We start from the raw sequence: 144,179 nt of genomic DNA on the forward strand, positions 1-144,179 counted from the left end.
TTCTTGCCTAACAAATTCTTCAAGGTTCCAATAGCCTTCACTATTGCTCTAGATGTCCACAGACGCTTAGGTTCTTCTCAATCGGCTAAAAGACGGACAATGACGGCCTAAAAGGCGTTATATACGATCCAAAACCAAACGGCTAGGGTTTCTGCTGAACAACGTCGACTCGCTGAGTCCATATCTGGACTCGTCGAGTCCAGTCGCGAACCCACGACCAAGTCTGTGGTCCTACTCAGCGAGTCTGGCTCCAACTCGCCGAGTGCCTTCCAAAAATGCCCCAAAAATAGTTTTAAAGCAATACCTGAAATTCCGGGCTGTTACATAAATGTTATGATTGTATGATTATTAAGACACGTATTGCAAAGTTAGCAATATTAATTATAGAAAACAAGAGTTAAACCTTGCAAAGTAGTAAGGGTTATAAAGTTGTTTTGCTATAATTAAGGGAGAGAATATTATGCTTCATTTCAAATCTAAAGGATTAGGTTGTGGAATGTTAATAAATTTAGTCAAGGGTACATAGTGTGTTCTTAAAATTTCGATTATGATTACGGCATTCCTCTTCACAATTCGAATTTTGAGAACATAGCAAATAAAACATTGTGCATCGTGTCCCATACGCTTCGGGTATAGGATGGATTGCAAATGCCTTAATGTTTGACCATTCTAAAATTTCCCAAATGTCTAGTGCATTTAGAGGGAAAAGGGACTAGAATCGGTTTTGACTAAAATAATTAAACAACTATCAAAGGACAATCCAAAGTTCGACGAGGATTGGTTGCTTGTGAGTAGTTGGAAGTATAGTATTGGAAATTATGGAAATGTTTCCATATTGGATGGACAATATCGACATCATTACGAATAGATAAGATTCTATTAAGAATGAGTTGTCATATGGAAAATATGGAAGCGTGTCCATATTGGGAAGTAAATACTTAAAATCTATGACTAGATTAGAAACTTTTATGCAAAAGGATGTTCAAAGGAATGTACTTTGAGTGAGAGACATCATATATAAGGAATTGTCTTATAACAATCTACATTAGAGGACTTTGTAATATCATTGGAAATAGTCTTTGAGACTTTGGTGTAGTGACATTACGAAAGGATCGTTGCATAAATTGTTAGAATCTAGTATATTCTATAAGTAACAAGAATTTGATATTCTTACACTTAAGAAAATGGATTTGGAGTTGTAAAATGAGAATGATTGGAAATGTGTTCAATTTGTCTATTTCACAAAGTAAAAACCATAGGTAAACATTGTGTGAATGCTAGGAGCATGGGACAAGTGTAATAATTCAAGTATAAAGTTGATTACCCGAAACGACAAATAATGAGTAATCGATATGGTGATAAATAAAACGTGTTTTGTTTATACTCAAAGGTTTGAGGCCATATGGGATTAGTATTATTCTTGTGTTTCACCTTGCATGTTTTAACTTCCAGAATAATTGAGTTTATTAAGAAGAATCGAATTATTCAAACGGGCCATAGTCGTTCATATGTGGGAAGTAGATCTGAATGAAGACTGTCATGAATTGGTGTGTGGATTGTCTAAAAGAGTATTAGACATAAGCAAATGTTTGCTGCAACGTTCATGAGTGCTTATGAATATGATTTGAGCATTGGATTAAAACCACGCTCACTTGGATCACTATCTCGAGTGATTAGTGAGACGATAACATCTTATATTCTTCAAACCGAGATGTGTGAGTTGTATCTTGCTAATCGGTTGCACATTGATAATATGTAAACGCACTAGTAACTTGGTGTTATAAAACATATTGTTGTGTGTGATTTGGTTAGTGAGTGCAAGCAAGCATTGTATCAAAGTTTATCCATTCCTTTTATTCAAAGAATAAAAGCGATATCTTTGGGCCCCTCGATGGTTTAGTGATGACATACGTAAATGCTCGGCCGAGCTAGGGCTAATTTGATTTGTTCAATTAGTCTGTCGTCATAAATCGGAAATCGAGATATAGTACAAAGGTAATGATTTGAAATCATATCTCATACGATATCTAGAATGGAGGAATATATGATCCCTTATCTAAGGACACGCGTATCTGATAGGATCAGAGTTGACAGCGGCTTTGGAAAGCTACGATTGCAGATCGGGATCTGAAGTCATACGCAGAATAGTTGTTAGACTTATCCAAGTGGGAGACTGTTGGATTAGTGTCTAAGTCCATAACTATTTTGGTATGTACTTGACCCGATGGTGCATGGTCCTTTTGGGTTGCCTTCACCAAAGCAACTTGATAGGATGAATTATGGAGAGTAAGGATTAAATATGATTTATTAATATATTATGGGAATAATATATTAAAGGATAAATCATATTGGTTAATTAATATTAGTCAATAATTAATTGGTAATTAGTTTGTGACTAAAAGAGATTAATTAAACTTAAGGGACTGGAATTGTAATTATAAGATAATTATGATTTGGGCCATGGATTGCCTTGTATTAAGGGATGGACGAATTCTAATGGGAAACCCATAAGGAAATCGTCCATGGGCTTGATAAAAGGAGTCTATGGGTTGCTTAGGGCTTAAGCATCCAAATTAGGGTTTCCTTGTTAGATAACCCTAATAGCCCAACTATATAAAGACCCCTTAAGGCTCAAAAACGTGGCTAAGCTTCTCTTAAGGGATTACACACGTTTTTGGCAGCCTCCAACCTCTCTCCTCTTCATCCTCTTGCTTATGGTGTTTGTGAACCATTAGAGGAGTGACACTTGTGACTCTAAGCCTTCCAAAGTCAATTCAAGGAGATTTGTGATTGTTATTGCTACATAACAATCAAGGTATGATCTTAAACCTAATTACATATTAATATGATTACTTGTATGCTAGAATTAGGGTTTATAGTCTTGGATTCAAAGCATGTACAATAGAGAAACCTAGATCCAAGCATTAGGGTTTGTATGAGAACATAGGATGTCTTATGACCAAAACCCATCAGTTTTGGCAACTTTCTTTTATAGGGACTAGATTAAGAATATGGGCGGCAGTCTCTAAGGCATACCCCTAGAATGAGATTGGTAGCGAAGCTCGACTCATCATGGAACGAACCATGTCTAACAAGGTTCGATTACGCCTCTCAGCCACACCACTCAACTGCGGTGTCCTGGGAGGTGTTAATTGTGAGACAATCTCACATTCCCTTAGATAGTCGAGGAACTCTGAACTAAGATACTCACCACCTCGATCGGATCGAAGCATCTTAATGTTCCTGCCCAATTGATTCTCGACTTCCTGTTTAAATTCCTTAAACCTCTCGAAAGTCTCTGACTTATGTTTGATTAAGTAGACATATCCATATCTACTGTAATCATCAGTAAAAGTCAAATAATAACGATTAGCATCCCTTGTGGCATGTTTGAATGGTCCACACACATCCGTGTGTATAAGGTCCAACAAACCTTCACCCCTTTCACACGAGCCTGTGAAGGGTGACTTTGTCATTTTTCCAAGTAAGCATGATTCGCAACTATCATCTGACTTTAGGTCAAACGACTCCAAGACTCCATCCTTTTGGAGTTGGCCTATGCGTTTCTTGCTTATATGTCCAAGGCGACAATGCCATAATGATGCTTTATCCATGTTATTATTAGTAGTAGAATCAATACACAAAACATTATTTCCTAAGTTATCTACAATAGACACAGCTTCATACACACCATCACAAGGTAATGCTTTAAAATAAAGAACATTATTAAAGAAAGCATCAATAGAAGCAACTTCATTATTAAACGAAAAGGTAAATCCTTGTTTGTACAAAGCATGAAAGGAAATAATATTTCTTGCCATTCCTGGCGAGTAACAACATTTATTCAAATCTAAACTAAACCCACTACTTAGCGATAAAGTATAAACTCCAATCCTGGTGACAGGTGAAGCTTTCCTATTCCCCATGATCAAGTTTATTCTTCCTTGCTCCACATCCTCACTTCTTCTTAGTCCCTGCAAGTCACAACAAATATGAATACCACAACCGGTATCAAGGACCCAAGATTTAGAATGGGGTGAGTTATTAGAAATGATAGTGTAAATACCTGCATGGTTGGGTTTGACTTTCCCATCCTTCACATCCTGCTGGTATTTTGGGCAGTTCCGCTTCCAATGAGCCTTTTCATGGCAATAGAAGCATTCGGCCTCTTTTGGGTCAGAAGAAGGAGTAATGAAACCTTTCTTGGTTCCACTTGAAGAAGAGCCATCAAGGGTCCGAGCCTTGGTACCCTTTAAAGATCTCTTTCTCTTCCTCCCTCGACTTTTCCTGATTGCCAAAACCGGACTTGAGTTTGGAGTAGGAGTGATAGCAACCGAATTCCCCTTGAGACCTGTTTCTGTGGTCTTGAGAAGTCCCTGAAGTTTGCTGAGGGTGACCTCTTCCTTGTTCATGTGATATGTCATGCGGAATTGATCATAGCACGATGGTAAGGAGTGCAAAATGATATCTATTGCAAGCTCCTCAGGGAAGTTCACATTAAGCTTCAGCAACCAATCCACATACCTTTGCATTTTCTGCATGTGGCTCGTGACGGATTCCCCGTCCTTCATCATGGCTGTTATCATGGAGCAGATGATCTCACACCTCTCTTGTCGTGCACTTTGATGGTATCTTTCCATCAAATCTTGGTGCATTTCATAAGGGTAGAAATCTTCATAAGACTTTTGGAGTTCAGTTGTCATTGTTGTTGGGTTTTGAGCAATCTAACACTTCCTAAGTGTGCATGCAACCCTAATAAACCTTGGATCTATGTTTGTCTAAATACATGCAAAATAATAATTTTCCAAGGTTTATAACCTATCTAACATGGCATGGGGAACATTTCAACATAAAAGAGTTAGAAGAGATTACATACCTTTTGGTGAGTTTGGTTCTAAGGAGTTTGAGGGCCAAGCACCAATAGTGTGAATGCCTCAAATGGAATCACAAACACCACAAACTCTTGGAAAACTTTGAGAGAGTATACACCTTGTATAAAATCGGCCACACACATGCACACATACACTAGTTCACTAGTTTTCTCTTAGGCTCCATTTCATGCTCCATAAGCATGCTTATATAGTGTGCATGGTTAGGGTGAAACCCTAATAACCCATGTCTTTTCCTTTTCCAAGGATCCATGGGTTAAAAGCTCCATGGATCATCCATGGACTTCCACATAAGCCTAGCCCATTAACAAATGAGTATTAGCCCACACTATATAAAACAAATAGCCCATAATTTAATTAGTATTCCTTTTAATCTCTAAATTAATTCATAATTAATTTAAGACTAAAACTAATTAAATAACGTAACTTCATATTAATATATTATAACTCATAATATATTAATAGACATATGTGTATAACTCTCATAAAATTATCCATAATAGTTTGGATGAGATGCAACCCAAATGTACCATGCCGGTCGGGTCAAGTATATACCAAATAAGTTATGGACTTAGACACCTTATCCAACAGACTCCCACTTGGATAAGTCTAATAACTATATTTGCCTATAACTTCAGGAACCAACCAACAATCGTAGCTCTCGAAAACTCCCTCGAACAATGAAGACTCTGTCGAACTATGAAGCGCCATTTTAGATAATTGATCACATAATCCTCTGTTCTCATGATATCAGCCGGACAAACACATGGAACTATGTCTTGCTTATTGTCTAGCAGTTGTTTCTCGATTTTCCGATTTGTTTGACGAAGAACTTCACTGAACACATCGGTTTAGTTCTGACCAGGCCTGGTACATGTGTCAACACAAAATCATCGAGGGGCCTAGATATCGCTTCTATTTCTAGAAGGAACAGATAAACTTCGACTGATATGCTTGTTCTACTACTTATTGAATTGTACACAAAGGCACGTTTTATAACATCAAGTTACTGATGTGTTTACATGCAATCAATGCACAACCAACTCATAGGTAACAACTCATATCTCTAGGTTTAAAGATTTATATGATGTTATCGTCTCACGATCACTCGAGATAAATTCCATGAAGTGATACAAGTGAGCGTGGGTTTATACCAATACTCATAACTTATGAGTACTCATGAATGTTGCAGCAACCATTGCCATGTCTAAACACCTTTAAGGCATCTACAAACCCAATTCATGACAATCTTGATTCATACCTACTTCCGACGTATGATCGATTGTGGAGGTTTGAATAAATTAATTATTCTGGAAGTCAAAACATGCAAAACTGAAACAATAGTAAATAATTGACAATGATAGTAACACTTTACTCATAAATAAATCACAAATTTTATTCATCATCAAACGTCGATTACATTTTACAAGTTTCAGGAAAACTATCTAATCTGTAAAACTAATATCGTCCCTCAGCCTGATGCGTCTCGCATGCTGAAAATGCTTAACCCTCGTCAGTCCCTTCATAAGGGGATCTGCAGGATTCTCATCCGACGATATCCTCCTTGCCACGAGGAGTCCTTCTTTAATCTTGTGTCTTATGAAGTGATATTTTCTGTCAATGTGTCGGGATCTGCCATGATCTCTTGGTTCCTTAGCTAAGGCAACCGCACTATTGTTGTCACAGAAAATCTCCATAGGTTCCTTAATAGTTGGTACAACTCCAAGGTCTCCGATGAAGTTCTTTAGCCATATCGCCTCCTTCGCTGCTTCACTCGCTGCTATATACTCTGATTCACAAGTCGAATCAGCCACCGTCTCCTGCTTGGAACTCTTCCAAGAAATTGCCCCTCCATTTAAGGTAAAGATCCAGCCCGACTGAGAGCGGAAATTATCCCTATCAGTCTGAAAACCAGTATCACTATACCCTAATATTCTCAAGTCATCACTGCCACCAAGGGTAAGGATCCAATCCTTAGTCCTCTGCAGGTACTTGAGAATGTTCTTTACCGCGGTCCAATGAGCCTTGCCAGGGTTCCCCTGATACCTGCTGACCATGCTCAAAGCAAATGCCACATCAGGATGGGTACAAGTCATAGCATACATGATCGAGCCAACTGCGGAAGCATATGGTAATTGGCTCATCTCAGCTATCTCTGCCTCTGTACTCAGACTCTGAGTCTTACTCAGTTTGGTATTGCTTTGGATCGGTAAATCTCCTTTCTTGGAATTCTCCATGTTGAACCTTTTCAACACCTTATCCAAGTAGATACTCTGACTAAGTCCAATTAGTCTTCTACTCCTTTCTCTTAATATCCTTATCCCTAGGATATAGGTAGCCTCCCCTAGGTCCTTCATAGCAAAGCACTTCCCAAGCCAGGACTTAAACTCCTGCAAGGTTAGGATGTCATTTCCTATGAGTAGTATGTCATCCACATACAGTACCAAGAAGCTAACTATACTCCCACTAGCTCTGACATACACGCAAGACTCATCTTCGCTTCTCAAGAAGCCAAACTCTTTTACCTTCTCATCAAAACAAAGATTCCAGCTACGAGATGCTTGTTTTAATCCATAAATGGATTTCTCAAGCTTGCATACTCTATTAGGGTACTCTGCATTGACAAAACCCTCTGGCTGATTCATGTACACATCCTCAGCCAACTTTCCATTAAGGAAAGCGGTTTTGACATCCATTTGCCATATTTCATAATCATGAAATGCTGCAATGGCTAACATAACCCTAATAGACTTAATCTTTGCTACCGGCGAAAAGGTTTCATCATAATCAACACCTTGAGTTTGAGTAAAACCCTTCGCAACCAGTCGAGCCTTATAAGTATGCACTTTTCCTTCCATGTTTGTCTTCTTTTTGAAGATCCATTTGCACCCGACTGTTTTACGGCCTGGTACATTGTCAACCAAGTTCCAAACTTGATTGTCATACATGGACTGTATCTCGCTGTCCATAGCCTCCTTCCATTTAGCAGACTCCGGGCCTGCCATGGCTTCCTTAACACTGATAGGTTCATCCAAATTTACTAGTGTACTATCACTAATAAACGTATCACCTTCCGTAGTAATATGAAAACCATAATAAAACGAAGGTGTGTTCCTAACCCGTGTGGAACGCCTCGGAGGTACAGACTCGTCAGCTGGATCAACAGGAGTTTCCTCCTCAGGTTGATTGCTAGTGTTTGAGGTTCCTTCACCAATTGATTCTTGAATTTCTTCAAGATCAATCTGCCTCCCACTGTCTCCTTGGCTTATAAATTGTTTCTCGCGAAAGATCCCTCTTCGTGCTACAAAGACCACATTCTCACTGGGTCTGTAGAAGAGGTAACCGAAGGATTTCTGTGGGTAGCCGATGAAAATACACCTTTCACTTCGGGGTTCAAGCTTATCATGAGTTTCGCGCCTCACGAAGACTTCGCAACCCCAAATTTTGATGTGGTCCAAATTGGGAACCTTCCCAGTCCACATCTCATGAGGTGTTTTGGTAACCTTCTTTGTAGGGACTAGATTAAGGATATGGGCGGCAGTCTCTAAGGCATACCCCCAAAAAGAGATTGGTAACGAAACTCGACTCATCATAGAGCGAACCATGTCCATCAAGGTTCGATTACGCCTCTCAGCTACACCATTCAGCTGTGGTGTCCTGGGAGGAGTCAATTGTGAGACAATCCCACACTCCTTAAGGTAGTCAAGGAACTCGGTACTAAGATACTCACCACCTCGATCGGATCGAAGCATCTTAATGTTCCTGCCCAATTGATTTTCTACTTCCTGCTTGAATTCCTTAAACCTTTCAAAGGTTTCGGACTTATTTTTGATTAAGTAGACATACCCATATCTACTAAAATCATCAATAAAAGTCACATAATACCGATTAGCATCCCTTGTGGTGGTTTTGAATGGCCCACATACATCAGTATGTATTAGGTCCAACAAACCTTCACCCCTCTCACAAGTTCCAGTGAAGGGTGATTTTGTCATTTTTCTAAGTAGACAAGATTCACAACTATCATCTGATTTGAGGTCAAATGATTCCAAGACTCCACTCTTTTGGAGTTAGCCTATGCGTTTCTTGTTTACATGTCCAAGACGACAATGCCACAATGATGCTTTATCTAGGCTAGTAGAAGAATCAATATACAACACATTATTTCCTAAGTTGTCCACAATCGACACAGTTTCATACACACCATCACAAGGTAATGCTTTAAAATAAAACACATTATTAAAGAAAGCATTAATACCACCACATTCATTATCAAACGAAAAGGTAAAACCTTGTTTGTACAAAGCATGAAAAGAAATAATATTCCACGCCATTTCAGATGAGTACACACATTTATTCAAATCTAATTTTAACCCATTATTAAGCAACAAAGTATAAACTCCAATCTTGGAAACAGGTGAAGCCTTCCTATTCCCCATGATTAAGTTTATCTTCCCGTGCTCCACATCCTCACTTCTTCTTAGGCCCTGCAAATCAGAACATATGTGAATACCACATCCTGTATCAAGCACCCCAAGAGTTAGAATATGTTGAGTAATTAGACAATATAGTGTAAATACCTGCATAGGTGGGTTTCACTTTCCCATCCTTTAGATCCTGCAAGTACTTAGGGCAGTTTCGCTTCCAGTGTGCCTTTTCATGGCAATAAAAACATTCAGCATCCTTGGGAATGGCAGAAGGAGTGACAGAACCGTTCTTAGTCTTTGATGAGGAGCCTTCAAGAGACTTTCCCTTGGTACCCTTCGAAGGGTGCTTCCTCTTTTTCCCTTTGCCTTGCCCAATAGCTAAAACAGGGGTAGAAGTTGGAGTAGGAGTAGTAGAGGTAACAACCGCTTTACCCTTAAGACCGGTTTCAGCGGTCTTCAAGAGTCCTTGAAGCTTGCTGAGGGTAACTTCCTCGTTGTTCATATGATATGTCATTCGAAAATGATCATAACAAGAAGGCAAGGAGTGAAAAATGATGTCAATTGCCAACTCCTCGGGGATGTTAACATTCAGCTTCAGCAAACGGTCCACATACCTTTGCATCTTTTGCATGTGGCCCGTGACGGATTCACCATCCTTCATGCGGGTAGTTATTACGGAGGAGATTATTTCATACCGCTCCTGACGAGCACTCTGATGGTACCTTTCCATCAGGTCTTGGTGCATCTCAAAAGGATAGAAATCTTCATACAACTTTTGGAGCTCGGCTGTCATCGTGGCCATCATGATACATGCCACCTTAGTAGCATCTCTCTCATGAGTGCTGAATTCAGCGATCTCCTCAGGAGTAGCAGTAGACTCATCAAGTTTTTTAACTCCTTATCGAGGACATATTCCTTGTCCTCGTAACGAGTAACCATCCTGATGTTCCTAATCCAATCCATGAAGTTGGAACCATCAAAGATGACCCTCCCACAAAGATTCATGAGAGAGAAAGAACCAGTTGGGTTAGAGCCTGAAGCATTAGTGTTGGAAGACATCTGAAAGAAGAAAGTAAGTTTAGATTAGATATTTAGGATCCTTAATAAGACACCCAAATGTAATATTAAGGCTAGGATCCAATCACAATATATTACACTTAGAAGAGGGATGCCATAATCTAAGTAATAATATATTTGAAAGGTAGGTGAATGACGATTCACCAATTTCCACCATGAAAACGAGATGATTTATTAGGTTTAATTGGATTTGAAATTCCTAGATTCTTTTGAGATTCATTGAACTTTTCAATGGCATGTTTCAATCTCGATTGTGCCCTTCAAGTTTTGTGACTGGGATGCCGAGGATCACAAAACAAGGTGTGAATAACCATGCTAATTCACTTGGTACTCTTAATATTATCACCTAATCAATGTGCCGGTTAACCACACACGCTCCATTGATCTATGACAAACATTAAGTCACCCTTCGTGATCCTTACTAGTCCTAGTTAGTGTGTCGGTTAACCACACACGCTCCACCAACGACTTGGTAAGGTACAAAGTGTGAATTCCATGGACTAGCACCATGTTCACATTTTTCCTAAAATAACTAAGATTGGGAATTAAAAGAGTTTAGTTATTTTATAATATTCATTATACTTTTACTGAGGATTTAAAGTCATTGTTCTACCCGTTCGGCTAACGACCCTCCACCGATCAAGCAAGCGGTGGGTGAGAGTATACACCCATTAAGTCGTCATTTTATAGGCAACAACCTTATACCCACCTTATAGACCGGCTTCGTGAATGAGGCCTACTAACGGTAAAACGACTTATTCTTATACATATATATAATAATTAACCATTAATGTTATAAATAGTATAAGGGTTGAATTTTAACTATTAAAACTCTAAGGTTTGGAATTAAAGTTTATTAAAGTGTGTGAAACTTTACAAATTCCAAAACTTGAGGGCAAGTTTTGTAACTTTGCAAAATTCTTCATTTCATAACTTATGAATTAAAGGTTCATAAAAATGAAGACTCTTCATTTTCATGTAACTTATGTGTTTTAAGTGTGTGTTAAATGAAAGTGACCTTTGGTAATCCATAACTTGAGGACAAATTATGGACTCCATTAAAACACATAAATGATAAAGAATTAATCCTAAACAATTCAGCAAATAATTCCTATCATTTTCTAAATTCATAAGAACATGAACATGATCATCAAAAATTCAAGAATTATATGAACACATAAAATCATGGAATTTTGATATATGCTATTGCAAATGGATTAGAACAACCATTACACCAACTAAAATAAGTTTTATAACACCAAAACAGTTTAGGGTAATGTTTCTAGTCCATTTCCAGCAGCAAAAGTCGAGAATCTGCACTCTTTCGATCCTACTCGTCGAGTGCATGAACTTACTCGCCGAGTAGGTTGAAGTTTGCCTTGGACTCGTCGAGTCCCCCCAATGGACTCGGCGAGTCCACCATGCTGACAGCAACGATTTCGACTTTTTTTTCACTATTTTGCATCAAGTATGAAACAAGCAAGCCTAGGCTCTGATACCACTGTTGGGTTTTGAGCAATCTAACACTTCCTAAGTGTGCATGCAACCCTAATAAACCTTGGATCTATGTTTGTCTAAATACATGCAAAATAATAATTTTCCAAGTTTTATAACCTATCTAACATGGCATGGGGAACATTTCAACATAAAAGAGTTAGAAGAGATTACATACCTTTTGGTGAGTTTGGTTCTAAGGAGTTTGAGAGCCAAGCACCAATAGTGTGAATGCCTCAAATGGAATCACAAACACCACAAACTCTTGGAAAACTTTGAGAGAGTATACACCTTGTATAAAATCGGCCACACACATGCACACACACACTAGTTCACTAGTTTTCTCTTAGGCTCCATTTCATGCTCCATAAGCATGCTTATATAGTGTGCATGGTTAGGGTGAAACCCTAATAACCCATGTCTTTTCCTTTTCCAAGGATCCATGGGTTAAAAGCTCCATGGATCATCCATGGACTTCCACATAAGCCTAGCCCATTAACAAATGAGTATTAGCCCACACTATATAAAACAAATAGCCCATAATTTAATTAGTATTCCTTTTAATCTCTAAATTAATTCATAATTAATTTAAGACTAAAACTAATTAAATAACATAACTTCATATTAATATATTATAACTCATAATATATTAATAGACATATGTGTATAACTCTCATAAAATTATCCATAATAGTTTGGATGAGATGCAACCCAGATGGACCATGCCGGTCGGGTCAAGTATATACCAAATAAGTTATGGACTTAGACACCTTATCCAAAAATTGTAGCCAACATGATGCAAGCCACTTTGGTCGCATCTCTTTCATGAGTATGAAAGTCAGCGATCTCCTGGGGAGTTGCAGTGGACTCATTAATTTCCTTAAGCTCCTTGTCAAGGACATATTCTTTGTCCTCGTAGCGGGTAATCATCCTGATGTTTCTGATCCACTCATTGAAGTTGGATCCATCAAAGGTAACTTTCCCACACAAGCTCATAAGAGTAAAGGAGCCATTAGGATTCGAGCCAGAAGCAGCATTGCTTGAAGACATCTGAAAGAAGAGAACAAGTTTAGTATAGATATATGAGAGTCCTTAATCAAACACCCAAATGTAATATGAAGGCTAGGATCCAATCACAATATAACATAGCTTAGAAGAGGTATGCCGTAGTCTAAGCTATACCATATTTGAAAGGTAGGTGAATGACGATTCACCAATTTCCACCACGAAAACCGAAACATTTAAGTATATGGTTTTTTGTTTGGTTCTTAGAAATTCCTAGATTCTTTGAGATTCAATGATCTTTTCAAAGGCATGTTTCAATCTCGAGTGTGCCCTCCAAGTTTTGTGACTGGGATACCGAGGATCACAAAACGAGGTGTGAAGTAACCATGCAAATCACTTGGTACCCTTAAAGTTTATCACTCAATCGATGTGTCAGTAAACCACACACGCTCCACCAATACTATAATAAACCTTAAGTCACCCTTTACCTACCTTGTTAAGTCCAAGTTAGTGTGCCGGTTAACCACACACGCTCCACCAACGACTTAGACAAAGTGTAAAGTGTAATTTCATGGATTAGCTCCTAATTCACATTTTCCTAAAGTAACTAAGATTGGGAATTTAATAAAACATTTAGTTACTTTTTTATATTCATCATACTTTGAGTGAGAATTTATAAGTCCTTCTCTTACCCGTTCGGCTAACGACCCTCCACCAGTCAAGCAAGCGGTGGGTGAGAGTAGACACCCATTAAGTCACCATTTTATAGGCAACAACCTTATACCCACCTTATAGACCGGCTTCGTGAATGAGGCGTACTAGCTGTAAGACGACTTTGTTCTTATACACACATATATATATATATATATATATATATATATATATATATATATATATAATTATTAAATCATCATAATATAAGTATAAGGATTGAATTTTAACTTTTAAAATTCTAAGGGTTGGAACTAAAGTTTTAATTTAACTTTACTTGTTCCAAAACTTGAGGGCAAGTTTTGTAACTTTCAAAACTTTTCATTTCTTGTAACTTATGAGTTTAATAGAGTAATAAAATGAACACTCTTCATTTTTCTAACTCTTGTGTTCTTTTTAATGGTTTTAATTCAAGTGTGACTCTTGGTTTTCCATAACTTGAGGACAAGTTATGGACTCCATTAAAACACATTATGATCAAGAATTAATCTACCACATAGGTTACAAATAATTCCTATGATCATCTAAAACATCATAAGAACAAGAACATGAATATGAACACATTCATAAATCAAAATTACACTTAAAACTTTGTAATTTTGATAACTAGTTGTTGTAAATGAATTAGAAAGAACATTACACCATCAAAACAAGTTTTCAAGTACCAAAACAGTTTAGGGTAATGTTTCTAGTCCATTTCCAACAACTAAAGTCGAAATTCTGCAATCTGTCGACCCTACTCGCCAAGTGCATGAACTTACTCGTCGAGTAGGTTGAAGATACACGTGAACTCGACGAGTCCCCCCCCCCCCATCAACTCGACGAGTCCATTCGTTAGACAGCAAGATTTTCGACTTTTTTTCAACTTTTAACCACAAATAAAAAGCAAACAAGCCTAGGCTCTGATACCACTGATGGGTTTTGAGCATACTAACACTTCCTAAGTGTACATGCAACCCTAATAACCTTGGATCTATGTTTGTCTAATTATCATGCAACGTTGAATTCCAAGGCTATATTCCTATCTAGCATACATGGGGAACAATTTTTAACTTGAATGATAGCTAGAATAACTTACCTTGTTGTTTCTTATGTTCCTTGAAACCTTATGAGCCTAGCACCCCAAGTGTGATGCCTCAAATGCTTCACACAACACCAAATGCTCTTGGAAAGACTCTTGAGAGAATGCACACTTCTTGAAATCGGCCAAGCTCTCTTGTTTTCTTAGTGTAGCCGATTTTGGTGGAGAATGAGATCCTTATATAGTGTTGACACATCTAGGGTTACACCATGTAAACCCTAATGTGTCATGACTCTTCATTTCCATGACCCATGGGTTTGTAACTCCCATGGAGCATCCTATGGGTAGAACCCAACTTGATAATCCATGGAGCCTCTTAGCCCACTATACAAGATATGGATGATTTACATAATCAACCCATATATTTAATTAGTTCTCTTTTGATCACTTAATTAATTCTAAATTAATTATTGATCATACTAATCAAATAATATTATTAATATATTAGAACTTATAATATATTAATAATCTCCAAGTGTTATTTCTCTCATTTAGTCTATCCAATTGCATGGTGCCATGCAACCCAAATGGACCATGCCGGGTCGGGTCAAGTACATACCAGAAATAGTTATGGACTTAGACACCTTATCCAACACATAGTTCTCGCATTTGTTGCTGTAATCCTCTTGCAATTTTTTAAAATCTTTTGTTTTATTTTCTAATTGAGTTTTTAAGGGATTTTGATTTTCCCTAAGAGTATATCCCTCATATTTCAAGTCCTCGTTCTCTCTTTTGATTAATTCAATTTGATCTCTCAGAAACTTGACAGTTTTAATACAAGATTGAGAACAGCCGAATTCACTAACCTCAGATTTGACTGGTTCAGGAGTGGTCTGTACCATGAATGCAAACTGCAAATTCATCATCTCCTCCTCTGGATCTGCTTCCATTTCTTTACTTGCATCCATGACTTGAGCAAGATTTGCATTTTCAGGTCCCGAAATGTTTAGGGCCTGAACTTGATCTTCCCCGTTGAACGATTGAGCTACCATTACCATGTTTGCAGATTGATTGTTTGAAGATGATCCTCTGTTGTTGTTGTGAACGTAAGTTATTGGCACCATGGTTCTTTCAGAGTTTGCTCGCTGATTAGGTTTTGGGCATTCCCTTGCAAAGTGTCCTGGTTCGTGACAATTATAACAACGTAACTTTCCTTTGCTAAAACCCATCTTTTTATATGAATTTATACCCCATTTGTTCTTTCCAGTCTTTTTTGAAAATTGTTTAGCCCTGAATACTGCCATTGCCATTTTCCAAGTAATATCCATCTTTTCCAAGATGGAGAAGTTAACCAGGACGTACATTAAAGAGATCGTGCGACTACATGGTGTACCAACATCCATTATCTCTGATCGAGATAGTAGATTCACCTCGCGTTTCTGGCAGTCCCTACAGAAGTCTCTGGGAACCAGGCTAGACATGAGTACGGCCTACCATCCACAAACTGACGGACAAAGCGAGAGAACCATCCAGACGTTGGAAGACATGCTGAGAGCCTGTGTGATAGATTTTGGTAAGGCATGGGATACCCATCTACCGCTTATCGAATTCTCTTATAATAACAGTTATCACACTAGCATTGGAGTCGCTCCATTCGAAGCTCTCTACGGTCGCAAGTGTAGATCACCACTGTGTTGGGCCGAAGTTGGAGATACTCAGCTAGCCAGAGGGCAAGTCCCTGATAGCACCCTTACTCGGCCTGAAATTATAAGGGAAACCACAGAAAAGATCATTCCAATTCGGGAAAGACTAAAAGCGTCTCGTGATTGACAAAAGAGTTACGCGGATAAGCGACGCAAACCTTTAGAATTCCAGGTCGGAGACCGGGTACTACTAAAAGTTTCCCCCTGGAAGGGGATGATACGTTTCGGTAAACAAGGGAAACTAAACCCAAGGTACATCGGTCCGTTCGAAATCCTTTCTAGGATTGGTCCTGTGGCGTACAAACTCCGACTACCACAAGAACTTAGTAATGTACACCCTACCTTCCACGTATCCAACTTAAAGAAGTGTCTGTCTGACGAGACACTCGTAATACCACTCGAAGAAATCGAAGTTGATGAAAATCTCCACTTTGTGGAGGAACCCGTCGAGATCATGGATCGAGAGATCAAGAGAACAAAACAAAGTCACATTCCCATAGTGAAGGTTCGTTGGAACACGAAACGAGGGCCTGAGTTTACCTGGGAACGTGAAGATCAAATGAAGCAAAAGTATCCACATCTTTTCCCAAACCCTTGGAGTTCCCAGCTGAATTCAAATTTCGGGACGAAATTCCCTCTAACGGGGGGATGATGTGACAATCGTCAATCTTGAGTCAAGTCAAGTCATCAAGTCAAGCCGGTCAGCTCGATTAAACCTTGTGTATTAGGGTTTGTGTTATGTTCATACTGTATAACTTGCTATATTAATGGGAAAACATCACTTGAGAAAAGCCTTGTGTTAAAAATTTCCTAAACCCTAGTTCTAATCAATGAACTAGACCGATAAAACAATGTTGCATACTCATCGGGAGTGTGTAAGATCCTTAAACAAGGCTTAACAGGGTTCACGAACCATGCATTTCGATGCCGGACACTCACAACTATCCCACATGGAACCTCTCTCAATCGTTTTCACTCTATCTCTCTCTATGTCAAATCTCTCCCAAATCTCTCCAAGCATGTGAAATCTCTCTCAAATATCTCTTTGTATGAGAAATCTCTCCAAGAATGTCAAATCTCTCCCAAATCTCTCCAAGTATGCGAAATCTCTCTCAAATATCTCTCTGTATTAGAAATCTCTCCAAGATTGTCAAATCTCTCCCAAATCCCTCTAAGTATGTGAAAACTCTCGCAAATATCTCTTTGTATGAGAAATCTCTCCAAGAATGTCAAATCTCTCCCAAATCTCTCCAAGTATGCGAAATCTCTCTCAAATATCTCTCTGTATTAGAAATCTCTCCAAGAATGTCAAATCTCTCCCAAATCCCTCTAAGTATGTGAAAACTCTCGCAAATATCTCTTTGTATGAGAAATCTCTCCAAGAATGTCAAATCTCTCCCAAATCTCTCCAAGTGTGAGAAATCTCTCCCAAATCTCTCTCAAATAGTTCCCGTAACTTTTTAGAATCATTCGGGTCATTTCGGCCCTTAGCCGGGTCAAAAACGGCTTAAAACGGGGCGAAAACGAGAAAAATAGACATTAGGAACCGAAACCTCTCGAGAAGAGAGAAGCTTCTTAGGACCCGAAGGTCCTCTTAGGGACTGAGAGCAAGGAGGAGCCGAACCCTCCTAAGCCGAACCGAACCCGAAAGTACTGTTCACCACTAACCGAAACCGAACCTTGCTCAAGAGGAACCGAACCGAACCTCGCCCTAGAAGAACCGAACCCGAAAGTACTGTTCACCACTAACCGAAACCGAACCCTGCTCAAGAGGAACCGAACCGAACCTCGCCCTAGAAGAACCGAACCCGAAGGTACTGTTCACCACTGTTCATTCGGCACCTTTCGGTCGGACGCGTCGCCTCTTATCTCCGGACCGAACCCCCTCTCTCGCCTTCACCTCTCGCTTCCTCGCCCCTTTCGCTTCCCTCTGTTCGTTTCGTTTACGGCTACAGCCCCCAGCAAGGACCGAACCTCGGCCTAGGGACCGAGAGGTCTCGCTGGGAATGCCTTTCTTCCCGGTTTTCGCGTAGTTTTGCATTTAAGGCCCGTTTTTAATTATTTTAACGCGGGATTGTCACCCAAAATCATATTTTAACATAATAAACTCTAAATATTCATAAATTAAACATATTTTTATGAAAATCATTATCTAAATAATAAAGATCTAATGGGGAATTTATTTAAGGTGGAGTGTTGACTTTGCTTTACTTTATGACACAAGCAACCACTCCCACACCCACTCTATGACCAGCCACACCACCCCACCTTACCTAGGTCACATCAATGTCCTTTCCACTCAATCATCACTCCTCCCCACGTTTTTGGAGAGCTGAATATTCACCCTCTCTCCTCATTTCTCCCATTTCCTCTCTTTTCACCAAAAAAAGAGCAAACTCTTTTCTCTCTCATTTTCCCTCTCTAGAACTCGATATTTGAGGGCTGATCTTTGGATTTTCCTCCACATTTGGTAAGAATAATCCATTCTCTTTATGATTATCTCAATTATTTCCACTCGAATCATGGATATCTTAAACAAACTCTCTCATAATTGTGTTAGATCTTCGAATCTTCAATTGATTCTTCAAGTGTTCTTGGGTTGACACTTCTCTTCCTCAACACTTACCTACTGAAATCACTTAAGGTGAGTTCATACCCCTACATTTTCATGTTTTCTCAAGTTTTCAGGGGGGGAATACAAGTTAAAACACTAAGAACATAACTAAAATTTTCTAACAGCCTTCATCAGAAAAGTTCAACTCCATTCACGGCTGTTTTGGGCATCTTAAACACTTTTGTTTTCAAAACTGTACAAGGTGCAAATAGTTCAAGTTTGTAGCTTTAAAATGACTACTTGCACATCTCCATACGATTTTTCTACAATTTATAGTGATTTTTACAAAACTGCCTATCATTTCAAACAACAATCCGGACCAGTCTGTGATTATGGACATTTTCACCCAAGTTGGAGGTCATTAAAAATCGTGATAAAAATTATTAGTAAACCAGACACATTTTTTGAACTCTCAGAATTTACGGATCTAGTTTTCGACTTCGTATGATTTTTCTATGATTTTTCCAAAACAGGGCAGAATTGCTAAAGTTAGCCAACAGCATGTAAATATCATAACACTTTGTAATATGCTGAGCAAAGTGTATAATCATAAGTTCTAATATTTGAATGTGTTTCCTTGTTAGTTTATCATTATGAACGGAAACTAAGTCATTCATATTAAATATTATTCATTCATTTAGAACACGTATTATGTAACTATAAAAAGTATAGTTGGATAAATTCACAACACTAATACATTTCCATAAAAGAATTCATACATATTATATACATTTTAGATAAACTATAATAGGTATAGTTTATGATACATCACTCAACACACTCGTACAAAAAGGGTACATTCATACAAGAAAGATTTATATCCACACACATTTCACGTAAACTTGTTGACCTATGTTGTGAGACTCTCACTCTCTCTCCCCGTACGTCCGAGTGCGGGATATAATTCCTGGTAGTTATAATCAGAATCTCCTTGAGGGAGAACGTGATACTTGTATATAGATCTATATTGGGTTTGACACCCCACACCTTGCTGCTAGCTACAGTGGGACCTGCAGGTCTACGGGTGACAAATGTCATTTCATTTTCGCGACGCCTGAGAAACGTTGTGGCAGGTTCACATAGTCATAGTATGATTATAGCGACTCACCTAGGGAGATAACAATTCATAAAGTTTACGGGGTTTCATAAAACCTAAGTAGGTTTTAGGTTGATAAAGAAATTTACTTTCCATATCATTTTAAACTCACGACATTTCTACTAAGAAATGAAGATTTCTTATACATTTTAGTCTTTGGTTATAAGGCTACATTTTTTCGGATTTCAAGGAAAATATCGGATTTTTCTGAAACAAACGCGACATTTACATGTGAAAGACTTCTACTAAGTTTATTAATAAAAGCTTATGAACTCACCAACCTTTGTGTTGACACTTTCCGAACAACTTGTATTCTCAGGATAACACTAAACAGGTAAACAAGTGCTTTTGAGGATGGGACGTTAAGGCGTCAAACTTTTCATATTTTGTCAACATATTGTAATTGATTTTGGAACATGTAATTCATACAAGTGATGTAATTTTTTTCAATTATATATATGTTGGTTGTGTTTGCTTAAATTACTATTGAAATTGTGGTTATGATACTATACATGAAGTCCTCCACCCCGGGACGTTTCCTCCATCCTTGGTTTGGGGGTGTGACAGATTGGTATCAGAGCACGGTTTATAGTGAATTAAGTATGTCAAACCACATAAGATATACAAACTATAAACATATTTGGGACTAAAAGTCTCTGATTCTTAAAATGCTTTAACGAGTTGTACTTTTAGAAAACAAATAATTTCTTGTTTTAAAGTATACTTACATGCATTCTATACTAGCATGGTGACATATCTTAGGAGAACATAAATTGAAAGAGGAAGAGTCGAACATTATTAGTACGCCTTAGCATGTGTAATCAGTTCTGGGAGGGATATAGCCTGATCAACTATATCCGTCCAAGAAGTAACTTACGCACACTAAGGAATAGTCGTAATGAGCGACAAATCTGATAACCAAATTACACTCCATAAAGAACACGCTAAGAACCAAATATAAACATTTAAAAATACTAAAGGAGTATTTGTACGTTTCTATAGTGCCCGATTATTATTTTCCGATATGTGCTTCTTAACCCCATTTCTCGTGCAGACGACATAGCAGGATTTCACATACCCGGGGACCCCTATTTTCCCAATCAGGGAAACGCAGGATGGATCGATGATGAGCCCGAGGAGGAACCCGAAGAGGATCCTGAGGAGGATCCCGAGGAGGAGCCCGAGGAGGAAGACGAACAAGAAGAAGAAGAGGGAGACATCCAAGAAGAAGAGGAAGACGAAGAGGAAGAAGAGGAAGGTGATGAGATAGTCATGTTTGGGAACGAAGCGGGGGAACCACCAGAAGTATTCAACCCTCCCTACATCGCGAGGGTACCCGCGCACCGTTTTGGATACAACGGACCTGAACCCCCTTGGGTAACAACGATCGAAAGATGGAGCCGACAACAACGCCAGCGGTCACCATATGGCTACCAATGAGGTTACTATGATCTCACTCATGGTGGACCGGCTGACAGAGCTCTCCCCGTCACGATACAACGAATAGCAAGTATGGATGATCGTGGTAGGACGACGACCGATCAGGTCCGAGAGTTAAGTGCCATCGTACAGTCTACTACTGATCACACCAGAGACCTGGAACGAGACTCCCACCACAGAGACCAACTCATTCAAGACCTTCTCGCAGCTCAAGCAGAAACAAGAGAGTATCGGGAAAGATACATGGCACTCGAAGAGAGAATGCTTGCAGCCGAACGCAGATTGGCGGAACTACAGGGCGCATCGACATCATCGCAGCCTCCGTCAAAGAAGGGTCGCAGTGATTAGAACTCGTTACTATTCTCACGTCTTGGTAGTAAAATTTCATGAGTACGCGTTGGTGCTACTCTTTGTATGTAGGTCGACCCCGCGACTATGTGATTACACTATTCGAAGGGCTTTTGTAATGCCAAAACTATCTTTTGTAACGATGTAATGTAGACCCTTATGAGGTCAAACTTTTCCCTCTAAACGTTATGTACTAAAAGTTATCAATGAAATTTGGCATGTGTTTTATTTATTGAATATTTGGCACTATACATCATAACCTGGTCACACAAACAGTTTACGAGTAATAAAGTTTTGATAAAATACAAGAGGGATGAGACCAGTAACACTCGACTCGTTATCACTATTGAAGTCTTACCGACTGGTCATTTTTTTTATGACAGAACCATGCCACCAAGGAAAAGACCAAGGCCTTCCAACAACACAGTGCCGCCTCCACCACCACGTCCGCAGTTTGATCCTGCAATGTTCCAGGCTGCAGTAACGGCAGCCGTGGCAGCAGCAATGTCGTAAATGGGAACCAATGGTTCTGGCGGTTCTGGATCAGGAGCTACCAATTCCATTCATGGGGACAGCACGGGGCGTACGAGGGAGTGCTCTTACAAAGACTTCACGAATGGAAAACCCGACCCTTTCAATGGAAGTAGGGGCGTTATCACGTTGGTGCAATGGTTCGAAAGGACCGAGGCAGTTTTTGAAATCTGCGCTTGTCCCGAAGCGAGAAAGGTCAAGTATGCGGCATTCACTTTCACTGGAAAAGCACTTACTTGGTGGAATGGCCGAGTTAAATCACTTACTCCCGCAATAGCTAACGCAATCAGCTGGGAGGATTTGAAATCCCTAATGTTAAAGGAATACTGCCCGAGGGGCGAAATACAAAAACTTGAAGAAGAACTTTGGAACCTCAGAATGACAGGCACTGATCTTGAAACTTATACTGCCCGTTTCAATGACCTAGCACTCCTCTGCCCAACAATGGTCACTCCAGAAGAGAAGAAGGTGGAACGATATCTCTGGGGGCTGTCATCCCAGATTCAAGATACGGGAACTCTTCCCACTACTGCTGTCGCTCCAGCACCGCCGAAACAGTATACGGGAACTCTTCCCAAGTGCAACAAGTGTAACTACCACCATAACGGTGCTTGTCGAGAGTTACACTGCAATAACTGCAACAAGAAGGGGCACACCGCACGATTCTGTAGAGCGACTACCCAACCCGCCGCACAAGTCGCTACGACCGCCAACACTGGAGCAAGCCAAACCTGCTATGGATGTGGCGAAATGGGACACTTCAGGAGGAACTGCCCCAAGGCATGAGCCCCTAATGCTGGGGGTATAGGGAGAGTTCTGACTTTAGGGCAGGGAGAAGCAGTCAAGGATCCCTCTGTGGTTATTGGTACGTTCCTCCTCAATAACTCTTATGCATGCGTACTTTTCGATAGTGGGGCAGAAAGAAGTTTCATAAGTCACCAATTCAAACATATACTTAAGCAAAATTCTCAACCACTAGAAGATTCTTACATCGTAGAAATGGAAAATGGAAAGGTTGAGCGCGCTAATGATATTTACATAGGGTGTACTCTCACTCTAGACAACCATTTGTTCAAAATTGACCTTATGCCGGTCACCATAAAAAGTTTCGATATAATCATTGGTATGGATTGGTTAAGCCTTCATCGTGCCGACATTCTATGTTACGAAAGGGCCGTTCGCCTCAATCTGCCGAATGGCAACGTTCTCACCGTTTATGGCAATAAACCTAGTGCGAACCTACAAATCATCTCTTGTGTTAAAACCCAAAAGTACCTCCGAAAGCAATACCATGCTTTCTTAGCCCACATCGTAGACAAGAAACAGGAGGTGAAGGACATCAAAGAAATTCCAGAAGTATGCAACTTCCCTGATGTTTTCCCAGACGATCTGCCTGGTGTACCACTCGCACGACAAGTCGAATTTCGGATCGACTTAATCCCAGGAGCTACCCCCGTCGCCTGGGCTCCATATCGCTTAGCACCGGCAGAAATGCAAGAACTATCCAGCCAGTTGAATGAACTATTGAGCAAAGGGTTCATCAGGCCAAGCTTCTCGCCCTGGGGAGCACCAGTCTTATTTGTAAAGAAGAAGGATGGGTCTTTTCGCATGTGCATAGACTATCGAGAACTAAACAAACTCACTATCAAGAACCGTTATCCCCTACCCCGAATAGATGACCTCTTCGACCAGCTCCAAGGAGCCAGCTACTTTTCAAAAATCGACCTGAGGTCGGGCTATCATCAACTACGAGTTCAGGAAGAGGATATCCCCAAGACGGCATTCAGAACTCGCTATGGGCACTATGAGTTTGTAGTAATGCCATTCGGGTTAACAAACGCGCCTGCGGTGTTCATGGATTTGATGAATCGTGCGTGTCGACCCTTCTTGGATAAATTCGTCATCGTATTCATCGACGATATCTTGGTCTATTCGAGGAGCGAGGAAGAGCACCGACAACATCTACGACTAGTTTTGGAGATTTTAAGAACCGAGAAGCTTTACGCCAAATTCTCAAAGTGTGAATTTTGGCTCCGTGAAGTAGGATTCCTTGGCCACGTAGTAAGCAAAGAAGGAATACATGTGGACCCCTCAAAGATCAAAGCAATCGAAGATTGGTCAACACCTGCAACGCCAACAGAAATCCAACAGTTTTTGGGACTCGCAGGCTACTATCGAAGATTCATACAAAATTTCTCCAAGATCGCTAAGCCTCTCACCACCTTGACTCAGAAAGGTGTGGTGTTCGAGTGGGAAGATAAACAAGAAGCCGCCTTCCAGACACTAAAGCATGCCCTATGCAGCATCGAAGATTGGTCAACACCTGCAACGCCAACAGAAATCCGACAGTTTTTGGGACTCGTAGGCTACTATCGAAGATTCATACAAAATTTCTCCAAGATCGCTAAGCCTCTCACCACCTTGACTCAGAAAGGTGTGGTGTTCGAGTGGGAAGATAAACAAGAAGCCGCCTTCCAGACACTAAAGCAAGCCCTATGCAGCGCACCAGTCTTGTCTCTTCCAGAAGGAACCGATGATTTTGTGGTGTATTGCGATGCTTCGAATCAAGGCCTCGGCTGTGTGCTCATGCAAAGGGGAAAAGTCATCGCTTATGCATCAAGGCAATTGAAGACTCATGAAGTTAATTATACAACCCACGACCTTGAACTGGGAGCGGTGGTGTTCGCCCTGAAGATATGGAGGCACTACCTCTACGACACCAAGTGCACCATCTTCACTGATCACAAAAGTCTTCAGCACATTCTCAATCAGAAAGAACTTAACATGCGCCAAAGAAGATGGGTGGAATTACTGAATGACTACGAATGTGAAATTCGCTACCACCCGGGCAAGGCTAATGTAGTAGCCGATGCCTTAAGCAGGAAGGAATACTCGGGTCGCCGAGTAAAATCCCTAGCCATGACCATCCACTCCCAACTGGCCACCTAGATCAAGGACGCCCAATTAGAAGCCTTGAAACCAGAAAACGTGGCAAGCGAAGCACTAAGGGGGATGGACAAGAACTTGGAAGTCAAAGGGGATGGAACTTGTTATCTTATGAATCGAATTTGGACACCGAAGTTCGGTGGGTACCGAGACGTTGTAATGAACGAGGCCCACAAGACTCGATACTCCATTCACCCGGGGTCAGATAAGATGTATCTAGACCTCAAAAGGTTATACTGGTGGCCAAACATGAAGGCTGAAATTGCTACTTATGTGAGCAAGTGCCTCACTTGCGCCAAGGTCAAGGTGGAATATCAGAAGCCATCAGGACTACTTCAACAACCGGATATACCCGAGTGGAAGTGGGAGCGAATAACCATGGACTTCATAACCAAACTGCCTAAGACATCAGGTGGGATGGATACCATATGGGTGGTTGTGGACAGATTGACCAAGTCCGCGCACTTCCTGCCAATAAAGGAAACAGACAAGATGGAGAAGTTAACCAGGACGTACATTAAGAGATCGTGCGACTACATGGTGTACCAACATCCATTATCTCTGATCGAAATAGTAGATTCACCTCGCGTTTCTGGCAGTCCCTACAGAAGTCTCTGGGAACCAGGCTAGACATGAGTACGGCCTACCATCCACAAACTGACGGACAAAGCGAGAGAACCATCCAGACGTTGGAAGACATGCTGAGAGCCTGTGTGATAGATTTTGATAAGGCATGGGATACCCATCTACCGCTTATCGAATTCTCTTATAATAACAGTTATCACACTAGCATTGGAGTCGCTCCATTCGAAGCTCTCTACGGTCGCAAGTGTAGATCACCACTGTGTTGGGCCGAAGTTGGAGATACTTAGCTAGCTAGAGGGCAAGTCCCTGATAGCACCCTTACTCGGCCTGAAATTATAAGGGAAACCACAGAAAAGATCATTCAAATTCGGGAAAGACTAAAAGCGTCTCGTGATCGACAAAAGAGTTACGCGGATAAGCGACGCAAACCTTTAGAATTCCAGGTCGGAGACCGGGTACTACTAAAAGTTTCCCCCTGGAAGGGGATGATACGTTTCGGTAAACGAGGGAAACTAAACCCAAGGTACATCGGTCCGTTCGAAATCCTTTCTAGGATTGGTCCTGTGGCGTACAAACTCCGACTACCACAAGAACTTAGTAATGTACACCCTACCTTCCACGTATCCAACTTAAAGAAGTGTCTGTCTGACGAGACACTCGTAATACCACTCGAAGAAATCGAAGTTGATGAAAATCTCCACTTTGTGGAGGAACCCGTCGAGATCATGGATCGAGAGATCAAGAGAACAAAACAAAGTCGCATTCCCATAGTGAAGGTTCGTTGGAACGCGAAACGAGGGCCTGAGTTTACCTGGGAACGTGAAGATCAAATGAAGCAAAAGTATCCACATCTTTTCCCAAACCCTTGGAGTTCCCAGCTGAATTCAAATTTCGGGACGAAATTCCCTCTAACGGGGGGATGATGTGACAATCGTCAATCTTGAGTCAAGTCAAGTCATCAAGTCAAGCCGGTCAGCTCGATTAAACCTTGTGTATTAGGGTTTGTGTTATGTTCATACTGTATAACTTGCTATATTAATGGGAAAACATCACTTGAGAAAAGCCTTGTGTTAAAAATTTCCTAAACCCTAGTTCTAATCAATGAACTAGACCGATAAAACAATGTTGCATACTCATCGGGAGTGTGTAAGATCCTTAAACAAGGCTTAACAGGGTTCACGAACCATGCATTTCGATGCCGGACACTCACAACTATCCCACATGGAACCTCTCTCAATCGTTTTCACTCTATCTCTCTCTATGTCAAATCTCTCCCAAATCTCTCCAAGCATGTGAAATCTCTCTCAAATATCTCTTTGTATGAGAAATCTCTCCAAGAATGTCAAATCTCTCCCAAATCTCTCCAAGTATGCGAAATCTCTCTCAAATATCTCTCTGTATTAGAAATGTCTCCAAGAATGTCAAATCTCTCCCAAATCCCTCTAAGTATGTGAAAACTCTCGCAAATATCTCTTTGTATGAGAAATCTCTCCAAGAATGTCAAATCTCTCCTAAATCTCTCCAAGTATGCGAAATCTCTCTCAAATATCTCTCTGTATTAGAAATCTCTCCAAGAATGTCAAATCTCTCCCAAATCCCTCTAAGTATGTGAAAACTCTCGCAAATATCTCTTTGTATCAGAAATCTCTCCAAGAATGTCAAATCTCTCCCAAATCTCTCCAAGTGTGAGAAATCTCTCCCAAATCTCTCTCAAATAGTTCCCGTAACTTTTTAGAATCATTCCGGTCATTTCGGCCCTTAACCGGGTCAAAAACGGCTTAAAACGGGGCGAAAACGAGAAAAATAGACAAACTCTCTCATAATTGTGTTAGATCTTCGAATCTTCAATTGATTCTTCAAGTGTTCTTGGGTTGAACACTTATCTTCTTCAACACTTACCTACTGAAATCACTTAAGGTGAGTTCATACCCCTACATTTTCATGTTTTCTCAAGTTTTCAGGGGGGGGGATACAAGTTAAAACACTAAGAACATAACTAAAATTTTCTAACAGCCTTCATCAGAAAAGTTCAACTCCATTCACGGACTGTTTTGGGAATCTTAAACACTTTTGTTTTCAAAACTGTACAAGTTGCAAATAGTTCAAGTTTGTAGCTTTAAAATGACTACTTGCACATCTCCATACGATTTTTCTACAATTTATAATGATTTTTACAAAACTGCCTATCATTTCAAACAACAATCCGGACCAGTCTGTGATTATGGACATTTTCACCCAAGTTGGAGGTCATTAAAAATCGTGATAAAAATTATGAGTAAACTAGACACATTTTTTGAACTCTCAGAATTTACGGATCTAGTTTTCGACTTCGTATGATTTTTCTATGATTTTTCCAAAACAGGGAAGAATTGCTAAAGTTAGCCAACAGCATGTAAATATCATAACACTTTGTAATATGCTGAGCAAAGTGTATAATCATAAGTTCTAATATTTGAATGTGTTTCCTTGTTAGTTTATCATTATGAACTGAAACTAAGTCATTCATATTAAATATTATTCATTCATTTAGAACACGTATTATGTAACTATAAAAAGTATAGTTGGATAAATTCACAACACTAATACATTTCCATAAAAGAATTCATACATATTATATACATTTTAGATAAACTATAATAGGTATAGTTTATGATACATCACTCAATACACTCGTACAAAAAGGGTACATTCATACAAGAAAGATTTATATCCACACACATTTCACGTAAACTTGTTGACCTATGTTGTGAGACTCTCTCTCTCTCTCCCCGTACGTCCGAATGCGGGATATAATTCCTGGTAGTTATAATCAGAATCTCCTTGAGGGAGAACGTGATACTTGTATATAGATCTATATTGGGTTTGACACCCCACACCTTGCTGCTAGCTACAGTGGGACCTGCAGGTCTACGGGTGACAAATGTCATTTCATTTTCGCGACGCCTGAGAAACGTTGTGGCAGGTTCACATAGTCATAGTATGATTATAGCGACTCACCTAGGGAGATAACAATCGATAAAGTTTACGGGGTTTCATAAAACCTAAGTAGGTTTTAGGTTGATAAAGAAATTTACTTTCCATATCATTTTAAACTCACGACATTTCTACTAAGAAATGATGATTTCTTATACATTTTAGTCTTTGGTTATAAGGCTACATTTTTTCGGATTTCAAGGAAAATATCGGATTTTTCTGAAACAAACGTGACTTTTACATGTGAAAGACTTCTACTAAGTTTATTAATAAAAGCTTATGAACTCACCAACCTTTGTGTTGACACTTTCCGAACAACTTGTATTCTCAGGATAACACTAAACAGGTAAACAAGTGCTTTTGAGGATGGGACGTTAAGGCGTCAAACTTTTCATATTTTGTCAACATATTGTAATTGATTTTGAAACATGTAATTCATACAAGTGATGTAATTTTTTTCAATTATATATATGTTGGTTGTGTTTGCTTAAATTACTATTGAAATTGTGGTTATGATACTATACATGAAGTCCTCCACCCCCGGACGTTTCCGCCATCCTTGGTTTGGGAGTGTGACAGAGGTCTCCAGCAATAAAATCATTGTAGCAGTTCACTAACCCAGTAGCTAGAGCCATATTTTCCTCCTTTTCCTTTGTAAATGAACTTTGGGAACCAATTCCATGAGATTGAACTGAAACATCGGTGGAAGGAAAAACACTAGAACCAACTTGAGATATGGTTTGAAGGATTTGAGTTTGTTGCATTTTAGGTATGATGTATGGTATGTTTTGATGGACTGCATGAGGTTGAACTTGGGGAACCTGGATTTGAGTATTTTGATGAGTGGTGAAACTTGAAAAAGCGGTGTTGTTGTTTTGAATTCCAAGATTGGCTAAAGAGTACGAATTGACATGGTTGATTTCTCTTTGTTTATCATCAAGATCGCAAGCTTTAATGATTGCCATTGTTTCAGATAAGCTTAAACGGTTCAGGTCTTTTGTCTTTTTAATCACCGAGACATTCATGTCCCATGATTTTGGAAGAGAATTTAGTAATTTCTTGTTGATTTCAGACCTAGTAACCATCACATCTGCAGAGCTCATTTCAGTGGTTAGTGTGATAAATCTTTGCAATTGATTTTCCAATGTTTCTCCCACTACGTAATTGAACATGTTGAATTTCTGTCGGAGCATGTCTTGTCGGCTTTGCTTCATGTCTTCATTTCCTTCATAAACTTCTATGAGCGCTTCCCATAATGCTTTTGCTGATGTATATTCATGAAATCCTTGTGCAATTTCAGGAGACAACGCCATAGTGAGTGTGGCAAGTGCCTTTTCTTGTTCTTCAACTCTTTCAAAATCATCATCAGTGTAATTTTCAATCTATTTGTCAATTACCATGCCATCTTCTAGAGTAGAAGTAATCCGAATTGGTCCTCTTAAAATGCTTCTCCAAATTTTGAAATCCTTCATTTTGATGTATTTTTCAATTCGGTATTTCCATTCAGGAAATCCTTCAGTTGATAGCAATCTAGGAATACGAGTAGTGGTTCCCATAATTGCATCCAAATCTTGATGAGCAATCATGTTTTGAGATTCCATTTGAGCAATCTTCAACCGCACACTAACACTCTTAAACGCACACTCTTTAACCGCACACACCAAGCCGGTTGCACACCGAATCAAGTCGCACACCAAGGCGTACGCTGAGCCGCACACACCGAGCCGTATACTCAGAGCCGCACACTGAGCAGGCCGTACACAGATCTTAACTGTACTCACTTTAACCGTACACACTTAATATCAACAGCAAACACCTTAATCGCACACAGTTAATAGCATAAACTTAACCGCACACAGTTAACAACACAAACTTCAACAGCAAACACTTTAACCACACACAGCTTTAACGGATACGCTCCACCACACACACTATTGGCAGCAAACCTTCAACAGTTGGCAGCAAACATTCAATAGTACTTTCGATCAAAATTCTTGAAATAGTGAAATTTTGCACTCTCACACTCAAAAATAACTTCAATTGATAGCAAATAGGCTCTGATACCAATTGTAAGTCCCAAATTTAATGATCCAATTCAGCAATCAATGAAGTTAATTATAATAAAGGAGATATGTAGAAGAAGAAGAACTAAAATCAAGCATGCATACATTTATATTCAGTAAATGTCAAGTACATCTTGAGAAAAGTACAACTGCAGCAGAGTTCTGACACCAGCAAAAATCAGTACAATCTGACACACCTCAGTTGCTATAAATAGTACTCCTCACACCAGCACAAGAGAGTGCAGCTAAACATATGTGTGCTGCCGTACACACTGTGTGCGGTCGCACATACATGTGTGGCAGCACACATTACACTACACCACATAATCACTTCTAAAAGAAACACTATCATTTATACAAAATGATGCCTAGCTCAAACCACAAAATTATGTTCTTTCACTAAGGCAAGAGGACCTCCGGAGAGTTCTCTTAAAGTCTGAGCGGTGTTTGATTCATGACCTTGAAGCTCATCAAAAAGTTGATAGAGCTTAAGCTTTTTTAGAGATCCATTACTCTGACAACAAGACTTCACATTTCCTTATACTTTACCGAGGCTGTTAATGAATTTTAGATTGTACTCCAAGGGAGTTCGGACAATCCCATGAGCAGTCATGTTGTTGTCTACGATTCGGTATCTATTTGAGGCTGAGGCAACAGATTCACTAGGAGTGGTAGTGAAGGTGTCAAAAATCATTGACAAACGAGGTGAGACGCTTGTCTTTCATTTTTTCTGAACCTTCGATCAAGTCTTGAAGTGTGTCCCATATCTCTTTAGTAGACTTGCATAATTTGATGTGCTCAAAGAGAGAAGGAGGAACACCAAACACCATTTCTGAAAAAGCTACTTGATTAGCATGCAATTTTTCAAGATCATCGGCAGTAAGTGGTGCTTGTCGCTGTTCATCTTGCCCCATGAGAGTTGCAGCAGCATCTCTAACAATTGTTTGAACTGGAACAGGTGGGCCTTCTTTAACGGATCTACAAATAGCTTCACCTTTATCTTTAGAAAGTAAAAATCTCTCCATTCTAACTTTCCAATGATCATATTCTACAACAATTAGCAATGGGGTACGAGTAGGGCAACCCATGCTATTTGCAATTTGCATTGAATATATTTGTTGAGGATTAGAAGTATCCATTGAGTTAAGATATCTTGAGCAAAAGTGGTATATAGAAGAAATTTTATCCTAAACACATAAATGATTGAAATACCAAGGTAGTTTCAAATCAATGATAATATGATCTTATGGATTCAAAGGACAACCACTCAAGCTCTGATACAAATTGTTGAAACAAGAATGATCTAATGCGCAGGGACAAGGTTTGAAAACTCAAACCTTGAATGAATGCTTAAGATCAATGTATGCTTACTAATAAATGTTCTAGTTAAGCCTGGCAAGACTATTCAAGTCTGAGCAAATGTAATCAACAAAGTATTCAAGATATTTAATGAAGAGAGAAGATAATGATCAAAGTAAAGTTAATAGATGAAGAAAAAGAAGAATGTTTGAGAGAATATTCAGAAAGATGAAGTAACTAGAATATTACCAAAAATGAGTGAGAATCATCTGTCATTGATTTAACTTTGAAATCTCCTATAAATAGGAGTACATGAAACATCGTACAAACCAATTACAATCAATGGATTGGACACTCTGAATATCGATGTTTGATAAATAAAGCTAAGTCCTATGACAAGTTAAATCAAACAAAAGACAAATACAATTAATGCTAAGAGACAAAACATTGATTTCGGATCAACAAACATTCCGAACATAAAGTCCATTCCAGAATGCCTTCACTTCCAATCTTCATATCACCAACATATCTCCAAGTCCGGACGTAAACAGATTCCGGACAATTCTTCACTTCGGAACACCATCTGACTTTAGAATTTCACATTTGAACTTAGGATTGCTTGAGTTTCACTTTCAGGTTTCAACAAATACAAGTTGTTTTGTGTAGATCTATGTGTGTGTGCATGAATTTGTGTGTTTTGCATGATATATGTGTGATTATGTGTTATAAACTCCATGAACTTGAAGATATGCTAAAATGTGATGATATTTGCAGAATATAAGATTTATTGCAACTTATTATGCAAAGAAAAAGTTTCAAAATACATCAAAGTTACTTAAAATTAAGAAAATTGCATAAGAGGGACAAAAATGACAAAATAACCAAAAATAAGGTATTTTAATGTAACTCACGGTTTTAAGGGACCAAAAAGGATGTATTTTGATAAATATGAATCTTTATGGCATTTGTGATCTTAAAAAGGGCTATGAGTGTAAATGTTCATAAATGGGCTTCATTTGGGCTTTTACAAAATTTTAGGCCAAGATTGTAAATTTTTGAATTTTGTGGGCTTAAGTGTCATTTTCAACAAATTTTTGCCAAAAATGTAAATTTTTGATAAGAAGGACTGAAAATGTGAATTTATTAAAACTTAGGCCAAAAAGATGAATTTATTTATAAAGGGACCGAAAATGCACATTTTTATAAAATTAAGCCAAAAATGATATTTTTGACAAAAGTGAGCTATTAATGTTATTTTTACTTTAAACTAGCCTTAAATTCAAACTTTGCCCTTAAAGGACCAAAAATGTCATTTTTACCAAAAATTTGCCATAATTGTAAATTTTCAGTTTTTAGAACCAAAAATGACCTTTTACAAAAAGGTGGGATTTTTATGTCATTTTGGTAAATAATGAAGCTTAAACAACCAACATAACAAACCAAAAATCAATTACGACATTCACATCCTTATTGGGTTTGGAAATAATATACATATTTAATGGGCCTTAGTTGTCATTTTACATGTATATTGGGCCCGGAATATATATATTCACATTCCTATTGACCTAGAAATAATATACATGTTTAGTGGGCCTTAGTTGTCCACTTAGATGTTTATTAGGCCTAGAATATACCTTATACGTTTATTCACGTAAATTCGATTAATGATCTAGTGAGACGTTTCATTTGGCACCAAATGAGTGTACAAACGTAGCATGTAGTTGTAACCAGAGTCTCCCGGAGAGAGAGCATGAGTTTATGTATAGATATATACGGGGATGACGCCCCACACATAAGTTGTTCACTACAGTTAGACTAGGCCAGTCTAGGGTGACAAATCGTACCTTAAACAAGTCGGCATATAACAGACGTCATGACAGGCAAAATTGTCATTATCAAGTATGGTTATAACGGCTCTGTAACAACCCGATATTTCGAGGCAATATGATGGAACGCAAGTCTATTTTAGGTCAAAATTTAACTTTCCTAAAATCTTATTTGGGTTAAATAAAGTAGTAGGAATCGTATCAAGGTTTTTGTACATATAAAGAACCCTAAATCCAAGTTATAACGACGAAGTTATGACCAACCGAAGATTCTCGGCAAAACCGGCAACACTGATAGATGTAAAATGCGAAGTTTCAATACAATAATTTTTAGCCGTAGGTATCTAAATGAAAGTTTTAGATATCATTAAACCGTAAACGTACATAAAAAGATCGTCCAAATCAGACTTCGTATGAGGAAGTTGTGATTTTTCTAAGTTACGGATATAACAGTGGACAACTAAAAACTCGAAATAGAGATCGAGAGACTTTTAGCCGACACAAATTAAATGCGAATTGAAGGGCTCAACAATACTAGCGCAACGGTAAAAAGTCTGACGCAAACGGACGTCGGATGAAGTTATGGAACTTTAACCGACTTTTCCTGTCCCGACCTATTAAAAATATAATATTAAAAATAAATTCAAAATTAGCAGACGAAGTCTAAACGAAATTTGTAGATCGTACTCACACCTACGTGTGGATATAAAGAACGTCGAAAACGCAGTTCGTATGAGGAAGATATGAATTTTTGAAGTTTACTTAATAATTAAAATATAAATTTAATTAAAAATCCGGTATTATCCGAAGGAGGAGTCATCGGACCAATCCAGGTTACGCCCAGCGTACTCGGATGCTTGGCTCCGGCTCATCCACGTCGTTCCGATCCTTCGACCGAGAATGCGGTCATGCATGACGAATGAGTACGCCCAGCGTACGCGAGGCTTTCAGCCCCTATAAAAAGGATGCGAGGGAGTTGGCCATTTTTGCTCATTTCCTCCCTTTCTCGCGCCGAAGCTCTGCGTTTCAACCGTCGGAGTCATCCCAAAGTCCTGGTTTTCATATCCAAGTTCGGAAGGAAGTTTTACGCTCCCTAGATTCCAGAGAATCCTGAGAAATCCGCTTTCTCGAGTAGAAGTTCTGCTCGGTTTTCATCTCACTTTCTTCAATCAATCAAGTGAGTTCAATCCCCTTTAATCTATACTTTCAAATACTTTGTAAATGCTTTTTATACACTTTTAAGGGGGAGAATACAAGTAAACACACGGTTATCCCCGTGTGAAAGACATAAATCTGTGTTATACTTTTTGGTTATGAAATCAATCGCATGTGATTTACAACTAGCATACAGTTGGACTTACTACACTTTTATCCCTTTTGCCAAACAGAGTACTTCAAATAGTTTTCTCAAACCTCTTTACATGTTAAAACACTATTAGAAAGTGTCTTGCAAACTATATGTTTCATTTTTGGAATATGTTTTAGTTGTGCTTCAAACAAAGTTTCCTTTATACTTAAACCTTTTTTGTCAAACAAATACTTCCAAACCATTTTATAAACTGACATCAAGTCAATCTTTCTTAGGTATTAATCTTTTTCAAAGATTTTATAAAACTCCTTATATACTTTTATATTGTCAATTGCATGCATGTATAGGTATAGTTATATAAATAATGTTTAAAAGACTTAGGAAGGCTAACCCACTTTATTTCCTTTTCCCCTTTGGGATGTGGTCTGGTAGGGTATCGGGTATCCGTACGAAGGTCATTTAACTATCAGTTATATATCATGTATACATATAGAGACATAAAAGTGTGCCTTAGTCAGTTCAGTACCTTTGGGTAGCAAAGGCATACTACCGGTTATACTCGTACATTACTAGTAACTATAATAAGTATAGTTAGGAGATACTACTTACAATTCCAAGTACAAGGAATCACACAAGTGTAACAGCCCGAAATCCAGGTACCCTTTTATTTAGCCCTTCATCTTTAATTTTGTTGTCATTTTAGGGCTTTTATGTTGGGCGAGTACGCTCGGCGTACAAGGAGTACGTTGCGCATACTCGCACGCTTCATTTAAACGCATCCTCCCTCGGGTACACTGGGCACACCCAAGGTTATGCTGGGTGTAACTGGTCCAGACCCAAAATCCCTAATTTTTGTGGTTGGCTATAAAAGGAATGATATAGCTTGATTCCTCTACCACCATCCCTCAGAAAGAAACACTAAGAGAGTGTTCCTTCGTTCCTAGCTCATTTGTGAGTGTTCTAAGCTTGGTGGTGTCATTTCAAGGTAGCAAAGGAGAAGAGGAGTCCATTGTGAAGGCTAGAAGTTGGTGTTCAAGTGTAGATCCGTGATTAGCAAAGGTTGGAGCCTCATTTTAAGGTAAAAAGTTTGGATCTTGACTTGTAGTTCTTGTGGTATGCTGTATGGACCATTTTCTAGGGTTTTGATCCCAAAGATGGAGACTTTATGAGCAAGTGGTCTCCATTAGCTTAAATCCATCATATTTCTGGTCCATTTTAGTTTCAGATTCACAAAAATGTAATCTTGGACGTGAATGATTAGCCATGCATGAGATCTAAATCCTTGAGTTGAAATGGAAAGGTGTTAAGGAGTGTAAGAGCCTTTACAGCCATGCCAATGCTTAAAGGTTTCGACTTTATGAGTAAGGAGGCTTAAATAAAGCCGGATCTGGAAGTTGAAGAATTGGCTTAACCGATTAAGACCAGAAATGAAGAGTGTCTAAATCTAACTATTACGCTGGGCACAACTCCTAGTACGCGCAGCGTACTGGGTGGAGACCCCGACTTTTGGGTTAGCGATGTACGCCCCGCGTATTGAAGATGTTGACTTTTGTTGACTTTTAGGGTTTTGGTAAACATGTGGACTTTGAGTCAAGGAAGGGTAAAATGGTCTTTTACCCCTCTGAGGAATGATAATAAGGGGTAAAGTCTAGTTGTGGAAGTCTATATTAATTAAAATGACATTCGTTATGATTAGGCGAGGTTGAGTCTTCGTTTGGGATTCAAAGATAGCGAGCACGTGAGATTCTAGACTTTCCACGAGGTGAGTTTTCTCACTATACTATACCCGGAAGGGTTTTATTGTGTGACCGGAAGGTCGGATATGTTATGAGTTGTATGCATTGTATATGATAAGTTAATCGTTTGTATGTGCTATGTATGCTATGCTTGATATGGGCCAGAAGGCATTATGTTATGGGCCGGAAGGAATATATGTTATGGGCCGGAAGGCGTTGTAATGTGGACTGTAAGGTTGATGCAGGTAGGACCGGAAGGTCTACCGAGTTTGGACGGAAGTCCCCTGAGACACATGGACCGGAAGGTCAGGGCCTGGAAAGGCGTATGTCCGTAAGTAGTATTTTGGGGAACTCACTAAGCATTTATGCTTACAGTTGTTGTGTTATGTGTTTTAGGTACTAGTGAGGACCGTGGGAAGGCGCCGGCGTGATTTGTACACACTGACAAAGGAACTGTTTTATGATCATGGGATGTATTCTGTTACAATGACATTTGTTACACGTGTGATTTTAGAATATTAAATGATGGTTTATGATGTTTGCAAAAATGAAAATTTGTTTTGAAAATTCACGTTGTTACAAGTTGGTATCAGAGCCTTGGTTTGAGGGATTCGGATGCACCTTCGGGCGTAACTGAACTCAAACAGCGGATTTGAGGAAAATTTTCAATTAATAAAAGCATAAAAATTTTATAATAGATTTTGTAATAACCAAAGGAGAAGCAGTGTGTACGGTCAGCCAGCACCCGAACGGTAAAATCCCCAAAATACCCTTACAATATGTGTTATGAGATATGTTATGATATGTTATACATGATATAGTAGACTAGGTATTCATATTAGGACTAGAGTGGCCTGATTTGTGATGCCTTAGTCTAGGGGAACCTACTGCTATGAGATACTTTGAGAGCGAGTAGGTAGCCAGTGCATAGCAAGAATAGAGTACTCGTGATCCGGGGTCCAGGGAGGAGGACTTGGGGTGAATGCTGATGCGGTGTAGTCGGTGGTATTGGGCCCGTTCTACTGAAGACACCGTGTCAGTGGGCAACCGAAGTAAGAATCCGTTGGGTATCGGAGGCCGAGTAGGGTTGCGTTATCGAGTGCGATTATGCTCGATTGAGTCTCTGATATTTTTATGTTGTATTTCAAAGGCATTATGGTTGGGCCACGCCACATACCTGGGACGAGCGGTGTGAGTGACGAGGATCTTCGTCAGATGATTCACGAAGAGGTCGCTGCGGCGATCCGGGCCGAGATTCCGGAAATGTTTGGGTCTATCAAGACCACACTGATGGAGACTTTCGACGAGCGGTACGCCGCGGTGACTAAGGCCGCAGCTATGGCTGCTGCCAGACCACTGGGAGGTGACTCTTTGCTATTCCGGGTGTTTAGCAACACGAAGCCACCCGAGTTTGACGGGACGCAGGATCCGATCGCTGCGATGAGATGGATTGGTGACATTGAAGAATGCTTCTACACATGTTCATGTCCGGAGCATCTGAGGGTACGGTTCGCTTTGAACCAGCTCCTCCTGGGAGCAAACAATTGGTGGAAGTTCATGACGGAGAACTTTACTCTTGCGGAGGTTTCGGCTGTGACTTGGGAGGGATTTACTACTATGTTCAGAGATGAGTATGTTCCTCCGGTGGAGAGGGAACAATTGATTCAAGAGTTCTTGACCCTCAAGCAGGGTACTGATTTAGTTACTGTGATCACCTAGAAGTTTCATGAGAGGGCGATGTTCTGCCCTGAGCAGGTGTCCACCGAGCAGGCTCGGATGAGTTGATATTTGGGTGTACTGAGGAGGGACATTCAGGATTTCGTATCAAACTCATCATACCGGACCTTTGCTGAGCTCCAGGAAAATACCCGGAAGAGGGAGATCGAGTTGGAGACTCAGGCCAGGGAGGAGGTCGAGTCTCAGCGGGTGGATCAGCGGCCGGCTCAGTCTCAGCTGGCAGCCAAGCGGACCAAGTCCACCGATTCGAGGACAGAAGGGCAGAAGGGCCGCACTTGCGGAAAGTGCGGCAAGGGTGATGAGGGGGCCTATCGATCAGGTGCTTGCTACAAGTGTGGCAAGGAGGGGCACATCGCTAGGGATTGCCCCAAGGGATTTATGGTTTGCTTCCATTGCAACCAGACTGGCCATCGGAGGGCCGAGTGTCTTCAGCTTCACCAGGGATCTGCGCCTACTGCTAGGGTTATTGAGACTCGGCCGGTGAAAGCCGAGGCTCCGAAGGCTCGTGGGAGAGCTTCTCAGTTGACTGCGGAGGAGGTCCGCGCGGCGCCCGATGTCGTGGCTGGTGTGTATTCTTTCGTGTATTTACTTTTATGCTAAGATATTGTGCTTATATTATGATATGCGTAGGTACTTTTCTTGTGAATTATGTACCTGCCTTGGTATTATTTGACTCGGGTGCGAGTCAGTCTTTTGTATCTTTGGCTTTTAGTCAGCACATCAGTATTGATCGGGAGGTGATGAGTCGAACCCTGAGGGTTTCCATAGCTGATGAGAAAACGGTATACGACAATGACGTGATTCGAGGATGTGTCCTCGAGATTTTTGGTGTCAAGTTCCCTATAGATTTGGTTCCTATAGCGATGGGAGATGTCTGCATCATCGTGGGCATGGACTGGTTAAGTAAGTTTGGAGCAGTCATTGACTGCGAGAGACAACTGGTGACTATACGAGACCCTAGTGGGGGAGTGCTTACTGTGTATGGCGAGGGGACCCGGTGTAGGTCAGCGTTTTTTTCGGCCGCCAGGGCGAGACAGAGTTTGCAGCAGGGTTGCAGTGGATTCATAGCCTATGTGATGGACACACGAGTGGCCGCAGGGAGGCCAAATTCGGTTGACAAGGTTCCAGTAGTGTGCGAGTTTTCGGATGTGTTTCCCGAAGAACTGCCAGGCGTGCCTCCGAAAAGGAAAGTGGAGTTCCGTATCGATCTGGTTCCGGGAGCGGTGCCCATCGCCAAGGCGCCTTATTACCTCGCTCCACCAGAAATGCAGGAGTTATCCTTGCAGCTCCAGGAGCTGTTGGGAAAGAGGTTTATTCGACCAAGTAGCTCACCTTGGGGAGCGCCGATTCTTTTTGTCAAAAAAAAAGGATGGCTCACACCGGATGTGTATCGATTACCGGGAGTTGAACAAGTTGACAATTAAAAACCGGTATTCATTACCTAGGATTGATGATCTGTTCGATCAGTTGCAGGGAGCATCTTGGTTCTCTAAGATAGACTTGAGGTCGGGTTATCATCAGATGAGGGTTCGGGATGAAGATATCCAGAAGACTGCATTCAGAACTCGTTACGGGCATTACGAGTTTGTGGTGATGCCTTTTGGGCTCACCAATGCCCCGGCTGTGTTCATGGATCTTATGAACAGGGTGTGCATTCCGATGCTGGATCGGTCGGTGATCGTATTCATTGATGATATTTTGGGTATATTCGAGGTCTAGGGAGCAGTATGAGGAACATTTGAGGGAGATTCTTGGAGTATTGAGATCGGAGAGGCTGCACGCCAAATTCTCCAAGTGCGATTTCTGGTTATGAGAGGTCCTGTTCCTAGGGCACCTTGTTAACCAGAAGGGGATATTGGTCGATCCGGCCAAGATCGAGGCGGTGATGAGATGGGAAGTGCCGAGATCGCCCACTGAGATCAAGAGCTTTCTGGGATTGGCCGGCTATTATCGAAGGTTTATCAGGGATTTCTCCAAGATCGTCGTTCCACTTACCAAGATGACCCGGAAGGGTGTTGCATTTTCATGGGGTCCGGAGTAGCAGTCCTCATTCGAGACCCTTCGTCAGAAATTGTGCGAGGCCCTGGTGCTCGCACTCCCGGAAAGGATGGAGGATTTTGTGGTATACTGTGATGCATCCATATCTGGATTAGGGGCAGTGCTTATGCAGAGGGGACACGTTATAGCGTATGCATCGAGGCAGCTGAAGCCTCATGAGTCGAGATATCCCACCCACGACCTGGAACTGGGGGCTATGATGTTTTCCCTCAAGATCTAGCGACACTATCTTTATGGGGTTCGTTGTACCATATACACGGACCACAAGAGTCTGGAGTACTTGATGGATCAGCCAAATCTGAATATGCATCAGAGGAGATGGTTGGATGTGGTCAAGGTATCGGAATTCGTTACTGATGGTCGGGGACTTATCACATTTCAGGGTCGGATTTGGGTACCGTTTGTGGGCGGTACGCGTACTATTTTGATGGAAGAAGCGCATGGATCGAAATTCTCGATCCATCCCGGGGCTACTAAGATGTATTTGGACCTAAAGAAGGAGTATTGGTGGCTGTGTATGAAGAGGGATGTTGCATGGTTCATCGAGAGGTACCTGACTTGTCATCAGGTTAAAGGCGAGCACCAGCGTCCGCATGGAAAGTTGCAGCCGTTGGAGATTCCCTAATGGAAGTGGGAACAGATTACCATGGATTTTATCACCAAATTGCCAAGGACTACGAGAGGAGTCGATGCAATTTGGGTGATTGTGGATAGATTGACGAAGAGCGCTCATTTTCTAGCTATCAGTAAGAGCTCTTCTACGGAGAAGTTGGCAGAGTTATATGTGAGGGAGGTGGTATCGCGGCACGGGGTTCCAATGTCGATCGTTTCAGATCGTGACGTACGATTTACTTCCAGGTTTTGGAAGAAGTTTCACGAGGAGTTGGGTACGAGGCTGCATTTCAGTACCGCATACCACCCGCAGACAGACGGACAGAGCGAGCGGACGATTCAGACGCTCGAGGATATGATCCGAGCGTGTGTTTTGGATTTTGGAGGGAGTTGGGTCACCTATTTACCCTTAACAGAGTGTTTGTACAACAACAGCCATCATTCGAGCATTGGTATGCCCCTTTGAGTTGTTGTATGGGAGGAGGTGTCGCACCCCCATCTGCTAGGGAGAGGTGGGGCAACGGGTAATTGGTAGTACGGAGATTGTACTTCAGACAACCGAGCAGATAAAGTCGGTCTGGCAGAGATTGTTGACCGCTCAGAGTCGACAGAAGAGTTAAGCGGACAGGCTTCGGTCCGAGCTCGAGTTTCAGGTTGGTGACCTTGTGCTCTTAAAGGTCTCTCCTTGGAAAGGAGTGATACAATTTAGGAAGAGGGGCAAGTTGGGACCTCGATATATTGGACCTTTCAGGATAATCGCTAGGGTAGGCAGGGTAGCCTACCGGTTGCATCTACCTGCTGAGTTGGGTCAGATCCACGACACCTTTCATGTGTCGCAGTTGAGTAAATGTATTGCCGACGTGTTGGCAGTGGTGCCATTAGATGATATTCAGGTGGATGCAGGCCTGAACTATGTTGAGAGACCAGTGGCAATTAGGGATCGAAAGGTTAAGGTTCTGAGGAACAAGGAAGTACCCTTGGTGCAAGTGCAGTGGCAACACCGGAAGGGGCCCAGGCTGACATGGGAGTCCGAGTATGAGATGCGGGAGCAGTATCCAGAATTGTTTTTAGTATAAGACTTCGGGGACGAAGTCTAGTTCTAGTGGGGGAGAATTGTAACAGCCCAAAATCCAGGTACCCTTTTATTTAGCCCTTCATCTTTAATTTTGTTGTCATTTTAGGGCTTTTATGTTGGACGAGTACGCTGCGCGTACTCGCGCGCTTCATTTAAACGCATCCTCCCTCGGGTACGTTGGGCGTACCCAAGGTTACGCTGGGCGTAACTAGTCCAGACCCAAAAACCCTAATTTTTGTGGTTGGCTATAAAAGGAATGAGATGGCTTGATTCCTCAGCCACCATCCCTCGTAAAGAAACCCTAAGAGAGTGTTCCTTCGTTCCTAGCTCATTTGTGAGTGTTCTAAGCTTGGTGGTGTCATTTCAAGGTAGCAAAGGAGAAGAGGAGTCCATTGTGAAGGCTAGAAGTTGGTGTTCAAGTGTAGATCTGTGCTTAGCAAAGGTTGGAGCTTCATTCCAAGGTAAAAAGTTCGAATCTTGACTTGTAGTTCTTGTGGTATGCTTTATGGACCATTTTCTAGGGTTTTGGTCCCAAAGGTGGAGACTTTATGAGCAAGTGGTATCCATTGCTTAGATCCATCATATTTCTAGTCCATTTTAGTTTTAGATTCATAAAATGTAATCTTGGACGTGAATGATTAGCCATGCATGAGATCTAGATCCTTGAGTTGAAATGGAAAGGTGTTAAGGAGTGTAAGAGCCTTTACAGCCATGCCAACGCTTAAAGGTTTCGACTTTATAAGTAAGGAGGCTTAAATAAAGTTGGATCTGGAAGCTGAAGAAGTGGTTTAACCGATTAAGACCAGAAATGAAGAGTGTCTAGATCTGACTATTACGTTGGGCGTAACTCCCAGTACACGCAGCGTACTGGGTGGAGACCCCGACTTTTGGGTTGGCAATGTACGCCCCGCGTACTGAAGGTGTTGACTTTTGTTGACTTTTAGGGTTTTGGTCAACATGTGGACTTTGAGTCGAGGAAGGGTAAAATGGTCTTTTACCCCTCTGAGGAATGATAATACGGGGTAAAGTCTAGTTGTGGAAGTCAATATTAATTAAAATGGTATTCGTTATGATTAGGCGAGGTTGAGTCTTCGTTTGGGATTCAGAGATAGCGAGCACGTGAGATTCTAGACTTTGCACGAGGTGAGTTTTCTCACTATACTGTACCCGGAAGGGTTTTATTGTGTGACCGGAAGGTCGAATATGTTATGAGTTGTATGCATTGTATATGATAAGTTAATCGTTTGTATGTGCTATGTATGCTATGCTTGATATGGGCCGGAAGGCATTATGTTATGGGCCGGAAGGCATATATGTTATGGACCGGAAGGCGCTGTGATATGGACTGTAAGGTTGACGCAGGTAGGACAGGAAGGTCTACCGAGTCTGGATGGAAATCCCCTGAGACACATGAACCGGAAGGTCAGGGCCTGGAAAGGCGTATGTGCGTAAGTAGTATTTTGGGGAACTCACTAAGCATTTATGCTTACAGTGTTTGTGTTATGTGTTTCAGGTACTAGCGTGGACCGTGGGAAGGCGCCGACATGATTTGTACACACTGACGAAGGAACTGTTTTATAATCATGGGATGTATTTTGTTACAATGACATTTGTTACACATGTGATTTCAGAATATTAAATGATGGTTTATGATGTTTGGAAAAATGAAAAATTGTTTTGAAAATTCACATTGTTACAACAAGAGTAAGTTCATTCATGAGTCATATAGAGACATAAAAGTGTATACATATAGACACATAAAAGTGTGCCTCAGTTGGTTCAGTACCTTTGGGTAGCAAAGGCATACTACCGGTTATAGTCATACATTACTAGCAACTATAATAGGTATAGTTAGGAGATACTACTTACAATTCCAAGTACAAGGAATCACACAAGAGTTAGTTCATTCATGAGTCTATACTAGTACATTACATGATACATGAGTACGTTTACATAGATACGCTTACATGAGTACTTTTACATGAATACCTTTACATAAATACTTTTACATAGATACTATATGATAAGATACTATTGCATATTATTAGTGTAGATATTATTAGATTAGATCTGTCGATCCTAGTACCAAAGGATACTATAAGGGGTTAACCACTCCTAATCCCTCAGTAAGCTACAGAGTTAAATGCACATCTACGAATGTCTACGGTTGATACCATTACAGGTATACTTTAAGGGACTAACTATTCCTACACCCAATTGTTAGCTACAGAGGTAAATGTACATCTATGAATGTCTTAAGTTAACATTGTTAGTTATCCTAGTACAAAAGGATAATACTTAGATCATTATATTATTTCTTTCTTTACTTTGTGACACATTCACATGATCGACGAGGTAGGATATATTTGATATATATAACTAATTTCCTTATTACCTTTATAATGTGTCTCATACACATAAACGATGAGGTATACTATACTTTTATAGTAATAGTTAAAATAGGGAAAAACCATCACATTTACAGAGATGCCTACCTTCAAAACAGTAGGATCTTGGTAGAAGACATCTTTTATAGGGATCATTGGGATTTCTAAGGTTATTCAAACGCTTTCCATTACTTACAAACCTTTACATACTTATACGAACTTTCTTTCAAAACAATGTCAAGACTTTCATTACAAGTTTTACAAATCAAGACACATTAATACTTACGAATGAACCAGCTTTATTGTCGATACTCGCGATCAAAATAACTTGCATTCTCAGGTCACAAATAGACAGGTACGACGACCAGGCTTTGTGAAGACGGAGCAGTCCAGACATGTCTTATTTTCTGATTGTTCATTTTATGGTTGTATATTATGAAAGAACACACTTGTAATTACAATTATACTATTAATGCAATGGATGATTTTGTTGCTTTTTTACTACTTTACATTGTTGTGACACATTACATGACGTCCTCCGCCCCAGAACGTTTCCGCCGTTCTTTGTTTTGGGGTGTGACATATTGGTATTAGAGCATTGTTTATAGTAAATTAAGTATATCAACCCATAGAAAATATACTAACTATAAATACAATGGGATTAAAAATACTCTGACCACAAGTTTATGCTTTTAAATAATAAAATACTTGATTGAGTATGCGTGCCTGCATTCATACTAAAATATGTGTCACAATGACAAGAACAAAAGTATTACGATTGTTGAATATCACAGGTAAGCTCGGGGATGTATGGTCAGTCCTGAGATTGGCATAGACTGATCAACTATGTTGGTCCGAGGAGTGATAAGCACATGCCCAAGAATGTTTGTGATGTGTCAACAAGTCTAAAAACTTACCAACACTACCACAATGAGAACATTATAACAAAACCTAAGTCTAAAATACTATAAAAGTATTTTGTGCTACTAGAACTACTTACTTGAGAAATAAAAAAGGTCTTCATTATTAAGTTGATGGTTGCTAAGTGGATACACTAAGGTTATATGTAACTAGGATTTCATAGACCTAGAATTGGTGAAAATTTTGCTTTACCCCTATTCCTTGTGAATTTGGAGTTAAGGTCACTTATTCGAAGGCCTATCCTATTTTGATTACATATTATTGGTATGCACTTTACAAACAGTGATGTAACTAATGAAGATTATCTAATAATTATTTTCTTACCCCAATCCTCGCATAGATAACATGGTTGGACTCCATCCCCACGGCAACCCGTACTTCCCAAACCAAGGCAATGCTGGATGGTTCAGAGAAGAACCAGAGAATGATCATCCAATCCCTTTTGAATGATCACCATGATGAATACCTTTCGGATGATGATAACTCTGAACTCGACGATGAGAACCTACCCCCGGTAGCTCCCAATTCAAACCTTAACCCTCGTCCAGCTCTTCATGGCCCAACGCCTCCTTGGGTAGAATGCTTGGAAACATGGAGCGAAGAGCAAGATCAACCTATGCTGTTTAAAGGAGACCGAAGCTTCTACAACGTAAACGAAGGGAGCTCAACAGACAAAGTTCTACAAATCCTAATCCATAGAGTTTCCCGAAGCAAAATTCAGGGTAGGACGACTTTTCAACGTATCGCAGAGGTTAATGCCAATGCAAAAATGCATACCATTCGCACCAATCGCCTTGATCACGAGTGAGAGATTTGAGAGAAATCGTGAAACCCTGCTACGAACACTAGCTGAAACCTGAGCCGAAGTCATAAAACTCCAAGTACGCCAGAGGGTTGTACAAGAGATACCTGCTTGATATGGAACGTCAACTAACCGAACTAAGGGTTCACCATAGGGGTGACCGTTACCAGTAGGAGATACCTTACTTCCTTCTTTGTTTTAAAGAACCGTGTTCCTATCTATGTTATGTGTAGTACTTTCTATGTGACTATCTTGTACCGTAAGTACTTGTAGTTAGGACTTTATGCTGTCAAAGACTTTTCTACTCCGAATATGATGTAAGACCTTCTACAAAGTTACTTTTCCCAAACCTATTACCTCTTAAAAATAGATTACATGGATAGTCGGCTAACTTCCGTGTTACTCTTTGTTCAAATACCTTCATTATACTATCGTTGGAGTCTATCTGTAACCCCATCTACTCAAGTTATTGGACTATGGTAATTTAACTCCGGAATCAATTTCAAGCCTCTTTTAAAGGTTGGATCATATTATCCACCAACCTATAATACCTCGGCTTGAACGACAAACGTCTTAAGACCATTCTACAAACATACTTCTACTCTGAACTAGGACTGCATCATAGGGATGTAGGTCAAACCTTCAAGAACATACTTCTACTCTTTACTTAAGCGATCAAAGTACATCCAGGTTCAACCATACTCACTCACAAATTCATTTTTCTTTCCGTGTAACAGAATCATGTCGCCGAAGAAAAATGACCAACCCATCAACCAAACACCAACTCTTCAGAATGATACAACTACCTTTCAAGCTGTAGTCTCGGCTACCGTGTCATCTGTTCTGACCCACCTTAACGCTAACAACGTGATTGTTAGCGGGCTTGTTAACAATAATTCCAATCCAAGTAACAATCAAATCCCTCAATGAGCAACAAACTACCATGACACCCCAAATCCCAAGCCCAAGAATAGCAAACGAAAGTTATGGGCTAAAGCTATAGGCAAATCACTAAAAGGGGTGAGCAAAAGACAACAAATGGTGGCAGCCTTCGCAACCACGACATCTGTACCTCCTACTACCATCCCTTCTGGTATCCTAATTGCCCCTAACCCAGCCAGACAGTATGCTGGAAACCTACCAAACTGCAATAAGTGCAGCTTCCATCACCTAGGTAGTTGTCGTCTGTTACACTGCAAGACTTGCAACAAGAATGGACACACTACCCGCTTCTGTAGGACTCGGATCCAACACATTACTTCAACCACCAATGTTGAAATTTCCCGGATATGTCATCTATGTGGTGTGATGGGACACTTCAAGAGGAACTACCCAACAGAGAAGAATGACAGTGGAACAGGAGGAGTTTGACCTCAGAATGGAAAAAGGCAATGAAGGACCCGACTATAATTGGAGTTCACTTCCAATCGTCAGTATTAAGTATGTTGTTAATCATGTTTAAAACTAGTGCAACTCGAGTCTTATCTTTTGTGACATCCCGTCAGTAAAGGGGACCCTCGTGCTACGTATACTTGCCTTTTGTTGTATACCTTGTTCGCAGCAATAGTGTTGTACTAAAACTAAAGTACTGTAACTCTATTAAAAGTTGTGCTGTTGTGTTTTGTCTGTAACACCCTTATGATCAAATCAAATGCCTTTATTTCTAGGTAAGTCCGATATCATCATACAACTTGACTCAATTCGATCCTCACAAAACCAGTTTCGTGCGCACATCTCTTTCTCCGAAATCGCCTTTCTAAGCGAAGCCATCATTCCAGAAATCCGAAGTACTCATGCATAGAGTACCTTATGTTTTGTAACCTTTCCGAAGAAACCTCAGCAAACCTCCCCGAACTACCACTTGTACAATCCAAAGACCCATACGATTGATCTATCGATGAAGAATGTATGCATAGGGGTGGTATATAATCAAGGTTCTACAGGTTTAGAATTGATGAATCCACTTTAACTTATTTTCCTCATTGGGATGTGGGCTTAAAGAAGAATCATTTATTCGACTACCTTTTCAATCTTAATTATATACAACTCGTATACCTGAAACTTTGATTGATGAACCAGGTATGACTTCTACTATGAACTTCAGGATGGAGACAGCCCAAGACTGCGAGTGATCGTGATTCCGTGAGAATAAAGTTAGAAATATCTATCCTTTTTCATTAATTCAGGAGTAATGATACTTTCTTTTAGATCTTCGTGACACCTAATCAACAACAAGGTTTTGACGTCTTAATCAGTATGAATTGGTTGAGTCTACATCAAGCCGATATCAAATGCTTTGGGAAAGCAGTTCATCTAAACCTCCTTATCAAAGAACCTCTTGTTATTTGCAGAGACAAATCAAGTATGAACCTTAGCATCAGTTCGTGTATTCAAGCTTAAAAGCGCTTACGAAAGGAATATCACACATTCCTTGCACACATCGTCACTACAAGCCTGGAAGTGAAAAACATTCAACATACATTCTACCAAGAAGATTTATCATGCCAGTGGAGTCAAACGAAAGAAGCAAAGTCGTATCCCGATAGTGAAACGTTCGCTGGAATGATACGCGAGGACTTGAGTACACTTGGGAATGCGAGGATCAAAGGAAACTTCTGTATGTAACATATTTATCAAGTCTTGCTTAAACTCTAATTTCAGGATGAAATTCCCTCTAATGGGGGGATGATGTGACAACCCGATATTTCGAGGCAATATAATGGAACGCAAGTCAATTTTTGGTCAAAAATTAACTTTCCTAAAATCTTATTTGGGTTAAATAAAGTAGAAGGAATCATATCAAGGTTTTCGTACATATAAAGATCCCTAAAATCTGAGTTATAACGAAGAAGTTATGACCAACCAAAGATTCTCGGCAAAACCGACAACAGTGATAGACATAAAATCCGAAGTTTCAATATAATAATTTTTAGCCTTAGGTATCTAAATGAAAGTTTTAGATATCATTAAATCGTAAATGTACATAAAAAGATCATCCAAATTTTACTTCGTATGAGAAAGTTGTGATTTTTCTAAGTTACGGATATAACAGTGGACAGCTAAAAACTCGAAATAGAGATCGAGAGACTTTTAGCCGACACAAACTAAATGCGAATCGAAGGGCTCAACAATACTAGCGCAACGGTAAAAAGTCTAACGAAAACGGACGTCGGATGAAGAAGTTATGGAACTTTAACCGACTTTTCCTGTACCGACCTATTAAAAATATAATATTAAAAATAAATTTAAAATTAGCAGACGGAGTGTAAATGAAAGTTGTAGATCGTAGTCACACCTACACTTGGATATAAATAACGTCGAAAACGGAGTTCGTATGAGGAAGATATGAATTTTTGAAGTTTACTAAATAATTAAAATATAAATTTAATTAAAAATCCGGTATTATCCGAAGGAGGAGTCATCGGACCAATCCAGGTTACGCCCAGCGTACCCTCGTACACCCAGCGTACTCGGATGCTTGGCTCCGGCACGTCCACGTCGTTCCGATGCTTCGATCGAGGAGGCGGTCTCCTCGATCATGCATGAAGAATGAGTACGCCCCACATACTCTCGTACGCCCAGCGTACGCGAGGCTTTCAGCCCCTATAAAAGGGATGCGAGGGTGTCGGCCACTTTTGCTCATTTCCTCCCTTTCTCACGCCGAAGCTCTGTGTTTCAACCCTCAGATTCATCCCAAAGTCCCGGTTTTCATATCCTAGTTCAGAAGGAAGTTTTACGCTCCTGAGATTCCCGAGAAATCTGCTTTCTCGAGTAGAAGTTCTACTCGATTTTCGTCTCGCTTTCTTCAATCAAACAAGTGAATTCATACCCCTTTAATCTATACTTTCAAATACTTTGTAAATGCTTTTTATACACTTTTAAGGGGGAGAATACAAGTAAACACACGGTTATCCCCGTGTGAAAGACATAACTATGTGTTATACTTTTTGGTTATGAAATCAATCGCATGTGATTTACAACTAGCATACAATTGGACTTACTACACTGTTAGCTGTTTCGCCAAACAGAGTACTTCAAATAGTTTTCTCAAACGTTTTTACATGTTAAAACACTATTAGAAAGTGTCTTGCAAACTGTATGTTTCATTTTTGGAATCGGTTATAGTTGTGCTTCAAACAAAGGTTCCTTTATACTTAAACTGTTTTTGTTAAACAAATACTTCCAAACCATTTTATAAACTGACATCAAGTCAATCTTTCTTAGGTATTAATCTTTTTCAAAGGTTTTATAAAACTCCTTATATACTTTTATATTGTCAACTGCATGCCTATATAGGTATAGTTATATAAAAATGTTTAAAAGACTTAGGAGGCTAACCCGCTTTATTTCCTTTTCTCCGTTGGGATGTGGTCTGGTAGGGTATCGGGTATCCGTCAGAAGGTCATTTAACTATCAGTTATATATCATGTATACATATAGAGACATAAAAGTGTGCCTCAGTCGGTTCAGTACCTTTGGGTAGCAAAGGCATACTACCAGTTATGCTCATACATTACTAGTAACTATAATAGGTATAGTTAGGAGATACTAGTTACAATTCCAAGTACAAGGAATCACACAAGAGTCAGTTCATTCATGAGTCTATACTAGTACATTACATGATACATGAGTACATCACATGATACATGAGTACGTTTACATATATACGCTTACATGAGTACTTTTACATGAATACCTTTACATAAATACTTTTACATAGATACTATATGATAAGATACTATTGCATATTATTAGTGTAGATATTATTAGATTAGATCTGTCGATCCTAGTACCAAAGGTTATTATAAGGGGTTAACCACTCCTAATCCCTCAGTTAGTTATAGAGGTAAATGCACATCTATGAATGTCTACGGTTGATACCATTACAGGTATACTTTAAGGGACTAACTATTCCTACACCCAACTGTTAGCTACAGAGGTAAATGTACATCTACGGGTGTCTTAAGTTAACACTGTTAGTTATCCTAGTACAAAAGGATAATACTTAGATCATTATATTATTTCTTCATTTACTTTGTGACACATTCACATGATCGACGAGGTAGGATATATTTGATATAGATAACTAATTTCCTTATTACCTTTCTAATGTGACTCATACACATAAACGATGAGGTATACTATAGTTTTATACTAATAGTTAAAACACGGAAAAACCATCACATTTACAGAGATGCTTACCTTCAAAACAGTAGGGTCTTGGTAGAAGACATCTTTTATAGGGATCATAGGGATTTCTAAGGTTATTCAAACGCTTTCCATTACTTACAAACCTTTACATACTTGTACGAACTTTCTTTCAAAACAATGTCAAGACTTTCATTACAAGTTTTACAAATCAAGACACTTTAATACTTACGAATTCACCAGCTTTATTGCTGATACTCGTTTTCAAAATAACTTGTATTCTCAGGTCACAAATAGACAGGTACGACAACCAGGCTTTGTGAAGACGGAGCAGTCCAGACTCGTCTTATTTTCTGATTGTTCATTTTATTGTTGTATATTATGAAAGAACACACTTGTAATTACAATTATACTATTAATGCAATGGATGATGTTGTTGCTTGTTTACTACTTTACATTGTTGTCATACATTACATGATGTCCTCCGCCCCATAACGTTTCCGCCGTTCTCGGTTTTGGGGTGTGACAGGCTCACTTAGAAGAATTAACATTATAAATTTTACGGGAAACCATATTTTGTGGATAACACGGTAACCTACACGCGCCGATACTCAACCTCGGGTGTTGAGATTCCAACATTCTCTTATGCAAGCAACATCGAGTTGTATGGGGTTCATTCTCTTACACACATGCATTAATACAAGACCAGACACAAACATTTCAAAACATTTTTTTCAAAAAATATCATATTTTATGGTGTTTATAACGTAATATAAAACATTTTTCTTAAACATGCTTATAAACTCACCAACATTATATATGTTGCCTTTTAAATTAACTTGTATTCTCAGGTAATCGTTGAGTTGTTCGGTTAGCAAGAATACTTCGACATTTTGTTATGTTTTGTTTTCATCATATTTTGGATAATTTGGCATGTAATATAGTAATAAGATACTCAATGTAAACAAATCACAATTATAATATTACATGTGTGATGATGATGATGTTAAGTTTCAATTATATACTTTATGATGATGCTATCATAATGAAGTCACCCAAACCCCCGGACGTTTTCGACTTCTGGTTCGGGGGCGTGTCAGATTGGTATCAGAGGATTGTTTATAGTGAACTAGCATATCTAATCATACAAGATATGCAACTATAAATACAATGGGACTAAAACACTTTGAATAAAATAATACCTAGGTGCGCACTAATACTATAACTCTAAAAGTCTTTGTAAGAAACTAAACATTATGGTTAAACCTGGACAATTATGTAGTCGTATTGGGGATAAATAAAGCCTGATCAACTATATTTATTCAAAATACGGCCAACATGTGTTTGGCAGTGATCATGGTAGGAAATGAATCCATAAACTAACCAACCTTGTATCCAAAAAGCTTTTAAGGAACTCAAACATAAACAAATACTATCAAAGTAATTGCAATACTAACTACATGCACTTTCCTTACGCACACTTCTCATCCCTTAGTTTCTCGCGCAATCATTATGGAAGAATTCCAACAAGGCATCCTTTAGTATCAGGCCCTAATGGCCAATGGGTTGATTGAAGGAGAACCTATTATGGGTCAGGAGGTAGATCCAGACTTAGGACCCGAGGAATATTTGGAGCCCGACTATGAGTTCGGGGAACCTGATGAGGATATGGAGGATGTCGGAAACATTAATGAAGTCCCCAGTGAGCCTCCCACTTTAGAGGTGATGCAGGACCACCCCACAGCAATCAGGGATCCCATCGATCAGACTCGCTCCTTAGATGAGGAGGTTTCTACCCTTCGACAACAACTTTTAGCAGCAGAAGCCCGAGCCATGCAAGCAGAGCATGAGAGGGATGAGGTCACTAAGGAGATGACCAAGATAGATGACCTTGTGGTGCGACATTTTGGCATGTGATTTCACCACCAGACCCCTCCCGCCGGTAATAGGATCGGTTTCATCTACCTCCACTACTGTTAGGGTTCCTTTTATGTACTACTCTATGTATTATCGACTTCATGATTAAGTGGTTAAACTACTCATGGAGTCGTCACGCTATCGGATTTCATTTTCCTTCATGTATTGTATGTCTTATATAGGAAAATTTTCATGTACCTAAAAGATTATTATTAATGAAAGCAATTATATATATATATATATATATATATATATATATATATATATATATATATATATATATTCGTGATGTTATCTGTTATGTGTGCTATTATTTTACTTCATGTTAATTGTACGCATTCATTTACACGCACAACCCTGTCACTGAAACTATTCTATAATTGAAGAATTGTGAAACAAGAATGCACTAAATACTCAACATTTGTCCGCTCCATGACAGAAAGATGCCTCAAAGACCAAATCACGGAAAAAACATGACACCAACACCACTAGAGCTAAACTCAGCCGCCTTCTAAGCAGCAGTGTCTACTGCATCACAGAAGCACTGGCATAGATTCATAACGGGAATAACGGAGGAGGAAATAGGCAAGGAGCCGGAAGTTTAAATCATGGGATGAACCAAGGACCTACGAAGGTCTGTACTTACAAAGATTTCATGAATGCTAAGCCTCGAACCTTCAACGGGATGGGAGGCATGGTAACCCTAAAGCGATGGATAGAGAAGGTTGAATCGGTATTCGAGATGTGTGAATGCCCTGAAGAGTGCAAGGTAAAGTTTACAGCCTGCACTTTTGTGAACCAAGCGCTTTCCTGGTGGAATGGTCATGTCGAGGCGATGACACTCCGTGTGGCAGTGCTATGGCATAGGAGGACATTAAGGCAATGATAATGGCGGGATACTGTCTAAGAGGAGAGATCCAGAAAAATGGAGCAGGAGTGGTGGAATCTCACAATTCAAAACTCCGATCTAACAAATCATAACAACATAACAACATCATATCTACCAAGATACTAATCTAACTGATCATAGCAACATACAACATCCTATCTACCATGATACTGATGTAACCGATCATAACAACATATAACATCTCATCTACCAAGATATTGATCAAATGGATTTTAATAGCATATATCATCCTATCTACCAGGATACCGATCTAACAGTGTATAACATCCTATCTACCAAGATACCGATCTAACAGATCATAACAATATATATCATCCTATCTATCAAGATACCGGTCTAAAAGATCATAATAGCATATATCATCCTATCTACCAAGATACCAATCTAACAGATCATAACAGCATAACATATCAGGGTAACATTCTGAAAAGGGTCAGCCTTGGTGCCTTAGACCCTTAAGTATAGTGAGGATAACTCACCTCGCAACTGTCGACTCGATAGATAAGATCAAACTCTCGGATCACCGCCACAAACTCCTCAACCTATATTCATCATAGAACCATACTCATAAATTTCTAACTTCCCAAAATGCCCCAAAAGTCAAAGAGTCAACCCTTGGTCAAATTCAAAGTCAACAATCCATGTTAACCCAACTCGTCAAGTGCAGTCACTAACTCGTCGAGTCCTTCCAGAACTCGGGTAGTCGTGAAAACCCCCCACTGACTCATCGAGTTTCCCTACAACTCGCTGAGTCCAAGCGTGTCTAAATGTCGGGAAAACCCAAGTTGACTCACCGAGTCACCCTACCGACTCGATGAGTCCATGCATAAGTCCTTGCACAACAATCTTCATTGGACTCGTCGAGTTGGTCATGCAACTGGCTGAGTCCCTTCAGTCCATTATCCATTCAGATGATTTTTAAGCCATGTTAAGGTCATATATTGCAGATCCAGCTTCCCAAGGCATGTTTATCAAGTAAAGTTGCAAACATTACGTGCATGCAAGGCTCATAATGTCAAAACCAAGCTTGCAATGGAGTTTTACACTTAAGGAGAGGCTCATATTTGCTAAATCTAAAAGCTTTATGGACTTAGAGTCCAAAGAGAGTTCATATCTGAAGTTACAACTTCAGATCTTAGCTCATACCCAAGAATAGCTTCTTAATATGCTAGAAAATCCCAAATATTTAACCCAATGAGATCTAGAATGAAATGAGGTCAAGGAAACAACTTGATAGCTTCCAAAAGATGTTAAAAGAGGTAGATTTCCAATCCCCACACGTTCCTTGCTTGTAGCCACTTGCTCTCCAAGCTCTCCTCACTAATAGCCACCTTCCAAACCTTGAAACACATAAGAATGAAGCACACACACGTATTAGTGTTTGTTGGACTCTCAAGAGGATGTAAGGGGGATAAAGTAGGCTTATGATCCTTTAAATAGGGTGCAAAACTATGAAAATTAGCGTTTTATCCTCCAGCTCATACTCGCGGAGTCTTATCTTGGACTCGGTGAGTAGGTCACTTAAACACATGACCCAATCCGCTTCTACTCGACCAGTCTGGGCATCCAACTCGTCGAGAAGACCTTGCAACTTATGAAAATTAAAGCCATAAAATTTTCACCTGAGAGTCGGGGTGTTACATATCTGGGGTTCATTCTCTTTATATTCTCGCAAACATTAACACACATGCATTAACTGTAACAACGTAAATTTTAAAACAAATTTTTCATTTTTGGAAACACCAAAAACCATCGATTAATATTCCAAATTCAAACATGAACAATGTTATCATAACAAAATACATCCCAATTATCATAAAATAGTTTTTCCCCGACAATGTGTAAGATCACACCGGCGCCTTCCCATGGTCCTCGCTAGTACCTAAAACACATAACACAACAACTGTAAGCATGAATGCTTAGTGAGTTCCCCAAAATACAACTTACGCACATACGCCTTTCTAGGCCCTGGCCTTCCGGTCCGTGTGTCTCAGGGGACTTCCATCCCGACTAGGTAAACCTTCCAGTCCTACCTACGTCAACCTTACGGTCCACATTACAACGCCTTCCGGCCCAATACATATACGCCATCCGGCCCATAACATAGTGCCTTCCAGCCCATGTCAAGCATATCATACATGGCACATATAAACGATTAACTTATCATATACGATGCATATAACTCATAACATATCTGACCTTCCGGTCACACAATAAAAACACTTCCGGGTACAATATAGTGAGAAAACTCACCTCGTGGAAAGTCTAAGATCTCGCATACTCGCTATCTCTAAATCCCAACGACAACCCTACCTTGCCTAATCACAAAAATATCATTTAATAATCAAAGACTTCCACAACTAAAACTTTACCTTTATCATCATTCCTCAGAGGGTAAAAGACCATTTTACCCTTCCTTGACCTAAAGTCCTCATGTTGACCAAAACCCTAAAAGTCAACAAAAGTCAACCCTGTGAGTACGCGGGGCGTACTGCTAGTTGTACGCGGGGCGTACATCACTAACCCATGGATCGGGGTCTCCACCCAGTACGTTGCACGTACTGGAAGTTACGCCCAGCGTAACCATCAGATTCTAACAAACTTCATTTCTGGTCTTAATCGGTTAAGCCATTACTCTAACTTCTAGATCCGACTGTGTTAATGTGTCTAAACCCATAAAGCCGAGACCTTTAAGCCTTGGCATGGCTGTAAAGGCTCCAACACTTCTTAACATCATTCTATTCCAACTCAAGGACCTAGATCTCATGCATGGTGTAATATTCACATCCAAGATGTCGTTTTTATGAGTCTACAACTCCAATAGATCAGAAATATGAAGGATCTAAGCTTATGGAGGCCATTTCCACAAAAAGTCTCCACCTTTGGGACTAAAACCCTAGAAAATGGTACTTGAAGCATATGGCATGAACCAAGTGACAAGATCCGAACTTTTTACCTGGTAATGAAGCTTTAACCCTTGCAAAGCTCAGATCTACACTTAAACACCACTTCTAGTCTTTCCAATGAGCTCTTCTCCTCCTTTGCAACCTTGGAATGGCACCACCAAGCTTAGAATACTCACAAAATGGCTTAAGAAAGAATGCACACCCTTTTTAGGGTTTCTCTCTGAGGAATGGTGGCTGAGAAGTCCAGCCACACATTACTTTTATAGCCCTCCAAAGGAATTAGGGTTTTTAGGTCTGGACTAGTTATGCCAAGCGTAACCTTGGGTACGCCCAGTGTACCTGAGGGTGAACGCATCCAAATAAGGCGCGCGAGTACGCACAGCGTACACCTTGTACGCCCAGCGTACTCGCTTATCATGAAAACCCTAAAATGACAACATAACCAAGATGCAGGGCCAAAAAGAAGAATACCTGGATTTCGGGCTGTTACAATTCTCCCCAACTAGAACCAGACTTTGTCCCCGAAGTCTCATACTGAAAACAACTCTGGATACTGATCCCGCATCTCAGACTCGGACTCCCATGTCAGTTCGGACCCTTCCGATGTTGCCACTGCACTTGTACTAGGGGTACTTCCTTGTTCCTCAAGACGTTAACCTTACGATCCCTGATCGCAACTGGTCTCTCCACATAGTTCAGGCCTGCATCCACCTGAATATCATCTAATGGCACCATTGTCGACTTGTCGGCAATACATTTCCTCAACTGCGAGACATGAAAGGTATTATGGATCTGCCCCAACTCAGCACGTAGATCCAACCGGTAGGCTACCCTGCCTACCCTAGAAATTACCCTGAAAGGTCCAATATACTGGGGTCCCAACTTGCCCCTCTTCCTGAATCGTATCACTCCTTTCCATGGAGAGACCTTTAGGAGCACACGGTCTCCAACCTGAAACTCGAGTTCGGACCGACGCCTGTCCACATAACTCTTCTGGCGACTCTGCGTGTTCAACAACCTCTGCCTGACCTGCTGAATCTGCTCGGTCGTCTGGAATACAATCTCTGTGCTACCCATCACCCGCTGCCCCACCTCTCCCCAACAGATGGGGGTGCGACACCTCCTCCCATAAAACAGCTCAAAGGGTGGCATACCAATGCTCGAATGATGGCTGTTGTTGTACGAAAACTCTACTAAAGGTAGATAGGTGTCCCAGCTCCCTCCAAAATCCAAAACACATGCTCGGAGCATATCCTCAAGCGTCTGAATCGTCCGCTCGCTCTGTTCGTCCGTCTGCGGGTGGTATGCGGTACTGAAATGTAGCCTCGTACCCAACTCCTCATGAAACTTCTTCCAAAACCTGGAAGTAAAACGCACATCCCGATCTGAAATAATCGATATCGGAACCCCATGCCGCGATACCACCTCCCTCACATATAATTCTGCCAACTTCTCCACAGAAGAGCTCTCACCGATGGCTAGAAAATGAGCGCTCTTTGTCAATCTATCCACAATCACCCAAATCGCATCGACTCCTCTCGCAATCCTTGGCAATTTGGTGATAAAATCCATGGTAATCTGTTCCCACTTCCATTCGGGAATCTCTAGCGGCTACAATTTACCGTGCGGATGCTGGTGCTCGGCCTTAACCTGACGACAAGTCAGGCACCTCTCGAAAACCATGCAACATCCCTCTTCATACAGGGCCACCAATACTCCTTCCTTAGGTCCAAATACATCTTAGTAGCCCTGGGATGAATCAAGAATTTCGATCTATGCGCTTCCTCCATCAAAATAGTACGCGTACCGCCCACAAACGGTACCCAAATCCGACCCTGAAAAGTCATAAGTCCCCGACCATCCGTAACGAATTCTGATACCTGACTGACAACCCGCTCCCTCTTCTGGTTTTCTAGTTTCGCAGCCTCAGCCTGAGCTCCTCGGATGGTCTCCAAAATCGGGGTCATCACCGTCAACCTCATACAAATGTCTCGGATCGGGGCGCTTTCCGCCCTACGGCTCAACGCATCGGCCACCACATTAGCCTTGCCTGGGTGGTACAGGATCTCACAATCATAATCCTTCACCACATCTAACCATCTCCTCTGACGCATATTCAGATTTGGCTGATCCATCAAGTACTTCAGACTCTTGTGGTCTGTGTAGATGGTACACCGAACCCCATAAAGATAGTGTCGCCAGATCTTGAGGGCAAACACCACAGCCCCCAATTCCAAGTCGTGGGTGGGATATCTTGACCCATGAGGCTTCAACTGCCTCGAAGAATACACTATAACGTGTCCCCTCTGCATGAGCACCGCCCCTAAACCCAATATAGATGCATCACAGTATACCACAAAATCCTCCATCCCTTCCGGGAGTGCAAGCACCAGGGCCTCGCACAATTTCTGACGAAGGGTCTCGAATGAGGACTGCTGCTCCGGTCCCCACAAAAATGCAACACCCTTCCGGGTCATCCTAGTAAGTGGCACGACGATCTTGGAGAAATCCTTGATAAACCTTCGATAATAGCCGGCCAATCCCAGAAAACTCCTGATCTCAGTGGGCGATCTCAGCACCTCCCATCTCAACACCGCCTCAATCTTGGCCGGATCGACCAATATCCTTTTCTAGTTAACAAGGTGCCCAAGGAACTGGACCTCACGAAACCAGAAATCAAACTTGGAGAATTTGGCATACAACCTCTCCGATCTCAATACTCCAAGAATTTCCCTCAAATGCTCTCCATGCTGCTCCCTAGACCTCGAATATACCAAAATATCATCAATGAATACGATCACCGACCGATCCAGCATCGGCCTGCACACCCTGCTCATAAGATCCATGAACGCAGCCGGGGCATTGGTGAGCCCAAAAGGCATCACCACAAACTCATAATGTCCATAACGATTTCTAAATACAGTCTTCTGAATATCTTCATCCTGAACCCTCATCTGATGATAACCCGACCTCAAGTCTATCTTGGAGAACCAAGATGCCCCCTGCAACTGATCGAACAGATCATCGATCCTAGGTAATAGATACCGGTTCTTAACCGTCAACTTGTTCAACTCCCGGTAACCGATTCACATCCGGTGTGAACCATCCTTTTTCTTGACAAATAAAATCGGCACTCCCCAAGGTGAGCTACTCGGTCGAATAAACCCCTTTCCCAACAGCTCCTGAAGCTGCAAGGATAGCTCCTGCATTTCTGGTGGAGCGAGGCGATAAGGCGCCTTAGCGATGGGCGCCGCTCCCGGAACCAGATCGATACAGAACTCCACTTGCCTTTCCGTAGGCACACCTGGTAACTCTTCAGAGAACACATATTAAAACTCACATACTACTGGAACGTCGTCAACCGAATTGGGCCTTCCCGTGGCCACTCAAGTTTCCATCACGTAGGCTATGAATCCACTGCAGCCCTGCTGCAAACTCTTCCTCGCCCTGGCAGCCAAACAAAACGCTGAACCACACCGGGACCCCTCGCCATACACAGTAAGCACTCCCCCACTAGGGTCTCGTATAGTCACCAGCTGTCTCTCGTAGTCAACGACTGCCCCAAACTTACTCAACCAGTCCATGCCCACGATGATGCAGACACCCCCCATCGTTATAGGAACCAAGTCTATAGGGAACTTGACCCCAAAAATCTCGAGCACACATCCTCGAATCATGTCAGTGGCATATACCGCGTTCTTATCCGCTAAAGAAACTCATAGGGGTCGATTCATGACCTCCCAATCAATACCGATGTGCTGGCTAAAAGCCAACGATACAAAAGACCGACTCGCACCCGAGTCAAATAATACCAAGGCAGGTACAGAATTCACAAGAAAAGTACCTACGCATATCATAATATAAGCACAATATCTTAGCATAAAAGTAAATACACGAAAGAATACATACCAGCTACGACATCGGGCGCCGTGCGCCCTCCTTCGTAGTCAACTGAAAAGCTCTCCCACGAGCCTTCGAAGCCTCGACTTTCACCGGCTGAGTCTCGGTAACCCTAGCAGCAGGCGCAAATCCCTGGCGAAGCTGGGGGTACTCGGCCTTCTAATGGCCGGTCTGGTTGCAATGAAAGCAAACCATAAATCCCTTGGGGCAATCCCTAGCAATGTGCCCCTCCTTGCCACACTTGTAGCAAGCACCCGATCGACATGCCCCCTCGTGACCCTTGCCGTAGTTTCCGAAAGTGCGGCCCTTCTGACCTCCCATCCTCGAATCGGCGGACTTGGTCCGCTTAGCTTCCGGCTGGGACTGAGCCATCCGTCAATCCACCCGTTGAGACTCGGCCTCCTCCTTGGCCTGGGTCTCCAACTCGATCTCTCGCTTCCTGGCATTCGCCTGGAGCTCATCAAAGGTCTGTTATGACGAGTTCGATACGAACTCCCGGATATCCCTCCTAAGTACACCCAAATATCGGCTCATTCGAGCATGCTCAGTGGACACCTGCTCAGGGCAAAACATCTCCCTCTCATGAAACTTCCGAGTGATCACCGTAACAGAATCATTACCCTGCTTGAGGCTCAAGAACTCCTGAACCAACCGTTCCCTCTCCACCAGGGGAACATACTCGTCTCTGAACATAGCAGTAAATCTCTCCCAAGTCACGACTGAAACCTCCGCAAGAGTGAAGTTCGCCGTCACGAACTTCCACCAATCCTTTGCTCCCAGGCGGAGCTGGTTCAAAGCGAACCGTACCCTCAGATGCTCCGGACATGAACATGTGTAGAAGCATTCTTCAATGTTAGCAATCCATCTCATCGCAGCGATCGGATCCTGCGTCCCGTCAAACTCAGGTGGCTTCGTGTTGCTAAACACCCGGAATAGCAAAGAGTCACCTCCCAGTGGTCTGGCAGCAGCCACAGCTGCGACCTTAGTCACCGCAGCGTATCGCTCGTCGAAAGTCTCCATCAGTGTGGTCTTGATAGACCCAAACATTTCTGGAATCTCGGCCCGGATCGCCGCAGTGACCTCTTCGTGAATCATCTGACAAAGCTCCTCGTCACTCACACCGCTCGTACCAGGTCTATGGCGTGGTCCAACCATGATACCTCTGAAATACAACATAAAAATACCAGAGACTCCACCGAGCATAATCGCACTCGATAACGCAACCCTACTCGGTCTCTGATATCCAAGGATTCTTACTTGGGTTGCCCACTGACCCGACGTCTTCAGTAGTACGGGCCCAATACTACCAACTACACCACATCAGCATTCACCCCAAGTCCTCCTCCCCGAACCCTGGATCATGAGTACTCTATTCTTGCTATGCACTAGCTACCCACTCGCTCTCAAAGCATCTCATAACAACAGTTTTCCCTAGACTAAGGCATCACAAATCAGGTCACTCTAATCCTAATATGAATACCTAGTCTACTAGCATGCGTATCATATCATAACATATCTCATAACACATATTGTAAGAGTATTTTGGGGATTTTACCGTTCGGGCGCTGGCTGACCGTACACACTGCTTCTCCTTTGGTTGTTTCGAAATCTCTTATCAGATTTTTTTTTGCTTTTATTAATTAAAAGTTTTCTCAAATCCCCGGTTTGAGTTCAGTTACGCCCGAAGATGTATCCGAATCCCTCAAACCAAGGCTCTGATACCAACTTGTTACAACATAAATTTTAAAACAAATTTTTCATTTTTGTAAACATCAAAAACCATCGATTAATATTCCAAATTCTAACGTGAACAATGTTATCATAACAAAATACATCCCAATGATCATCAAATAGTTTTTCCCCGACAATGTGTACGATCACGCCGGCGCCTTCCCATGGTCCTCGCTAGTACCTGAAACACATAACACAATAATTGTAAGCATAAATGCTTAGTGACTTCCCTAAAATACAACTTACGCACATACGACTTTCCAGGCCCTGACCCTCCGGTCCGTGTGTCTCAGGTGACTTCCGTCCCGACTAGGTAAACCTTCCGGTCCTACCTACGTCAACCTTACGGTCCACATTACAACGCCTTCCAGCCCAATACATATATGCCTTCCGGCCCATAACATAGTGCCTTCCGGCCCATATCAAGCATATCATACATGGCACATATAAACGATTAACTTATCACATACGATACATATAACTCATAACATATCTGACCTTCCGGTCACACAATAAAAGCCATTCCGGGTACAGTATAGTGAGAAAAATCACCTCGTGGAATGTCAAAGATCTTGCGTACTCGCTATCTCCAAATCCCAACGATGACCCTACCTTGCCTAATCATAAAAATATCATTTAATAATCAAAGACTTCCACAACTGAAACTTTACCTTTATCATCATTCCTTAGAGGGTAAAAGACCATTTTACCCTTCCTTGACCTAAAGTCCTCATGTTAACCAAAAGCCTAAAAGTCAACAAAAGTCAACCCTGTGAGTACGCGGGGCGTACTGCTAGATGTACGCGGGGCGTACATCACTAACCCATGGATCGGGGTCTCCACCCAGTACGCTGCGCGTACTGGAAGTTACACCCAGCGTAACCATCAGATTCTAACACACTTCATATCTGGTCTTAATCGGTTAAGCCATTACTCGAACTTCTAGATCCGGCTCTGTTAATGTGTCTAAACCCATAAGGTCGAGACCTTTAAGCCTTGGCATGGCTGTAAAGGCTCCAACACTTCTTAACATCATTCTATTCCAACTCAAGGACCTAGATCTCATGCATGGTGCAATATTCACATCCAAGATGTCGTTTTTTATGAGTCTACAACTCCAATAGATCATAAATATGAAGCATCTAAGCTTATGGAGGCCATTTGCACAAAAAGTCTCCACCTTTAGGACTAAAACCCTAGAAAATGGTACTTGAAGCATATAACATGAACCAAGTGACAAGATCCGAACTTTTTACCTGATAATGAAGCTTTAACCCTTTCAAACCTCAGATCTACACTTGGACACCACTGCTAGTCTTTCCAATGAGCTCTTCTTCTCCTTTGCAACCTTGGAATGGCACCACCAAGCTTAGAATACTCACAAAATGGATTAAGAACGAATACACACTCTTTTTAGGGTTTCTCTGTGAGGGATGGTGGTTGAGAAGTCCAGCCACAAATTCCTTTTATAGCCCTCCAAAGGAATTAGGGTTTTTAGGTCTGGACCAGTTACGCCAAGTGTAACCTTGGGTACGCCTAGCGTACCTGAGGGTGAACGTGTCCAAGTGAGATGCGCGAGTACGCGTAGCGTACACCTTGTACGCCCAGCGTACTCGCTTATCATGAAAACCCTAAAATGACAACATAACCAAGATGCAGGGCCAAAAAGAAGAATACCTAGATTTCGGGCTGTTATACAAGATCAGACACAAACATTTCATAATATTTTTCAGAAAATATCGGATTTCCTGGTGTTTATAAAGTAATACAAAACATTTTTCTCAAACATGCTTATGAACTCACCAACATTATATATATGTTGACCTTTTAAATTAACTTGTATTCTTAGGAAATCGTTGAGTAGGTCGTTCAACAAGAATACTTGTAAATTTTGTTATGTTATGTTTTCATCGTATTTTGGATAATTTGGCATGTAATATGGTAATACGATACTCGATGTAAACAAATGACAATTGTAGTATTACATGTGTGATGATGATGATGTTAAGTTTCAATTATATACTCTGTGATGATACTATTAGAATGAAGTCACCCAAGCCCCCAGATGTTTCTGTCGTCTGGTTCGGGGTGTGACATGTTTCATGACACCAAAAGTATTAGCACCAAAAGTCTTTAAGTCCAAAGTTCACCTCTTCTTTCTAACTCTGGATATTTACTGTCAACTATCATCTGGAGAAACCTAGGAAACATCAGAAATTTGTCCTTCCATTTTCCTTCTAAATTGCTCATCATCTCATTCAAAACGTATCTTGAAAAGTTGAACTCAAGACCCATGGCAAGTGAAGCAATAGCATCAGTGTTCAATAGGGAAATTTCATCAGCACCACATTTCCTGTCTGAGATGCAGATTACGAAGGAGTGATCAAGAAATCATCTGTAAGGAGGCAAAGCTTCTTCTCGGTAAGTAGAAACACTCCTTCATAGCCCATTCTTTCGAGAATCTCTTCAGTTTGCTCCACAGAAATCTCAGCTTGAAACCCTGGTTGGTCATTGATTTGCAGCACTTCACGAATAGTTTGCTCAAAACTACAATTTTCTTTCCTTGAATAACAAATTCCATCGTGTCTTTTTCATCTTCTCCTTTACTCACACAAGCCTTGTTCCAAAACTGCTTCACTAAGTCTTGGTAAATGATGGGATTTGACGTGAAAGCATATGCAACGCAACATCTCTTAATTCCTTGAATCATGGACCTAAATTATTGGTGTGCTTCTGGAGGATCAAACCGATAAGCAACAATGATGTGGTTCTCTGAGAATTTCAATTCAGCCATTTGTTCAGCATCAAACCGGCCAAGTGAGAAAATAAAGAATTTAATCCATTAAAATTAAATTTTCTCAATTATCAATTGATTAGGCCTTATGTGACAACCACAAATATATTTCCGTTACAAACCCTATTTTCACTAACGGAAAGCGTCACTATATGTTATTTTCGGTAATGTTTGGAGTCGTCGATAAACAAATATCTAGTTATTTATATGTTCCGATATTATCATACGTATTTATAACTTGTAAATGTTAACCCCGTTTAACTAAATAGAGTTATATTAATTTTCAACCACTTCACCTGGGTAAAAATTTTTAACCCTGTTAAACTTTAGCATCGGGTAGCCGTGTATTGGATGCAATACCCGAGACATATATAAACAAATGGACACTATAATTGAACTCTTTTACCACACCTTCACTCTCTCTCACTACTTTCTCTCTCTAGACCCGAAACCGACCCCAAATCCGCGAATTCCGGCTTCCAAACGTAAGGACTCTTTCCCTGTCTTATTCTAAACATACTTCATTGTATTTAGAGGCCAAAAATCATAGAAAACAAGGACCAAAAAGGAGTTTACGGCCTAAGAAGCCCCTTAGGCCGTAAACACCTAAAAACTTGTCAAAAGCCTCATTTTTCCTTCCTTTAAGTTTATGTACTAATTAAGGGATATACCTAGGAGAGTTTGGACATTAAAACACAAGAGTTTGAAGCTTAAAAAGGAGTTTATGGCCCAAGCTTATGCTTAGGCCGTAAACACCCCCAAAAACCCTTGTTAAAAGCCCCAAAAACTCATCTAGGGTGTTTAGTAATTTAGTCTTGACACTAGGAAATGTTTAAGTGCATTAAACAACACCATTTGAGGACAAAAAGTGGAGTTTACAGCCAAGCCTAAGCTTGGGCCGTAAACACCCAAATTTTATGTCAAACAAGTCCCAAAAACTAATCTAAGGCATGTAAGGAATTTAGCTAAGGCCCTAGGAAGTATGTTGTACCTTTAAACTTCTCATTTTGAGGCCAAAAGAAGAGTTTACAGACAAGGATATTCTTGGGCCATAAACTCCCCAATTCTTATGCTAAAATGTCCCAAAACTCCATCTAAGGCCTTCTAGAATTTACCTAAGGTGAAGGGGAGTGTGTTGTACCATTTAAACATCCATTTTGAGGGATTAAATGGAGTTTACGGCCCAAGCACAATTCTTGGCTGTAAACTCCCCAAAATGTCAAAAAATGAGGGTTTAATCCCTCCATATTAGTTAAAGACACATACCATTAAATTAAGGAAGTGAAATAAGGCCTTAAACTTGCATTTTGGAAGACCACATGAGTTTACGGCCAAGCGTAGGGGGCTTACGGACGTAAACACTCAGGGAGTGGCCTTTGGGCCGTAAAATCTAAGGGAGTGAGCTCATGGACCCTCCCGTAAATCTTTCTTAGCCTTATACCACTCCCGGGAACCCCGCCTAGGCCCTAAAACCCCGAATTGATGCTAGAATGCCTAAATACTTAAATGGAAAGCATGAAATGATTAATTTCTTGTAAAACACATACTTTCATATGAATTTAGGGTCCTAAAAGGTGCACAAGTCACTATTTAGAACAAAACGCTCAACCGACACTTTTACCCGATTTACCCGATTCACCCGATTTACGCGATTTCAGGTGAGTTCATACCCCTTTAATGAACCTTTCAAATGTTTTATATGTTTTAGGGGGGATACAAGTTGAATATACATGTTTATGAAAAGTTATACAAGGCAGTTAATCATGTTACAGAATTAATCACATGTGATTCACTACCTGTAGTTCAAATCACATGTGATTTATCACTATGCCTTATAAATCAATCATTTGTTTTCAAAACTATTTTGGATAGACAAACAAGTTTTAAATGTCTCTTTTGTACAATACTTTTATTTAATAAATCTCGTTATAAAAATGTAACCACACTGATATATTTATATAAGTAAGACTTGAAGGACTTAGGACCGATAGCTCGCCTTATTTCCTGTTCTTGTTTGATTGTGGGCTTAGGGTAGTGGTTATCCGTCCGACTGTCGTTGATTTCTTAGTTATATATCTTGTATATTAGTACGGATTACGAGTACTTCTTATTTCATTAGATGCCTAAATCACTAATCTGACTAGAACCGCACACACTAAGTTAACTATAATAGGTATAGTTAAGGCCTCTATCCCTCGTTTTAACTACTACTCTACACTACTCTAATTCTCTCTATTATGAATCTATACACTAATAAGAGAATACATACGAGTTATACGAAAGACTATTCCACTATAATACAAGAGAAAGTACTAATCATGAGATAACTCATTTACCCACTACGAGATACTCTATTCGCTACACACTACGCCCGAAGTTTTCCGATAGGAAGACGATACTATATGTATAGATCTATACGGGGCAGACGCTATTACATCCCGACTGATAATTTCAGTCCGAGCCGCACAGGTCCAGGGATGCCTTTACTCCACTACACTATACATGACCGGGAAGGTCATGGGGGTCTGCTATTACTCACACTATTGGCAATATACAAGAAATACACTATAACCGCACTAAAACACTAAACAAAAGATCAAGTTAATCCCGAAGTAAATAAGTATCTAATACTAAAGGAAGCTGCACCACTATTATTTACTTCAAGTATAACATACTATATTGCTTTACTTATTGGTGAGTCACTATTATACTTCCACGATAAATGGTTTTCAAAGATGGAAATATCATATTTCTCAAAGGTTTTCACTTACTATACATTTCTGGAAAATATACGATTTTCTAGGTTTTACTACTACTTATGACTATAAACTTCAGCTTTCATACTAACGATTCTAAAGCTTTTTATATAAGAACTCACACTAAACTCTTATGAACTCACCAGCTTTATGCTGATATTCTTTTCAAAATAACTTGTATCTTCAGGTCAAAGATAGACAGGTATGATTGCAGCATTTTTGGAGAAGATAGAGCATGCAAGACCCATCTCTTATTTTTGTTTACTTTTGGTGTTTGTTGAACATTACAAAACACACTTTTAAATACACTCACTATGTAAATGAAATGGTTGTATGTTTCTTGTTTTTACTATTATGCAATTGTGACGATACCGTACACTACATCATCCACCCCGAAATGTATTCCGCCGTTATCAGTTTTGGGGTGTGACAGATTGGTATCAGAGCATTGTTTATAGTGAATCAAGTATATCAACCTATAAAAGATATACAAACTATAAACACTTCGGGACTAAAACACTCTGACCAAGAATATATACTGTTAAGTATCTAAAGGATTTAACTAAGTATATATATGTATATACGCACATCACTATAAAACGCAAAAGTCAGTATCATCCTAGAACAAAACAAAAGTATTAAGATTGTTGGATAGCACAATTGGGCTTAGAGATATATAGTCACATTTAGGAGGATGTAGCCTGATCAACTACGTTTTCCGGGGAGTGACTAGCATGTGCCTAAGCTTGGTTGTGGTGTTACAACAAGTCTAAAACTTACCAACACTACCACAATAACGTTAGCATTAGAATACTATAGGAGTATTTTGTACCTCTAAAAGCGTAAATCTGGGAGAACTAAAAAAAGGGTCGTTACTGATGGAGCAATAGTTGCTAAATGGATACTTTCCAGTTACATGTGACTAGGGCGTTATAGACTTAGAATCTGTGATCTTTGCTTTACTTCCTGTTCCTTGTTTGGTTGTGGATTTAGAGTTAGGGTCACTTATTCGACGGACTATCCTGCCCTAGTCACATGTAATTAGTATGCATTATGCATGTATTGATCTAACTCGTGACGATCATCTTATAAGTAATTTAGGTTAGTGTGCCTATTAATCTTCTTTTCCCTTTTCTCGCATAGATATCATGGCTGGCTTCCACCCTCCAGGCAACCCGTACTACCCAAACCAGGGTAATGGAGGATGGCTCAGCGAAGAGTCGGACGATGATCATCCAATCCCTCTGGATGACCACCGAGCAGAAGGCTTTTCGGATAACTCTGACTCCGAGCCAGAAGTTAATAACCTACCTCCTGGAGCTCCGAACCCTAACCCCCGTCCGACATTTCAGGGCCCACTCCTATGTGGGCCATATCCTTGCACAGATGGAGCGAGGAACCGGGTCAGCCCATGCCATACAATGGAGACCGAAGCTTCTACAACATAAACGAAGGAGGATCAGCAAATCGGGTTCTGCCCATCATGATCCGAAGGATTGCCAGGAATGTCAAGCATGGTCAAGCTGCTATAGGTCTAGTTGTAGAAGTGGATGCCAACTCGAATCTCAACACGGTTCGCATCCGTCAACTCGAAGAAGCCATAGAAAGGACAAGGAGGACCAACGAGGCTCTGCAGCATCAACTGGCTACATCCCGAGCCGAAGTTAGGGAACTCCGTACACGCCAAAGGACTCATGATCGACAACTTCAAGAAATTATGCGTCAGCTAGCGGATCTGAGGATTCGCCCAACAAGTAACCGTCGCCAGTAGAAAATGTCTAGTTACCTCAATCTTTTGTTTAAAGGATTAACCTTTTCTCTCTATGTTCCGTAGGTCTATCATCTGTAAACATTCCTAACTTGAAAGTACTCTAGTTAAACCTCTAAACTGCCAACATTTTCTCTATGGTATGATGTAAGACCTACTGCTAGGTCAATTTTCATGAACTTGTGTTGCATCATTAATACCAGTATATTGGCAGTTGATTTCTCTATTGTTATAACTCTTATTCTAATCTTGGATTATGTTGATTTAATCCACGAAACACTCTATTCATATTCGCAATAGGCTCTTACTATTGCTATCATTTCTATGATCTTCCAGTGAAGGATGCCTCCACGAAAGCGTCCAAGCAGAGGAAGACCAGCAACCTAAACCCCTCCTCCACCACCTCCTCCTCCGCAGATCGACTCGGTGTTGTTCCAAATAGTAGTGACCGCGGCCGTGACAGCAGCCATGGCCCAAATGAACTTTGGGGACGCGAGCGGTGGTAACTCCAGTTTCGGTGAAGTCCATCATAGGGTGCAGGGATGAAATTATAAGGATTTCATGAACTGTAAACCCACTTTCTTTGACGATACTGGAGGAATTCTGGCATTATCCCAATGGTTCGAAAGAACCGAAGCTGTATTTGAGATGTGCTCTTGCCCCGAGGAGAACAAAATCAAATTCGCTACTGCTACCCTCACCAACAGGGCCTTGACATGGTGGAACGGCCATGTCAGTTCACTCTCCTTGGTCACAGCCAATGCCATGGGCTGGGACACTCTAAAAGATCTCATGAGAGGAGAGTACTGCCCTAGGGGCGAAGTTCAGAAACTTAAGGAAGAACTCTGGAACCTCAAGATGAAGGGGACTGACATAACGGCTTATACGGCCAGGTTTTGCGACTTGGCAGCTATGTGTCCCAATATGATCCCCTCTGAAAGCAAGAAGATTGAACGATACATCTGGGGTTTAGTGCCCCCGTATCGAGGAAATGTTCTAGCCTCACACCCTACCACTTTTGACAGCGCCAAGGAATTGGCCCAGAGTCTGATCAACCACGAAATCTCCTCTACTCTAGCAACAACAACCACAACAACCACCGCACCACCCAATTCATCTGACAGAAAAAGAAAACGATGGGATAAGAACAAAGGCAAGAAAACTCAAACCGCCTCCAAGGACCAACAAATTGTGGCGGTCCATGCTACCACCACCCCGGCCACTCCAGCTGCTCCAGCCCCGCCGAAAGCTTACAGTGGAAACTTGCCCAAGTGTCCCAAGTGCCCTTTCCACCACAACGGCCCCTACCGTGAACTGCAGTGTTCCAACTGCGGTCGAAAGGGCAATACTGTCCGATTTTGTAAGGCCCCTCCCAAACCTATCAAACAGGTTCCTGGTACGGGAGTGACCCCAACTTGTTATGGCTACGGAGAGGTGGGTCGTTTTAAGAGAAACTGTCCAAAGACCACAAATGCTGCGGGAACTGGAAGGCTACTCGCTATCGGTCACAATGAAGCAGTAGTAGATCCCACGGTAGTCACGGGTACGTTTCTTCTCAACAACTCCTATGCCTGTGTCTTATTTGATAGTGGTGCAGAAAGAAGCTTCGTAAATCATAACTTTAAACACTTACTCAAACATACCCCTCAACCACTAAAAGAAACATTCATTGTAGAAATGGCTAATAGGAAAACAGAAAGCTCTAGCGAAATCTACATAGGTTGCACTCTCATGTTAGACGATCACTCATTTCCAATCGATCTTATACCAGTCTCAATCAAAAATATCGATGTCATTGTTGGTATGGATTGGTTGAGTCTCCATCGCGCAGATATCCTATTTTCCGACAAAGCCATTCACCTGAACCTTCCGAATCACGAAACCCTATTGATATATGGAGATAAGTCGAGTACGAGTCTTCGTATCATCTCCAGTATTCAGGCTCAGAAATACTTACGCAAGGAATATCGTGCTTTTCTTTCTCACGTCGTCGACACTAACCAGAAATCGAAAGATCCAAAAGACATTCCCGTAGTATGCGATTTCCCTGATGTCTTCCCGGAGGATCTTCCTGGCCTACCTCCCAAACATCAGGTTGGGTTCAGAATCGACCTAGTTCCCGGAGCTACCCCCGTAGCTAAGTCGCCCTACCGTCTAGCGCCCGCCGAAATGCAAGAACTTTCTGGTCAACTCAACGAACTGCTCAGTAAGGATTTTATAAGATCGACTTTCTCACCTTGGGGAGCCCCGGTCTTGTTCGTGAAGAAGAAGGATGGATCGTTTTGGATGTGCATCGATTATAGAGAACTCAATAAACTCACGGTTAAAAATCACTATCCTCTCCCTCGTATCGACGATCTATTCGACCAACTCCAAGGAGCAAGTTACTTCTCCAAGATTGATCTTAGATCCGGGTATCATCAGTTACGAGTCCTTGAGGAAGATGTTCCGAAGACAGCTTTTCGAACCCGCTACAGGCATTTTCAGTTCGTAGTGATGCCCTTTGGACTGACTAATGCCCCCGCAGTATTCATGGACTTGATGAATAGGGTGTGTCGTCCATATCTAGATCAGTTCGTCATCGTCTTCATTGATGATATCCTCGTCTACTCTCGAGCGAGGAAGAACACAGGGATCATTTACGACGAGTCCTGGAAACGTTGCGATCCGAAAAGTTATATGCGAAGCTCTCTAAGTGCGAGTTTTGGATCCGAAGATTTGAGTTCTTAGGTCACGTGGTTAGTGAAGAAGGAATTCACATGGATCCCTCCAAAATTAAAGCTATTGAGAACTGGTCCGCACCGAAGATGCCTACAGAAATTCGTCAATTTCTAGGCCTCGCTGGTTACTACCGCAGATTCATCCAAAACTTCTCTCGGATTGTGAAGCCTCTCACTATGCTGACACAGAAGGGCGTATCATTCGACTGGGAAGAGAAACAGGAGAAGGCGTTCCAAACCCTGAAGCGAGCCCTATGCACTACACCAGTATTATCCCTTCCCGAAGGGACAGAAGACTTTGTTGTATATTGTGACGCATCCAATCAGGGGCTCGGTTGTGTCTTGATGCAACGAGGTAAGGTTATCGCCTATGTCTCGAGGCAGCTAAAGACCCATGAGGCGAACTACACTACTCACGACCTCGAGTTAGGAGCGATTGTCTTCGCACTAAAAATCTGGAGACACTACTTATACGGGACGAATAGTGTGGTGTACACTAATCATAAAAGCCTTCAACACATACTGAACCAAAAAGAACTCAACATGAGGCAGCGGCGATGGGTCGAGCTACATAACGATTACGATTGTGAAATTAGATATCACCCGAGAAAAGCCAATGTAGTAGCAGACGCACTGAGTAGGAAGGAGTATACTGGTCGAAAGGCCAAGTCGTTGACGATGACTATCCATTCGCATCTATCCACACAGATCAAAGAGGCTCAGCTGGAAGCCTTAAAGCCTGAGAATGCGATGGGAGAATCCCTGCGAGGAATGGATAAAAATCTGGAGGTTAAGGGTGATGGAGCCTACTACTTCATGGACCGAATCTGGACTCCACGCCATGGAGGTTTTAGAGATTTGGTTATGAGAGAAGCACATAACACTCACTACTCCATCCACCTGGGTTCAGATAAGATATATCTGGATCTCAAAAAGCAATACTGGTGGCCGAACATGAAAGCGGAGATCGCCACCTTTGTGAGTAAGTGCCTTACTTGCGCGAAGGTCAAGGTCGAATATCAAAAGCCATTGGGACTCCTCTAACAACCGGAGATACCAGAATGGAAGTGGGAGCGGATCACAATGGACTTTATAACCAAACTTCCCTAGACAGTGGGTGGATTAGATACCATTTGGGTCATTGTTGACAGGTTGACCAAGTCCGCACACCTCCTACCCATCAAAGAAACGGACAAGATGGAGAAACTCACTAGAACATACATTAAAGAAATAGTACGACTACATGGCGTCCCTATATATATTATCTCAGACAGAGATAGCAGATTCACCTCTAGGTTTTGACAATCGTTGCAAAAGGCACTAGGGACGAGGCTGGACATGAGTACAGCCTACCATCCGCAGACCGACGGACAGAGTGAGAGGACGATCCAAACCTTAAAAGATATGTTGCGAGCTTGTGTGATTGACTTCGGCAAATCATGGGACACACACTTACCTCTTGTGGAGTTTTCTTACAATAATAGTTATCATACGAGTATCAAGGCAGCTCCGTTCGAAGCCCTCTACGGCTGTAAGTGCAGATCCCCTCTGTCCTGGGCTGAGGTGGGTGACACTCAGCTAGCTAAAGGAAGAGTTCCTGACAGCTCTCTCACTGGTGCGGAAATCATTCGAGAGACGACCGAGAAAATTGTACAGATACGTGAACGACTAAAAGCCGCTAGGGATCGACAGAAAAGTTACGCCGACAAACGAAGAAAACCCTTGGAATTCCAGGTGGGAGATCGAGTCCTGTTAAAGGTCTCACCCTGGAAGGGCACGATACGCTTTGGAAAGTGTGGAAAGCTGAACCCAAGGTACATAGAGCCTTTTGAGATTCTCGCCAGAATCGGCCCCGTAGCTTATAAACTAAACCTACCTCACGAACTAAGCAACATACACCCTACCTTCCACGTCTCGAACTTGAAGAAATGCCTGTCAGACGAGACACTCGTAATTCCCCTTGACGAGATTGAGGTCAATGAGAGTCTCAACTTCGTGGAAGAGCCTGCGGAGATTATGGATCGGGAAGTGAAACGAACGAAACAAAGTCGTATCCCAATTGTGAAAGTTCGGTGGAACGCCAAACGAGGACCGGAATTCACTAGGGAGTGCGAAGAACAAATGAAACTCAAATACCCCCATCTTTTCACGTAGTAGTACTGTAATTCTTATCTGTATGAATTCTAAATTTCGGGACGAAATTCCCCTAACGGGGGGATGATGTGACAACCCCAAATATATTGTCGTTACAAACCCTATTTTCACTAACGGAAAGCGTCACTATATGTTATTTTTGGTAATGTTTGGAGTCGTCAATAAACAAATATCTAGTTATTTATATGTTCCGATATTATCATACGTATTTATAACTTGTAAATGTTAACCCCGTTTAACTAAATAAAGTTATATTACTTTTCAACCACTTCACCCAGGTAAAAAGTTTTAACCCCGTTAAACTTTAGCATCGGGTAGCCGTGTATCGGGTGCAATACCTGAGACATATATAAACAAATGGACACTACAATTGAACTCTTTTACCACACCTTCACTCTCTCTCACTACTTTCTCTCTTTAGACCCAAAACCGACCCCAAATCCACGAATTCCGGCTTCCAAACGTAAGGACTCATTCCCTATCTTATTCTAAACATACTTCATTGTATTTAGAGGCCAAAAATCATAGAAAACAAGGACCAAAAAGGATTTTACGGCCTAAGAAGCCCCTTAGGCCGTAAACACCTAAAAACTTGTCAAAAGCCTCATTTTTCCTTCCTTTAAGTTTATGTACCTATTAAGGGATATACCTAGGATAGTTTGGACATTAAAACACAAGAGTTTGAAGCTTAAAAAGGAGTTTACGGCCCAAGCTTATGCTTAGGCCGTAAACACCCCCAAAAACCCCCAAAAACCCTTGTTAAAAGCCCCAAAAACTCATCTAGGGTGTTTAGTAATTTAGTCTTGACACTAGGAAATGTTTAAGTGCATTAAACAACACCATTTGAGGACAAAAAGTGGAGTTTACGTCCAAGCCTAAGCTTGGGCCGTAAACACCCAAATTTTATGTCAAACAAGTCCCAAAAACTAATCTAAGGCATGTAAGGAATTTAGCTAAGGCCCTAGGAAGTATGTTGTACCTTTAAACTTCTCATTTTGAGGCCAAAAGAAGAGTTTACGGCCAAGGATATTCTTGGGCCATAAACTCCCCAATTCTTATGCCAAAATGTCCCAAAACTCCATCTAAGGCCTTCTAGAATTTACCTAAGGTGAAGGGGAGTGTGTTGTACCATTTAAACATCCATTTTGAGGGATTAAATCGAGTTTACGGAACAAGAACAATTCTTGGCCATAAACTCCCCAAAATGTCACAAAATGAGGGTTTAATCCCTCCATATTAGTTCAAGACACATACCATTAAATTAAGGAAGTGAAATAAGGCCTTAAACTTGCATTTTGGAAGACCACATGAGTTTACGGCCAAGCCTAGGGGGCTTACGGCCATAAACTCTCAAGGAGTGGCCTTTGGGCTGTAAACTCCAAGGGAATGAGCTCATGGACCCTCCCGTAAATCTTTCTTAGCCTTATACCACTCCCGGGAACCCCGCCTAGGCCCTAAAACCCCGAATTGATGCTAGAATGCCTAAATACTTAAATGGAAAGCATGAAATGATTAATTTCTTGTAAAACACATACTTTCATATGACTTTAGGGTCCTAAAAGGTGCACAAGTCACTATTTGGAACAAAATGCTCAACCGACACTTTTACCCAATTTACCCGATTCACCCGATTTACGCGATTTCTGGTGAGTTCATACCCCTTTAATGAACCTTTCAAATGATTTATATATTTTAGGGGGGAGATACAAGTTAAATATACATGTTTATGAAAAGTTATACAAGGCAGTTAATCATGTTACAGAATTAATCACATGTGATTCACTACCTGTAGTTCAAATCACATGTGATTTATCACTATGCCTTATAAATCAATCATTTGTTTTCAAAACTATTTTGGATAGACAAACAAGTTTTAAATATCTCTTTTGTACAATACTTTTATTTAATAAATCTCGTTATAAAAATGTAACCACACTGATATATTTATATAAGTAAGACTTGAAGGACTTAGGACCGATAGCTCGCCTTATTTCCTGTTCTTGTTTGATTGTGGGCTTAGGGTAGTGGTTATCCATCCGACTGTCGTTGATTTCTTAGTTATATATCTCGTATATTAGTACGGATTACGAGTACTTCTTATTTCATTAGATGCCTAAATCACTAATCTGACTAGAACCGCACACACTAAGTTAACTATAATAGGTATAGTTAAGGCCTCTATCCCTCGTTTTAACTACTACTCTACACTACTATAATTTCTCTATTATGAATCTATACACTAATAAGAGAATACAATACGAGTTATACAAAATACTACTCCACTATAATACAAGAGAAAGTACTAATCATGAGATAACTCATTTACCCACTACGAGATACTCTATTCGCTACACACTACACCCGAAGTTTTCCGATAGGAAGACGACACTATATGTATAGATCTATACGGGGCAGACGCTATTACATCCCGACTGATAATTTCAGTCCGAGCCGCACAGGTCCAGGGATGCCTTTACTCCACTACACTATACATGACCGGGAAGGTCATGGGGGTCCGCTATTACTCACACTATTGGCAATATACAAGAAATACACTATAACCGCACTAAAACACTAAACAAAAGATAAAGTTAATCCCGAAGTAAATAAGTATCTAATACTAAAGGAAGCTGCACCACTATTATTTACTTCAAGTATAACATACTATATTGCTTTACTTATTGGTGAGTCACTATTATACTTCCACGATAAATGGTTTTCAAAGATGGAAATATCATATTTCTTAAAGGTTTTCACTTACTATACATTTCTGGAAAATATACGATTTTCTAGGTTTTACTACTACTTATGACTATAAACTTCAGCTTTCATACTAACGATTCTAAAGCTTTTTATATAAGAACTCACACTAAACTCTTATGAACTCACCAGCTTTATGCTGATATTCTTTTCAAAAGGAGATGCAAATGAGACATCATATGACTAACAGACAGAAAGAATTTCATATAAAAGGAGATGCATAGAGATAGAGTTGCATATGCTGCAGTCCAAGTCAGATCTTTTCCAATCACGGAGAGGAGGCAACATATGACTGGTAGAAAGAAAGCAAGAAAATGACCTTCTACAGACCTACTTTATCGGAATTCCCGAATCACCCTATCATTACCGGAATTAAGGACATGCATGTGACAATCGTCAATCTTGAGTCAAGTCAAGTCATCAAGTCAAGACCGGTCAACTCGATTAAACCTTGTGTATTAGGGTTTGTGTTATGTTCATACTGTATAACTTGCTATATTAATGGGAAAACATCACTTGAGAAAAGTCTTGTGTTAAAAATTTCCAAAACCCTAGTTCTAATCAATGAACTAGACCGATAAAACAATGTTGCATACTCATCGGGAGTGTGTAAGATCCTTAAACAAGGCTTAATAGGGTTCACAAACCATGCATTTCGATGCCGGACACTCACAACTATCCCACATGGAACCTCTCTCAATCGTTTCCACACTATCTCTCTATGTCAAACCTCTCCCAAGTCTCTCCAAGTATGCGAAATCTCTCTCAAATATCTCTCTGTATTAGAAATCTCTCCAAGAATGTCAAATCTCTCCCAAATCCCTCTAAGTATGTGAAAACTCTCGCAAATATCTCTTTGTATGAGAAATCTCTCCAAGAATGTCAAATCTCTCCCAAATCTCTCCAAGTGTGAGAAACCCCTCCCGAATCTCTCTCAAATAGTTTCCGTAACTTTTTAGAATCATCCGGGTCATTCCGACGCTTAACCGTGTCAAAAACAGCTTAAAACGGGGTGAAAACGAGAAAAATAGACATTAGGAACCGAAACCAAGAGAGAAGCTTCTTAGGACCCGAAGGTCCTCTTAGGGACTGAGAGCAAGAGGAGCCGAACCGAACCCTCCTAAGCCGAACTGAACCCTCCTGAGCCGAACCGAACCGAACCCTCCTGAGCCGAACCGAACCCGAAGGTACTGTTCACCACTAACCGAAACCGAACCCTGCTCAAGAGGAACCGAACCGAAGGTACTGTTCACTAACCGAACCGAAGGTACTGTTCACTACTGTTCACTACAGTCCGTTCGGTTCTGACATTCTCGCCTCTTATTCCCGAACCGAACCCCACCCTCGCTACTGACCCTTCGGACCGGACCCTCGCCCATCACTTCTCGCGTCTGACTCGCGCCTTTCGCTTCCGACTACAATCCTCAGCATGGACCGAGTCTCGGCCTAGGGACCGAACCTCGGCCTAGGACCGAGAGGTCTCGCTGGGAACTCATTTTCTCCCGGTTTTCGCGTAGTTTTGTGTTTAAGGCCCGTTTTTAATTATTTTAACGCGGGATTTTCACCCAAAATCATATTTTAACATAATAAACCCTAAATGATCTCAATTTAATCATTTTTTATAAAAATCCTTATTTAAATAATAAGAACAAGTGGGTAAAGTACAAAGAGGTGGAGTGTTGACTTTGCTTTACTTTATGACACAAGCAACCACTCCCACACCCACTCTATGACCAGCCACACCTCCCCACCTTACCTAGGTCACATCAATATCCTTTCCACTCAATCATCACTCCTCCCCACGTTTTTGGAGAGCTGAATATTCACCCTCTCTCCTCATTTCCCTCATTTCCTCTCTTTTCACCAAAAAGAGCAAACTCTTTTCTCTCTCAATTTCCCTCTCTAGAACTCGAGATTTGAGGGCTGATCTTTGGATTTTCCTCCATATTTGGTAAGAATGATCCATTCTCTTTATGATTATCTCAATTATTTCCACTCAAATCATGGATATCTTAGACAAACTCTCTCATAATTGTGTTAGATCTTCGAATCTTCAAGTGATTCTTCAAGTGTTCTTGGGTTGAACACTTATCTTCTTCAACACTTACCTACTGAAATCACTTAAGGTGAGTTCATACCCCTACATTTTCATGTTTTCTCAAGTTTTCATGGGGGGAGTACAAGTTAAAACACTAAGAACATAATTAAATTTTTCTAACAGCCTTCATCAGAAAAGTTCAACTCCATTCACGGACTGTTTTGGGCATCTTAAACATTTTTGTTTTCAAAACTGTACAAGGTGCAAATAGTTCAAGTTTGTAGCTTTAAAATGACTACTTGCACATCTCCATACGATTTTTCTACAATTTATGGTGATTTTTACAAAACTGCCTATCATTTCAAACAACAATCCGGACCAGTCTGTTATTATGGACATTTTCACCCAAGTTGGAGGTCATTAAAAATCGTGATAAAAATTATGAGTAAACTAGACACATTTTGTGAACTCTCAGAATTTACGGATCTAGTTTTTGACTTCGTATGATTTTTCTATGATTTTTCTAAAACTGGGCAGAATTGCTAAAGTTAGCCAACAGCATGTAAATATCATAACACTTTGTAATATGTTGAGCAAAGTGTATAATCATAAGTTCTAATATTTGAATGTGTTTCCTTGTTAGTTTATCATTGTGAACTGAAACTAAGTCATTCATATTAAATATTATTCATTCATTTAGAACACGTATTATGTAACTATAAAAAGTATAGTTGGATAAATTCACAACACTAATACATTTCCATAAAAAGAATTCATACATATTATATACATTTTAGGTAAACTATAATAGGTATAGTTTATGATACATCACTCAACACACTCGTACAAAAAGGGTACATTCATACAAGAAAGATTTATATCCACACACATTTCACGTAAACTTGTTAACCTATGTTGTGAGACTCTCTCTCCCCGTACGTCCGAGTGCGGGATATAATTCCTGGTAGTTATAATCAAAATCTCCTTGAGGGAGAACGTGATACTTGTATATAGATCTATATTGGGTTTGACACCCCACACCTTGCTGCTAGCTACGGTGGGACCTGCAGGTCTACGGGTGACAAATGTCATTTCATTTTCGCGACGCCTGAGAAACGTTGTGGCAGGTTCACATAGTCACAGTATGATTATAGCGACTCACCTAGGGAGATAACAATTCATAAAGTTTACGGGGTTTCATAAAACCGAAGTAGGTTTTAGGTTGATAAAGAAATTTACTTTCCATATCATTTTAAACTCACGACATTTCTACTAAGAAATGATGATTTCTTATACATTTTAGTCTTTGGATATAAGGCTACATTTTTCGGATTTCAAGGAAAATATCGGATTTTTCTGACACAAACGCGACATTTACATGTGATAGATTTCTACTAAGTTTATTAATAAAAGCTTATGAACTCACCAACCTTTGTGTTGACACTTTTCAAACAACTCGTATTCTCAGGAAAACACTAAACAGGTAATCAAGTGCTTTTGAGGATGGGACGTTAAGACGTCAAACTTTTCATATTTTGTCAACATATTGTAATTGATTTTGAAACATGTAATTCATACAAGTGATGTAACTTTTTCAATTATATATATGTTGGTTGTGTTTGCTTAAATTACTATTGAAATTGTGGTTATGATACTATACATGAAGTCCTCCACCCCTGGACGTTTCCGCCATCCTTGGTTTGAGGGTGTGACAGATTGGTATCAGAGCACGGTTTATAGCGAATTAAGTATGTCAAACCACATAAGATATACAAACTATAAACACATTTGGGACTAAAGGTCTCTGATTCTTAAAATGCTTTAACGAGTTGTACTTTTAGAAAACAAATAATTTCTTGTTTTAAAGTATACTTACATGCATTCTATACTAGCATGGTGTCATATCTTAGGAGAACATAAATTGAAAGAGGAGGAGTCGAACATTATTAGTATGCTTTAGCATGTGTAATCAGTTCTGGGAGGGATATAGCCTGATCAACTATATCCGTCCAAGAAGTAACTTACGCACACTAAGGAATAGTCGTAATAAGCAACGAATCTGATAACCTAATTACACTCCATAAAGAACACGCTAAGAACCAAATATAAACATCTAAAAATACTATAGGAGTATTTGTACGTTTCTATAGTGCCCGATTATTATTTTCCGATATGTGCTTCTTAACCCCATTTCTCGTGCAGACAACATGGCAGACCTTCTTTCAAGACCAATGTTTGTTTCTAGAAAATGTATGTACATATAAAATTTCTAATACGTCTGAAAAACCTCGTAAATCAATGTGTTTTTAATACTCCATCTGAGTTTTATAACCATGCTATTGACTAGAAATGCCCATACACAACATTCTTCAGGTGTTGGAATGTTCTGACATTTGTCACCCCAAATGGTGGACTGTAGCTAACAGTCAGGGCGCGGGTTGTCAAGCCCGTATAGATCTATACACAAACACCATGCTCCCCCCTCCAAGGGATACCGGTATATATTACAGGACTTGAAATGCGTACTCGAACGTACGTGAAGTTGATGTCTCACAAAACTTAGCATAAAATAGATTTACGTCTGAAAATGTTCGTTTAAATGATCATCCCCGTAGACTCAGATAGCTATGAAAAACGACGTGAAATCTTTAGATATGCATTTGACAATATTTTACCCTTTTCTCAACAGGATACAAATGGAGTAGATTTTCGTAAAGTATATATGTATATTTTTGATGTAGAAGACAAGTTTGTAAACAAAACATATATATGTATATTTTCGATGTAGAAGACAAGTTTGTAAACAAAACGTATATATGTATATGGTTATATATATGTATATATATATATATATATATATATATATATATATATATATATATATATGTATGTATGTATCAATTTTAAAAGATGATTTGGTATATTTCGTAATTATTGTTCATATTCTTACGTTTTTATTAGAAACTTTGCATGAAATAATCCTTAAGTTTGATACTAAAGTGTCACACCCCAAAACCAAGAATGGCGGAAACGTTCTGGGGCGGAGGACATCATGTAAAGTATCACAACACAGTAAATGTAAATAAGCAAACAACATCATCCATTGCATTAAATATAAATTTTAATACAAGCGTGTTCTGTACAGTTTTAGACACCAAAAATATAATGTAAATCAAAATAATATGATGAGTCTTGAATGCGCTCCATCTTCTCAAAAGCTAGCATCGGTACCTATCTACTGATGACCTGAGAATACAAGTTATTTTGAAAGAGTTTATCAGCATTAAGCTGGTGAATTCATAAGTATTTTAGTGTCGATGTTTGTTATCAAAACGTTTGAACCTGTCGCAAGTATGAGTTGTAAATGTATGTAAGTGTTTGTAAAAGTTTGAATCTCTCAGAAAAACCTATATTTTCTGTTAAAGTAGCCCTCTACCAAGGCTTAACTGTTTTGTATGCTCGTTTGATGTAAAAGTGTGTAATTTCCCAAGTGTAACTATCTTTTAACAAAATATAGTTTCTACATTAAAGTTTAAGTGAGGTTATCACCAAAATGTAATGGGTAAATTATTGTAGTACTGTAGTTTTGTTTTATAGGAACTACTGCTGTACTAACTACCTTAAACCGGATTTATATTAAGGTATCATGTGATAAATTGCACCATACTATCGACTGGTAACAACGACAATGTATAGTCAAAAAATAAGGTATGACGTTTGGCACCCGCAGACCTGTCGGTCCCGCTGTAGCTAGAAGCGAGGTGTAGGATAGTCAATCCAGTATATATCTATACGCAAACTCACGCTCTCCCTCCAAGATACTCTGGCTACAAAAATTGGGTCATGACAATTAACACATGTTCCCATACAGTGGATCACAATTGTTAACGTATTCGTGTATATGTAATATAATGTTACTTGTTCTAGTATCGTTGTATATGTTCTCTTAGTAATAAGTATTGACTCCTGAATGAACTGACTCGTTGATCTAGAAATTGTAGTAGTATGATCCTGTGTTACCCCGATGGTAACTTACTAACGATGTGCTGATAAGTATGAATATGGAAGTACTTTTATGTCTATACATGTATATATGATTTATAACTAATATTGAAACGACCCTCAGATGGTCACCCGAAATCCCACGAGACCACGTCTCAGTGCGCGAAAAGGAAATAGGGCGGAAGGCTTTCCTAAGCCCTTTAAACATTACTTATATAGCTATACATATATGGGCATGCAGTTTATAAGTAGTAAAACAAAGTTTAAATAAAAGCATTTGATAAGTAAAAGAGTTTGTAAAACATTTTGAAGTAAAACAGTTTGAACAGTGATAAAATCATTGGTTTCCTAGTTATTAATCACATGTGATTAATGCAATCACATGTGATCGATGCAATAACTATAAGTGTTTAACTTGTATCCCCCCATAAAGTATTTAAACATTTAAAAGCATTTCAAAGGTTGAATAATGGGGTATGAACTCACTTGGAAGTTTGAAGATAACGAGATCGAAAACCGGGCAGAGTTTCGTCTCGGGATTCTCGGGTAGGGCGACTTGGCTACTGGGGTAGCTCCTGGGACTAAGTCGATTCTGAACTCGACCTTTCATTGCGGAGGCAACCCGGGTAGTTCTTCTGGGAAAATGTCGGGGAAGTCGCTCACTACAGGGATGTTCTTTAGTTCTTTCGTTTCGAGGCTCGTGTCGACGACATGAGCAAGGAATGCATGGTATTCCTTACGCGGATACTTCTGTGCTTGAATACTTGATATGATGCGAAGACTTGCACCGGGTTTGTCGTCGTAGACTATAAGAGTTTTTTTAGACGGAAGGTCTAAACGAACTGCTTTCTCGTAGCACATGATGTCGGCGCGATAAAGGCTTAACCAATCCATGCCAATGATAACGTCGAAACTTTTTATTGAGACTGGCATGAGGTCGATTGGGAATGAATGGTTATCTAGAGTTAGGGTACAACCTAAGTATATGTTACTCCTACTTTCAGTTTTTCCATTAGTCATTTCTACTATGAATAGTTCTTTGAGTGCGTGCGGTGGTTGATTAAGCAAGCGCGCAAATTTATGGTTTACGAAGCTTCGCTCCGCTCCACTATCGAATAGAATGCATGTATAGGAGTTATCGAGGAGGAACGTACCAGTCACCACTGTCGGGTCAGCAACTGCTTCCCCGTGGCCTATAGCTAGTACCCTCCCTGCTCCTCCAACATTTTTCGCCTTGGGGCAGTCCCTCTTATAGTGGCCTGCTTCGCCACATCCATAGCAGGTCGGGCTCGCGCCAGAGCTGGGGACTTGGGCGATCGGTCTCACCGGAGATTTACATAAACGGACTGTGTGTCCTCTCCTGTGGCAGTTAGAGCACTGCATTTCATGGCAGGGGCCATTGTGGTGGTAGTTGCATTTGTTGCACTTGGACAAACCTCCAGCATACTGTCCTATCGGAGCAGTAGTAGCAGAAACAACAGGGGTTATTGCAGCATGCACCGCCACAATTTGCTGCTTTTTGGAAGCTCGATTCGTCTTCTTCCTTTCCTCCCAGAGTTTCCGCTTTGTGTCAGCGGGTTTGGAGGGTTCTGAGATGGCTAGCGTTGTTGTTGTTGTAGGGGTTTTGTCCCCATGGTCAATGAGTCGTGCCAATCGTTTGACACTGTCGAAGGTAGCGGGGTTTGATGATAGGACGTTCCCCTGATACGGAGGCACTAGCCCCCATATGTACCTTTCGATCTTTTTCCCTTCAGTGGGAACCATATTAGGGTAGAGGGCCACCAGTTCGCTGAATCTGGCAGTATAAGCAACAATATTGGTGCTCTTCATGGTCAGGCTTTAAAGCTCCTGCTCTAGTTTCTGGATCTTGCCCCGTGGGCAGTATTCCTCAATCATGAGGTCTTTCATCGTTTCCCAGCCTATATCGTTGGCTACGACGAGAGTTAGAGATTTAACGTGTCCGTTCCACCACGTCAGGGCCTTTCCTTCAAAGGTGCATGCGGCATATTTCACTTTGCTCGCAGCAGGGCATGAACAAATTTCGAAGACCGCTTCAGTCTTCTCGAACCATTGCGAGAGGGCAATGACTCCGTCGGTCCCATGAAAGGACTTCGGCTTGCAGTTGGTGAAATCCTTGTAAGAGCACTCTCTCGAGCGCACAGGGGTTTCAACCGGAATGGATTTAACAGGGGTTCCACCTCTGCTGGCATCAGAAGAGTGATACTGAGCCATGACAGTTGCCACTGCTGCAGCTACGGCAGCATTTAGGGCTACAGTATCGATGACCGGAGGCGGAGGAGGTGGTGGTGCAGGATTATTCCTGGGAGATTTGCGAGGAGGCATCTTTCAGCTATAAGTTTATAAAGGTAAGAAAAATGGTAAGAATCAATTTGTAAGCAACGTGAGAGTGACACATGGACTAACTAACCATAGCCCAACAGTTGAATGAGTGATTGAAATCACAACAAGAAATATTAGTAGGAAAACACAAGTGTATAGATTTTTCCCACAGTTTAGATAGATTTCAATAATACTGGTATTACTGATGTAATAAGTTCAAGGAAAATCGACCTAACAGTAGGTCTTACATCATACCATATAGAAAAGTTTGACAGTTCTTAGATTCCTAATTAGAGTACTGAAAGTTAGGAATATTTTACAGACAAGTGCCACTTAAAGCACAGATGTTAAAGGATAATCCTTAACCCTAAAGATAATGATGTACTAGACATCATCTAACGGCAATGAATATTCCTCGGGAGAACCCTAAGGTCTCTCATTTGACAGACCACCTCTTGAAGGTGTCGCTCATGAGGCCTTTGACGAGCTCGAAGTTCCATGACTTCTGCTTGAGAGGCAACCAGATGTTGTTGTAGGGTTTCATTGGTTCTCCGGGTCCGTTCCATGTCTTCTTCAAGACGGCGAATACGGACTGTGTTGACACCAGAGTTGGCATCAATCTCTACGATCCGGTTGATGGCTGCTCGACCTTGCTCGACATTACGAGCTATTCTGCGGATAATGACAGGCAGAGCTCGGTCAGCAGAGCCACCATCGCTGACGTTGTAAAATCTTCGGTCCCCAAAGTATGGTAAGGGTTGACTCTGTTCATTACTCCAGTGATTCAAGTTGTTTGCCCATAAGGGAGTAGGACTTGGAAAAGTTGGTCGAGGGTTGTTGTTTGGGGGTTGACCTACGAGCGGTAGGTTGTTGACTTCAGGCTCGGAGTCGGATCCATTAGAAAAGCCTTCTGCGAGGTGATCATCCAAAGGGATTGGATGCTCATCTTCGGGCTCTTCATCGATTCACCCGGCATTGCCTTCATTTGGAAAGTATGGGTCGCCGTGTTGGAATCCCGCCATTTAGATCTACGCGAGAAGAGAGGTATACAAATATAGTATACGTGTAACTAGTAGAACAAAATACACCTATAGTATTTTAAAGTTTAAGTTATATTAATCTTCCTGTTGTATTGTTGGTAAGTTTTTTTTTAGACTTGTTAACCTATCACAACCATTCTAGGGCATATGCTAATCACTCCTCGGACCAGCATAGTTGATCAGGCTATGCCATTCCCAGGACTGACCATACATCCCCTAGCTTACCTATGATATTTAACAATCGTAATACTTTTGTTCTTGTCGTTGTGACACTAGTTTTCGCATGAATGCAGACTAGTATACTTGATTAACTATTTTAGTATTTAAAGTATAGACTCTTGATCAGATTGTTTTAATCCCAAATGGGTTTATAGTTTAGTACAACTTTTATGGGTTGATATACTTGCTTCACTATCAACAATGCTCTGATACCAATCTGTCACACCCCAAAACAAAGAATGGCGGAAACGTTCTGGGGCGGAGGACGTCATGTAAAGTATCACAACACAGTAAATGTAAATAAGCAAACAACATCATCCACTGCATTAAATATAAAATTTTAATACAAGCGTGTTCTGTACAGTTTTAGACACCAAAAATATAATGTAAATCAAAATAATATGATGAGTCTTGAATGCGCTCCATCTTCTCAAAAGCTAGCATCGGTACCTATCTACTGATGACCTGAGAATACAAGTTATTTTGAAAGAGTTTATCAGCATTAAGCTAGTGAATTCATAAGTATTTTAGTGTCGATGTTTGTTATCAAAACGTTTGAACCTGTTGCAAGTATGAGTTGTAAATGTATGTAAGTGTTTGTAAAAGTTTGAATCTCTCAGAAAAACCTATATTTTCTATTAAAGTAGCCCTCTACCAAGGCTTAACTGTTTTGTATGCTCGTTTGATGTAAAAGTGTGTAATTTCCCAAGTGTAACTATCTTTTAACAAAATATAGTTTGTACATTAAAGTTTAAGTGAGGTTATCACCAAAATGTAATGGGTAAATTATTGTAGTACTGTAGTTTTGTTTTATAGGAACTACTGCTGTACTAACTACCTTAAACCGGATTTATATTAAGGTATCATGTGATAAATTGCACCATACTATCGACTGGTAACAACGACAACGTATAGTCGAAACATAAGGTATGACGTTTGGCACCCGCAGACCTGTCGGTCCCGTTGTAGCTAGTAGCGAGGTGTAGGATAGTCAATCCAGTATAGATCTATACGCAAACTCACGCTCTCCCTCCAAGAAACTCTGGCTATAACTCGGGTCATGACAATTAAGACATGCTCCCATACAGTGGATCACAATTGTTAACGTATTCGTGTATATGTAATATAATGTTACTTGTTCTAGTATCGTTGTATATGTTCTCTTAGTAATAAGTATTGACTCCTGAATGAACTGACTCGTTGATCTAGAAATTGTAGTAATATGATCCTGTGTTACCCCGATGGTAACTTACTAACGATGTGCTGATAAGTATGAATATGGAAGTACTTTTATGTCTATACATGTATATATGATATATAACTAATATTGAAACGACCCTCGGATGGTCACCCGAAATCCCACCAGACCACATCTCAGTGCGCGAAAAGGAAATAGGGCGGATGGCTTTCCTAAGCCCTTTAAACATTACTTATATATCTATACATGTATGGGCATGCAATTTATAAGTAGTAAAACAAAGTTTAAATAAAAGCATTTGATAAGTAAAAGAGTTTGTAAAACACTTTGAAGTAAAACAGTTTGAACAGTGATAAAATCATTGGTTTCCTAGTTATTAATCACATGTGATTAATGCAATCACATGTGATCGATGCAATAACTATAAGTGTTTAACTTGTATTCCCCCCCCCCCCATAAAGTATTTAAACATTTAAAAGCATTTCAAAGGTTGAGTAAAGGGGTATGAACTCACTTGGAAGTTTAAAGATAACGAGATCAAAAACCGGGCAGAGTTTCGTCTCGGGAAACAGATTTTTCTTGGGATTCTCGGGAATCTCGGGAGTAAAATCGACCCTCAGGACTTGAGCAAAAATGACCAGGGCTTCGGGGTAGTGCGAGCACGGAAAACGAGGTAAAATGCAAGAAAAAGGAGAGTGAATGAGCAATTTTCCCGGAACCCCTCGCACCCCTTTTATAGGGGGCTGGAAGGCCCTCGTACGCGGAGCGTACGGGACATCACTGCTTACGTATTTCGGATGGGGCGGGTCGGATGGGATGGCGGGTCGGGTAGCTTCACATAGGGCGACGTGGACGATCCGAGGCCGTGGCCTCGAGTACGCGGGGCGTACGAAGGTACGCAGCGCCTACTTCGGCCCTAGGCTGACTCCCCTTCGGATATTGTCAACATTTTTAATAAAAATTATATATAAATTATTTATCAAACTTGAAAAATTCATATCTTCTTCATACGAACTCCGTTTTCGACGTTCTTTATATCCCCGCGAAGGTGAGACTACGATCTACAACTTTCGTTTAGATTCTGTTGGCAAATTCAGAAATTATTGTTATTATTTATTTATTAAAATGACATGATTAAGGAATTTCTTTAAAAATTCAAAACTTCTTTATCTGACGTCGGTTTTTGCCAGACTTTTTACAACTGAAATACCATTGTCAAGACCTTCGATTCTCGTTTCGGTCATTCCGGCCAAAAGTCGCTCGATCTCCGATTCGAGTTTTTAGTTGTCTGTTGCTAAGCCGAACTTGGAAAAATCATAACTTCAATATGCGAAGTCGGATTTGGGCGTTCTTTTTACGTACGATCATGGTTTGATGACATTTAAACATAGAATAATTTAAATAAAAACTTTTTGGACATTTTATTATCAAAGTTAATTTTACTAACTCAGAAGTGTTTACAATACTTGACCTATTAGGCCATTACAAAGAGTGGAAATATCGGGTTGTCACATAAAGACCTTTTTGTACTTATCACTTTTGTAAAAATGGTAATTAAACATATTTAAATGATTGTGTTTTAACTTCCTCAATGTATAAACATTGCTCAAAAATGTTAGAAGGTGCTAATAAATCTATAAACCACTTTTGACAGTTTTACCCTTTACTGTCCCTGTTTTTAGAAAACTCATAGAAAAATCATCGTAAGTTAAAAACTGAATCCGTCACCTCTGAGAGTTTATAAAATGAGTCGACTTTGTTCCTAATTTTTAATATGATTTTTAGTGGTCTCAAACTAGTGTGAAAATGAACATCTTCATAGACTGGTCCGAAATCACTTCTGAAATGACAGGCAATTCTATAAAAATCGCCATAAATTTAGAAAAATCGTATGAATGCGTGTGAGTAGACCTTAGAAAGGTATAAACTTGAACTATTTGCATATTGTACAGTTTTTAAATATATTAAGTTTAAGATGGTCAAAACAGTCCGTGAATAGGACTCAATTTTTCTGTAGAAAGCTGTCATTTAAATTTAAGTTATGTTTAGTGTTCTAACTTGTATTCCCCCCGTTAAAACTTAAAGAAAACATGAAAATGTATGGGTATGAACTCACCTTATGTGAATACTTGAAGAATGGAAGGTTGAAGAAGAACTTTTGGTTGTTGGTTTGATGCTCCAAAACAGCCACTCTTTTGGCTATGTTGCTATCACGAAAATTTCACAGCAAAAGATCAAGAAAAAGGGGAGTTTACTCACTGTTTTGAATCAATAATTTTGAGTATCATAACAAGTAACTTCCAGGGGTATTTGGTGGTAAAAATATCAAGCAAAAGGAAGGTGTAGATGGGTGAAATGGTGGCTGAAACACAAAAGGGACAGCAGCCCTTTAGTTCATGGTTTTGATGGTTTTGGAAGGAAGTTCTTGTGCTTGAAAATGAGATGAAGGTTGAGAGTAATTCCTTGGAGTATTGGCTGGTCAAATGAGGGTAAAATGAAGAGGAAATTTCGTGGATATGAAGGAGGAAAGAGTGGAAGAGGATAAGGGGACAAAACCTAGACTAGCTTGTGATGGGCTGTGAGTTTAAGTGATGTGATCTTGTCTAGCCACTTGCTTGGGTGGTTGCTTAGAGATAGAGTTAGTTAACTAACTAACTACTAGTTATTTAGTTAGTTAGGAGTTCTAGTTAAGGAGAGGGAAGGTCTTAATCTTGAAAATTAGAAGAGGGATTATGAAGCATTCTCAGTAAAATGTCTTAAGTGATTAAGCACTTATTAATTAAGTTGGCACTTATCTCCACCAATTCTCTTATCTTAATTGATTTAGACATCATAAAACTTACATGAAATCACTTTAAGTCATGACCCATAACTAGTCATTCACTAGATAATAATACATATATAAAAATACATACATGTATACTTAGTATAAAATAACAATGTAGTTTTTGTGTATTTCAACTTTAATGTTTATGTTTTATTCTTTTTATTCAAAAACACTTAAATACATTATAATAATTCTTTTTATATTTTTATTTATTTAAATATAAAATTTATTGACCAATGAGTAATTTCGTGACATTTAACCGGTTAACCATATCGTTAAATACGTTTTGTCACTTCGGTTCGTATATTTGTCAAATTTAGATCCTCCACATCTATTAAGCAAACCTTTTGCATAGAACCTAATTTACTTATCAACTAGAGACATGTTAATACAAAAATTAAGTTTGTTGCGTTTAAATGATGTTATATGCTAAATTCACAAACCGGTGATGGTTCGTAGTCATACATCATAATGAAATTTATCAATAGTTGTTTTATATTTCACAATAACTTATTTAAATAAAAGAGGTTAAATTCCTTCAACCATTCTTGATAAAATACTCATATTGCTTAATAATCAAAACATAGCATCGTACGATCATTCCTATTTTTACCAATTGTTACATTCTCCCCCCGTTAAAAGAATTTCGCCCCGAAATTCAACTTGTAGATGGGATATCACTAAAAAAATTGGGGTTTTTTTTTATCCTCGCATTCCCTAGTGAATTTCGGTCCTTGCTTGGCGTTCCAACGAGCCTTCACTATGGGCATGCAACTTTGTTTCGTTTTTTTGACCTCCTGATCCATGATTTCTACCGGTTCTTCGATGAAGTTTAGACTCCCGTTGATTTCAATTTCATCAAGTGGAATAATAATAGTCTCATCAGACAAGCTCTTCTTCTGATCCTGGGATGCCTTCAATCGTTCACGGGTTTGAACAATCTTCTCTGTAGTTTCTCGTATGATCTGGGGGCTGGTGAGAGTGTTGTTAGGAACTTGCCCGTTAGCTATTTCAGTGTCACCTACCTCATCCCATCAAAGAGGTGATCTACACTTGCTTCTGCAGAGAGCTTCGAATGATGCGACTTTGATGTTAATGTAATAGTTGATGTTGTATAAGGATTCGGTGAATGGATCTTCCTCTTTGTCTTTCAGTTTGAGGGTGATAAAAAGGAATTCTTTAACGACTATTGAAAACACGAGGCGAATCGCCTGTCCCTTATCCAAAATAATAGATAGTGGTATACTATGCAGTCTTGCAATTTTCTTGTGATATGCTCCTGTCAGATTTTCTATTTTTCTTTGTATCCTTGGTCGGTAGAAAGTGTGTGGGTTTGGTTGATTTGTCTACGATCACTCAAGTGGTAGCATGTCCATTCACTATCATGGGTAACTTGTCATGGAGTTCATGGTATGACTCATAACTGATTCATCTATCATCTCTTTGTGTTTATAAGTCGTATATAATTAAGATTGAAAAGACAGTTGAATCGGTGATTCTATTCTAAGCCCACATCCAAACAAGGAAAAGGATTTAAAGCGGAATTACATACCCTAAGTCCGTAGAATCTTAATTATATAGGGCTCCAATATATACACTTAGTAATCATAGATTCACTAGCATGGGTCCATAGTTTGTACTTGAGTGGGGTGATTAACTTGGGTGAGATGGCATTTACAACAACCCTTTTCCACAACTACTGCACTTAGGTTGATTTTTGAACGCGGGTTGCTGTACGAATGGTATTCCCAAGAGATATTCTGGGAATATATCGAGAAGGTTACGGGCTTTTTCAACATCCATGATGTTTTTCTCTTCTTGTTTCTTATCCATAGCACGGGCTAGGACGGCATGGTACCTCCTGTGTAGGTACTTCTGAGTCTTGTTGTAAAAGGTGAGTCGGGGGTTTGTGTCCGCTTTGTCGCCATAGACAACGAGGGTTCTATTACTCGATGGGTTTAGGCGAATGGCCTTTTCATAATATATGATATCGGTATGGTGAGGAAACTAACTAATACGTTGTTAGAATGAAAATGTCGTAAATTTTTATTGTGACCGGTTTTAGGATGATTTGAACGAATTGGTTGATTTAGTGTTAGAGTGCACCCTATGTACACGTCTCTAGTGCTTTTGATTATTCCAATGCTAATGTAAATATTTCGTTTAAGTTTTTGAGGTTTTTGGTTGACAAATTGATTAAATCTACGACTCACAATACTCCTCTCCGCGTTCCTATTATAAAGTATCCATGCATATGTGCTATCGGGAATGAATGTACCGGAATCTCAGCGGGGTCTATTATTGCTTTCCCACGCTCTGTTGCTAAAACACTTCCGACGCTCCTGACATCTTTTTTTTAGTCTCCGGGAACTCCTTTATGAAATGCCCTACTTCTCCACATCTGTAGCAAGTTCGACTCATCCCAGCTTTTGTGTTCTAAGCGGTCTGTTGAGCCGGCAACCTACAAAAATTTGTGGTATGCCTCTTTTCATTATAGTTCTTGCAGTGCATTTCCCTGCACTTTCCTTTGTGATGAAAGCTACACTTGGTGCATTTTGGCAGGTTTCCAACATATGGTCTTGTCGGCATTGAGGTAGTATGCATGGTGGTGGTATAAAATGTCACTGTTTGTTGTCTTTTGGTAATTTCTTGATTTGGGTCGTCGTTGCAGGAACATACTCGGGGTGTCCCTGGTTGTTATTACGATTGGAACTTTCGACGCCGTTCCCGCTTTTGTTTTGTGTCGTTAGTGCCGAAGTGTGCCATGAGTGCTGTCACGGAGGCTGTCACAACAATTTGAAATGTTGTAGGGTCTATTTATAGAACTAGTGTTGCACCAGTATGATGATTACCTTCATGTGTCGGCATGATTCTATTTCACGAGTGGCCTCCTCTATTCTCAGTTTTGTAATGACTGTACAGGTTGTAGCTGTAAGGGTTCTTTGTCCTAATACGATTATCTCCTTTTCTAAGGAGTGTAGGTGATCCTTATTGTTCTCTTGATCTTCTTGCCGGTCTATGGGTGCTATGGCCCGAAGTACGGTGCAGTGAGTTTATGTCGGTTATGGATCATCGGTTGTCCTCTCCAGTTTATATGTGTGGCTAGGTAGTTAATTGCGGGTTGCTTCCTGAAATGAGAGGTGGAGGTTCTCACACTCCTCTTGATAGGGTAAGGTTTATTGATGGTATCTCCCGAACTTCTTTCTCCATCTGGTCCCTTCTCGGAAATCTTCTTCCTTGTATTTCATCTATTGGTACTCTTCGAAATCTTCTTCTGGATCCTTCTCGATCCATCTGTTGGCTTCGGTGGCAGGATAGTAGGGGTCTATGTGGAGATGAACTCTAGCTGATATGCCTATGCGAGAATAAGGGTAAGAAGCATATGAAGAATCTAAGTGTGTGGTTCTATTGTAACGCAAAATACTCCTATAGTATTTTAAATTTGTGTGTTAAAGTTTTCATTGTATGGTTTGTTGGTAAGTTTTAGACTCGTCATCCACTACGACCATTCCTCGGCATACGTTGGTCACCTCTTGGATGAATATAGTTGATCAGGCTATATTCATCCCAGACATGATTACATACCTTGAGGCTTACTCATAGTGTTTAACTTATCTTAATACTTTTTGTTTTGTTGCCAATATGACTCCTTACTAGTATGTTTGTATGCACTTACATTTTTCGTGAAATCTCGGTCCATTCCTGGTCCTTCTAGGTTACCTTGTGTATACAGGTCATATACAGTCAAGATTAAATAGTCAGTCGAATAAGTGATCTTACCTTATATCCACATCCAAACAAGGAAAAGCAAGTAAAGTGAAAATCACAAATTCTAAGTCTATAAACCTTTTAGTATATACCACCTTAACGTATACACTTAGCAAACATAGACTTAACAGCAAAGGACCCCTAATGTTCCTGTTTTGAAATTGTTAAGTCAGAGAGTTTTAGTCCCTATGTATTTATGGTTGGTATATCTTATGTGGTTTGATATACTTAGCTCACTATAACCAATGCTCTGATACCAATCTGTCACACCCCCAAACTGGAACGGCGGAAACGTTCGGGGGCGGATGACTTCATGTGGTAACATAACAAATGAATAGATAGTAAAGAAAGCAATACAACCATCATATATATAATTGAAAGTTTACATTGTTAAAAAGGTACATGCTCAAAACCAATTACAATATGATGCCAAAATATGAATTTAAACTAGCGCCATAGCATCCTTCTTCAAAACCTGTTTGTTACCTGTAATTATTGAATCCATGGGACATACAAGTAGTTTTGAAAGAGTAGATCAACATTTAAGCTGGTGAGTTTCATAAGTATTAAATGACAATGTTTGTATGAAATGAAATGTTTTGTTCTTGTTTGTTTGTTCCTAGAAAATCCTATATTTTCTACTAGCATAAATGTAGCCTTCTTTCAATACCAATGTTAGTTTCTAGAAAATGTATGTACGTATAAAATTTCCAATACGTCTGAAAAACCCCGTAAATCAATGTGTTTTTAATACTCCATGTGAGTTTTATAACCATGCTATTGACTAGAAATGCCTATACACAACGTTCTTCAGGCGTTGGAATGTTCTGACGTTTGTCACCCCAAATGGTGGACTATAGCTAACAGTCAGGGCGCGGATTGTCAAGCCCGTATAAATCTATACACAAACACCATACTCCCTCTCCAAGGGATACTGGTATATAATACAGGACTTGAAATGCGTACTCGAACGTACGTGAAGTTGATGTCTCATAAAACATAGCATAAAATAGATTTACGTGTGAAAATGTTCGTTTAAATGATCATCCCCTAAGACTGGGATAGCTATGAAAAACGACGTGAAATCTTTAGATATGCATTTGACAATATTTTACCCTTTGCTCAACAGGATACAAATGGAGTAGAGTTTCGTAAAGTATATATGTATATTTTTGATGTAGAAGACAAGTTTGTAAACAAAACATATATATATATATATATATATATATATATATATATATATATATATATATATATATATTCGATGTAGAAGACAAGTTTGTAAACAAAAGATATATATCTATATGGTTATATATATATATATATATATATATATATATATATATATATATATATATGTATGTATCAATTTTAAAAGATGAGTTGGTATATTTCGTAATTGTTGTTCATATTCTTATGTTTTTATTAGAAACTTTGCATGAAATAATCCTTAAGTTTGATACTAAAGACCCTTTTGTACTTATCACTTTTGTAAAAATGGTAATTAAACATATTTAAATGATTGTGTTTTAACTTCCTCAATGTATAAACATTGCTCAAAAATTTTAGAAGGTGCTAATAAATCTATAAACCACTTTTGACAGTTTTACCCTTTACTGTCCCTGTTTTTAGAAAACTCATAGAAAAATCATCGTAAGTCAAAAACTGAATCCGTAACCTTTGAGAGTTTATAAAATGAGTCTAATTTGTTCCTAATTTTTAATATGATTTTAGTGGTCTCAAAGTAGTGTGAAAATGAACATCTTCACAGACTGGTCCGAAATCACTTCTGAAATGATAGGCAGTTCTATAAAAATCGCCATAAATTGTATAAAAATCATATGAATGGGTGCGAGTAGTCCTTAGAAAGGAATAAACTTGAACTATTTTCATATTGTAGAGTTTTTAAACATATTAAGTTTAAGATGGTCAAAACAGTCCGTGAATAGGACTCAACTTTTCTGTAGAAAGCTGTCATTTAAATTTAAGTTATGTTTAGTGTTCTACCTTGTATTCCCCCCGTTAAAACTTAAAGAAAACATGAAAATGTAGGGGTATAAACTCACCTTATGTGAATACTTGAAGAATGGAAGGTTGAAGAAGAACTTTTGGTTGTTGGTTTGATGCTCCAAAACAGCCACTCTTTTAGCTATGTTGCTATCACGAAAATTTCACAGCAAAAGATCAAGAAAAAGGGTAGTTTACTGACTGTTTTGAATCAATAATTTTGAGTATCATAAAAATTAACTTCCAGGGGTATTTGGTGGTAAAAATATCAAGCAAAAAGAAGGTGTATATGGGTGAAATAGTGGCTGAAACACAAAAGGGACAGCAGCCCTTTAGTTCATGGTTTTGATGGTTTTGGAAGGAAGTTCTTGTGCTTGAAAATGAGATGAATGTTGAGAGTAATTCCATGGAGTATTGGCTGATCAAATGAGGGTAAAATGAAAAGGAAATTTCGTGGATATGAATGAGGAAAGAGTGGAAGAGGATAAGGGGACAAAACGTAGACTAGCTTGTGATGGGATGTGAGTTTAAGTGATGTGATCTTGTCTAGCCACTTGCTTGGGTGGTTGCTTAGAGATAGAGTTACTTAAATAACTAACTACTAGTTATTTAGTTAGTTAGGAGTTCTAGTTAAGGAGAGGGAAGGTGTTAATCTTGAAAATTAGAAGAGGGATTAAGAGGCATTCATAGTAAAATGTCTTAAGTGATTAAGCACTTATTAATTAAGTTGGCACTTATCTCCACCAATTCTCTTATCTTAATGGATATAGACATCATAAAACTTACATAAAATCACTTTAATTCATGACCCATAACTAGTCCTTCACTAGATAATAATACATATATACAAATACATACATGTATACTTAGTATAAAATAACAATGTAGTTTTTGTGTATTTGAACTTTAATGTTTATGTTTTATTCTTTTTATTCAAAAACACTTAAATACATTCTAATTATACCTTATAATAATTCATTTTATATTTTTATTTATTTAAATATAAAATTTATTGACCAATGAATAATTTCGTGACATTTAACCGGTTAACCATATCGTTAAATACGTTTTGTCACTTCGGTTCGTATATTTGTCAAATTTAGATCCTCCACATCTATTAAGCAAACCTTTTACATAGAACCTAATTTACTTATCAACTAGAGACATGTTAATATAAAAATTAAATTTTTTGCGTTTAAATGATGTTATATGCTAATTTCACAAACCGGTGATGGTTCGTAGTCATACATCATAACAAAATTTTTGAATAGTTACTTGTTTTATATTTCACAATAACTTATTTAAATAAAAGAGGTTAAATTCCTTCAACCATTCTTGATAAAATACTCATATTGCTTAATAATCAAAACATAGCATCGTACAATCGTTCCTATTTTTACCAACTTTTACAATTTTTAGCTATTTGGATTACAGCATTATTATCACAAAAGATTGGGGTTTCTAGAAAATTCAAACCGTAATCCAAAAGATTGGGGCTACAAGTTCGAAGAGATTCAACTTCTGAAGCATGTCTTCAACATATTTTCGTTGATGCAAAAGGATTCCAGTTGAATCTCTTCGAACTTGTAACCCCAAGAACATGGTCATTTCTCCCAAAGAACTCATCTCAACTCTCTTCTTCATAACAGCCTCGAACTGTTTGCATAGCTTCAAGCTTGCCGACCCGAAAATGATGTCATCAACATATATATGTACAAGAATTAGGTCGGCATGCACATGTTTAATGAAGAGCGTCTGATCAATCGTTCCTCTAGTATAACCATGCTCAAGCAAATGATCTATTAGAGTAGCATACCAAGCTCGACGAGCCTAATGTAACCCATACAAAGCCTTGTCTAATTTGTAGACATGATTTGGAAATTCTTAGTTAACAAAACGAGGAGGTTGATCAACATAAATTTCCTCTTTCACAGTTCCATATAGAAAGGCAGTCTTAACGTCCATCTGATAAACGGTGAACCCCATGTAGGAAGCATAAGCCAGGAAGATACGGATAGCTTCAAGGCGCGCTACAGGAGCATACACTTCAGTGTAGTTAAGACCTTCAATTTTCCAAAACCCACGAACAACCATATGTGTTATGTTTCGCACAATCACCCCACAATCTTCTTGATTATTACAGAACACCCAGCACATATCCAAAGACTTCTTTCCATTAGTCACCTCAACCAGCTTCCATAACCGTAATTTCTTAAATTGATTAAGTTCCTCGTGCATCACATCAACCCAATTAGGCTCATTCAGTGCCATTTCCATGTTTTTTGGCTTAATCTGAGAAATGAACCAAGAGTTGACATCTCCACTTTGACTTCTCGTTTTAACTCCGTCGCCCAGTTGACCGATGACGTTTTTGATCGGATGATCATGTTGAAGTCTGGTGGGAATGTCATGGCTGATGTCATTGATTGTGAAAGGAAGGTTGTTGATGTTGATGAGTATGTCATCTACTGAATCATCAGCCTCGGACAATCTGGAACCATGAGAGGTGCTTGCCACATACTTATTTTCTATTGGTTTAGGAAAGAGAAGCTCTATGAATTATTGAGTAGCAGTGGAAGTATCTCTGGTCATGAATTCTCTTTCAGCAGGAGTAAGAGGAGTGGCTTCAGCATTAGGATTGATTCTCTGACTTGGAGAACCTGAAGAAGTACTTGGAACAAATTCATCCACCATAGGAGTCATAGGAGGTACCAAAGGTGGTCTGTACACAACATCTTCCTCTTCATCTTTAATAACAGCCTTCGTACTTGAGCAAGAACCTGTCACATCATCTGAAAACACATTAAATGATTTAAATAAAGAAGCATAATCAAATAACCATTCAGGACCGACTTAGGCATCTGTCTCATTCTCTTCCAGCTAGTGCACATCGAAAGATTCCAAAATATGCTAGGTGGTCTTGTTGTATACACGATAAGCAGTTCGCACCGTGTATCCCACAAAGTAGCAATCATTGACCTTCGATTTGAACATGGAGTTGGATTCTTGGTGAAGGAGGGTGCAGGGACATCCAAATATTCTGAAGTGAGTAACTGATGACTTGTGATTGTACAAAAGTTCGTATGGGGTCTTTATTTGGGCTTTGTTGATCAGGACACAGTTTTGTACATAGCAAGCAATGTTGATCGCCTCAGCCCAGAAGAAGACTTGTAGTTTGGAATAACATAGCATCGTCCTTGTAGCGTCTATCAGTGTACGATTGCGCCGTTCTGCAACACCATTTTGTTGAGGAGTTCGAACAGTACTTACAGAAGCAGTATACCCTTGTCTGCACATAAATGATCCAGAACTGCATTCTTGAATTCTGTACCATTATCAGTTCAAAGCACCTTCACCCTTTCATTAGTTTGATTCTCAATCATCACAATGAACTTCTTGATCATATTAGTGATCCCACTCTTTTTTGATAAGAAGAAAACCTATGTGAATCGCAAGTAGTCATCTATCACAACCACGCAATAATAGCTCTTGTTGATGTTAAGAACGTTGACCAAACCAAGTAAATCTATGTGCAACAATTGAAGAACTTTGAAGATTGATTTGATAGTCTTTGGAAAATGGGGCTTACGATGATGTTTTCCTTGAGTACACGCCACACATCTTTCAAAAGTGATAAAGTCTTTGATAGGAAGGCCATGCACAATCTCGTTTTAAGTAAGATGATTTAGTTTCTTGGCATTTGCATGGCTGAGACGACGATGATGTATGCATTTTCATCCCTCTTTGATTTCACCAAGATCTATTCTTCAGGGATAATGATTCCTGGCTTAAAGATGAAACACACTTTGTCAGTGAAGTGTGTTGAATAGCCTTTGTCACAAATCCGTGAGACACTAAACAGAGTGTGCTTCATATCTGGAGCATAGTTGACATTTTCAAAGCTAAGCACTCTATTTGTAACAGTTCCTTTCTAGGTGATCTTCCCACCTTCTCCTTCCGCGAAGGAAACATAGCCCCCATTAAAATTCAGAATGTCATGCAGTTGGGAGATGTCTCCTGTCATGTTCTTAGAACAACCACTATCGACATACCAGGGTCTAACGACATTTATCCATAGTTGTTCCTGCACGATGCAGGGGATTAATTAGATTTTGGAACCCATGTCATTGAAATACTGGGTTTTCCCTTGTTAGCAACAAAAATATATTTTTCGCTTTTTGAATTTGACCGATTACCAGACACACATACAAAAGACTGAGGTGATTGGACATTTAAATTTTTGGGCACCCATTTATCGTTAGGTTTAGAAACATTTACAGGTGATTTTGAAACATTTTTCTTTGGTTTTGATCATCTAGGTTTCCTTCTGAAATTAGTCGAAGACCCAGACGAAGACTTTAACGAACCCGATCTTGGCTTAGCCACGTTCGGTTTCGTTAAAGTACATGTTGTATTTTCATGTAAAACCTGTTTATTCTTTTCAAGATCAGCCCGTTTTCTGTCTTTATTGACATTCCAATCACCATCACGAGAATGATATTTCGAGTTTTCTAATGAGAGATATTCCTCGTGACTCGTTCTCTCTTCTTTGTGCATAAAAAGGAACAAATGTCCAATTTGGACAGTTACGTACAATATGACCAGCAGCTCCACAGTTAAAGCATGTTTGTTTCTTAGCATAAAAACTTGTACCGCTCTTTTTTGGTCTAGTGTTCTTATTGACTCCCTTACTCTTGCCACAAGTGCATGTGCAAGATTCAGGTTGTGTGATAGGTGTAGGTGGAATGTATGTGCTAGTAACTAACATCATATTTATCAAACACATCACCACACTTATCAATAACATTTGAATCATCAGACTTTGACACAGAATCATCAAAAATCAAAACATCAGTTTTAGAGTTAGAAACAAAAGCATCATTGTTTGAAATAGAAACATCAGATTTTGAAACAATATTATTATTAGAGACACTCTCTCCATCTGCTTGCTTGCCATGACTTAATGGTGAATCTGCATAGGAAGTAGAAATGTTAGTATCCTTTTCCCTAGCATTATTCTCCGGTACAGGTACAGCAGGTATTCCATACATAAAATATTCCTCTCTGTCTATTTCTTCCTGGGTCATAGAGATAGCAGTATAATTGTGATTAAATTGAGGAGGGACACTCTCATTCCCTAGACCTACTTGTTTCTTGTGTTTCCATCTCATTTGTTTTTCTATCATGGTTGTAACTCTCTCACTTGACACGTCAAAATTTTTGAAATTAAAATCAGCATTTTCAAATCGAATCTTTAATGTGTCAAGCTCGTTAGTAACAGTGGTAAGTTGTTTCTTGATAAAATTGTAGTTCTCACACTTGTTGCTATACTCTTCCTGTAGTCTCCTAAAATCCTTAGTTTTGGCATCTAATTGTTCTTTTAGTGGTCTTTGGCCCTTCCTAAGGTTATATACTTCGTACTTTAGGTCCTCGTTTTCTCTATGCGATAATTCGTTTTGTTCACGTAAAAAATTAACAGTATCAATGCATTTTTGTGAACAGGAAATTTCACTGGCCTCTTTCTTCTCAGGCTAAGGGGTAGTGGATACCATGAAGGCAAACTGCAACTCCATCATATCTTCTTTAGGATCCTCTCCAACATTCTCCTCGGTGACTTCACTTATCTGGGCCAAATGTGCATTTTCAGGTCCTAAAATGTTCAAGTCCTGAATTTGGTCTTCTTAATCAAATGACTGAGCTATTACTGCCAAATTTGCAGTCTCATTGTTGGCAGCAGCTCCCCTATTTTTTCCAACTGCCACCATTTTCCTTTCATGATTCACTCTTCTATCAGGATTCGGGTAATCACGAGCAAAGTGATCAGGCTCGTGACAATTGAAGCACCTCAACTTTCCTTTGTTGAATCCGACCTTCTTCTCTGCATTCATCCCCCAATTATTCTTTCCAGATTTCTTGGCAAATTACTTAGCCCTTAATACCACCATTGCAATCTTCCAGGTAATGTCCATTTCTTATACATCCTCTGGGTGAATCTGATCAAGATCAGTGAAAGAATCTGAGGAGGCAATTCTCCAGCCATAAAGGCACTGTAGCAATTCACCAGGCTAGAGGCTAGGGCCATGTTCTCTTTGGCTTCTTTGGGAGCAGAGGTGGTAACAGGACCTTTTGAGGAGGAGGTTGCATGTGGATAAGGCATGGATGGTGGAACAACATGAGATGGTGGTTGTGGAACAGCAAAACCTTGATTTTGTGGAGCAGTAAAGGATGAAAAGGCATTGTTTGATGAAATCCCCGAATTTGCAGTCGAATAGGAGTTCACATGGTTAATTTCCATTTGCTTTTCATCAAGATCACAGTCATTAATGATTGCCATTGTTTCTACAATACTGAGTCGGTTGAGATCCTTTGTCTTCTTGATAACAGAGACATTCATGTCCCATGATGTGGGGAGAGAGTTCAGCAGTTTCTTGTTAATCTATGATCATGATACTAAAATTCCAGTAGAACTCATCTCAGTGGTAAGAGTAATAAATCAACGTAGTTAAGCCTCCAATGATTCTCCAATAATATGATTAAACATGTTGAACTTCAGTCTGAGCATGTCTTGTCGGCTCTACTTTATGTCTGTATTTTCCTCATCAACTTCAATCAATGCTTCCCACAGAGCTTTGCTTGAGTAATACTCCATGAATCCTTGTGCAATTTCCGGAGATAAATCCATGGTCAGTGTTGCGAGAGCCTTTTCTTTCTCTTCAATTTTCTCGAAATCCTCATATGTGTAATTTGCAAAATCTTTGTCGACAATGGTTCCATTTTCAAGTGTGGTAGTGATTCTAACTGGACCCTTCAGAATGTTGCGCCATATCTTGAAATCCTTCATTTTAATGTATTTCTCCATTTTGTATTTCCATTCAGGAAATCCTTCAGCTGACAGAAGATGTGGGATTCTTGTAGTAGTTCCCATGATTAAGTCTAACTCCTGATGAACTGCCATGTTTTGTGGTTCCATTTTTTTAAAAATCTTCTTAATTGATTGAAAACAAAACTTGTAGAAAACTAAGTTTACAACCAAGAATGAGTTTACGGCCAAAAAGGGGTTTACGGTCGTACACGGGTTTGCAGCCGAAAATAGTTCACGGTCAAATTAGTTTATAGTCAAAGAGCAGTTTACATTCGAAAACAAGTTGTTTGAAGTCGAAAAGAGTTTACAGCCAAAAACTCAGTATGTTTACGATCAAAAACATGTTTACAGTCGAAAACTGATGAACAGTTTACAGTTGAAAACTCCCAGATCTTGATGAAAATAGATGATTTCGAGCAGATTTTCAATCCCTTTGGCCTTGAAATCACGATCAACAACATAAACTTAGTAACCAAGCTTGAACGATCACAAAAATGAAGAATAACTCCAACCGAAAACATAACTTAAACAGTTTCAACACTAGTATGGCTGTGATACCAATTGTAAGTCCCTAAATCTAGAACCAACTAGTGATCAAACACAAGAACAAGCAATAATCAATGAGAACAAGAAGGAGTAGAAGCAAGAATAATCTAAATTGCACACGTTTCAATTGAACCACAAACGTATGGTACAATAGACACACACATACAACCGAACACTACTTCTGACAACACTAACACTATATATAAGGAACATGAACCGTAAATGAGTTCACGGCCACAAACAACCTTGCAACCAGAAACACCAGTTGAACCGAAAACACCCTATTTTTGGTTCACCCAACCGCAAACCCTATAAACACCTAAACAAAGACTATCAAGACGCATACAAATGAATGCCTAGCCCAAACCAACAAAATATGACCTAACATAAAATTAGAAACTGTTATGCAAGAAGGATGTTCAAAGGAATGTACTTTGAATTTAAGACTTCACTTCCATGGAATTTTTCTTGTGACAATCTCCAAATGAATACTTTGCAATATCGTTGGCAAAGTCTCTGTTACTATTATACCTCGACATTACAAAATAAATCATTGCATGATAGTTTAGAACCTAACACATTCTGATAGTGGCAAGAATATGGCATTCTTACACTTGTGACAAAGATTTGGAATTGAGAAATGAGTTTCATTGAAGATGTGATTCAATTGATCTATTTCACAAAGAAAGGACCATAGGCAAACATAGTGTGCATGCTTGGAGCATGGGTTAACTATTGTTTTAATTTTAGTATTAAGTTGGTTAATCGAAACATTATACAATGAATAATGTATAATCAATATTATGATTAAATAATAAGTGTTTTATTTATACTCAAAATTTTTTAGAACATATTGGATTAGATTATTCTTGTGTTTCACTTTGCATGTTTTCATTTCCTGAATAATAAGATTATTCAAACATGTAACATCCGGACTTCCAGGTATATTATTTACTTATTTATTTTTGAGGATTATTGAGCAACTCGATGAGTTGGTGCTATAACTCGCCGAGTAGGTTCGGGTGCGGCCACGTGGGATTAATGACCTACTTGACAAGTCCGAGAGTCGACTTGCCGAGTAGGCGCTGTGAGATGACACTTATAGCCTCATTTGCGACTCCCCGTCTGGTAACCTTCACTGAGAGAAACCCTAATCGCCCCCTTGAGCTTTAGAGAAAGTGTTGAGCTAATATTGAGAACTTTAGTGCATTTTTCGAAGAGAAGAGGAGGATTTCAAGCTAGGAACAAGAAGAGGTTGATTCATCTATTGCTAATCATCTAGAAGCTTCTATTTAAGGTATAAAGTTCTTACCTTTCTTGTTAGTTTGGGTGGATCTCATGTCATTAGAGCTTAGGGATTCTTTTCCGTCTTATTCTGGGAACTTGAAGGTATTGAGCACCTTTAGAGATTTGGACATCAGATCTAGACCTTGTGAGGTCCTTAGAGTCTAAAGTTCCCTACTTTATTCAACCATAATAGATCCTTGAATGAGAAACCCCAAATAAAGCATGTCATTGGCATTTCAAGCCCTAAGTGTCATGCATGAACGTAAAGCGTGTGGCTTCACTTTTGGGTTTTGAGCATTCTAACACTCCTAAGTGTACATGCAACCCTAAATACCTTGGATCTATGTTTTCTCTATTATACATGCAAATATGAACATCCAAGGCATTATCCTAATCTAGCATACAAAACAGTGACTATAGCAAGATAGATTACATACCTCATTGATGTAGAAAGTCTTCATGAAGCTTGAGTGCCTAATGCCCTAAGTGTGACACCTCAAATGGTTCACACAACACCAAATACACTTAGAATAACTTGAGAGAATTCTACACTTCATGAAAATCGGCTAGCCCTCTCTAGAATGATACTAGTCGCCGATTTTGTCAAGAATGAGATCTTTATATAGTGTTACAATTAAGGTAAACCCTAATTGTCATGACTTTCCATTTCCTTGGATCCATGGGTTCAAATACACCATGGAGCATCATATGGGTTTTGGCCCAACTAGATAATCCATGGAGCATTAGCCCACTATACAAGTATGGATGATTTACACAATCAACCCATATATTTAATTAGTCTTCTTTTGATCACTTAATTAGTCCTAGATTAATTCTTGATCAATACTAATTAAATAATCTTGTTATTCTTATTATTAATATACTAGAACTTATAATATATTAATAACCATAAGTGTCTTATTTCTCTCATTATAGTCTTATCCAAATGCATCATGACATGCAACCCAAATGGACCATGTCAGGTCGGGTCAAGTCTTACCAATTATAGTTATGGACTTAGACATTAATCCAACAGTCTCCCACTTGGATAAGTCTAAAACTAATATTGCGTATGACTTCAGGAACCGACTGGCAATCGTAGCTCTCAAAAGCTTCTGTCGAACTCTGACCTTTGTCAGTGACTTGTTCATTAGATAAGGTATCATATATTCCTCCATTCTAGATATCATATGGACTGAGACATGGATTATAATTATTCTCTCTGTCCATTTGTTGTTTCCTGATTTCCGATTTATGACGACTGACTAATTGAACAAATCAAATCAGTCCTGGCCCGGCCGAGCACTTCCATTTGTCATCATCAAATCATCGAGGGGCCCATAGATATCGCTTTTATCCCAAAGGTAAAAGGAATGGATAAACTTCGACTCATATGGCTTGTTCTACTACTTGTTGAATCATACACAAAGACACGTTTTATAGCACCGAGTTACCAAATGCGTTTTCGTGCAATCAATGTACTATCAACTCATAGTAACAACTCATATCTCTAGGTTTGAAGAATATAAGATATTATCATCTCATGATCACTCGTGATAAAATCCATGAAGTGATTCCAATGAGCGCGGGTTGAATCCAATACTCATAACTTATGAGAACTCATGAGTGTTGTAGCCCTTTGTCCAACACCTTAGACCACTACAAGCCAACCCATTACAGTCTTTATCCATATCTACTTCCAACATATGACCGACTGTGGATGGTTTGAATAACTTAGTCATTCCAGAAGGATAACCCAGTTTATTCGGGAAGTCAAAACATGCAAAGTGAAACACAATAATAATTGAATCCAATATGGTATCAAAACCTATGAACATAAATAAAACACCTTTTATTTATCACCATATGATTACACATTATTCATTGTATACTGTTTCAGCTATCAACTTTATTCTTGAATTTAAAACAATAGTTGTCCCATGCTCCAAGCATGCACACTATGTTTTCTAAACACTAGTCATGCCATACACCAAGTATGCATATTATGTTTTTCTATGATCTTCACTTTGTGAATTAGATCAATTGAGCATAACTCCAATGATCCTCTTTTCACACTCCCAAATCCTTACTGCAAATGCAAGAATTCCAAATTCATGCCATTTACTGAAATATGTTAGATCCTAAACTTATATGCATTGATCCTCTTATAATGATTATGCACAAAGTCAGAAAGACTTGACAACAATCATTACAGAGCATTCCAAAGGAGATCATCTCCTTAGAAACATCCTTCTTGCATTAAGCTTCCTAATCTTACGCAGATTGAATAATTTCTAACTTTGAAGCATTTCCAGATTCCATTTTGACTTTTCACTTCTGAAAAAGAGTTGCCTCCTTACACACTATATCAATATGGTCCTTCCAGAATTATCACTATACTTCCAACTGTCCTTGAGCAATCAATCTTTGGTAAACCTTAGATTGTCCTCGACAATTGTTTAACCCTTTTAGTCATATCCAGTTCTAAACCTTTTCCCTTCTTAATGCCCCAAGCATTTGGAAAATTTTAGAAATGATGAATATAGCACATGTAATCGATCCTATATCCGAAGCATATGGGACACGATTCATGATGTCTCACATAAAGACTAAACCAGTCTTTTGCTATAACATTTCCATTTCTATTTGCCAAGTTCTCATAATTCAGATTATGAAAAGGGATGCCATAATCATAATTGAATTTTAGAACGCAAATAATGGACCCATATACAAAATTTCCTTATGTTGAGCCATTCCAACATGAAATTCATATATATTTCCTTGACTAAATGATTAAAGCCTCACGATCTAAGCTTATAGATTTGAGATGAAGTATAATTTCCTCTCCCTTAATTATAGCAAAACAACTTTTCCCAATTGAAACCTTTTGTTTTCTATAATTAACATTGCTAACTTGCAATACTTATCATAATTATCATGCTCCCACTAACATGATGATTATTAGCATAACACTTATGCTCCCACTAGCTTTGACATGTATTCAGAAATCAACTGACTTTCTTACCAAAGTTCAGATTTCTGATACTAGATTGTGTTGATAAGACTTTATCAAAATCATACACCTTCCCTTAGATAGCACACTTGTGTGTCTAAACAATTATGAAGAGGGATGCCGTAATCATAATGGTTAGACCTTTTTGCCACTTCTCACAAGTCCAGGTTAGTGTGCCGGTAAACCACACACGCTCCACTAACAACTTTCAGAATGCAAAATCATAATTGCTATCTAGCTAAAATCTACTTAGTGAAAGTGTTTCCTCACCATCATTTTCATGAATCGGAGAGAAACCTTATGACACTTAGATTTTTATGGTGTACGTGTTCCTATCCATGTGAATTGTCAAAACCATAGTCACAAGACAAGGATAATGACAAATCCAAACTCATATGGACTAAACTCAATCTTAACTTCTTGCCACCTGGCAGCTCAAGGGCCTTGTAACAGCCCGGATCCCCAGGTATCTCCATTTCTTTACATATTTTGGCATTCTGTGAGGGGACTCGGCGAGTTGGTGGTTGAACTCATCGAGTCGGGTCGCGGTTTTTAGCGGGGGTTCGTGTCCGGACTCGGCGAGTCCAAGGGATGGACTCGACGAGTCCGTGCTGTCTAATGAAACCCTAATTCCCCGGCCCTAAGCTCTATTTAAAGGACCTTATGGCCCTCATATGCGGCCACCTTGAACCCTAAGAGCCTCCATACGTCTGTAAGCCCTTGTGTGTGTGTTTGAAGGCCTCTTGTTCTTCATTTTGTGTGTTAGTGCAAGGAAAGGAGGGAGAGGAGCAAGCTTGAAGTGTTGGGGAGCTTAGATCTGTTGCCATTTCATCAAGGGGGTCTTCTTGAGGTAACTTTCTGAGCCAATCTTCGTGTTTTGTGTTGATGGGCCAAATCTAGGGTTTCTTCTTGCCTTTCTTGGCTTGAATAAGAAGTATGAGAGGTCCCATGGAGACATGGAACCTAGATCTGGACTTTAGCAGGTCCAGGAGACCCCTTATGACAAGCTTTATGCCCATCCATTTGAGTTAGAAGTTATACTTTCCATATTGAAGGTTGTTTCTTCAAAATAAGCCTTGTATGCATTGCATGGCAACCAAGACTGAGACTTTACGTGACAAATAAGCTTGGGAAGGCCAGATCTGTGTATTTATGGAACGGATCTGACCGCAAGAGCCAGTTTTAGCTGGTGCATGGCATGGACTCGCCGAGTCTGAAGAACAGACTCGACGAGTCACTTGAAGATTGTCCTTGAGACCATCTTGTGTGTAGACTGGACCGAGTTGTGGGCGACTCAGTGAGTCGTAGAGAGTTGGAAAGGTTTTGACAGGTGGACCGAGTCAGGATGGGACTCGCCGAGTTGGCCTTAGACTCGGCGAGTTGAGTCGCGGTGACCCTGTGATTCAGGCCCATGTGGAACTCGTCGAGTCAGGGGAGTACTCGACGAGTCAAAGGGAAAATTCTTGAGAGTTGGTAAAAACGCGTAGACTCGCCGAGTCACTATTGTGCACTCGCCGAGTCTAGTCCTAATTAACTAAAGACTGCTGACCGGGTCAACCGGTGTTGACTTGAGCTGAATGGTCCACCTTAGTGGTACAAGTAATATTTATAGATTTATATATATATCGTAGGAGGATTTCAGCTCGAGGGTTCGAGCCCGAGTGATTCCAGGATTTACGGGTAGCAACTTAGCGAGGCATACGAGGTGAGTCTTCTCACTATACTGTACCCGGAAGGGTTTTGACTATGTGACCGGAAGGTCGAATATGATATGGAATATATGCTTTATGTGTATTAAGTTAATTGCTATATGTGATATGTGTGATACGTTTGATATGGGCCGGAAGGCGTGGTCATATGGACTGTAAAGATTGATGTGGGTAGGACCGAAAGGTTTACCCAGTCGGGACGGAAGTCCCCTGAAATACATGGACCGGAAGGTCAAGGCCTGGAAAGGCGTATGTGCGTATGTTGTATTTTGGGAACTCACTAAGCTTTATGCTTACAGTTGTTGCTTATGTGTTTCAGGTGCGAGTGAGGACCGTGGGAAGGCGCCAGCGTGATCGTACACACACTCGGGGAAAACTATTTTATCTTTTGTTATGTAATCGTTGGAGACTACGACGTTATTTCGGAAATCTAAATTAATTACTCATGTCTTAATGGTTGTAAAAATGAAAATTTTTGGTTGGAAATTTCATGATGTAACAGGCCTGCCATTGCTTCCAAGTTGTTGTGCAACACATTGGGAACTCTAAGAACTCATATGCAAAGCCAACTTTAACTGGAATGGGCACATAATATGTCAACACGATAGGTTATAAACCTCAAGTCGTGTGCTAGTGAAGAACTTCAGGTTCTATTCTTGATTAGTTCTTAAGACTTTCAAGACCTTTAAGACTCCCACTGTCCTCTTGACCTATAAGACTCCCTTGTCAAACATCCAAGAGATAGTGTGGATTCTAACCAAGACAAACACTTCACACAGTTGGCCTAAGTTGGTCTTTGTTTTATCCAAAACATCACAACTTACCAATTTCAAATGTACAAGAGTAGAAAACTTTTACTCTTACATTTGACAAGTGTTTTAAACCTTCTTTGAGACATGTCACTCAAGTTACAATCTTGGAGTATGACTCTAAGAATTGTTTTTGGAATGAAATATGAATCATCTTCTTGATTTAACCACTTCAACAATTCATAGTTCCTATTCTTAGCTATAAGAAAGAACTTAGAGGATGAATTGTGATAAGGTCTCTAAATCATTAAGATGATCATAAAAACTGATACCAAAGTACTCTCCCATCTTTTCAGATTTGAGAAATTTTTATCTTTCTGCCTAATTTGATTCTTCTTATTCGCTCTGCCATACATTGGAACCTTTTCCAATGTCTCAGAATTACACTTAAGCTTGTAAGTATAACCATATTTACTGAGCCTTAGTAAATTATGATGAATAGTCTTATCGATCTTTTGTGGTAGACTTGACCAGTGCACAAGAATGTGTACTCGATCCCTTAGTCCTTTACTTGACTCACACATCCATGTGAACAAGTAATTAGTCTTAATTTTCCAATACTTGAAAGTTCTCATTCATCATGCTATACAACTTGCATGATTCCAAGTTCCGGTCCAATTGAAACTTGGGTGATAAGAATCTTTCCTTATTTGGTAAATTTAGACATTACCACACATGAAAGAATCAATTTCTTATTTCCACTCTTGCTATTGATGGAATCATATAAGCAAAAAAATTTCCTCAAATGCCATTGTAAGGATATTTTAAAATAAATAAAATCATCATTTTTCCTTTTATTTTAAAAACTTAGCGGAAAAACTTATCCTTACAATCCATATGATAAACTTGGTGTTATCTATTCCTAAGCAACATCTCATAACTCCTAAGAAGTAGCTCAAGAATCCGATCTTCAAACTACGCGATAGAAATCTATCTACGCGATCAGATTCAGCATATTCTTTCTTTAAGTTTCTTCACTTTTCTTTGATTCTTAAAACATCACCATGTGATCCAGTCACATGATGTATCAAGAATCTCAGAATAGAAACTTAGCAGAGTTAGATAGTGGACTTTACCTGAAGTAAAGTCAAACTTATTGACTTTAAGATCCTTAGGTAAATTTGGCAGCTTCGCAACTAATGACCCTTCCTTTGGCAATATAAACATATGAACCCTTTGGTAATGAAACATAGGACTATCACAGAATTAGCCTTTTCTCTTTACCATTTGGTCAACCTAGTTGACTATGGTCAATCCTTTTCCTTGGGAAGAGAATGCTTTTTCTGTATTTCCAATGTCACCATTGTTAATGTCCATAAAGTTTTAGGAAGTTGATCTTAGCAAATAGATAAGATCATTAAGGGTCTTTCCATACTCTGTTTCATAGGTGTTCCAAAATAACTCACTATGTGACTTAGAAAGTAGTTGAACCACCAACTTTCTCAAGACTTTGACACCCAACTCTCCTGGCTTGTCAATATGTGACTACATCTCCAAGATGTGATTACACCTAGACCTTGCCTTGCCAATAGGGCGTGAGTGACCTTGAACTTGTGGGTTAGGGAGAATAATTGGAGGAAGTGAAAAATGTATGATTTCCATGGGACATCATCTTCATTTAGGAAAGCTTGTTTCAAGAGATTTGCGAAGATCATAAATGTCTAAACCAGACATTTTTTGGGAGATATTCAAGATAGTTGATTTTAAAGTCCTTAATATGACACCCAATATGAAATATTAAGGCTAGGACCCAACAAACTATTTTATAACTTAGAAGAGGGATGCCGTAATCCAAGCTATAAAAGATTTGAAGGTAGGTGAATGACGATTCACCAATTTCCACCATGAAAAACGAAATAATAATTAGGTTTTTAATTGGATTTGAAACTCCTAGATCTTTGAGATTCATTGAACTGTTCAATGGCATGTTTCAATCTCGAGTGTGCCTTTCAGGTTTTGTGACTAGGATGCCGAGGATCACAAAACAAGGTGTGAAGTAACCATGCAAATTACTTGGTACCCTTAAGTGTTTACCACTCAATCGATGTGTCGGTTAACCACACACGCTCCATCGATACTATGATAAACATTAAGTTACCCTTTTCCTACCTTGTTAAATACGAGTTAGTGTGTCGGTTAACCACACACGCTTCACTAACCGACTTAAACAAAGTGCAAAGTGTAATTTCATGGATTAGCACCTTATTCACATTTTCCTAAGTAACTAAGATTGGGTATTTATAAGATTTTAGTTACTTAGTATTTATCATTAATACTTTTAATGAAGGGAGAACTATAGTCCTGTCAAACCCGTTTGGCTAACGACCCTCCACCAGTCAAGCAAGCGGTGGGTGAGAGTGGACACCCATTAAGGGTTGAATTTTAACTCTTAAACATATATATATATATATATATATATATATATATATATATATATATATATATATATATATATATATATATATATATATATATATATATATATTATATATATTATATATATATATATATATATTATATATATATATATATTATATATTATATATATATATATATATATATATATATATATATATATATATATATATATAATTAACTTATAATATTATAAAGTATAAGGGTTGAATTTTAACTCTTAAAATTCTAAGGGTTAACTTGGAATTAAAGTATTCATAAGAGAAAACTTTACAAATTCCATAACTTGAGGGCAAGTTTTGAAACTATTCAAAACTAATTAATTCCATAACTTATGTGTTTAAAGTAGTTTTAATTCAAAAACTCTTCAAGTTCCATAACTTGAGGACAAGTTATGGAAGACTTTAAACTAATAAAAGAATTAACTTTTCTTTATTTTATAACTTATGGAATTAATTAAGGTTACGTTTTTTTATTTATTATTTAATAAAGAGACTCTTGGTCCCCCATAACTTGAGGACAAGTTATGGAGTCATAAAACCATTTAATTAGAACTAGACTCTTCATTTTGTAACCTTTGCCAACTTTTATGAGTTTTATGAAACTTAAATGAGACTTTTCATATAACTTGAGGACAAGTTACAAAAACACATTATAGAATCAACTCTTAGATTAATTTGGATTGAAAACAACTATTTCACTCAACTTTTCTATTGATTTAAGCAGTTCATAAGAACAAGATAATTCAAATCAAACTTTTTCATGTAATTAGTCTAAACCTTAAACTAATACAAAACATGAATCTATTGACAATTATCATTGAAATTGGATTAGCATGAACATTACCACATCGAAAACAAGTTTATAAGTTCAAAAACATCTTAGGGTAATGTTCCTAGTCCAATTCCAGCCAAAAAAGTCAAATTTATGTTGTTTGGGGGTCCAACTCGTCGAGTGCACGAACCAACTCGGCGAGTTAGATGCTTTTTGCCTTGGACTCGGCGAGTCTGCTGGGCAGACAACATCAAAACTCGAATTTTCAGCTCCATTTGCAAGTATAACAAGAAAACAAGACTAGGCTCTGATACCACTGTTGGGTTTTGAGCATTCTAACACTCCTAAGTGTACATGCAACCCTAAATAACTTGGATCTATGTTTTCTCTATTATACATGCAAATATGAACATCCAAGGCATTATCCTAATCTAGCATACAAAACAGTGACTATAGCAAGATAGATTACATACCTCATTGATGTAGAAAGTCTTCATGAAGCTTGAGTGCCTAGTGCCCCATGTGTGACACCTCAAATGGTTCACACAACACCAAATACACTTAGAATAACTTGAGGGAATTCTACAATTCATGAAAATCGGCTAGCCCTCTCTAGAATGATACTAGTCGCCGATTTTGTCAAGAATGAGATCTTTATATAGTGTTACAATTAGGGTAAACCCTAATTATCATGACTTCCCATTTCCTTGGATCCATGGGTTCAAATACACCATGGAGCATCCACAGAGCATCATATGGGGTTCGGCCCAACTAGATAATCCATGGAGCATTAACCCACTATACAAGTATGGATGATTTACACAATCAACCCATATATTTAATTAGTCTTCTTTTGATCACTTAATTAATCCTAGATTAATTCTTGATCAATACTAATTAAATAATCTTATTATTCTTATTATTAATATACTAGAACTTATAATATATTAATAACCATAAGTGTCTTATTTCTCTCATTATAGTCTTATCCAAATGCATGATGCCATGCAACCCAAATGGACCATGTCGGGTCGGGTCAAGTCTTACCAATTATAGTTATGGACTTAGACATTAATCCAACATTTACGTGATAGGCAAGCCTTGAGAGCTTAGATCTCAAGTGTGAGAGGGTTTTCTGCCTTGAAATCGTCTGAATACGAGATGAGTCTAAATGGACTCGCCGATTTCATGAGCCAACTCGACAAGTCGGTTAGGGTTTGTCCCAATGAGTTGGACCATGCGATAGCTCGACGAGTTAGGGCTTAACTCAATGAGTTGGACCTTCACAAGATTGCTGATAAACAAGTGGACTCGACGAGTCGCATGAGTGCACTCGGCGAGTCAGGAAAACATGGACTGTTGACTCGAGTTTGACTTTTGTTGACTTTAGGGATTGGTCAAAATGAGTAATGGAGACCAGGGAAGGGTAAACGTGATGGGTTTTGTACATAAGAACATTCCTATGTGCGCATACAAACCCAAAAGCTTGGATCTAGGTTTCTCTAATTAAACATGCATTGAATCCAAGACTCCTAATGGCTCATTAGGTATAAGAACAATACAAAACCAGAGTTAGAAGCATACCTTGAAACACTTGTTTGATCTTCTTGTTCTTGGAGCTTTAGAGTCACAATTGTCACTCCTCTAATGGCTTACAAACACCAACTAGCAAAGTGAATGATTTGAGAGAGAGGAGAGAGGAGGAAATCGGCTAGGGTATCCTTGCTGTAGAGAATGTCACACCCCGAATGTACATAGTAAGTAGAGTAAATCAACCATTACATTACATATTTGAAAGATTTACATTTGTTTCAAAATCATAAGTTATACAAGTGATACATAGTATATATGAGCAATACAAAAATGAGTCTTCGGAAAACTCCGTCTTCACACAAAAGGATCTTCGGGTACCTGTCTAACTCGGACCTGAGAATACAAGCGGTTTGAAAATCAGCATAAAGCTGGTGAGTTCATAAGCGTTTAGTTTTTCTGAAAATGTACAAGTTCCTTTGTTTTCCTGAAAAGTAATTATCCAAGAAAAATCCCACATTTTCTTATGTAAAGTTAGTTTCCCAATCCGAAAGTAAAGTAAACGATGTTTAATTAAAACATGATTGTTCTTGTGAAATGTAATTCAATCGTTTAACTTATTACACTTCTCTAATTTCGTACTACTATTACTCAGGAAGAACCCCATGTTCTCCTGATTGTGTGTATGTGAACTATTACTAGTTTCTGACTATGTTCGGTGTCCTTCCCAGGAAAACCCCATGTTTTCCCTGACTATGTATATGTCTTTACGGTTCTGGTTATGTTCAGTGTTCTCCCCAGGAAAACCCCATGTTTCCCTGACGGTGTGTGTGTATCTTTACTGGTTCTGGTTATGTTCAATGTTCTCCCCAGGAAAACCCCATGTTTTCCTGACTGTGTGTATATCTTTACTGGTTCTGGTTATGTTCAATGTTCTCCCCAGGAAAACCCCATGTTTTCCTGACTGTGTGTATATCTTTACTGGTTCTGGTTATGTTCAATGTTCTCCCCAGGAAAACCCCATGTTTTCCTGACTGTGTGTATATCTTTACCGGTTTTGTTTATGTTCAGTGTTCTTCCCAGGAAAACCCCATGTTTCCCTGACTGTGTGTGTGTCTTTACTAGTTATGGTTATGTTCAGTGTTCTTCCCAGGAAAACCCCATGTTTTCCTGACTGTGTGTGTATCTGTAATCCCTAAACGTACATTAGCTTTACTACGTACATAAAGCTAGTAAATAAATCTGAAACGTTAATAATCTAGATTGCGAGTCCTTAACCATACTTAGACTGGATATGACTCGGACCATGGTCAGTATCCTATTTATGACTTTTGTCACCCTTGAACCATTCGGTTCGGCTGTAGCTAGCAGCCAGGTGTGGGATTGTCAGTCCCGTATAGATCTATACACTCAAGCCACGCTCTCCTACGAACGGAGATTCTGGTTACAGGGTTAGTCCTCCACTATCTCGTGCCATGGAAGTGTTACAAGGACGTGTCTCCAATCATTAAGATTACTCTTTACTTTTCGACTAGGAAAGTAGTATTTACAACTGATTATATTCTACGTACCTGTCCTTTACACTCGAGCCTAGGTGTTTTAATAAGGACATTACACTCGAGCCTAGGTGTTATTTAATGATGTATGTCCTTTTACACTCGACCCTAGGTGTATTATTAAGGACATTACACTCGAACCTAGGTGTTATTTAATGATTATGGTCCTTTACACTCGATCCTAGGTGTTTTATTAAGGACATTACAATGATTTATGTATTCTATCAGTTTAAATGTGAACAATCAATTACCAAGTACACAATATAACAGTGTATAATAAGAATTGAAAATCGGGTTAAAACAAACAACTCTGCAAGCTAAAACGGTTTGTTTAAAAGATTTTCAATTCTTAAAGTGTACAATTATGAAACCATATAATTAAAATCATGTGATTGAGTACAAGATATACTTGTACTTTTGCTTGTATTCCCCCCCCCCCCCTGAAAACATTGAAAAACCATTGAAAAAGGGTAGGGGTATGAACTCACCGGACTCGGAAACGTGTTGGTTTTGAATGCTAGACGTTGGTTCGGGGTTTGATTACTCGCGATGACCCTATGTAAAATGAAATAATGTCCATATATATACAATTAGAGATACATTCACTAATCATATGGAACATTACACTCCAATGAGGTTAAACACCTCAAAACGAGCGTTTGGAGTGACTCGGGTGACATCTTCGGACTTGTAATGGCACTAGGGACTCGGGACTTGAGTTTACTCTCCATAAGTAAACATTTAAATGAGTTTACAACCATAAAACACACACATACATGAGTTTACGGCCGTAAACTCATGTGGGTGTGGTTTTGATGGATTAAGGGCTCAAATGGACATAGGGATTGCTAGAATGGATTATCTAAAATACATTGGAACACTTGGAATGAATTTAAATCATCAAAATGATTATTTTATGGGAGTTTACAGCCTAATATAGGCTCCTAGCTGTAAACTCCTTAATCTTCATGAAAATGGTGTTAAATGTTGTTAAAACAAATCACATGTGATTACTAGGATTATTCCAAGACCTTACATGAGTTTTATGGGACATTTGAGGGGTGTTATGGAGTTTACGGCCCATGAGACCCTCCTCATGGCCGTGAACTCTTATATAGGGTCATACAAAGTGTTTCAAGGTCTAAAACTTGCATAGAAGGGCTTCTAAAATTCATCTAAAGGCTTTAGGGGTGTTTAGTTTGCATTCTAACACCAAAAATATTGGAGTTTACGGCCCAAGAGCAAGCCTTGGCCGTAAACTCTTAGAATTCCCACAAATGATGTGTTTAAGTCCCTTAAACTATTTTTGGTTGGTCCTTTGATTTATTCCAAGGCTTTTGGTGGCGTTGGATGGCTTTCTAACACCTTAGAATTGAATTTATGCCTTGTTTTGGGGAGTTTATGGCCCAAGCACTCACCTTGGCTGTAAACTCACATAAGTCCCTCAAAAGTTATGTTTCAAGTGTCCAAATGCTAAAACCAAGGTCCTATAATTCATATCTAAGCCATAGAAGTGATTTGGAAGGGTTTAAGGGCATGAAAACCCTAATTATATGAGTTTACGGCCCAAGAATGATCCTTGGCCGTAAACTCCTTTAAACATCACAAAATTCATGTTTTAATTGTTTAAGGTCCATATCTTGAAGTCCCATAGCCATATCTAAAGTCCAATTGAGTTTAGGAAGGAGTTTAAGGGCTTAAAACCCCATTTAATGGAGTTTACGGCCCAAGCTTGCTCCTTGGCCATAAACTCATGTTCTTGGTCCTAAAACTCAATTAGTTCATCAATTTGAAGGCTAAAGGTGTTGAATAACATGTTAGGGAGGTTACCTTAAAGATTTAAGGCCTTAAACTTGAGATTTGGACCTTAATTCTAGCTTGAGGAGAGAGGTTGAAAGAGTTTAGTGAGAAATTGGCCAAAGGCTTCAAAAGGAGTCTTAAACATGTTTATATAGTGTTCGGGACTTGGACACGATAGAATTCTACCCGATACCGGCATTAGACGGGGTTTTTGGTCGTACCCGATTAAGTTACCGTAATCCGATACGGTAATATCTAGAAATATTCCGATCACTAAAGTTGAGTGTTAAAATGATTTTTAAATGTATTAACACACCCATTAAGTCATTTTAAATGTGTACTAGATAATGACTTAATTAAACGGAAGATCGGAAATCGAAATCGGAACGACGATCGGTTGCGCGAATTGTACTACGAAGGAGTTACAATAAATGATATGGAAATTTCGGGTTGTTACATTATCCCCCCGTTAAAGGGAATTTCATCCCGAAATTCAAAGATTCGAACACGGATCATGAAGTGGAAAGATATATGGGGATGAATTTACTACATTCGGGTCTCCGCTTAACATTCTAGCGAACCCTCACTGTCAGGATGTGGCTTGGTTACGCATGATTAATCTCTCAATCTACGATCTCAATTGATACATGAAAATTTAGATTTTTATTTCCTCAAAGGAATTTACTAGGGTTTCGTCAGGTCGGCAAGCCTTACGAATAAAGATGCGGAATACCAGGTGGTTGCTATTGAGTCCTTAAGATAGCTCGGAGAGGGCTATAGAATCGATTCCTAACGAAGATCTTGAAGGATCTAAGGTTTCACGAGTTAAGTTTTTCCGCACTTCCCAAGACGTACTATGTCTTTCCAGGGTAAAACCTTCAACAAGTGGGTACACTTTCACAGGTCAGAGTAACTAAAGGTCCAATGGTTCTAAGGGGGACTCTTACGTGAGTCTGTGATCGTAGCCGACGGGACCCAAAGATCGACAGGTTCCATGGGTGCTCCCAGTGTCGACAAGTTCTTTATTGTCTTAGCTTTGGAAATGATCTATGAGTATGACTGCTTTGCTTATCTACATGAACAAGAGAATGGTTCGACCGAAGGGCGTCACTACCTCCTCGTAGTGATCGTATCATGCCCTGATTGCTGACTTGCACACATTGTGCTTACTGAGGTTCGGTTACGAGGAAATTCCCGGGATTAGATCGATGCGAGACTAGACTACACGTTTGGAAAGAATTCTCAAGAATTCTTTAGAAACAGCATCGGGAAAATATCGTAGACTTCTCGTGTCTCGATGATCACTTGGACGAGAGATACACGGGTAAACTTTTTAAGCTTTAATGTACGAAGATCATGGGAGTCAAGTCAGAGGAAGATTAGAACAAATGGCTTTCTCGAATCTAGGAAAGACAACATGAATGAGGCTCGGTCATTACATGCTAAGGGTGACATCAAAGCATTTCATAAAAGTTCACCAATAGATCGAAGGGAAAAGAATAATCACTCGGATTGAGAAAACAATCTACGAATATGACGCAAGCATTCTCATTTTCATATGATAACCATCTCGAAGACATACATTTTCAGTTACTCGTAAACGATGGGGTTTAGAAAATGTTCAAATGGATGGTTAACGAATTTCTTTCGGTGCTAGAATCGAAAAGAATCACAGGCATATAAATTTAACGAGGGAAAATATACCTGTGGCAACCGTGGGATCGGTGGCTATCTCTTCTTGTCCTATCGCTAAGACTCTTCCAATGTTACCAGGTTTTACAGTCTTAGGACAGTTTTGCTTGAAATGTCCCACTTCTCCACAACCATAGCAGGCCTGATCGATGCCCGCTCCAGAAGTTTGACTCGTTGATTGAGTTGGCGTCTTACAGTTCTTCGCCATGTGACCCTTTATGCCACATTTGTTGCAAATTACCTCTATACATGGACCGGACGAAATATGATGATAGTTGCACTTGCCACAACTAGGAAGGGTTCCAACATACCTATTATTAGATTTTCGGGTTGAGGACCCATCAACAGAAACAGTTGCAGAGGAAGTGACAGCGTGAATTGCCACCGTTTGCTGTCTCTTTGAAGACTCGTGTGATGTTTGGCTTTTCTCTTTCTTCCCAAGTTTTCTTTTCTCGCCACTCCTTACCGTCGGTTCAGTAGTGCTAACTGCCTCTTCAAGATCATCACTGTGATCGATTAGGATTTGTGCTAAACATTTGGCGCTGTCGTACGTATCCGGCCTCGCAGCTATGACATTTCCTTTCGTTGGCTGAGTCAGTCCCCAGATAAATCTCTCTATCTTCTTACTTTCCGGGGTAACCATTCCCGGACAAAGTAGTGCCAAGTCGTCAAACCTGGAAGTATAAGTAGCAACGTCGGAACCTTTCATCTTCAGGTTCCACAGTTCATGTTCTAACTTCTGCATTTCTCCTCGATGGCAGTACTCATCCAGCAGAAGTTCCTTCATGGCTTCCCAACCCATGGCGTTGGCTACAGGTAAGGTTAGGGATTTGACTCGGCCATTCCACCAAGTCAGAGCTTTGTCAAGAAAGGTGCAGGCAGCAAACTTCACCTTGTCTGAATCTGAACAAGCGCAGATTTCAAAGATAGATTCGATCTTCTCGAACCATCGGGTAAGGGAAATGACACCTCCAGTGCCATCAAAAGACGTGGGTTTGGCGTTCATGAAATCCTTATAGGAACCCTCTTTCTGGCGTCCCTGGCTATCTTCTGGGTTTTAGGATTGAGGACCACCTCCTGAACCGTTAGGGTTCATTTGTGACATGGCTGCTACCATTGCAGCTGTCATGACTGTCTGGAGTGATGCTAGGTCAAACTGAGGAGGAGGTGATGGCGGAAGAGGATTGTCGTTGCTCTTCGAGCTGGGTCTCTTTCTCGGAGGCATCTTGATCTAAAAAGATCAGGAAAGAGAGGATCATAAGTCCTCTGAATTGAATCAAGGAATATGGAACAGGGGATATCTCATCAAGACAGATATAGCATCATACTAAGCGATAAATTAGGAAAGAGTTATCAAGACAAAACATGTTATCGCTAGAGGAATGTTCAAGTAACATCGCATATACGAGGATTTTCTACGAAGGATTGACTCGAGAAATACTCTCATAGTATTTCATGGTTCACTGCAGCGACAATTCATTGTTTGAGATATTAGGTAAGTTTTAGGCATGCTGCGTACTACAGTCACTCCCAAGCACATGTTGGCCGTGTCTCGAATGAATATAGTTGGCCAGGCTATATTGATCCTAGACACGACTACATAACTGCCCCGGTTTAACCGCAGTGTACAACATCCATTTACTTATGTTTTGTTCTACTTGTAGTTACGGATTTCGGCGGGTTGGTATACTTGTATACTTTTGAAAATACTTATAGTTTTGAAGATACTTTTAATTCAGAGCACTGAGGCCCTTTAATGTTTATAGTTTTATACCATGTAAGGTTTGGTATACTTCATTCACTATAAACAAGGGCTCTGATACCAATCTGTCACACCCCGAAAAACCGAAGGCGGAAACATTTCCGGGGTTGACTCTACGTAGAGTATCAAATCCAATGTACATAGTAAGTAGAGTAAATCAACCATTACATTACATATATGAAAGATTTACATTTGTTTCAAAAGCATAAGTTATACAAGTGATACATAGTATATATGAGCAATACAAAAATGAGTCTTCGAAAAACTCCGTCTTCACACAAAAGGATCTTCGGGTACCTGTCTAACTCGGACCTGAGAATACAAGCGGTTTGAAAATCAGCATAAAACTGGTGAGTTCATAAGCGTTTAGTTTTTCTGAAAATGTACAAGTTCCTTTGTTTTCCTGAAAAGTAATTATCCAAGAAAAATCCCATATTTTCTTATGTAAAGTTAGTTTCCCAATCCGAAAGTAAAGTAAACAATGTTTAATTAAAACATGATTGTTCTTGTGAAATGTAATTCAATCGTTTAACTTATTAAACTTCTCTAATTTCGTACTACTATTACTCAGGAAGAACCCCATGTTCTCCTGACTGTGTGTATGTGAACTATTACTAGTTTCTGACTATGTTCGGTGTCCTTCCCAGGAAAACCCCATGTTTTCCCTGACTGTGTATATGTCTTTACAGTTCTGGTTATGTTCAGTGTTCTCCCCAGGAAAACCCCATGTTTCCCTGACGGTGTGTGTGTATCTTTACTGGTTCTGGTTATGTTCAATGTTCTCCCCAGGAAAACCCCATGTTTTCCTGACTGTGTGTATATCTTTACTGGTTCTGGTTATGTTCAATGTTCTCCCCAGGAAAACCCCATGTTTTCCTGACTGTGTGTATATCTTTACCGGTTTTGTTTATGTTCAGTGTTCTTCCCAGGAAAACCCCATGTTTCCCTGACTGTGTGTGTGTCTTTACTAGTTATGGTTATGTTCAGTGTTCTTCCCAGGAAAACCCCATGTTTTCCTGACTGTGTGTGTATCTGTAATCCCTAAACGTACATTAGCTTTACTACGTACATAAAGCTAGTAAATAAATCTGAAATGTTAATAATCTAGATTGCGAGTCCTTAACCATACTTAGACTGGATATGACTCGGACCATGGTCAGTATCCTATTTATGACTTTTGTCACCCTTGAACCATTCGGTTCGGCTGTAGCTAGCAGCCAGGTGTGGGATTGTCAGTCCCGTATAGATCTATACACTCAAGCCACGCTCTCCTACGAACGGAGATTCTGGTTACAGGGTTAGTCCTCCACTATCTCGTGCCATGGAAGTGTTACAAGGACGTGTCTCCAATCATTAAGATTACTCTTTACTTTTTTTTTTTTTTGAAAGAGCCAAAGCTCAGCAAAGATTACTCTTTACTTTTCGACTAGGAAAGTAGTATTTACAACTGATTATATTCTACGTACCTGTCCTTTACACTCGAGCCTAGGTGTTTTAATAAGGACATTACACTCGAGCCTAGGTGTTATTTAATGATGGCTGTCCTTTTACACTCGACCCTAGGTGTATTATTAAGGACATTACACTCGAACCTAGGTGTTATTTAATGATTATGGTCCTTTACACTCGATCCTAGGTGTTTTATTAAGGACATTACAATGATTTATGTATTCTATCAGTTTAAATGTGAACAATCAATTACCAAGTACACAATATAACAGTGTATAATAAGAATTGAAAATCGGGTTAAAACAAACAACTCTGCAAGCTAAAACGGTTTGTTTAAAAGGTTTTCAATTCTTAAAGTGTACAATTATGAAACCATATAATTAAAATCATGTGATTGAGTACAAGATATACTTGTACTTTTGCTTGTATTCCCCGCCTGAAAACATTGAAAAACCATTGAAAAAGGGTAGGGGTATGAACTCACCGGACTCGGAAACGTGTCGGTTTTGAATGCTAGATGTTGGTTCGGGGTTTGATTACTCGCGATGACCCTATGTAAAATGAAATAATGTCCATATATATACAATTAGAGATACATTCACTAATCATATGGAACATTACACTCCAATGAGGTTAAACACCTCAAAACGAGCGTTTGGAGTGACCCGGGTGACATCTTCGGACTTGTAATGGCACTAGGGACTTGGGACTTGAGTTTACTCTCCATAAGTAAACATTTAAATGAGTTTACAACCATAAAACACACACATACATGAGTTTACGGCTGTAAACTCATGTGGGTGTGGTTTTGATGGATTAAGGGCTCAAATGGACATAGGGATTGCTATAATGGATTATCTAAAATACATTGGAACACTTGGAATAAATTTAAATCATCAAAATGATTATTTTATGGGAGTTTACGGCCTAATATAGGCTCCTGGCCGTAAACTCCTTAATCTTCATGAAAATGGTGTTAAATGTTGTTAAAACAAATCACATGTGATTACTAGGATTATTCCAAGACCTTACATGAGTTTTATGGGACATTTGAGGGGTGTTATGGAGTTTACGGCCCATGAGACCCTCCTCATGGCCGTGAACTCTTATATAGGGTCATACAAAGTGTTTCAAGGTCTAAAACTTGCATAGAAGGGCTTCTAAAATTCATCTAAAGGCTTTAGGGGTGTTTAGTTTGCATTCTAACACCAAAAATATTGGAGTTTACGGCCCAAGAGCAAGCCTTGGCCGTAAACTCTTAGAATTCCCACAAATGATGTGTTTAAGTCCCTTAAACTATTTTTGGTTGGTCCTTTGATTTATTCCAAGGCTTTTAGTGGTGTTGGATGGCTTTCTAACACCTTAAAATTGAATTTATGCCTTGTTTTGGGGAGTTTACGGCCCAAGCAATCACCTTGGCCGTAAACTCACATAAGTCCCTCAAAAGTTATGTTTCAAGTGTCCAAATGCTAAAACCAAGGTCCTATAATTCATATCTAAGCCATAGAAGTGATTTGGAAGGGTTTAAGGGCATGAAAACCCTAATTATATGAGTTTACGGCCCAAGAATGATCCTTGGCCGTAAACTCCTTTAAACATCACAAAATTCATGTTTTAATTGTTTAAGGTCCATATCTTTAAGTCCCATAGCCATATCTATAGTCCAATTGAGTTTAGGAAGGAGTTTAAGGGCTTAAAACCCCATTTAATGGAGTTTACGGCCCAAGCTTGCTCCTTGGCCGTAAACTCATGTTCTTGGTCCTAAAACTCAATTAGTTCATCAATTTGAAGGCTAAAGGTGTTGAATAACATGTTAGGGAGGTTACCTTAAATATTTGAGGCCTTAAACTTGAGATTTGGACCTTAATTCTAGCTTGAGGAGAGAGGTTGAAAGAGTTTAGTGAGAAATTGGCCAAAGGCTTCAAAAGGAGTCTTAAACATGTTTATATAGTGTTCGGGACTTGGACACGATAGAATTCTACCCGATACCGGCATTAGACGGGGTTTTTGGTCGTACCCGATTAAGTTACCGTAATCCGATACGGTAATATCTAGAAATATTCCGATCACTAAAGTTGAGTGTTAAAATGATTTTTAAATGTATTAAGACACCCATTAAGTCATTTTAAATGTGTACTAGATAATGACTTAATTAAACAGAAGATCGGAAATCGAAATCGGAACGACGATCGGTTGCGTGAATTGTACTACGAAGGAGTTACACTAAATGATATGGAAATTTCGGGTTGTTACAGAGGAGGTCCCGATTTCCCTGTCCCAAGGGGTCTATTTATACTTGTAAGGCTCCTAGGCTTTCACCCTTAAACCCTAATTGGATAACTTAGACTCTAAGCAATCCTAATCCTTTCCTTAGATAATCCATGGACGATTTAAGGCTTATCCTAGCCCTAGAAATCGTCCACCCTCTTTCCAATAAGGATTCACAGCCTAAAGTGTAACTATCAAACAATTGACAGTTTATACCCTCTTATTTAATTAATCTCTTTAAGTCACCAAATTAATACTAATTAATCTATGACTTATATTAATCAAATAACAATAGCATTATTCATTATATTATTCTCATAATATATTAATAATATCTATTCTCTCATATTAAATCATCCTACCAAGTTGCTATGGTGAAGGCAACCCAAAAGGACCATGCACAATCGGGTCAAATACTTGCCTAATATAGTTGCAGCCTTAGACACTATTCCAACAGTCTCCCACTTGGATAAGTCTAGTAACTATATGCACAAGTACAATCCGATTTGCAATCGTAGCTCTCAAAGACACTGTCAAACTCTAATCTAATCAATCTTGTTCTTTAGATAAGAGATCGTACAGTCCTCTGTTAGATATCATGTTGAAAATTCTATGGAATGATTAGTCTAGCATTTGGTTCCTCGATCTCCGATTTATTCGACATATAACTTAATCGAACACATCAATTCAGTTCTGATCGGGCCCGGCACATAAGTCAAATCAAATCATCGAGCGGCCGAGATATCACTTTTTCCTTCTTAGGATAAAAGTTACAGATAAACTTCGACTTATATGCATTTACTTATTCATTAACCAACTTTACACAACAATTCGTTTTATAACATCGAGTTACCAATGCATTTTTGCATTATCAATGTACAATCAATTAGCAAATAACAAATAGGTTTTAAGACTACATGATATTATCATCTTGCGATCACCCTTTTTATCACATTCCATAAGGTGATTCCAGCAAGCACCGGTTTGTTCCAATGCTCAAAACTAGTTCATAAGCACTCATGAACATCGTAGCAATCTTTTGCTATGTCTAAAACCATTTGGACAATATACACACCTATTCATGACAATCTTCATTCATATCTACTTCCGACATATGAACGATTGTGGACAATTTGAACAATTCAATTATTCTTAGTAAACTCAATTATTCTGGAAGTCAAAACATGCAAAGTGAAACAATAGTTAAACAATTAACATAAGACAGTAACATTACTTATAAATAAAACTCCTTTATTTAATCATCAAATGTTAATTACATTTATCTATTATATGTTTCTAATACTATCTAATCTATGCTAATATCATCCTTCAGCCCAATACTCCTAGCATGCTGCAAATGCTTAACCCTACTCAGTCCCTTTGTAAGCGGATCTGCTGGGTTATCTTCTGATGATATCCTCTTCACTACGAGTTGTCCTTCTTCTACACGATTTCTAATAAAGTGATATTTTATGTCGATATGTCGTGATCTACCACGATCTCTTGGTTCCTTGGTCAAGGCAACCGCTCCTTCATTATCACAGAAAATCTCCATGGGCTCCTTTATGGTAGGTACAACTCTAAGATCACCAATGAAGTTCTTCAGCCATATTGCCTCCTTCGACGCTTCGCTCGCTACAATGTACTCTGATTCGCACGTTGAATCAGCTACGGTTTCCTGCTTGGAACTTTTCCAAGTTACTGCTCCTCCATTCAGGGTAAAGACCCAGCCCGACTGCGAACGGTAGTTGTCCCTGTCGGTCTGAAAAATTGGCGTCACTATACCCTCGCACCTTCAAGTCATCACTCCTTCCGGGGACTAAGAACCATTCCTTCATCCTCCGAAGGTACTTAAGGATATTCTTCACCGCAATCCAATGGGCTCTGCCAGGGTTCCCTTGATATCTACTAACCATGCTCAAAGCAAAGGCTACATCAGGGCGAGTACAAGTCATAGCGTACATGATTGAGCCAACTGCGGAAGCGTATGGAACTCGGCTCATTTCAGCTATCTCGGCTTCGGTACTCGGACATTGAGTCTTACTCAACTTGGCATTACTTTGTATCGGTAATTCTCCCTTCTTCGAGTTTTCCATACTAAAACGTTTTAGTACCTTCTTTAAGTAAGTGTTCTGACTAAGTCCTATTAGTCTCTTACTTTTTTCTCATACTATCCTTATTCCCAAAATATAGGAAGCCTCTCCGAGGTCCTTCATAGCGAAGCACTTCCCGAGCCAGGACATAACCTCCTGCAGAGTCGGGACGTCGTTTCTTATGAGTAATATGTCATCGACATATAGAACGAGGAAGCTTACTACACTCCCACTGGCTTTGACATATACACACGATTCATCTTCGCTTCGTATAAATCCAAACTCTTTGACTTTCTCATCGAAGCAAAGATTCCATCTACGAGACGCTTGCTTTAGTCCATAAATGGACTTCTCAAGCTTACACACTCTATTCGGATGCTTCAGATCCACAAACCCCTATGGCTAAGCCATGTAAACATCCTCATCCAACTTCCCGTTAACGAAAGCGGTCTTGACATCTATTTGCCAAATCTCATAATCATGAAATGCGGCAATAGCTAGCATCACTCTAATAGATTTTATCTTCTCAACTGGTGAGAAGGTCTCTTCATAGTCAACTCTGGGAGTTTGAGTAAAGCCCTTTGCAACCAATCGTGCTTTATACGTGTGTACCTTTCCATCCACGTCGGTCTTCTTCTTAAAGATTCATTTGCACCCAACGGTCTTACGTCCAGGCACATTATCAACCAAATTCCAAGCTTGGTTATCATACATGGATTGGATCTTGCTATCCATTGCCTCTTTCCACTTTGCAGACTCCGGGCCTACCATGGCTTCCTTATAGCTATTAGGTTCATCAAGGTTTATTAGTGTACTATCACTAATATACGTGTCCCCTTCGGTAGTAATATGAAAACCATACAGCTGTGGTTAAACTCTAACTCTTTCGGAACGTCTAAGAGGTAATGATACGTCAATCGGTTCAACCGGAGTTTCCTCCTTGGATTAAGCGACAGCGGTAGAGGTGCCTTCATCTATCGATTCTTGAATCTCTTCAAGATCGATTTGCCTCCCACTGTCTCCTTGGCCTATGAGTTCTCGCTCTCAGAAAACTCCTCTCCTTGCAATAAAGACAACATTGTCCTTCGGTCTATAGAAGAGATATCCAAAGGATTTATGTGGGTAGCCGATGAAAATACATCGCTCTCTACGAGGTTCGAGCTTGTCGTGAGTATCTCGTCTTACGAAAGCCTCGCAACCCTAAACCTTGATATGTGCTAATGAAGGAGCTTTCCCCGTCCACATCTTGTGAGGTGTTTTGGCAACCTTCTTAGTAGGGACTCGGTTAAGGATATGGGCGGCAGTCTCTAAGGCATACCCCCAAAAGGAGATAGATAGCGAAGCACGACTCATCATAGAGCGAACCATGTCCAACAAGGTTCGATTACGTATTTCTGCCACACCATTCAATTGTGGTGTCCTAGGTGGTGTCAGTTGTGAAACTATTCCACACTCCTTGAGATAATCGTGGAATTCAAGACTTAGGTACTCTCCTCCTCGATCGGATCGAAGCATCTTGATCTTCCTGTCCAATTGATTCTCCACTTCATTTTTGAACTCTTTGAACTTTTCAAAAGTTTCTGACTTTTGCTTGATTATGTAGATATACCCATATCTACTATAGTCATCAATAAAAGTCATGTAGAAGCGGTTTCCATCCTTCGTGGTAGATCTAAACGGTCCATACACATCGGTATGTATGAGTTCAAATAATCCCTCACCCCTTTCGCACATACCAGCGAAGGGTGACTTAGTCATCTTTCCAAGTAAACAAGACTAGCATGTGTCATCTTCCCTAAGGTCGAATGACTCCAACACTCCATCCTTTTGGAGTTGGGCTATGCGTTTCTTGTTGACATGTCCAAGACAACAATGCCATAAGGATGCCTTATCCATACTATTGGAAGAATCCATGCATAAAACATCATTTCCTAAGTTATCAACAATCATTACAGTTTCATAAATTCCATTACATGGTATAGCTTCAAAGTAAAAGACACCATTCATATAAGCTAAAATAGAACCATTCTCATTATTAAAAGAAAATCTAAAACCTTGTCTAAACAAGCCATGAAATGAAATGATGTTTCTAGCCATTTCTGGAGAATAGCAACAATTGTTCAAATCTAAAGATAAACCACTCCTAAGCACTAAAGAATACACTCCAATCTTGGTCACAAGCGACGATCTTCTGTTCCCCATGATTAGATTTATTCTTCCATGCTCCACGTCTCTATTTCTTCTTAGTCCCTGCACATTAGAACAAATGTGGTAACCACAACCGGTATCAAGAACCCAAGAAATATCATGAGATGAATTGTTAGATTTAATTGTGTATACACCTACGAAAGATGGCTCGATCTTTCCTTCCTTGATGGCTTGCAGGTACTCTGGGCAGCTTCTCTTCCAATGTCCTATCTTGTGGCAGTGCTGGCACTCTGCCTCCTTGGGGTTAGGCCATGGCTTAGCGGGATCAACTTTGGTCCTACTAGAAGAGGCACCATCTCGGGCTTTAACCTTGCGATAGTTCTTAGACGAAGCCTTCCTCCTCTTTCCCTTTCCTTGTCCAATTGCCAAGACAGGAGCGGCGGGTGGATTGGGAGTTGGTGCAACAGACTTGTCCTTGAAGTTGCTCTCAGCTACCCTCAAGATACCTTGGAGTTTGCTTAGGGTGACCTCTTCTTTGTTCATGTGATAGGTCATCTTAAATTGATTGTAACTTGGAGGCAAAGAGTGAAGCACTATGTCGATCGCCAAGTCTTCCCCAAAGTCAACAATTAACTTGCGAAGGCGGTCGACATACCTTTGCATCTTTTGCAGGTGCACGGTAAGAGACTCTCCATGACCCATCTTAGCGGAAATCATGTTAGTGAAAATCTCATAGCGCTCTTGTCTTGCGTTTTGATGGTATCTCTCCAATAAGTCTTGGTGCATTTTGTACGGATACATGTCCTCGTAGGACTTTTGGAATTCGGAGTTCATAGTTGCGATCATGATGCAATGCACCTTCGTTGCATCACGCTCGTGAGTTTCAAAAGCGGTCCTTTCGGCGAGAGTAGCGATTTCAGGGTTGATTTTCTCGAGCTTCTCATCGAGGACATACTCCTTATCCTCATAGCGAGCAATCACGCGAATGTATCTTATCCATTCGCTAAAGTTCGTTCCATCAAAGGTGACCTTTTGACAAAGGCTCATCAAGGTGAATGAACTAGCAGCAGCGTTGTTAGGATTTGAAATCTACAATAGAAAGGACAAAGATTGATTAGAATGTGAATCCCTAATTATCACCCAATAAGAAAAATTAGGGTTAGGATCCAACAACAATATTTACACATTAGAAAAGGGATGTCGTAATCTAATATGCAAACAATTTTGAAGGTAAGTGAATGACGATTCACTAATTCTCCACCATGAAAAACATAACTTTAAGTCCTAAATGTATTGAGAATTCCTAGGTTCGGATGAGATTCCGTGACAACCCAATATTTCAACTACATGTAAACGACCTAAAAAGTCAAGTATTGTAACCACGTTAGTTGTAATAAAACGTACTTCGAAAATAAAATATCCAAAAATCACTAATTAAATTACCTTTTATGATAGATGTCATTAAACCGTGATCGTACGTAAAAAGAACGCTCAAATCCGACTTCGTATAAGAAAGTTAGGAAATTTTCAAGTTCGGCTTAACGGCAAACGGCTAAAAACTCGAATCAGAGATCGAGCGACTTTTGACCGGAATGACCTAAACGAGAATCGAAGGCCTCAACAATGGTATTTCAGCGGTAAAACGTCTGGCAAAAACCGACGTCAGATAAAGAAGTTATGAATTTGTAAAGAAATTTTCTTACCGCGACATTTTAAAAATAAATAATAAAAATAATTTCGGAATTTGCCGACAGAATCTAAACGAAAGTTGTAGAGTATGGTCTCACCTTCGCGGGGATATAAAGAACGTCGAAAACAGAGTTCGTATAAAGAAGATATGAATTTTTTGAAGTTTATTAAATAATTTATATATAAATTTAATTCAAAAATCCGGTATTATCCAAAGGGGGAGTCACCGTGTTCATCCGAGTTACGTGTCACGTAACCTCGTACGCCCCGCGTACCCGAGGCCTTGGCCTCAGTTCGTCCACGTCGCCCCTATGCGAGCTACCCCGACCCATCCCATCCGAAGTCGAGGCAGTCGAGGACTCGGTCACGCATGACGCACGAGTACGCCCCGCGTACCGAGGCTCCTCAGCCCCCTATAAATAGAGATGCGAGGGTTCCAGGAAAATCACCCCAATTCTCTCATTTCTCTCACGATCTTGCCTCCATTTTTGTGCCCGCACTACCCCGAAGCCCCGATCACTTTGCTCGAGTCCCGAAGGTCATTTGTGCCCCCGATATTCCCAAGAATCCCGAGGAAATCCGCTTTCGCAAACCGAAATTCTGTCCGGTTTTCATCCCGCAACCTCCGATCTTACAAGTGAGTTCATACCCCTATAATTCACACTTTTAAATGTTTTATGAGTACTTTGAGACCACTAAAAATCATATTAAAAATTAGGAACAAATTAGACTCATTTTATAAACTCTCAAAGGTTACGGATTCAGTTTTTGACTTACGATGATTTTTCTATGAGTTTTCTAAAAACAGGGATAGTAAAGGGTAAAACTGTCAAAAGTGGTTTATAGATTTATTAGCACCTTCTAACATTTTTGAGCAATGTTTATACATTAAGGAAGTTAAAACACAATCATTTAAATATGTTTAATTACCATTTTTACAAAAGTGATAAGTACAAAAAGGTCTTTAGTATCAAACTTAAGGATTATTTCATGCAAAGTTTCTAATAAAAACATAAGAATATGAACAACAATTACGAAATATACCAACTCATCTTTTAAAATTGATACATATATATATATATATATATATATATATATATATATATATGTTTTGTTTAGAAACTTGTCTTCTACATCGAATATATATATATATATATATATATATATATATATATATATATATATATATATATATATATATATATATATGTTTTGTTTACAAACTTGTCTTCTACATCAAAAATATACATATATACTTTAAGAAACTCTACTCCATTTGTATCCTGTTGAGCAAAGGGTAAAATATTATCAAATGCATATCTAAAGATTTCACGTCGTTTTTCATAGCTATCCCAGTCTTAGGGGATGATCATTTAAACGAACATTTTCACACGTAAATCTATTTTATGCTAAGTTTTGTGAGATATCAACTTCACGTACGTTCGAGTACGCAGTTCAAGTCCTGTATTATATACCAGTATCCCTTGGAGAGGGAGCATGGTGTTTGTGTATAGATCTATACGGGCTTGACAACCCGCGCCCTGACTGTTAGCTATAGTCCACCATTTGGGGTGACAAACGTCAGAACATTCCAAAGCCTGAAGAACGTTGTGTATAGGCATTTCTAGTCAATAGCATGGTTATAAAACTCACATGGAGTATTAAAAACACATTGATATACGGAGTTTTTCAGACGTATTGGAAATTTTATACGTACATACATTTTCTAGAAACTAACATTGGTCTTGAAAGAAGGCTACATTTATGCTAGTAGAAAATATAGGATTTTCTAGGAACAAACAAACAAGAACAAAACATTTCATTTCATACTATAACAACCCGGATCCCCAGGTATCTTTACTTTCATATTTTTGATATTCTATGAGGGAACTCGGCGAGTTAGAGGTCGAACTCGCCGAGTCGGGTCGCGGTTTTGGACAGACGTTCGTGTCCGGACTCGGCGAGTCCAAGGGATGGACTCGGCGAGTCCGTGTTGTTTAATGAAACCCTAATTTCCCGGCCCTAAGCCCTATTTAAAGGACCTTATGGCCTTCATATGCGGCCACCTTGAACCCTAAGTGCACCCATACGACTGAGAGACCTTGTGAGTGTGATAAGAGGCCATTTGTTCATCATTTTGTGTATTATTGCAAGAAAGGAGGGAGAAGATCAAGCTTAAAGAGTTGGGGAGCTTGGATCTGCTTCTATTTCATCAAGGGAACCTTCTTGAGGTAACTTTCAGAGCTAAACTTCGTATTTTGGGTTGATGTGTCAAATCTAGAGTTTCTTCTTGCCTTATTTGGCTTAAATTGGAAGTATGAAAGGTCCCATGGAGATATGGAACCAAGATCTAGACCTTAGCAGGTCCAGGAGGCCCCATATGACAAGCTTTATGTCCATTCTTTTGAGTTGGAAGCTAGGGTTTCCATATTAGAGGTTATTTCTCCAAATGAGCCTTGTATGCATTGCATGGTGACCAAGACTGAGACTTTACGTGATAAATGAGCTTGGGAAGGCCATATCTACGTGTGTATGGAACGGATCTGACCGCAAAAGCCAGTTTTAGCTGATGCATGGCATGGACTCGCCGAGTCTGAAGAACAGACTCGACGAGTCGCTTGAAGATTGTCCTTGAGACCACCTAGTGTGTAGTCCTGCCGAGTTGCGGGTGACTCAGTGAGTCACAGTGAGTTAGAAAGGTTTTGATAGGTGGACGAGTCAAGTTAGGACTCGTTGAGTTGTCCTTGCGACTCGGCGAGTTGAGTTGCGGTGGCCCTGTGATTCAGGCCCAGGTGGAACTCATCGAGTCAGGGGAGTACTCGACGAGTCAAAGGGAAAATCCTTGCGAGTTGGTTAAAACGCGTAGACTCGTCGAGTCCCTATAGTGCACTCGCCTAGTCCGGTCAAATGGACCAAAGACTGTTGACCAAGTCAACCTGTGCTGACTTGATAAGGATGGTCAACCTTAGTGGTACAAGTAATAATTATAGATTCATGATGTCATAGGAGGATTACACCTCGGGGGTTCGAGCACGAGAGATTCCAGGGTTCACGAATTAGCGAGACATACGAGGTGAGTCTTCTCACTATACTGTACCCGGAAGGGTTTGACTGTGTGACCGGAAGGTTGAATATGATATGAGATATATGCCTTATGTGTAATAAGTTATTCGTTATATGTGCCATGTATGATATGCTTGATTTGGGCCGGAAGGCAACATTTATGGGCCGGAAAGTGTGGTCATATGGACCGAAAGATTGACGTGGGTAGGACCGAAAGGTTTACCCAGTCGGGATGGAAGTCCCCTGAGACACATGGACCGGAAGATCAAGGCCTAGAAAGGTGTACGTGCGTAGGTTGTATTTTGGGGAACTCACTAAGCATTTATGCTTACAGTTCTTGTGTTATGTGTTTCAGGTACTAGTGAGGACCGTTGGAAGGCGCCGGCGTGATCGTACACACACTCGGGGAAACCATTTTGTGATCTTTTGTTATGTAATCGGTCGTGACTAAATTGTTACATTGGAACCTAAACTTATTACTCGATGTTTTGATGATTGTAAAAATGAAAAATTTTGGTTTCGAAATTTATCACGTTACAAGTTGGTATCAGAGCCTTGGTTTGAGGGATTCAGGTACACCTTCGGGTGTAACAGAACTCAAACCGGGGATTTGAGAAAATTTTAATTAATAAATCAATAAAAAAATTTGATAAGTGATTTTGAGACAACCAAAGAAGAAAGAGTGTGTACGGTTAGCCAGCGCCCGAACGGTAAAATCCCCAAAATACTCTTACAATATGTGTTATGAGATATGATATGATACGCATGCTAGTAGACTAGGTATACATATTAGGACTAGAGTGGCCTGATTTTGTGATGCCTTAGTCTAGGGGAAACCTGCTTCTATGAGGTGCTTGAGAGCGAGTGGGTAACTAGTGTACGACAAGAATAGAGTACTCAAGATTCGGGGTTTGGGGAGCAGGACTTGGGGTGAATACCGACGCGGTGTAATTGGTAGTATTGGGCCTGTACTACCAAGGACACCGGGTCAGTGGGCAGCCCAAGTAAGAATCCCTGGGTATCGGAGACTAAGTAGGACTGCGTTATCGAGTGCGATTATGCCCGATAGAGTCTCTGATATTTTTATGTTGTATTTCAGAGACATCATGGTTGGACCACGACACAGACCTGGTACGAGTGGTGTGACTGACGAGGAGCTTCATCAGTTGATTTATGAGGAGGTAGCTGCAGCAATCCGGGCTGAGATTCCAGAGATGTTTGGGTCTATTTAGACCACGCTGATGGAGACATTTGATGAGCGGTACGCCGCATTGACTGAGGCTGTCGCCGCTGCAGCTACCGCAGCTGTGGCCACTGCCAGACCACAGGGAGGTGACTCGTTGCTGTTCCGGGAGTTCAGCAACATGAAGCCACCAGAGTTTGACGGGACGCAGGATCCGATTGCTGCGATGAGATGGATTGCTGATATCGAGGGATGCTTTTATACTTGTTCATGTCCGGAGCATCTGAGGGTACGGTTCGCCTTGAACCAGCTCCGCTTGGGAGCAAAGGATTGGTGGAAGTTCGTGACGGTGAACTTCACTCTGGCAGAGGTCTCAGCTGTGACTTGGGAGAGGTTTACGGATATGTTCAGAGACAAGTATGTTCCCCTGGTGGAGAGGGAACGGTTGGTTCAGGAGTTCTTGAACCTCAAGCAGGGTAACGATTCTGTTACGGTGATCACGCGGAAGTTTCATGTGAGGGCGATGTTCTGCCTCGAACAGGTGTCCACGGAGTAGGCTCGGATGAGTCGGTATTTGGGAGTGCCGAGGAGGGATATCTGAAAGTTCGTATCGAACTCGTCATATCAGACTTTTGCTGAGCTTCAGGCGAATGCCAGGAAGCGTGAGATCGAGTTGGAGACCCATGCCAAGGAGGAGGCCGAGTCTCAACGGGTGGATCGGCGGCCGGCTCAGTCTCAGCCGACAGCCAAGCGGATCAAGTCCGCCGATTCGAGATCCGAAGGTCAGAAGAGCCGCACTTCCGGAAAGTGCGGCAAGGGTCACGAGGGGGCATGTCGATCGGGTGCTTGCTACAAGTGTGGCAAGGAGGGGCACATTGCTAGAGACTGCCCCAAGGGATTCATGGTTTGCTTTCATTGCAACCAGACTGGCCATCGGAAGGCCGAGTGCCCCCAGCTTCGCCAGGGATCTACGCCTGCTGCCAGGGTTCCCGAGGTTCGGCCAGTGAAGGCCGAGGCTCCGAAGGCTCGTGGGAGAGCTTTCCAGTTAACTACGGAGGAGGTCCGCGCGGCGCCTGATGTCATGGCCGGTATGTATTCTTTCATGTATTTACATTTATACTGAGATATTGTGCTTATATTATTATATGCGTAGGTACTTTTCTTGTGAATCATGTGCCTGCTTTGGTATTATTCGACTCGGGTGCGAGTCGGTCTTTTGTTTCGTTGGCTTTTAGCCAGCACATCGGTATCGATCGGGAGGTGATGAGTCGACCCCTGCGAGTTGCTATAGAAAATGAGAAAGCGGTATACGCCACGGAGGTGATTCGAGGATGTGTGCTCGAGATTTTTAGGGTCGAGTTTCCTATAGACTTGGTCCCTATAGCTATGGGGGATGTCTGCGTTATCGTGGGCATGGACTGGTTGAGTAAGTTTTGAGCAGTCATTGACTGCGAGAGACAGTTGGTGATGATTCGAGATCCTAGTGGGGGAGTGCTCACGGTTTATGGCGAGGGGACCCGGTGTGGGTCGGCGTTTTGTTCGGCTGCGAGGGCAAGGCAGAGTTTCCAGCAGGGCTGTGATGGATTCATAGCCTATGTGATGGATACTCATGTGACCGCGGAGAGGCCTAATTTGATTGATGACATTCCGGTTGTATGCGAGTTTTCGGATGTGTTCCTCGAAGAGTTACCGGGTGTACCTCCGGAGAGGCAAGTGGAGTTTCGTATCGATTTGGTTTCGGGAGCGGCGCCCATCGCCAAGGCGCCTGATCATCTCGCTCCGCCGGAAATGCAGGAATTATCCTCGCAGCTTCAGGAGCTGTTGGGAAAGGGATTCATTCGACCGAGTAGCTCGCCTTGGGGAGCGCCGATTTTGTTCGTCAAGAAAAAGGATGGTTCACCTCGGATGTGTATCGATTATCGGGAGTTGAACAAGTTGACAGTTAAGAACCGATATTCGTTACCTAGGATCGACAATCTGTTCGATCAGTTGCAGGGGGCATCTTGGTTTTCCAAGATTGACTTGAGGTCGGGGTATCATCAAATGAGGGTTCGAGAGGAAGATATCCAAAAGACTGCTTTCAGGACTCGTTATGGACATTATGAGTTTGTGGTGATGCCTTTTGGGCTCACCAATTCCCCGGCCGCGTTCATGGATCTCATGAACTGGGTGTGCCGACCGATGCTGGATCGGTCGGTGATCGTATTCATCGATGATATTTTGGTGTATTCGAGGACTAGGGATCAGCATGAGGAACATTTGAGGAGATTCTTGGGGTTTTGAGATCGGAGAGACTTTATGCCAAGTTCTCCAAGTGTGACTTCTGGTTAAGAGAGGTCCAGTTCCTCGGGCATCTTGTTAACCAGAAAGGGATATTGGTCGACCCGGCCAAGATTGAGGCGGTGTTGAGGTGGGAGGTGCCGAGATCGCCCACCGAGATCAGGAGTTTTCTGGGTTTGGTTGGATATTATCGCAGGTTTATCAAGGATTTCTCCAAAATCTCTGTGCCACTTACTAGGATGACCCGGAAGGGTGTTACGTTCTCATGGGGACCGGAGCAGCAGTCCTCATTCGAGACGCTTCGTCAGAAATTGTACGAGGCTCCAGTGCTTGCACTCCCGGAAGGGATGGAGGATTTTGTGGTATACTGTGATGCCTCTATATCGGGTTTGGGGGCGGTGCTTATGTAGAGGGGTCATGTGATAGCGTACGCTTCGAGACAATTGAAGCCTCATGAATCGAGATATCCCACGCACGACCTGGAATTGGGGGCGGTGGTGTTTGCCCTCAAGATCTGGCGACACTATTTGTATGGGGTTCGGTGTACGATATACACGGACCATAAGTGCTTGAAGTAGTTGATGGATCAGCCAAATCTGAATATGCGACAGAGAAGGTGGTTGGATGTGGTGAAGGATTACGATTGTGAGATCCTGTACCACCCGGGCAAGGCTAATGTGGTAGCTAACGCGTTGAGCCGTAGGGCGGATAGCGCCCCGATCCGAGATATTTGTATGAGATTGACGGTATTGACCCCGATTTTGGATATTATTCGAGGAGCTCAGGTGGAGGCTGCGAAGCCAGAACATCAGAAGAAGGAGCGGGTTGTAGGTCAGATATCATAATTTGTCACGGATGGTCGAGGGCTTATGACTTTTCAGGGTCGGATTTGGGTACCGTTTGTGGGCGGTGCGCGTACTATTTTGATGGAGGAAGCTCATAGATCGAAATTCTCGATTCATCCCGGTGCTACGAAAATGTATTTGGATCTCAAGAAGGAGTACTGGTGGCCCTGTATGAAAAGGGATGTCGCTTGGTTTGTCGAGAGGTGCTTGACTTGTCGGCAAGTCAAGGCCGAGCACCAGCAACCGCACGGTAAGCTGCAACCGCTACAGATTCCCGAATGGAAGTGGGAACAAATCACTATGGATTTCATCACTAAGTTACCGCGAACTGCGAGGGGAGTCGATGCGATTTGGGTGATCGTGGATCGGCTGACGAAGAGCGCTCATTTTCTAGCCATCAGCGAGAGCTCTTCTGTGGAGAAGTTGGTCGAGTTATATATGAGAGAGGTAGTATCTCGGCATGGGGTGCCGATCTCGATTATTTCGGACCATGACATGCGTTTCACTTCCAGGTTCTGGAAGAAGTTTCATGAGGAGTTGGGTACTAGGTTACATTTCAGTACTGCATATCATCCCCAGACAGACGGTCAGAGTGAGCGGACGATTCAGACACTCGAGGACATGCTTTGGGCATGTGTGTTGGACTTCGGAGGAAGTTGGGACACCTATCTACCTTTAGTAGAGTTCTCGTATAACAACAGTCATAATTCGAGCATTGGTATGCCACGCTTTGAGCTGTTGTATGGGAGGAGGTGTCGCACCCCCATCTGTTGGGGTGAGGTAGGACAACAGGTTATGGGTAGCACGGAGATCGTACTTCAGACGACCGAGCAAATTCAGCTGGTCAGGCAGAGGTTGTTGACCGCTCAGAGCCGACAGAAGAGTTATGTAGAAAGACGACGGTCCGAGCTTGATTTTCAAGTTGGTGATCTTGTACTCCTGAAGGTCTCTCCTTGGAAAGTTGTGATTCGGTTCAGGAAGAGGGGCAAGTTGGGGCCCCGATATATTGGTCCTTTCCGTGTGATCGCGAGGGTGGGCCGGGTAGCCTACCATTTAGACTTGCCAGCAGAGTTGGGTCAGATTCACGATACTTTCCATGTGTCGCAGTTGAGGAAGTGTATAGCCAATGAATCGGCGGTGGTTCCATTAGGGGATATTCAGGTGGATGCAAGCCTGAATTATGCTGAAAGACCAGTAGCCATCAGAGATCGGAAGATCAAGGTTTTGAGGAACAAGGAGGTACCCCTGGTATTGGTTCAGTGGCAGCATCAAAAGGGATTAGAGATGACCTGGGAGCCGGAACGTGAGATGCGTGAGCAGCATCCGAATCTATTTTCCTAGCGGCACTTCGAGGGCGAAGTCTTGTTCTAGTGGGGGAGAATTGTAACAGCCCGGATCCCCAGGTATCTTTACTTTCATATTTTTGATATTCTGTGAGGGGACTCGGCGAGTTGGAGGTCGAACTCGCCGATTCGGGTCGCGGTTTTGGATGGAGGTTCGCGTCCGGACTCGGCGAGTCCAAGGGATGGACTCGGCGAGTCCGTGCTGTTTAATGAAACCCTAATTTCCTGGTCCTAAGCCCTATTTAAAGGACCTTATGGCCTTCATTTGCGGCCACCTTGAACCCTAAGTGCACCCATACGATTGAGAGACCTTGTGAGTGTGATAAGAGGCCATTTGTTCATCATTTTGTGTATTATTGCAAGAAAGGAGGGAGAAGATCAAGCTTGAAGAGTTGGGGAGCTTGGATCTGCTTCTATTTCATCAAGGGAACCTTCTTGAGGTAACTTTCAGAGCTAAACTTCGTATTTTGGGTTGATGTGTCAAATCTAGGGTTTCTTCTTGCCTTATTTGGCTTAAATTGGAAGTATGAAAGGTCCCATGGAGATATGGAACCTAGATCTGGACCTTAGCAGGTCCAGGAGGCCCCATATGACAAGCTTTATGTCCATTCTTTTGAGTTGGAAGCTAGGGTTGCCATATTAGAGGTTATTTCTCCAAATGAGCCTTGTATGCGTTGCATGGCGACCAAGACTGAGACTTTACATGATAAATGAGCTTGGGAAGGCCAGATCTACGTGTGTATGGAACGGATCTGACCGCAAAAGCCAGTTTTAGCTGATGCATGGCATGGACTCGCCAAGTCTGAAGAACAGACTCGACGAGTCGCTTGAAGATTATCCTTGAGACCACCCAGTGTGTAGTCCTGCCGAGTTGCGGGTGACTCAGTGAGTCACAGTGAGTTAGAAAGGTTTTGACAGGTGGACCGAGTCAAGTTAGGACTCGTCGAGTTGTCCTTGCGACTCGGCGAGTTGAGTTGCGGTGGCCCCGTGATTCAGGCCCAGGTGGAACTTGTCGAGTCAGGGGAGTACTCGATGACTCAAAGCGAAAATCCTTGCGAGTTGGTTAAAACGCGTAGACTCGTCGAGTCCCTATAGTGCACTCGCCTAGTCCAGTCAAATAGACCAAAGACTGTTGACCAAGTCAACCTGTGTTGACTTGATAAGGATGGTCAACCTTAGTGGTACAAGTAATAGTTATAGATTCATGATGTCATAAGAGGATTACAGCTCGGGGGTTCGAGCACGAGAGATTCTAGGGTTCACGAATTAGCGAGACATACGAGGTGAGTCTTCTCACTATACTGTACCCGGAAGGGTTTGAATGTGTGACCGGAAGGTCGAATATGATATGAGATATATTCCTTATGTGTAATAAGTTATTGGTTATATGTGCCATGTATGATATGCTTGATTTGGGCCGGAAGGCAACATGTTATGGGGCGGAAGGCATGGTCATATGGACCGAAAGATTGACGTGGGTAGGACCGGAAGGTCAAGGCCTGGAAAGGCGTACGTGCGTAGGTTGTATTTTGGGGAACTCACTAAGCATTTATGCTTAGAGTTGTTGTGTTATGTGTTTTAGGTACTAGTGAGGACCGTGGGAAGGCGCGTGATCGTACACACACTCGGGGAAACCATTTTGTGATCTTTTGTTATGTAATCGGTTGTGACTAAATTGTTACATTGGAACCTAAACTTATTACTCGATGTTTTGATGATTGTAAAAATAAAAAAAATTTGGTTTCGAAATTTATGACGTTACAAGTTGGTATCAGAGCCTTGGTTTGAGGGATTCGAGTACACCTTCGGGAGTAACTGAACTCAAACCGGGGATTTGAGAAAATTTTAATTAATAAATCAATAAAAAAAATTTGATAAGTGATTTTGAGACAACCAAAGAACAGAGAGTGTGTACGGTCAGCCAGCGCCCGAACGGTAAAATCCCCAAAATACTCTTACAATATGTGTTATGAGATATGATATGATACGCATGCTAGTAGACTAGGTATACATATTAGGACTAGAGTGGCATGATTTTGTGATGCCTTAGTCTAGGGGAAACCTGCTTCTATGAGGTGCTTGAGAGCGAGTGGGTAACTAGTGTACGACAAGAATAGAGTACTCAGGATTCGGGGTTTGGGGAAGAGGACTTAGGGTGAATACCGACGCGGTGTAATTGGTAGTATTGGGCCCGTACTACCAAGGACACCGGGTCAGTGGGCAGCCCAAGTAAGAATCCCTGGGTATCGGAGATTGAGTAGGACTGCGTTATCGAGTGTGATTATGCCCGATAGAGTCTCTGATATTTTTATGTTGTATTTCAGAGACATCATGGTTGGACCACGACACAGACCTGGTACGAGTGGTGTGACTGACGAGGAGCTTCGTCAGATGATTCATGAGGAGGTAGCTGCAGCGATCCGGGCCGAGATTCCGGAGATGTTTGGGTCTATTAAGACCACGCTGATGGAGACA

The sequence above is a fragment of the Lactuca saligna genome, chromosome 6 (genome assembly GCF_052625555.1).
Source record: "Lactuca saligna cultivar CGN05327 chromosome 6, ASM5262555v1, whole genome shotgun sequence".
NCBI lineage: Eukaryota > Viridiplantae > Streptophyta > Magnoliopsida > Asterales > Asteraceae > Lactuca > Lactuca saligna.